The sequence below is a fragment of the Delphinus delphis genome, chromosome 4 (genome assembly GCF_949987515.2).
Source record: "Delphinus delphis chromosome 4, mDelDel1.2, whole genome shotgun sequence".
Classification (NCBI taxonomy): domain Eukaryota; kingdom Metazoa; phylum Chordata; class Mammalia; order Artiodactyla; family Delphinidae; genus Delphinus; species Delphinus delphis.
The window spans coordinates 25,832,498-25,936,333 of record NC_082686.1 but is presented as its reverse complement, the minus strand read 5'-3'; the positions used below and the strand labels follow the sequence as shown (position 1 = coordinate 25,936,333).

General features: G+C 39.4%; 1 protein-coding gene across 2 annotated transcripts; it reads right to left on the bottom strand.

The window, feature by feature from the left end:
* Positions 1-65,179: 65,179 nt before the first annotated feature.
* On the bottom strand, positions 65,180-96,630 carry C4H21orf91 (chromosome 4 C21orf91 homolog). 2 transcript variants are annotated; one of them, XM_060010453.1, is made up of 5 exons: positions 96,536-96,630; positions 95,463-95,596; positions 73,083-73,619; positions 72,016-72,078; positions 65,180-70,227 (listed from the first exon to the last, which is right to left on the bottom strand). In XM_060010453.1, exons 2-5 carry the CDS (start codon positions 95,587-95,589, stop codon positions 70,061-70,063), a joined length of 894 nt encoding a protein of 297 aa, XP_059866436.1. In that variant the 5' UTR covers positions 95,590-95,596; positions 96,536-96,630; the 3' UTR covers positions 65,180-70,060. The 2 variants fall into 2 exon arrangements, with proteins under 2 accessions (XP_059866436.1, XP_059866435.1); XM_060010452.1 differs by lacking the exon at positions 96,536-96,630 and adding an exon at positions 96,136-96,360.
* Between the last annotated feature and the right edge of the window lie 7,206 nt (positions 96,631-103,836).

Here is a 103,836-nt window from a genome sequence, read left to right as displayed (position 1 = left end):
GTGGCATTTATTTTTTTTTTATTTTTACTTTTTATTTGTTTCTTGGCTGCTCCACACGGCATGTGGGATCTTAGTTCCCCCACCAGGGATCGAACCTGTGCCCCCTGTATTGGAATCACGGAGTCTCAACCACTGGACCACCAGGGAAGTCCTCAGTGGCATTTAGTACATTCACAGTATTGTTCAACCACCAGCTATACCTAGTTCTAAAATATTTTCAGCGTCCTCAAAGAAAACCTGGTATCCACTAAACAGTTATTCTCCATTCTTCACTTTGTCCTGTCCCCTAGCAACAACTCATTTGCTTTCTATGAATTCACCTATTCCGTGTATTTCTATTTTCTATAAATAGAATCATGCAACATGTAACTTTTTGTATCCAGCTTCTTTCACTTAGCATAGTGTTTTCAAGGTTCATCCAGGTTGTAGCCTGTACTCCATTCCTTTTTATGGCTGAAACCCTTGTATGTATATATCACAATTTACCCGTTCATCTGTGAATAGACACTTGGGTTATTTCCTGTTTTAAAAAAAATTGTGCTGAAGAGCACAAAATGTAAAATTTACTATCTTAGGCATTTTTAAGTGTACAGTACTATAGTACGAACTATATGCTTATTTTTGTACAACAGATCTCTAGAACTATTTCTTCCTGCAAAACTAAAACTCTACCCATTGAACAACAACTATTCATTTCCCTCTTCCCCCAGCCCCTGGTGACCACATTCTATTTCTGTTTCTACGAGTTTGACTACATTAAGTTCCTCACATAAATGGAATCATGCAGTTTTGTCTTTTTTTGTGACTAGCTTATTTCACTTAGCATAGTGTCGACAGGGCTTATCCATGTTGTATATGACAGGATTTCCTTCTTTTTTAAGACTAATGTGCCATTGTGTGTGTGTGTGTGTGTATATACATATTTTTTCTTTATCCATTCATTTGTTGGTGGACATTTAGGTTGCTTCCACTTCTTGGCCATTGTGTTTAATGCTGCAATGAACATGGGTATGCACATATCTCTTTGAGATCCTATTGGATATATAACAAGAGGTGGGATGGATGGATCCTTTGGTAATTCTATTTTTAATTTTTTGAGGAACCTCCATATTGTTTTCCATAGTAGTTGTACCATTTTACATTTCTACAAACAGTGCACAGAAGTTCCAATTTCTCCACATCCTTGTCCAATACTTGTTCCTTTCTTTCTTTTTTTTTCTATAGTGGGTAGGTATGAGGTGGTATAGCTCATTGTGGTTTTCATTTCTATGATTATTTATATGATAATCAATGATGTTTCATACGCTTTTTGGCAATTTATCTTCTTTGAGAAATATATATTGAAGTTCTTTGCTCATTTTTAAAATCAGGTTATTTTGTTGTTATTGTTGTTGAGTTATAGGAGTTTTTATTGTATATTCTAGGTGTCAAATATATGGTTTGCAAATATTTTCTCCCGTCTGTAGGTTGCCTTTTTACTCTGTTGATTGTTTCCTTTGCTGTGCAGAAGTTTTAAAGTTTGATGTAATTTTTCCTCCTCTCTTCACTTGAACACGTTGTTCAGATCTTAATTCACCTATCACTTTTTAGGGACTTCTCTGATCTCCTCATCTGCGTCAAATCACCTCAGCCTCACTGTGAAGTCTCATGGGACCCGTGTCTCTGCTTCTTAGCAGGTGGCACGGTTGGGTTCTATGTTTTCTATGGACATCTTTTGATCAAATATTTACCTCCTCCACTAGACTACAGGCTCCACAATGGAGAGTCTGTCTGTTTCTGTCTGTTACCATTGCATCCCCAGAGTCCTACTCAGTGTGGGGCTCTCAAAATAGACCTTCATTAAATATTTGTTGAATTAATAAGGAGTGGTTCTCAAGTCCCTCGCAGTCTTTCTCTTCACTAACAGGCAAAAGAGTGACTTAATCATGCTGGTTTGATAGATATTTAGACCCTCAGAAGAAAATGGCTTTGTCTTTCCCTTATTGTCACAGGGATTCTGCTGTCTTTATTTTGGGTTGTTTCTGCTGATGTCAAAAACCTTTGCACACACTCTGAATTTGTTTCTGCCTTGTGGCTGTTCAGCTCAGATGGTGACCTGGGGTTAATAAACTGGTGTCTTTGTAAGCAGCAGCAATTTTCTCTGATTACTTCAAATAACAGGGGCTGATTGTAAGGATGTATATGAAAATAAGGAAGATGGAGACCTCCCCAGCTGGATAGGCAATCCACTTAGACAGCAGAGCTCTGTACTGCCGTCTGGGGTATAATGCAGCTCTGGAGGCACTGTGTGCACTGTGTAGGTTGATCGCTCTCTGCCGTATGGCCCCACCTTTAAGACCGCTCAGCTACTCCTCCTGTCTCTACATCACTTGGAGTGTCTTTCAGTTTCTGTTCTCGGCCTCACTCGGTTATCTCTCACTACCAACTGCTTGCTCATAGTTTCCACCACGTCCTGGTCCCTGTGCACCCCTGCATCTGCCTTCTTAGCTTTTACTCCCTGGTGTCCACTGCTCATATTCTCTATATACCTTGCATTCAAATTCACCCAGAGAGTATTTGACTGCTTTGCTTAACCACTATGATCTTTTTCTGATTCTCATGCCACAAGAAGCCTAGGCCTGTACTGGATTTGCTGTGAGTTTGGTGCCCACGGCTGGTCCAGGCAGGTCTGAGCGGGTCAGTTTGCTCATAGGCATTGATGCACTGGAGGTGGCTCTTACTGGTCCCCAAGAGATTGTGAAATATTTAGGAATTTAATGAGCCCAGTTGTTAAACAGTCCATAGCTTGAAATCAGCCAGGGTAGGAGAATTTACACATGGATATCAGCAAAGCCTATAAATTAGGGCTCTTTTTTCTCCAGAGAGCCAGTTTACCAGCACGTGGCTGAATGGAGTACAGCAGGGGTCCACAACCCCTGGGCCATGGACCAGTACTGGTCCATGACCTGTTAGGAAAAGGGCTGCACAGCAAGAGGTGAGTGGTGCGCAAGCGAGCAAAGGTTCATCTGTATTTACAGCCGCTCCCCATCTCTCGCTTTACCGCCTGAGCTCCGCGTCCTGTCAGATCAGCAGTGGCATTAGATTCTCATAGGCGCGCGAACCCTACTGTGAACTGCACATGCGAGGGTTATGCGCTCCTTATGAGAATCTAATGCCTGATGATCTGCGGTGGAGCTGGGACGGTGATGCTAGCGCTGGGGAGTGGCTGCAAATACAGATTATTATTAGCAGAGAGGTTTGACTGCACGGAGTCCATAATAAGTCAATTGCTTGCAGACTCATATCAAAACCCTGTCAGTGAGTGGCAAGTGAAAACAAGCTAAGGGCTCCCACTGATTCTGCATTATGGTGAGTTGTATAATTATTTCATTTTATATTACAATGTAATAATAATAGAAGTAAAGTGCACATCAAATGTAATGCACTTGAATCATTCTGAAACCTTCCTCCTGCCCTCCCCACCCCGGACCATGGAAAAGTTGCCTTGCATGAAACTGGTCCCTGGTGCCAAAAAGTTTGGGGACCGCTGGAGTAGAGAACAAGGTTCACCCCCAGGAAACATTCAAAGCCTTTTCCCTTGGTTATGTGGTTGCCATTCTGAGGCTCTCCTGTTGGGGGGCAGTGTAATTGGCAAGTGCCCTGGGTGGCTGGTTCCATCTCACCTGGTCACTCCCAGGGCTTCCAGAGTACACAGAGATTCCTTTCATCATGGGACCCCAATTACTGATACATTTATGGTTGGGTTTCCCAGGGAACAAACTCTGAGATGGAGCTTTGTGTGCAGAAACTTACTGGGAGTGTTCTTGAGTTCAACTCTTATGGACAAGAGGAGGTAAGATTGCACAGAGGGAAGGTTGAACTGTAAGGTAGCCATCAAGAAGGCATCAGCTGATCCCATGAGAAGGGTTAGTAATTAGAAGGAGGCTTCCCATTGGACAAGGTGGCTCTTTTCAGAACAGAGTGATTCCTAGGAAGCAACTCAGATGAGAACTTTGGCTCAGCTGCCAACACTCCCAGTGGATAGGGAATGAGTACCTTGTCTTAAAGGGCAATTTGGGGGGCTCACACACATCCACTACATGCAGAAGGGAAAAAAGTGTGTATAAGTTTTTAAAGTTTCCCTAGAGAATGCTAAAGTTCTTCCCAAGTAGGAAAGCTTTCATTATTAAAAAAAAAAAGAACCTCTAAAGATTGTAACTTATTTTATACAGTCTTTCCATTTTTCAGAGCTCTCATTTCCTGAAAAGAATTATGACCCCAGTTTCCTCACCAGCGGGATCAGAGGGACAATATAATTGACACTTCACAGTAGCACAGTTACCTGTCTTAATCATCTACGCTCAGCTCTGCTTGTCCTCCCTCCTCAGAGGGGCTCCTGTCTCCAGCATGTGTGTCATGAACCAGTGATTACTGATTACACTGCAGCCTCTTTGTCTTCACATTCTCCATCCTGGCATTGGTTTCAGTGTTTCCCACAGCTCTTTTTCTGGCAGACCTCTTGTGCTTTTTTATAAGTAGGTCCCAGCAGCCTATACTGACTTGCCCAATTCCAGATGTGGGTGCCCCAGGAAGTGTTACCTTGGGGGGACCTTGTGAGTTACAGCACATTAAACTGAGTTCTTTTACTCTCTTCCTTTCAAGAGGTTTGGGGGGGGGGGTGGTTGTCTATATCCCTTTGCCTTGAAAACGTGTGACTCAGTGATTGCTTTGACTAGGAGAAAATGGCAGAAATGATATTTTACTGGTTGCCTAGCCCAGCCATTGAGAAACTGGCAAAAGTTCCATCTCCTGGTTTTTAGAAAACTTCCTCCAAGAGCACTAAGCCATGTGAGTCCAGCTACTTGAGACCATTGTGCTGGAGAACTCAGCATAGGCACTCTGGCCAGTGGCCCCAGCTGAGCCCAGCCTCCCAGTCATCACTGCCTGGGTGTCAGACATGTGCATGAAACCACATTGGACCCTCCACCAAACCCATCCACCAGGCAAACATCCTGGGCAACCTCAGACAATGTCACAGGCAGCAGAAAAATTACCCATCTGAGTCTAGCCTGAATTCCTGATGTGATACACAAGATCTTAAGATATAATAAAATGAATATTGCTTTGAGCTGCTAAGGTTTGAATTGCTCTAGGACACAGCAGTAAACCATGGGATCGTCAGGAATGTGGTATTCTCTGTCTCTGATCAGGACAGTGATATTTTCCTCATAGTTGCTTCATAAACGACTAAATGTTCCAAAAAGTATCAACGATTTAACGATGTTGGTCAAACTTCATTAAGAAATTAAGTGTCTAAGACCTCTTTCTGTTATCTACCTAGACATGTATAGGGATGTATATATGTGGAGTTCAAGGACTTTTTTCTATTAGATGAGTAGATATGTAGACTGCCAGGTCTTTTTATCTGTGTTTTCTTCCACTTTTTCCCTTTCCTTTAGAGTATATAGTCCTTTTGATCCAACTTATAACCTTGTAGAAAGGATTATGATGAGGTTGGGAAATAGAGGGTTAAAAGTGGTGGGTTTTGGGGTCACCTTCCCTCCTTCAGAATAGAGTGGAGCCCTAGGACATGTGCCATTTATCTCTTGGGGAATGTGTCTCTCCTCAAAGACAGAGAGCTTTAAAAGTCCGACCTGGCTAAGAAGATGCTGTTAGCTGGTCTCCTTCCACTGGGGAGGAGCTGGCTTTTCACAGAAAATTTTCAATTATTTTTAGAAAGAGAGGGAATAGAATCTTCGCTGAACTGAAACAAAAGTGTAGACCTCATGGAAGGGAATATGATTGAGAAATTATTCCTAAATCGAATCAGACAATGCACAAAGAATCTAACTTCTGCATGCTGAGGCTTTGTCCCTCTGAGCCTTGTTATTGTAAAATCTCCTGTGGTCAGGCAAACTCAGATACCCCGAGAAGCCTCCTGAGAATTCTTTGTAATTTGGGTCATAATTTTGTACTCCCTGCCCTTTTCTGCTGTGCTCTTGGGTAAGTACAGAGAGGACTGATGAACAGACGAGGGAAAGAAATGTTAACTGTGCTGTGCACAAGACTAGCCCCATCACACTTACTTCTGTGCTCTGGAACTACAGAGGTGAAGAGGGATGCCATCCCAATCCCCTCTTTTACTCACAAGGAAAAGGGAGGCCCAAAGAATTTAAATGACTGGTCCAATATCACATAGCCAGTTACCAGCAAGTTGGGATTAGAAAACCAGCCATTGTTTGTATTGTGACTACATCAACTCCTGCTTTTATAAACATATTCTTTCCAAAATACGTATCCACCTTTAGCTCATGCCATGTACTGGGCCAGGCACTGGTGATCAAGAGCTGAATAAAACAGAGGTGGCCTTGACCTCATGGAGCTTACTCAAAGCAATCTGGTGAGGCTGAATAAAAAATGGGACCCTGTGAGGAGTACAGAGTTAGGATGACAACCAAACTTTCCTTGGCATAGCCGTACTTACTGAACTGATGTTAGAGCCAGCAAAGTTTCTTCTAGGATATTCTGACACCCAGAACATTCTAAGGGGATAAGAGTTTGTTCTTCTTCTCTGATTTTATTAAACATTTCATTAGAGATTAAGTTCACAGACTTCATTTCTGTTACTTGGATGCAAGATTTGCCCTTGTTCTCACGGAAAGGTGGAAGCTGCCTAGTCAATCTCAGTTTTTCCTGCTAAGGTTGATAGCCCTATAAAAAGTTTATTAGTCTGATTTGTTGCCAGGGAGAGTCAGTTATTTACTCTTCTTCTCTTGGTTTATGCTCTTTATCAAGTGGAACCGATTGCTGATATGAGACAAATAGAAAGACAGACAAGTTGACATGTAAATATAGACAATTCTGGTAGGATAGAATTGGTATTTAGAAGAAGGCTCTGGAGGACTCTCAGGCCAAGATACAGTTAGACTTTCTGTTATAAATATGTGAGCAGCAACAATTGAATAAGAAACAACCTAGAGACAAGATTGGATGGGAATGTATTAGGATAAGCCATGTGAAATTGCCAATATTCAACTATTTATAACCTATACAAATGTCAATGCCCTATAATTCAACCAAATATATTCTATTGCCTGTATCAAAATCAATTTGATTTGGTAATCATTTATTTATTTTTGGGCAATTGCCGTATTGAGAGCGTTGGGCAATTTTACATATGCATGACTGAGTTTCCTTATTTGACAAGTGGAGATAGTAATAGATTTATTGATTTATTTATGAATTCAGTTTCTCTAAGCTGGCACATGTAGCTTACCACTCAGGTCCTCTACAAGGTCCTCAGGCAAGATCTAGGTGTCCCTCTCAGATTGGCTGCCTCACACCTTTAACCCACGCTCTTTGGATCACTTATGCCTTTCTTGCTTGACCACTTAGTCCCAGGTTGAAATCGTTCTTTTTTTTTTTGCGGTACGCGGGCCTTTCACTGCTGTGGCCTCTCCCGCCGTGGAGCACAGGCTCTGGACGCGCAGGCTCAGCGGCCATGGATCACGGGCCCAGCCGCTCTGCGGCATGTGGGATCTTCCCGGACCGGGGCACGAACCGGTGTCCCCTGCATCGGCAGGTGGACTCTCAACCACTGCGCCACCAGGGAAGCCCAAAATCGTTCTATTTAAAGCCATCTGAATCTCAACTCATTGGCTCCAGTACACTTATATTGCATTTGTTTTCCTCAAGCTCTGCCTTATTAGATCAGTGGTTCACAGCCTTTTGGGTGCATACTAGAACCACCTGGTGGCTTTCAAAATGTACTGATGTCTGGACTCCACCTTAGAACTCCTGATTCCATTGGTCATGGGGATGCTAAGGCTTCAATAGTTTTTCAAAATCTCCATAGGTGATTCTAATACACAACCCAGGCTGAGAACCAAAGTGCCCTGAGAAATCACTCCATGCTTCTGCATCTTGATTAGTGTTTCTCTTCTCCATCATGAGGCCCCTGCATCCTGAGGACTTTCCCCAGGTCATATTTATACTTCTTGTCTGATTTTTGCATGCAGCCCTTTCCATCGTATGCCCTATCTTTCTGCATCAATAAATTGTTTCTGAGGAAGAGGTTCTTTCTGCTGGAAAGCCTGGGGGAAGAGAGGTGCTTAGGACAAGCCTGCTGACACTGGAGACTCAAGCGTACTTGGGTATGGAGGGCTTGGGTCATGGCCGGTGGGATTCTCCTGTTCTCAGAAAACTTGAGTGTAGCAGTGAGAACTACCCAAGAGATACTAGAGATAAGGTTTTGAGGTCTCCTGAAATATGCTGAGCGGGGTTCCTGAGTTACATCACCCTTGTGCTTTCTCTGCCTCACTTATCTGGTCCTCTGAGTGCAACCTGAGGTTCTAAAAAAGCCACTTTTTTTTTTAAGTTTATAATTTTAATTTGTTTTAAAGTAATTCATAATTTGTGAACATGCAGAAGAACTACACAATCATTAAGTGTACAGTTTGATGAATTTTCACAAGGCAAACACCCAGATGAAGACAGAATTTTCTCAGAATCCCAGAAGTCTCCTCTTGACCCTTCCCAGTCACTACATCCTGCTCAAAGTAAACATTACTCTGATTTCAACCACCACTGATTACTCTTATCCTTTTTTTTTAACATCTTCATTGGAGTATAATTGCTTTACAATGGTGTGTTAGTTTCTGCTTTATAACAAAGTGAAGCAGTTAAACATATATATCCCCATATCTCCTCCCTCTTTTTTTTTTTTTTTTTTCGGTACGCCGGCCTCTCACTGTTGTGGCCTCTCCCATTGCGGAGCACAGGCTCCAGACGCGCAGGCTCAGCGGCCATGGCTCACGGGCCTAGCTGCTCCGCGACATGTGGGATCTTCCCGGACTGGGGCACAAACCCGTGTCCCCTGCATCGGCAGGCGGACTCTCAACCACTGCACCATCAGGGAAGCCCTATCTCCTGCCTCTTGAGTCTCCCTCCCGCTCTACCTATCCCACCCCTCTAGGTGGTCACAAAGCACCGAGCTGATCTCCCTGTGCTAGGCAGCTGCTTCCCACTAAAATAGATAGCTTCCCACTAGCTATCTATTTTACATTTGGTAGTATATATATGTCATTATCACTCTCTCACTTCATCGCAGCTTACCCTTCCTCCTCCCTGTGTCCTCAAGTCCATTCTCTACATCTGCGTCTTTATTCCTGTCCTGCCCCTAGGTTCATCAGAAGCATTTTTTTTTTTTTTTTAAGATTCCATGTATATGTGTAAGCAAACGGTATTTGTTTTTCTCTTTCTGACTTACTTCACCCTGTATGACAGACTCTAGGTCCATCCACCTCACTACAAATAACTCAATTTCGTTTCTTTTTATGGCTGAATAATCTTCCATTGTATATATGAAGCCACTATCTTTGCTGGCCCAGTTTCCTTCTCTTCATGTTAGTGGCTGGAATTTGGTCCAAATTCTGCCTGCTCCAATGAACCTTTCCTGAGTTCACCCCAGCCAGTCTCGTGTACTGTTTGGAACTTGCATAACATCTGGCTGCAGGCAGATTAGAAATAGTAATTGATTGTGGACCAGACCAGGTTCCAGTTTTGCACAAACCAATAGTGTCTGGTCATCTATACCCACAGTAAGTACCTGTCAAATGACTGAATGATGGAATGAATTGCCTTGGGCAAGAATCTTTTCTGAATCTCTATTTCCTTATCTCTGGAATAGGCCCATTATATAGAGTTTTGTTTTTTTTTTTTTCCTCTAAGAGTGGCCTTGGAATGCCTGTATCAAACCTCCTGGGGTTCTTGTTTAAATGCTGAGTTCTGCCCTCCCATCTGAATCAAAATTGTTGGAGGCCTGAGAATCTATGTGTAACACGCACCCCAGGTGATTATTATGTTCCAAACAGTTGGGAAACCACTGAATTAGTGGTTATCTGTTCAGTTAAAGTGACGTGATGGCAGTTACTAATGTAAAACCTTGGTATTCATAGAGATGGGAAATTCTTTTTGTTGAAGTTAGATAGAAGAACTCTCTTGGTTGGAAATGTGTTAGGTAGTGGAAAGAACCTGAAATACTCCAGGCACATTAATATCATCTGCAGGTGGAAATATGTTGAGCAGAGCGATAGCAGCCCATCTGATTATCATTGGTTATTTACATATCCTCCCCCTTCATAGTCAATAATTATGCATTGAATACCTGCTCATTGGGCTAAACCAAACACTGGGGATACAAAGGGTGATTTTTGCCACATCTATTCCATGCAGAAGTGGTCATTATTATTTATACTTTGCAGTGTTGTTTCCAGGACCAGGAACCAGATGCCCTAGGAGGTAACTGAGTCCAATTTCTCAGATGCTTGATTGTCTTCTTACCAGATCTTGAAATATGCATTGCAACTTCTTTTTCCCCTGGGGTCTATGGATACTGCTTTCCATAGGAATGACTTCTGAATTTTATAAATGAGATAAATGAGGTAGAATAAGATATTCTTTATAAGAATTTTTTTGGGTCATTATCTTCGCTGTGATGTACCAAATCTAAACAGGTTATGTTATGTTACAGGTTTTTGGACAGAAAACTCCTAAAGATATAATATAATCACCAGCTGTGACAACTTTTTCCTGCTCAAATCATCATCTGGCTTCAGATGAAATTTCTAGTCATCAAAGAGCAGACTTGCTGTGTTTCTGATTAATTGTCAGAGCCCTTCTTGTTAGAAAATCTGGCTTTATTTCTGACTATGTTACTGAGTCACTGTGTGATCTTAAGTATGTTAAAGAGCTTTGGGATATCTTGGTTTCATATTCTGTAAAATGGAGATAAAAATACATTCCATACATCTTTCAGAGGCGCCATGAGGATTAATGAGACAGTGTTAGCAGGCATATGAAAGTCACCCAATTTTTTTCATATTCAGATTTCAGATTCATTTCCTAATACTAAAAAAGGGTCATGTATTTAAACAAAAAAACAGCTATGCAGGATTAAGATTATAGTGGGCTGTAATAGTTATTTCCCAGAAAGAACGAACAGATGACAAGGAGGATTATTAAGCTTCAATATATAAATCTTCCCTTCTACTTTAATTCCATGCTTTGTCCATACTTTAGAAGAGTTTTTTTTTTTTTTTTTACAGTGCTTGGCATCTTGATCCACCTGCCAAGCTGTTTAATTTAAAAACCACTGAAATGAACTAAAACCTTACATCGTCAGTAATAATTTGCTTTCCTGAGTAATGAGGGTAGTAGATATCCCTAAGCAAGCAATAAACTCAGAGCCCAGCTCCTGGTTGAGTGTTGTTATCTCTGGGACAATTCAGTCCCTGCTGGAGGAAACTCTTGAACCAAAATTCATGGACTAAGGGTGAGAGAGGAGCTATCCATCATCACCGGTCTATCCATCATGCTGTTGCCCCACATCGCGCAGGGAGTTCTCCTGCCATGAATTTCATCAGAGTTTGTATTTCATAAGTTGAGCCTGGTGGTCAGCCAGGGTCACCCAGAAACTCCATCTGGAGAGTCAGGCATCATGTGGCTGCCTGTCTCTCCTAGATTGATGGCTATCATCGCATCCATAGGTTTTAAAGATATGGAAAGCAGCTTAGAAAAAGCTAAGGGAGCAGCTCTGTGGCTACATAAGTGGACATAAAACACAGGAGTTGCGAGTGGAGGGGGAGGGGAGGGGCTCGAGGGAGATTTTTTAAAAAAAAGGAGCAGAAAACGCAGGAAATAAAACATGGCAAAATGAACAAAATACAAGCCAGGTGGGGGAAGGAGATACCAGAATTATATGTAAAAGTGAGGATAAAAGGAAAGCAAGCACTGTTGGAAATAAAGCAGAAAGAGATTCATTTTTACATTCACTGAGATTATAAGGTTGGGGGCAAATCCTCCACATGTTTCCTGTGTTACGTGTACATGCACCTACTCTCCCAGGAGACTTTCATTTTCAAAGTGTTTATGTGAATCTTCCCCACTCAATCCCTTCAATAAGCTAGGCCAGTATTATCCCTATTTTACATGTGAGAGAAAGGAGGCAGATTATTGTAAAGCTTAAGCTTCAGGGTACTTCACCAGCACAGGCTCCTTCCAAGACTCTGGGAGGGGCCCTAACAATGTGATTACTTACATCGTCACACATTTCTGTAAACTTTACAAGAGAAACCATCATCTTCAGATTACTGCTGTCTCTTTCCTTTCTGACTCCTCTGGACTTCTCCTCCATCCTGCTTCACCTCATCTTAGATGACATTGGGGCATTTGTGGCAACTTGCTGAGGGAAGTTGAAGTGAGGATGCACTTAGGTGGGGTGTGGTGGAGTATATTTAGAAGGTTCTAAGTCACTTCCATGTATGATTAAGTTACTGCTAGCTGTCCCGAGGTAGGAGTAGGTTTCCAGACATGGCGGTCCTCTCCCCCCGACTCAGTCTCCAACTCCAGTGGACAGCAGAGAAGAAAGAAGGCTTGAAATGAAGGGTGTTAGAAACTAGTTTGGGAGAAAGGTTTCCAGTCATCTGATGTGTAAAGCAGACCATGGAACGACATGGAGGAATCTTAAATGCATATTACTAAGTGAAAGAAACCAATCTGAAAAGGCTGCATACTGTATGATTCCAACTATATGATATTTTGGAAAAGGCAAAAATGGAGACAGCTTAAAGATCAGTTGTTTCCAGGAGTTGGGGAGGGGGGGATGGAAGAAGTGATTAGTCAAAGAACACAGAGAATTTTTATGGCAGTGAAAATACTCTGGATGATACTATAATGATGGATATATGTCATTATATATTTGTCCAAAGCCACAGAGGGTACAAAAAGCAGAGAGAACCCAAGGTAAACTATGGCCTTTGGATGATTATGGTGTGTTGATGTAGGTTCACCCTTGGTAAAAATATAGCATTCTGGTGAGTGATAATTAATAATGGGGGACATGGAGTATACAGGAATCTCTGTACGTTCCTCTCAATTTTGTTGTAAACCTAAAACTGCTCTTAAAAATTGTAAAACACGGGCTTGCCTGGTGGCACAGTGGTTGGGAGTCTGCCTGCCGATGCAGGGGACACGGGTTCATGCCCCAGTCCAGGAAGATCCCACATGCCGCAGAGCGGCTGGGCCCGTGAGCCATGGCCGCTGAGCCTGCGCGTCCGGAGCCTGTGCTCTGCAATGGGAGAGGCCACAACAGTGAGAGGCCCGCGTACCGCCAAAAAAAAAAAAAAAGAAAGAAAAAATTGTAAAACACAACATTGCAAAAAAAACAAAAAAAGCAAAAATCCGTAAACAGAGAGGACTCAGTTGTTTCTGAAGCCTAGTCAAAGTAGAGAGTCCCTTCTGTCAGAAATATACTTGATAATGTAGCACATATAACCATATGTACACCATTTTTCCTCTTCTTTTAGATGGGAATCCCACAAAATATAACTCATTATAATTGCTGTGTTTGTAAGGCAAAACCAATAGCAATAATACAAACAACAAGTACAACTGAGTGTGAAGTTGCCTTTTTGAATGGTTCTCAACTATCAATGACAGAACAACAAAATTCAATTAATCATGCTAGATGAAAATTTTATGTTTGTTCCCCTTAGAAAAATATTACAAAATTGTCATCATATGAAAACATTATCAAAGAGTATGCAGCCAAAACTGTAGGGGAAAAGAATTATAGTATGTGAGGCAGCATAAAAATATCTTATTTTTCAGGATTTTGTGATATTTATGGTATTTGTGAGCTTTTAGAATTTTTTGTTATGCTTTCATTTCTCATTATAAATGAGTACTTTTTCATACTTAATTTTGAATTAGTAATTGTGTCTTTTTCTCAGAGGGTCTTTAAATTACATATAATCTTTAGGTTCCTGGATTTGATCCTGGAGATAAATGGTCAGATAAATAGGTTTCTAAGGTCACAGGGCAGTTGACAAAATGGGCCATACAGCATAGAACAGCTGAGTTCTCTTCAGCTGTCTGTCTGGTAATTCAGTCTTTCTCTCGCTTTAAGGGAAAAGTAGAAGACAGTACTACTCTAGACAAACATTTCAGAAAATATAAACACATTTAAATTGATGTCACAAAAATACATGAACATCAGAAGGATGTGACCCAGAAAGATATGGCTAATAAGTCAATAATTTTATTAATTGTAAATAAATAAATTTATAGAAAAGATATTAAAAAGTAAAACCAAAAAGTAACTGAGTTCATTATTTGTTGTCCTTTTATATAGAGATGAATAGAGAGTACAAATGTATATTCAGCAGGCAATAGGAATAGCAAACTTAAGATCAGAAAACCTAGGCTTCTTTCCACTTCTAAGAAGGCTGGTGATTGTGGCAGATTTGGTTAGTTGTCCCTCCCTTTTTCATCCTTCTAGGGCCAGTCTCTCAGTTACTACCTCCCAGATGACCGCATTTAGGTTAGGTGTAGCTGTGTGAATAAGTTTCGGCCAATGGGTTGCAAGTAAAAATGATGTGGGTAATTCCTTATAACGTGTTCAACAAGAAGGAGTTACCTGCGTTTCCCCTCTTTTTTTCCTCTTTCTCCTGGGTTGGAATACAGATGTGGCATTAGTGAGCCTGCGTTCACCTGCTAAAGGCAAAACCCAAAGAAGATGATGGAAGGAGCCTGGGTCCTCAAACTATTTCACACTGTCTCTAGACTGTGATATGAGAGATAAGTAAATAATTAAATGGAGTTTTTTTGGGGGAAAGAAGTGTTAGATAACTCCATGGTGGTAATCATATTGCAATACGTATATAGCGGTATCAAATCAACAAGTTGTATACCTTTAAACTTACACAATGTTAAATGTTAGTTATATCTCACATTTTAAGAAGGGTTTTCTTGGAGCCACTGTATTTTTGAGGTCTTCTTGTAAAAATAGCTTAGCCTGTACCCTAATCAACACAGTGAACGATGGGCAAATTCCCGCCTCTCAAACCTTTCATCCGTTGCCTTGTGTGTAAAATGGGGACCGTAATACCAAGCCTGGCTACAAGTGGAGCTGCTCCGAGTATTAAATTAGATAATGTAGAACAGAGGTGAACACACTGTACAATAGAAAATATTATTTATATTTGGGTATTACTGCTATAAGAGGGCAAAAGATGAGATGAAGTTTTTAATTTAATTTAATTTAATTTATTTATTTGGCTGTGTTGGGTCTTCGTTGCTGTGCGCGGGCTTTCTCTAGTTGCTGCGTGTGGGGGCTACTCTTCGTTGCGGTGCGCAGGCTTCTCATTGCGGTGGCTTCTCTTGTTGCGGAGCACAGGTTCTAGGCACCCGGGCTTCAGTAGTTGTGGCGCACAGGCTTAGTTGCTCCACAGCATGTGGGATCTTCCCGGATCAGGGCTCGAACCCATGTGCCCTGCATTGGCAGGCGGATTCTCAACCACTGAGCCACCAGGGAAGTCTCGAAGGTTTTATTTTTTAAATAAACTTTTTATCTTTGGAATAAAATTAGATTAACAGAAAATTATCAAAGTAAGCACAGAATTCCTGTAGACCCTCAGCCAGTTTGCCTTAATGTTAGCATTCTCCATTCCCATGGCACATTGGTAAAACTGTGAAACCAGTATTCATCCGTTACTATAAATCCAGACTTTATTTGGATTTCATTAGTTTTCTCACTAACATCCTTTTTTGTCTTCCAGGATCCCATCCAGGAGACAATGCTCTATTAATTGCCATATCTCCTGGTCGCTATGGCCTGGGCATTTTCTCAGTCTTTCCTTATTTTTCATGACCTTGACAGTTTTGAAGAGTACTGGCTGCGTATTTTGTAGAAGATTTCTCTATTTGGGTTTCTCTGATGTTGTTTTCATGATTAGACTGTGGTGATGGTTTGGGGGATTTTATTTTTATTGAAAAAGGTAATGCAGGATAGAGAGAGATGAGAACAAAAAGGGAGAGAAAGAGAGAGACTGAATAACCCCTCTTCTTTCAGTTCGATTGCCTCATCAGCTCTAACTGCTATTCTAGTTAGCATGCTTCTGCGGGAGAATTGAATTTTGTACATTAGCTCTATGAGGGGGTACCTGTGGGAATGGTGAGAATGTATTCAGCCTCCTTTCCCTCTCCTTGTGCCTCTGAATGGGCCCAAGTTGCCCTTTTACGATCCATTCCATTCATCCTAGAAAGATATCTGAAAAGCACTGGGCTATAAATCTGGAACTTGATAGCAGACAGGCCAGTGTCCAGTGGAGTGAGCATCTAGCCTAGTTAAATAGAAAATAGTCTGTTTTAGAAAAAACGTTCATTGATTGACAGCTCCATGCCACAATTGACGCCCCTCAGCACATTGAGAAGGCTTTTTTTTTTTTTTTTTCCCTGAGTGAGAGAGATTGTGAGGGAAGGCAGGAAGAAGAAAGGAAGAGAGGAATATTACACAGGCAAATGCCAGTTATAGGTAAGAAAAAAGAAAAGATGGTGAATTTAGGATCTTGAGGAAAAGTCTGAATGAACAGAGAAGATAAAGTCTTTCCTCAGACACGAAAAAGGGAAAACAGTATTCTGGTTGGGACAGGAATTAACCTACATATTTCTTTTCGTATTTACTTTTCAAGTTGAGCAAGTCCTAGGCAAGTGCCTGCTAGGCAATACTGTCTTTAATATTTTAAGTAAAGGTATCCATCTTGAATGGCATTAAAATTACAAAAAAATATTTGCAATATAACTTCTTTTCTGGCTATACAAAGTCTTGATTATACAAAATTCCCATCAGAATAAACACACACACACACACACACACACACACACACACACACACACGCACACCCCTATACTTAAAAAAAAATCCAGATAGAAAAAACTGTGACTGAGAAGGGCCTACTTTTTAATTAAATTCCAGGGTCTATTCTTTTAAGAGCTCTTTCAGCAAAATGATCAAATCTAACCAATGACTAGCTCTCTGCTGTTATCTTTCGTCTAAGGTCCATCCCTGGAGATCTTGCCTGGGCTCTTGAAGGCAACATCTCAGTGGATACTAGGTGTATTAAAAAATGATCTTTGCCAACACCCTCCTTTCTCGCTCTATACCTGGTTTCCCTCTGACCTTTAATCTCCTCGTTGACCACTATTTCCCTGTATCTCCGTTTCTTGTCTCCTGTATCCCCACCTAACTGACTCTTCCTTCAGCCTCACAACCCAGTCCTCACCATGTTCTGCTGAGTCTGCTTCTTAAATGCATCTCAATTCCATCCAGTTGTTTCTATCTCCATTATCTGTGTTCAGCACTACCACTTTTCTAGTCTGACACTCACTACCACCTTTCTCCTGGACTAATGCTTAATCTCCAGTGCAGCTGAAGTGGTATTTCTTAGCCACAATTCTCTTTATATTAGTTCCAGAAGCTTTAAGTTTTTAAGTGGCTTCATTTATTTCCCCCTGAGGAAAACAAAATTCTTGAAAAAAAAAAAAAAAAAAAACTGATGGTAGATCTAAACCTGCCAAATCTGGTCTACCCTTATTTCCCCAGCCAGATCTTTGGCATTTCCACCCGTTGCGGAGCACAGGCTCCGGACGCGCAGGCTCAGCGGCCATGGCTTACGGGCCCAGCCGCTCCGCGGCATGTGGGATCTTCCCGAACCGGGGCACGAACCCGTGTCCCCTGCATCGGCAGGTGGACTCCCAACCACTGCGCCACCAGGGAAGCCCTCCACCTTATTCTTATTCACCATCTCTCCTCCTGCTTTCCCCCCTTGTCCATCTCTCTCTCCACCACTGACACTGCAGTCATTTCTCTCAGTACCTTGAATATGCCCTGCTCTTGCCCGTTTTTCCCAAGGGCTTTCATTCAAAGAATGGTCTAAATCCCTTCTTTCTCGTCCTTTAAAATTCCATGCTCTCATTCACTCCCAGGAAAGTCTACCTGACCCTCCTCATCTATTAGTTTAGGCTGGGTGTCTACTATGTGTCCAAGGAATCCTCAACTTCCCATTTAATAAACCGCCCTCTTTTGTGATTGTTTGTGGATATATTTGTATTTTGTAAATGAATAAATTTCTTAACTATTTCAAAGTAACACATCTTAGAACGCCTCATGGACCACATCACAGAGGACTAGAAGATTCACCTGATTTGCAAAAATATGACAAGTAGGTGGTGGAAGGGTCTAATGCCTGATGTCTCTTTGCAAACGTTTTCTTTTACTATGCAAATATTACTGATAAGTGTTCTGCATGGTGCTTTAAAATAGCTACAACCTATGGGAACATTTCTCCTTGATAATGTGCTCAGAATTTAATTTTCTCTTCCTCCTTTCCTATCATGAGAGCCCACCCCCAGTAGGAGGAACTGGTTGGTGTAGTTGAATATTTTATGGTTCTTATGGTTCTTAATTGTGCTGGGATTGCTCACAGAAAATCACGGGCTGTGCTGAGAACAACCTTGGTTTTGTTTCATGCCTGCACGTGTTCTTAAACTGATACCAAATACAATGAACTGTAACAACTGTGGGAAGGGTTGCATGCTTCCAGAAGATGGACTATACCATGAAGCAAAAAATATAATTGTGGATTGGAGGCAGCAGTTCCAAAAAGATTCAGAATTCACTGATCTATTCTTCTGTTCTAAATACCCCTCTGTTCAAACTTCTAACATGTCCACACTTAACAAACTCACTCACCCTCCATTTTTGTGAGTGTTGATAATGATTCTCTTCCCTCTGAAAACACTATGTGTTTTTCCTTGGTTATTTCTAGGGGAATAGTTTTCAGATTTGTTATATAAAAGAGCTTGAAGTTTAATCCTGAAAAATTTGCTTTTATAGCTAGAAATTTAGATGTTGTTCTTTGGAAGCTGTTGAACACAACTCAAAAATTTCTATCATCTATATCTATTCACATTGAGAGATAAAGTGCATTTACATCTATTTATAGTATTATGTCACTAGACATCCTGTACTTTATCCCAATTGAATATAGTGGATTGTGGAAAAACATACAAGAATGTCTTGGCATTTTCATTATGACTATGATTGACTTGCTGTGACATTCCATCCTCCTAATGAATATGAAATCACTGCTAAAATGTCTTCATTCAGCAGAACTACAAAAACAAAGAAGGGGAGTAATTTAATTTTAGCTTATATTTAACTTTGACTTTGTGGTCACCAGCTTTGGGTGGCAGCCACAAAAAGCTAGGCAAATTCCCATAATGCCACAGCCTATAAGACATTTACCAGCAATAGCAAACAATTGCAGCTTTCTCCTTAGAAAAGTCCCCAAATATTTCATAATCAGTATTTAAGGTCAAATAGAGGTACATTCTCTTGCTTATGAACATGCATTCTATAAACATCATTTACGTACACTTCCCGTTTTGTAGCTGGATTGGAGTTCCCTTCTCTCCCTGACGTCAGGAACTTCCTTATTTTGTTGAGCTGGCTGACCAAGTCTTGTGGTCACTCATACCCAGTCCTCCACATGCCTGCCACCTTCCCCTTTCCTAGCCCCACTGCCAGCACTAACCCATCTTGTCACTTCTTTCTTCTTCATGTCAGAGCAGAGTTGAATTTTATAGCTCTAGGAATGTGGGTGTACTTGGTACAGTCCAAACTGGAACTCTCAATGTGTTTTCCCTTAGGAATTCACATGGTAGCATTCCTCCATGAAGGGTGAATAGAGTTTTCCCTCAGCCTTGGAACCAAATCATCAAGTAATAATGGTTGTGGAAAGTATGTTAAACAAGGAACTTGGGGTGGGGGTGGATGATGATTTGGGAAAAACTGGAATTGCCTGGGCTTCCAGCACTATTCATATTCATACTATTCATATTCACTTAGTGACAAAATGAATTGTGATTTTAACAAATGTTTCACTTTTGAAACAATCAGACTATTATTGTAGGCATAGCATAGCCATCAAATCAAAAGTGAATGACAAGGCTCAGTTGACTGGCCTCTGAGAGTGGCCTTCATCCCATATTTACAAAGTGTTGTAATTCTAGAATTTCAGCAAAGGAAAAGTATGTGAAATATGTGAAATCAAAATGACTGGAAATAATTTTGAGTTTGACTTTTCTTTTTCACCCCTAAAATTTAATGTATATTTAGAAAACAGATTTAGAAATATATGGTGTTTTATTAGGTTATTTGTGTTTTTAAAAAGTTACTCCTAAAGGAAATGTTGTCTAGTGAGGCTTAAACACTGTGCCCTTTGAGAATTTAGTGAGAAATAAATGAGTGAGAAGGGAAAGAAGTGTTTGTATTGGCTAAACCGAATGTACAGGTGGTGAGAAAGGTCCTATGGCTGCAGGAATGAGGATGGATTTCACTAATTACAATGAAAAACTCACAGTGGAAATCGTATAGGAAATAAATCTTTAGAGAAATAGAGAGCAACTTCTTAGGTAAGAATTAAGTAGCCAAAAATGATCTGTTGCGTACCCATATAGTCACATGGATATTTTCTTTGATGAAAAAAAAAAACATAATTTGAGGACTAAAAATAGGGGAACAGAATGGGGCAGATAAGGTAGCTATAGGAAGGACTTTTATTCTGCAGCCAAAATCTTCCTATTAATGCTTTACCATTTTTAATGGATGATGGGGATTAAGTTTTCTCTAAAGATGAGGTCCCTAGTGCATGAGTTCCTTCTCTTTTACTATTCATTTTTACACTCTAAGTTTCTCACCTTTCTAAGAGGAGCTTTACAGAAAGATATTTTCAAAAGTATCAGGGGAATTATAAGTAACAAGAAGTTGGAACAAACTGAAAAGAACTAGGCGAAACTACAAGCTTGAGGAGCTGAGAGTGCAGAAAAGAAATTGCATCTTAGTGTTGAAACATCTGTTCATGGGGGAGAGAAGGGTACAGGGCATTCTGCTTACAGAAAGGAAAAGCAAAGTCAAAATGTCACACCAAACCAGAGAGAAGGCAAGGTTCAGAGACCAGGAAACTAGGTCACTTAACCTTGTGTTTAATGTGCAAAGATTCATGTCCATATCAAGAGACTCACAAAGAGAAAGATCAAGAGCGTCAACCAGAATTCCAGGCCAACAGAACTCAGTTGATATCATTAAGCACACAAAAATCACACGGTGGGCCAGGAACTCTGCTGGGTACATAGTGCAGAAGGCAGAGTCAGAGGTGTAAGCCAGGGTTTGTGCGTATCCAGAGACTCCAGTGGAAGGAGGAACAATGAGGGTGAGATGTGGGTAGGCACGAGCTGATAAAGGCATGAACAGGTTTCTAATGTGATAAAAGAAATGAGTCATAAATATTGCACAAAAACCCATAAGGAAGTGAAAATGGGTTTATCCAGCAATGTTACAGAGAAGTATCCTTGATGAATGAGGGGACAGGATACAGGAAACTCAGCAAATTGTCCTGACAGTATCAAACTGCATCTGGCACCTCATCGAGGACTTGTCTTAGTCATCTCTGGGTCTTTAGGACCTAGAGCTTGAAGCTGAGTTGTGGCTCGATAAGGTGTTGACTATTCTTTATAGGAGCCTTTAAAAGTCTTCCTTAGTGACCCTGGGGGAGCAGAAACACATAGGAGTAAATCAGAACAGGTTCTAGCTATACTGAAGTTGTGGAGTATCAAAGTGACAGTTGAAGTTATGACTTCAATGACATACAGGCTTATGATATATTTTTTCTTGTCTTAGCTCAGATTTTTAAATATCATTGAATTGGATTCCCCTGAGTAAGAGATGTACCCTTTAGTTTTCTGTGGTCACAAGCATTCCTTGTTATATGACAATTGTTTCAGCTGCTTTATTCCTGAAGGCATTTGAGTTTGAACCTTTCTCACTACCTGGGAAACAAAGAACCACAGTCAGCTGAGTGAGTAATGTGAGTGACCTGATATAAAAAACGAAGTTTCATAAGTTCACATAGGATGTTTTCAAATGTGCATCGCTGCCTCAAAACTAGGGGCAGACTTGCTGCATCCTCTTATTTGCTCAATCAATGTCCCTGGTATCCTTTTGCCTTTTTTTCTTTTTAATTGAAGTATAGTTGATTTACAATGTTGTGTTAATTTATGCTGTACAGCAAAGTGACTCATTTATACATCTATATATTCTTTTTCATATCCTTTTCCATTATGGTTTATCACAGGATATTGATTATAGTTCCCTGTGCTAAACAATAGGTCCTCGTTGTTATCCATCCTATATATAATAGTTTGCATCTGCTAATCCCAAACTCCCGATCCTTCCCTGCCACCCGCATTTGCCCATGAATAAGAGGTCTAGAACCTCCTTCTTAAGAACTCAATCGTTAAGGACTCCAGCCAGGTTGGTCATATTTGCAAGCACCAGACTTTCCAAACACCATCAGAGACTGATGACACGGTTGGCTGACAAAGTTCTCTTGGTGCTCACTCACCTGTTTTCCAAACACGACTGTCGAGGCCAGATTCGTCAGCTGCACTGTGCTCAAGCCAGTGCTTACCCCTCCCTCAACAACTCTGTCCATTTCCTTCACAAACCCCAGGTCCTCAGTCAGACCGACCCTCCTCTCCAGGTTACTGTCTCCAGGGCCACCCTGGTTGACCCGGAGTTTTCCTAACTTCAAGGCTCTGGGAGTGGAGTTGGACCATTGAAACCTTGCCTCCCAGAGGTTCTGGATTCTTTATGTAAAAAGACACATTTCCTTCCAAGTGACAGCTTCCTACCTGCTGCTTCCTTGAACAATAAAACCTTGCTTGAAAAACAAAAGCTGCTTTTTCACCCTTTGGAGCCCTTTACGCACCCCATGTGGGCCTATTTCCCCCTTAAGTTATTTAACTAACTAAGGAAGACTACTCAAATGCTTCCTAAAACAGAGAAGATTTGCTTCTGGGTGACTTTCTCTAATTTATTTTTAAAGCACATCAACCATCCTGTTTTCTCCCTGCACAGGGTCCTGACTGCATTCACATTTTGGGTATGAAGCTTTGCGTCGTCTTCTTAAAAAACAAAAACTCGAGTATAAAACAATTTGCATGGAAGAGATGATCAGACCTAGTAATCCAGTAACCTGTGATATACCTGAATTATAAATTATGTGAGTGAGGCTGTGGAAACTCAGTTCTTAGAAGGCTCTCTAATAGCAAATATAATAATTAGGTCAATTGCCAGACCTGTTGCAGGAAGGGGGACCCCTTCCAGGGCCCGAGAGTGGGCTCTTGTCTGACACTTGGAAATGAATTGTCCGAGGAGTCACACGTGCTGACAAAGGAAGAGACTTTATTGGGAAGGGGTGCCCGGGCGGAGAGCAGGAGGGTAAGGGAACCCAGGAGAACTGCTCTGCCACGTGGCTCGTAGTCTCGGGTTTTATGGTGATGGGGTTAGTTTCCGGGTTGTCTCTGGCCAATCATTCTGACTCAGGGTCCTTCCTGGTGGCGTGAACATCACTCAGCCAAGATGGATTCCAGCCAGGAGGATTCTGAGAGGTTGGCAGGACATATGGACTGGTGTCTTCTCTCTCCTTTTGACCTTTCCCGAATTCTTCCGGTTGGTGGTGGCTTGTTAGCTCCGTGCTCCTTACCAGGACCTCCTGTCATAAAATAACTCATGCAAATAGTTACTGTGGTGCCTGGCCAGGGTGAGCGGTTTTGGTCAGTGGTTCTCCTAACAGAACTTTGTAAATGCTGAGCTGCTTTCCAACAGGGCCTCATTTATGCTCCTTCCTATTTTACGTATAATTTAAAATCTCAAAGGAGTTACCCTGGGAAGACTCTAAAACAGAATGGTCAAATAGTGGACAATTAAAAAAAAAATTAAAGCAAAAACTCAGTTCTAACAATGTGAGTCCATCTGATTAAATTGAGGAAATAATTTATCACATTTGGTACAAGGGCAGCCTTTTTACTAAATTATAAATATGTTAACTAAATGGAAATATAGCCTAAATCATAAGACCATGCCCTTCTTGATACACTGCAAGTCTAAGCTCTTCCCAGCTAAGCATTCAGTAAAAGGGATTTAGACCTAAGGGCTTCTACTACTGGCTATTTAAATAATTAGGTATAGAAATGTTTTAGAAAAATATAGGCATTTATGATTTTTAATTGATTTTTTTTGGCTTTGACTCAAAGCTGACTTAATTATGGTCTAATGTGCATATGCTTAATATATATTCTGTTTTTAAAGTTTTTAATTGTTACTTAAAATAGTAATGAATCTGCTTGGTTAAGAATACCTATAAAAATCGGCACTGACAGATGCAAATAGACTCGGGGGAAGATGGTGGAAGAGTAAGACGCAGAGATCACCTTCCTCCCCACAGATACACCAGAAATACATCTACATGTGGAACAACTCCTACAGAACACCTACTGAACGCTGGCAGAAGACCTCAGACCTCCCAAGAGGCAAGAAACTCCCCACATACTTGGGTAGGGCAAAAGAAAAAAAATAAACAGAGACAAAAGGATAGGGACGGGACCTGCACCAGTGGGAGGGAGCTGTGAAGGAGGAAAGGTTTCCACACGCTAGGAAGCCCCTTCGTGGGCGGAGACTGCGGGTGGCGGAGCGGGGAAGCTTTGGAGCTGCGGCGGAGAGCACAGGGTGCGGAGGGCAAAGCCGAGAGATTCCCGCACAGAGGATCGGTGCCAACCGGCACTCACCAGCCCGAGAGGCTTGTCTGTTCACCCGCCGGGGCAGGCGGGGCTGGGAGCGGAGGCTCGGGCTTCGGTTGGAGCGCAGGGAGAGGACTGGGGTTGACGGCGTGAACACAGCCTGAAGGGGGCTAGTGCGCCACTGCTAGCCGGGAGGGAGTCCAGGAAAAAGTCTGGACCTGCCGAAGAGCCAGACTTTTTCTTACCTCTTTGTTTCCTGGTGTGCGAGGAGAGGGGATTAAGAGCGCTGCTTAAAGGAGCTCCAGAGACGGACGCGAGTCGCGGCTAAAAGCACAGACCCCAGAGACGGGCATGAGACGCTAAGGCTGCTGCTGCCGCCACCAAGAAGCCTGTGTGCGAACACAGGTCACTAACCATACCCCCCTTCCGGGGAGCCTATGCAGCCCGCCACTGCCAGGGTCCCAGGATCCAGGGACAACTTCCCCGGGAGAACGCACGGCGTGCCTCAGGCTGGTGCAACGTCTTGCTGGCCTCTGCCGCCGCAGGCTCACCCCGCACTTCGTACCCCTCCGTCCCCCCCGGCCTGAGTGAGCCAGAGTCCCCGAAGCAGCTGCTCCTTTAACCCCATCGTGTCTGAGCTGAGAACAGACGCCCTCCAGCAACCTACACGCAGAGGCGGGGCCAAATCCAAAGCTGAGCCCCAGGAGCTGTGAGAACAAAGAAGAGAAAGGGAAATAACCCCCAGCAGCCTCAGAAGCAGCAGATTAAAGCTCCACAATCAACTTGATGTACCTGCATCTGTGGAATACCTGAATAGACAATGAATCATCCCAAATTGAGGAGGTGGACTTCGAGAGCAAGATCTATGATTTTTTTCCCCTTTTCCTCTTTTTGTGAGTGTGTATGTGTATGCTTCTGTATGAGATTTTGTCTGTATAGCTTTGCTTCCACCATTTGTCCTAGGGGTCTATCCATCCGTTTTTGTTTTTTGTTTTTTTTTTGTATTTTTTTCTTTAAAAATTTTTTTTCTCTTAATACTTAGCTTTTATTTTAATAACTTTATTTTAGTTTATTTTATCTTCTATCTTTCTTTCTTTCTTTCCTTCCTTCCCTCCTTCCTTCCTTCCCTCCTTCCTTCCTTCTTTCCTCCCTCCCTCCCTCCCTCCCTTCTTCCTTCCTTCCTCCCATCCTTCCTTCCTTTCTTCCTTCCTTCCTTCCTTTCTTTCCTTCTTTCTTTCTTTCTTCCCTTTCTTTCTTTCTTTCTTTCTTTCTTTCTTTCTTTCTTTCTTTCTTTCTTTCTTTCTTTCTTCTTTTTCTCCTTTTTATTCTGAGCCGTGTGGATGAAAGGCTGTTGGTGCTGCAGCCAGGAGTCACTGCTGTGCCTCTGAGGTAGGAGAGCCAACTTCAGGACACTGGTCCACAGAGACCTCCCAGCTCCACATAATATCAAATGGCGAAAATCTGCCAGAGATCTCCATCTCAACACCAGCACCCAGCTTCACTCAACAACCAGCAAGCTACAGTGCTGGACACCCTATGCCAAACAACTAGCAAGACAGGAACACAACCCCACCCCTTAGCAGAGAGGCTGCCTAAAATCATACTAAGTTCACAGACACCCCCAAAACACACCACCAGACGTGGACCTGCCCACCAGAAAGACAAGATCCAGCCTCATCCGCTGGAACACAGGCACTAGTCCCCTCCACAGGGAAGTCTACACAACCCACTGAACCAACTATAGACACTGGGGACAGACACCAAAAACAATAGGAACTACGAACCTGCAGCCTGCAAAAAGAAGACCCCAAACACAGTAAGATAAGCAAAATTAGAAGACAGAAAAACACACAGTAGATGAAGGAGCAAGATAAAAACCCACCAGACCTAACAAATGAAGAGGAAATAGGCAGTCTACCTGAAAAAGAATTCAGAATAATGATAGTAAAGATGATCTAAAATCTTGAAAATAGAATAGAGAAAATGCAAGAAACATTTGATAAGGACATAGAAAAACTAAAGATGAAACAAGCAACGATGAACAACACAATAAATGAAATGAAAAATACTCTAGATGGGATCAATAGCAGAATAACTGAGGCAAAAGAACGGATAAGTGACCTGGAAGATAAAATAGTGGAAATAACTACTGCAGAGCAGAATAAAGAAAAAAGAATGAAAAGAACTGAGGACAGTCTCAGAGACCTCTGGGACAACATTAAACACACCAACATTTGAATTATAGGGGTTCCAGAAGAAGAAGAGAAAAAGAAAGGGACAGAAAATATTTGAAGAGATTAAAGTTGAAAACTTCCCTAATATGGGAAAGGAAATAGTTAATCAAGTCCAGGAAGCACAGAGAGTCCCATACAGAATAAATCCAAGGAAAAACACACCAAGACACATACTAATCAAACTATCAAAAATTAAATACAAAGAAAACATATTAAAAGCAGCAAGGGAAAAACAACAAATAACACACAAGGGAATCCACATAAGGTTAACAGCTGAGCTTTCAGCAGAAACTCTGCAAGCCAGAAGGGAGTGGCAGGACATATTTAAGTGATGAAGGAGAAAACCCTGCAACCAAGATTACCCTACCCAGCAAGGATCTCATTCAGATTTGATGGAGAAATTAAAACCTTTACAGACAAGCAAAAGCTGAGAGAGTTCAGCACCACCAAACCAGCTTTACAGCAAATGCTAAAGGAACTTCTCTAGGCAAGAAACACAAGAGAAGGAAAAGACCTACAATAACAAGCCCAAAACAATTAAGAAAATGGGAATAGGAACATGCATATCGATAATTACCTTAAATGTAAATGGACTAAATGCTCCCACCAAAAGACACAGATTGGCTGAATGGATACAAAAACAAGACCCATATATTTGCTGTCTACAAGAGACCCACTTCAGACCTAGAGACACATACAGACTGAAAGTAAGGGGATGGAAAAAGATATTCCATGCAAATGGAAACCAAAAGAAAGCTGGAGTAGAAATTCTCATATCAGACAAAATAGACTTTAAAATAAAGACTATTAGAAGAGACAAAGAAGGACACTACATAATGATCAAGGGATCAATCCAAGAAGAAGATATAACAATTGTAAATATTTATGCATCCAACATAGGAGCACCTGAATACATAAGGCAAATACTTAGAGCCATAAAAGGGGAAATCGAGAGTAACACATTCATAGTAGGGGACTTTAACACCCCACGTTCACCAAAGGACAGATCATCCAAAATGAAAACAAATAAGGAAACACAAGCTTTAAATGATACATTAAACAAGATGTACTTAATTGATATTTATAGGACATTCCATCCAAAAACAACAGAATACATATTTTTCTCAAGTGCTCATAGAACATTCTCCAGGATAGATAATATCTTGGGTCACAAATCAAGCCTTGGAAAATTTAAGAAAATTGAAATTGTATCAAGTATCTTTTCCGACCACAATGCTATGAGACTAGATATCAATTACAGGAAAAGATCTGTAAAAAATACAAACACATGGAGGCTAGACAATACACTACTTAATAACGAAGTGATCACTGAAGAAATCAAAGAGGAAATCAAAAAGTACCTAGAAACAAATAACAATGGAGACACGACAACCCAAAACCTATGGTATGCAGCAAAAGCAGTTGTAAAAGGGAAGTTTATAGCAATACAATCCTACCTTAAGAAACAGGAAACATCTCAAATAAACAACCTAACCTTGCACCTAAAGCAATTAGAGGAAGAAGAACAAAAAAAACCCAAAGTTAGCAGAAGGAAAGAAATCCTAAAAATCAGATCAGAAATAAATGAAAAAAATGAAGGAAACGATAGCAAAGATCAATAAAACGAAAAGCTGGTCTTTGAGAAGATAAACAAAATTGATAAACCATTAGCCAGACTCATCAAGAAAAAAAGGGAGAAGACTCAAATCAATAGAATTAGAAATGAAAAAGGAGAAGTAGCAACTGACACTGCAGGAATACAAAAGATCATGAGAGATTACTACAAGCAACTCTATGCCAATAAAATGGACAACCTGGAAGAAATGGACAAATTCTTAGAAAGGCACAACCTGCCAAGACTGAATCAGGAAGAAATAGAAAATATGAACAGACCAGTCACAAGCACTGAAATTAAGACTGTGATTAAAAATCTTCCAACAAACAAAAGCCCAGGACCAGATGACTTCACAGGCGAATTCTATCAAACAATTAGAGAAGAGCTAACACCTATCCTTCTCAAACTCTTCCAAAATATGGCAGAGGGAGGAACACTCCCAAAGTCATTCTACGAGGCCACCATCACCCTGATACCAAAACCAGACAAGGGTGTCACAAAGAAAGAAAACTACAGGCCAATATCACTGATGAACATAGATGCAAAAATCCTCAACAAACTACTAGCAAACAGAATCCAACAGCGCATTAAAAGGATCATACACCATGATCAAGTGGGGTTTATTCCAGGAATGCAAGGATTCTTCAATATATGCAAATCAATCAACGTGATACACCATATTAACAAACTGAAGGAGAAAAACCATATGAACATCTCAATAGATGCAGAGAAAGCTTTTGACAAAATTCAACAATGATTTATGACAAAAACCCTGCAGAAAGTAGGCATAGAGGGAACTTTCCTCAACAAAATAAAGGCCATATATGACAAACCCACAGCAAACATGGTCCTCAATGGTGAAAAACTGAAAGTATTTCCACTAAGATCAGGAACAAGACAAGGTTGCCCACTCTCACCTCTCTTATTCAACATAGTTTTGGAAGTTTTAGCCACAGCAATCAGAGAAGAAAAGGAAATAAAAGGACTCCAAATTGGAAAAGAAGAAGTAAAGCTGTCACTGTTTGCAGATGACATGATACTATACATAGAGAATCCTAAAGATGCTACCAGAAAACTACTAGAGCTAATCAATGAATTTGGTAAAGTAGCAGAATACAAAATTAGTGCGCAGAAATCTCTGGCATTCCTATACACTAATGATGAAAAATCTGAAAGTGAAATCAAGAAAACACTCCCATTTACCATTGCAACAAAAAGAATAAAATATCTAGGAATAAACCTCCCGAAGGAGACAAAAGACCTGTATGCAGAAAATTATAAGACACTGATGAAAGAAATTAAAGATAATACAAATAGATGGAGAGATATACCATGCTCTTGGATTGGAAAAATCAACATTGTGAAAATGACTCTACTACCCAAAGCAATCTACAGATTCAGTGCAATCCCTATCAAACTACCACTGGCATTTTTCACAGAACTAGAACAAAAAAAATTCACAATTTGTCTGGAAACACAAAAGACCTCGAATAGCCAAAGCAATCTTGAGAACGAAAAAAGGAGCTGGAGAAATCAGGCTTCCTGACTTCAGACTATACTACAAAGCTACAGTAATCAAGACAGTATGGTACTGGCAAAAAACCAAAAAGATAGATCAATGGAAGAGGATAGAAAGCCCAGAGATAAAGCCACACACATATGGTCACCTTATCTTTGATAAAGGAGGCAGGAAATGTACAGTGGAGAAAGGACAGCCTCTTCAATAAGTGGTGCTGGGGAAACTGGACAGGTATATGTAAAGGTATGAGATTAGATCACTCCCTAACACCATACACAAAAATAGGCCCAAAATGGATTAAAGACCTAAATGTAAGGCCAGAAACTATCAAACTCATAGAGGAAAGCATAGGCAGAACACTCTATGACATAAATCACAGCAAGATCCTTTTTGACCCACCTCCTAGAGAAATGGAAATAAAAACAAAAATAAACAAATGGGACCTAATGACACTTCAAAGCTTTAAAGGAAACTATAAACAAGACCAAAAGACAACCCTCAGAATGGGAAAAAATATTTGCAAATGAAGCAACTGACAAAGGATTAATATACAAAATTTATAAGTAGCTCATGCAGAACAATAACAAATAAACAAACAACCCAATCCAAAATGGGCAGAAGACCTAAATAGACATTTCTCCAAAGAAGATATACAGACTGCCAACAAACACATGAAAGAATGCTCAACATCATTAATCATTAGAGAAATGCAAATCAAATCTACAATGAGATATCATCTCACACCAGTCAGAATGGCCATCATCAAAAAATCTAGAAACAATAAATGCTGGAGAGGGTGTAGAGAAAAGGGAACCCTCTTGCACTGCTGGTGGGAATGTGAATTGGTACAGCCACTATGGAGAACAGTATGGAGGTTCCTTAAAAACTACAAATAGAACTACCATATGACCCAGCAATCCCACTACTGGGCATATACCCTGAGAAAACCATAATTCAAAAAGAGCCATGTACCAAAATGTTCATTGCAGCTCTATTTACAATAGCCCGGAGATGGAAACAACCTAAGTTTCCATCATCAGATGAATGGATAAAGAAATGTGGCATATATCTACAATGGAATATTACTCATAAAAAGAAACGAATTTATTACTCATAAAAAGAAACGAATTTGAGCTATTTGTAATGAGGTGGATGGACCTAGAGTCTGTCATACAGAGTGAAGTAAGTCAGAAAGAGAAAGACAAATACCGTATGCTAACACATATATATGGAATTTAAGAAAAAAAAAAAAAAGTCATGAAGAACCTAGGGGTAAAACAGGAAAAAAGACACAGACCTGCTAGAGAATGGACTTGAGAATATGGGGTGGGGGAAGGGTAAGCTCTGACAAAACGAGAGAGTGGCATGGACATATATACATTACCAAATAGATAGCTAGTGGGAAGCAGCCGCATAGCACAGGGAGATCAGCTCGGTGCTTTGTGACCACCTGGATGGGTGGGATAGGGAGGGTGGGAGGGAGGGAGACGCAAGAGGGTGGAGATATGGGAACATATGTTTATGTATAACTGATTCATTTTGTTTTAAAGCAGAGACTAACACACCATTGTAAAGCAATTATACTCCAATAAAGATGTTAAAAAAAAAAAAAAAAACTACACTGAGCAGTCTCCTTTCCGCCCATCCTTACTTGCCCCAGCTGGCACCCTCTTTCCAGCAAGGTAGCCACATTTATTTAATTAATCCTGAAATTTTTATTATGTTTTTGTGGGGGGAAGGGGAGGAATCTGAAGAGGTGGAGAAGGAGAGGGAGAGAAATGGAAATTAGTTTTATTAATACATAAATACAAATGTTATTTTCTGACCTTTTAACATAAATGGCAGGTAGTATATTATACAAATGGTTCTATGTATTTTTTTTTCTTTTTTTTTTTTTTTGCGGTACGCGGGCCTCTCACTGTTGTTACCTCTCCCATTGTGGAGCACAGGCTCTAGACGAGCAGGCTCGGCCACCATGGCTTACGGACCTAGCCGCTCCGTGGCATGTGGGATCATCCTGGACCGGGGCACGAACCCGTGTCCCCTGCATTGACAGGCAGACTCTCAACCACTGCGCCACCAGGGAAGCCCTCTATGTATTTTTTTATATTAATATATTTTGCAGATAATTATATAACAGTACATAAATAACTTCCTCATTCTTTTTGTAGCTATATAATATTTTATTGGATTTTTCCAAATTTTGCTATTACAAAAAAATGCTTCAGTTAGTAACTGTGTATATATACCCTTTTACATATATATGAGTATTTCTGTAGAATAAAATGTTAGAAATGGAATTGCTAATTCCAAGAATATGTTATGAATTTGTTATTCCTGTAGATGTTGTCCAATTATATTCCATTAGGGGTTGTGACAAGCTATAGCTCCATCAGTGATTTATGACAGTGCCCATTTTTCCACAGTTTAACCAACAGAGTATATCATCAAACTTTTGGCTTTTTATTCATCTGATGAGTAAAAATGAAAGGTAGTTCTGATCTGTATTTCTTATGTTACAAGGGAGATTACACATCTTTTCCAGATATTTGAGATGCATTTATATTTTCTTTTTGGTGAATTGTCTATCCATATCCTTTATCCATTTTTATAGTTTTTTATTTTTCTTACCTGTTGAAATACATTTTATATTTTATGGATGTTAGGTCTTGGTCTACAATAAATTTCAAATATCTTTACCAATTTGTCATTGTTTTTTGATTTTGCTTATAAGCTTTTTGGTTTTGATTCTCTGTTTTGTTTTGTCACACATAAGCTTCGATTATGTAATTGAATTTATTAGTCTTCTTTTAAGACTCTGGATGTTGGAGTCATAGAAAGATCTTTTCTTGTTTTCTTCTAGTACATTTATGGCTTTCTTTTTATAAAAATTTTTGATTAAGAATTTCTTCTAGTGTACATTGTGAGATTTGTGTTCTATTTTGATTTTTTTCCGAGCTGGCTACCCAGTTGTCCCACCAGCATAAATTAAATTGCTTATCTTTTCCCTATTGGTTGGAATTGTCATCCTTAATCCTCTTATGTATCTTGGTCTATTTTTGGACATTCTATTCTGTAACTTGGTCTATTTATTCATGAGCCAGACAACACTGCTGTAACTGTTAAGGGTTTGTAATATATTTCAACAATGATCAGTCCTCCTGTATTGCTCTTCACTTGGCCGTTTTCTTGGCCGTTTTTGCCTATTTAATTTTTTAAAATGAATGACATTGTTATCTTGTCTAGTTTTTTTTTGAAAAGTCATTATTTATTGTATAACAAGGATTAAAAAGCACATGGGTAATTGACATTTATGTGATGTCAAGTTTTTTCTCAGACTAAAAAGAAGCATGCCCTTCCTTTTGATCAAGTTTTCTTTTGTGTCCTTCAGAGAGGACACGAAATTTTTTCTTAAAATTTTCTATCTTTAGTTTTTGTTCATTTCTTGTTAAGATAGTTCCTAAGTATTTTATAATTTTTGTTGCTGTTGTAAATGGGACCATCCATTAAAGGCTGTTGACACATGTAAGGACAAATACAAATTAAAAGTAAGATACTTAATTCTCCTTGTTGAAAATTAGGGAAGAGATTTCCCTCTCCCTCTTTTTTCTTAGAGCATTTACGTTACAAATTGTGATTGGAAGTACCTTCTCTTCTCGTTGAAGTGTATATAAATTCTTTTGTGAACTAGATAGGGCTTTTGTCAGCTTTTCGACCCAGGAATCCATTTCTCAAGAACTAGGGAACCATCTTTTTTCCATGTAAACATCCAAGGAAGATAGCGCCCTGTCTCCAAGTTTCAGCAGGAGTGTAGGAGCCTAACTCAAGTTGACCTGGCTCCAAGTTGTAAAATTACCTTCTAACACAAAGATATGAGAAGTTTGTTTTTCCTTTACATAAAGCCGAGTACCTAACAGAAGGGCACCTCCAGGTAAATGTAGGATGAACTATGTGAAATAAAATGGTGCTGTCAAGTCTTCTGACCTAAGGACTAGTTATTGTTAAACTTGAGAACCTGTATGTAATGTGTTCTATCTGATTGGCTATGTGGGTGACAGGTGGGATTTCTCTCTGTATTTTATGGTCTCTTACCAGATTGCCTGTGTTGGGCATCACTTTTTTTTTTTAAATTTTTAAATTGAAGTACAGTTGATTTGCAATATCGTGTAAGTTTCAGGTGTACAGCACAGAGATTCAGTTATACATATATATGTATATATTCTTTTTCAAATTCATTTCCCTTATAGGTTATTATATTGTATCAAGTATAGTTCCCTGTGCTGTACAGTAGATCCTTGCTCGTTATCTATTTTATACATAGTAGTGTGTATATGTTAATCCCAGTCTCCTAAATTATCCCTCCTCACACTCCCCTTTCCCCTTTGGTAACCATAAATTTGTTTTCTGTGTCTGTGAGTGTCTTTCTGTTTTGGAAATAAGTTAATTGTGCCTTTTTTTTTTTTCTTTTAGAATTCCACATATAAGTGATATCATATGATATTTGCCTTTCTCTGTCTGGCTTTCTTCACTTAATATGATAATTTCTAAGTCCATCCATGTTGCTGCAAATGGCATTATTTCATTCTTTTTTATGGCATCACATTCTTATTTAATGTTTATTCAAGAATAGAACTGTTGGGACTTCCCTGGTGGTCCAGTGGGTAAGATTGCACGCTCCCAATGCAGGGCGCCCGGGTTTGATCCCTGGTCAGGGTACTAGATCCCGCATGCGTGCCACAACTAAGAAGTCTGCATGCCGCAACTAAAAAAAAAAAAAAAGATCCCACGTGCCGCAACTAAGACCTGGTGCAGCCATAAATAAATAAACAAATAAATATTTTTTAAAAAGAATAAAAAAGTGCTTTCTTTTTTTAGTCATCTTTTTATTATATAATGGTACTCCACTGAATATGAAGTAAGGATGTTGTTAACTTTGTTCAAAAACTTTTATCCAGGGCTTCCCTGGTGGCGCAGTGGTTGAGAGTCCGCCTGCCGATGCAGGGGACACGGCTTCGTGCCCCGGTCCGGGAGGATCCCACATGCCGCGGAGCGGCTGGGCCCGTGGGCCACGGAGCGCTGGGCCTGCGCGTCCGGAGCCTGTGCTCCACGGCGGGAGAGGCCACAGCAGTGAGACGCCCGCGTATCGAAAAAAAAAAAAATTTAATCCAAAAATTAGATAACAATTTGTTTCATAGAAAAAGATGAATTATATGTGCAAATTCATGCCTCCTGGTTGTGTCAAGGTAAATTCTTTTTCAAAATATTTATTTATTTATTTTTATTTATTTATTTTAGGCCAATTCTGGGTGACTTTTTTTTTTTCCACACACACACACAGTATTTTATTTTTACAAGAGATAAATAGACTGACACCAAGCATTGTAAATGGATGACCACAGCAAAAGCAACGATTGCAATTACCAAACACGAAACACACTCATACTATGTCGTAATATTGACATTCAGTCCAGTAATCCTCCACTGTAACAGCTCCTTTTCTTTGCAGTGAAAGTTGATTTGTATATTTTTTGCCTCTGAGTCCTTGTGGGGATTTTTTTTTTTTATTCAAACAGTCACAAAAATTATAATCATCCTCATCAGTTCACTCAGTCCCATGTAATTAATTTTGTTTTTTCATCTTGATCTTTTGTTAGCACTTTTATGACTTCATCAGTTTTCCATTAGAGTTCTGAAAATGCTTATTCATTCAGTTCAGCAGTATAGTCAGTTATCAGAAACCTGTACTTGTCAGAGTCTTTTCCATGAATTCCTTGAAGATGAAAACCTTTTATAGGAACATTTTTGCAAAAGCATCAGAGTACACCCAGAACTGTCTGTAAATGACAAAAGACTTAAAAACCATGGTTAAAGATTTGATGAGAGTTCATAATAATGCAATTTACAAGGAAATTTAGTTATTTCTGAGATATACATTTTAAAGTAATAACTAGAATTATGACTTATAACATTATACCAGAACATATAAAATTTTTAGAAATTTCATGTAATGTCTGAAACATTTATATTAACATATTTCCATACAAATAACCCAAAGAAAGTTTAGTATTAGTTGTTTTGTTTGTTTGTTTTATACTGCAGGTTCTTATTAGTCATCAATTTTATACACATCAGCGTATACATGTCAATCCCAGTCGCCCAAGTCGGCACACCACCATCCCCAACCCACCGCAGTTTTCCCCCCTTGGCGTCCATACGTCTGTTCTCTACATCTGTGTCTCAACTTCTGCCCTGCAAACCGGTTCTCTACTTCTTTTGTGGAGAGGATTTCTAGATTGGGAGAAGATTTTGTTTTTAATTATATTTCCCCAACACTCAGTTGGGTGTTGTGCCGTCTTTCTTCCTCCTTCTTTGTACTTGGGCATGTTGGCAGAAGCTGCAGCTGCCATCTTGGACCATGCAGGTGACCTTGCAAATGAAAACCATCCTGGGATGGCTAAGGGTGGTTGAGGAAAAAGATCAGAGGAACCTTGGTCCCTGATGACTACTGAACCACTGTACCAGCCCCAAATTTCCTATCTTTAGACTTCTTTTATATACAAAGAATTCTCTTACTTCAGCCACTGTTATTTTGGTTTTTCTGTTAAACAAGGCTGAAACTTATTCTAACTGATACACTGCCAAAAAGAATAACTTCAGATAAAATGTAGCCAAATCAGCTTTCTTATTTAAGCCTCCTCTAACATTCAACTGGCTTTTTGCTTACATGCATGTAAGTCAACTGACTTAGTTAGCAAGACATACATTTTGTAACCTGTTTATTTTTGGTCTTTTACCATGAAGCCATTTACTGAAATTTAAATGTTCTCTCAGTGCATTTCTGGCTTTAAAAAATGACTAAGATGAACTTTTGATTATACATGTCTTTATCTTTTTCGGGCAAAAATATTAAATTTTGGGGAAAAAAATCAGAACAATTGTTTTTCCCCTAGTTGGAGCACGATTTTTGGGGGGTGTCTTTCCATTCATATAATACCTAACACTGTACATTAAAAGATTTTAATATCATAGAAAAACTTGGTTCTTCCATGAAATTCTTTAAATTCTTGATAATTTTTTCAAAGTAGACATCATTACGAATGAAAAACAGCCAACAAATGGGCACCTGTTGTCTTTTAACACTGCACATTTTACAGAAACTTTTTAAAAGTTATAATCCTTTTTGTCTTTTACTGATTTGCCTTTTGTCTTTACTGGTTGCCCTAGCTCCCCCTAATTTGTGTCTTTTATTAACTAGTCCTATTAAATCTTTACTGTATTTAATGCAGTATTTGTGCTCAGTTGCTATGTGTATTTTGATATTTTTATTTAAAGGTTTTGTTTGCTGTTTGATACTAGTTGTTACTTTGTGTTACAGATATCCTTTACTCCCTCTTAATATTTTACAGCAGTACGTTTTTTTTGGTAACGTGAGACTGCAGAATTTCCTCCTTTTGTTATTCTTTATGTGATGGATTACAACACAAAAAAGTTATCCTGCCATTCAAGTGCTCAGAACTCAATGTTTCTGCTGACCTTGTGGCATTTGTCTCTCTAGTGTGATATATAAAGGTGCAATTAAGACAGATTTCTGTTAATCTAATCAAGTTTGCTGTTAGTTGTGCATTAGCAGTATAAAAGCTAATATATACTATATGGTCTTGCAACAGTTTTAAAGCCTCGCATAATTGATAATAAAAATGCATGACATTTTTGTTTTTAATATTTTTAAAATTATTTAAAAAAATTAAATTTTGGCCAGGACATGGAAGCAACCTAAGTGTCCATCAACAGATGAATGGATAAAGAAGATGTGGCACATATATACAATGGAATATTACTCAGCCATAAAAAGGAACGAAACTGAGTTTTTGTAGTGAGGTGGATGGACCTAGAGACTGTCATACAGAATGAAGTAAGTCAGAAAGAGAAAAACAAATACCGTATGCTAACACATACATGTGGAATCTAAAAAAAAAAAAAAGAAAGAAAACGGTCAGAAGAACCTAGGGACCTAGGAGTAAGATGGGAATAAGGTAAGCTGGGACAAAGTGAGAGAGTGGCATGGACATATATACACTACCAAACGTAAAATAGATAGGTAGTGGGAAGCAGCCGCGTAGCACAGGGAGATCAGCTCGGTGCTGTGTGACCACCTAGAGGGGTGGGATAGGGAGGATGGGAGGGAGGGAGATGCAAGAGGGAAGAGATATGGGGATATATGTATATGTATAACTGATTCACTTTGTTATAAAGCAGAAACTGACACATCATTGTAAAGCAATTATACTCTAATAAAGATGTTAAAAATATATATATATTCCTTAGTCACACCAGAATTAAAAAAATAAACAAATAAATAAATAAATAAATACTCTAAAAAAAATTAAATTTTGGTCAAGTTTTAAGCATCAATCTTCCATTCATGCCTATTGTTGGAATGGGCCTAAAATGTTCTTAAGGGAAATCTTGACCCTTTTGTCATCTCACTTCTATGCAGAAGTAGCTAGATCTTCTACCTCCACATGGGATGGAAACACTCTTCAGCTTATGTTAAAAGTTGTTAATTCAGTGCTAACTTTGCTGATGATTAAAAGCCATTATTCTGTCCTAAAGCAGCACCTGAGAATGTCCTCAGGCACTTGTCAGGAAGTGTAACATTAAATTCACAGCCACTCAGTATGATGCAAAAGCCCATGGAGAGGAGTGATATTTATGGAGGACAGCTTGAAAAATATGCAGTCCTTCCTTTCCTCAGATGATCTGAAATCCATCCTTAACTTAAACAGACTGTGGCAGGGCTACCTATCTAGATTTCATTGTTTTTTGGGCCCTTGTACAATTGCTTGTATTCAGTTATGTTTTGTGATTATGACTTCTGCCTGTGTTTAAAGATATTATAAATAGCAGCACTGTGAACTTACAGTGACTACTGCAAGGCTATTATTGGGTCAGTTATTCATTACTTGGCATGGTGATTTCTTTATGAGGTCACATGCAATGACTTTCTCTGGTTTCATTACCAAATTTTGTGTGCTCGTTGAGTGAGTGATTAGTTAATTTTTATTGAGCAACTGGTTTATTTTTATGGACCTTGCATTATTGCGGGCATATAATTTGTTAAGTCCAATGGCATCTTTTTCTGAAGCAAGGGACATCGAAATAAATACCTGGCCTAATGTAGCTTCCCCTTTCACACTTTCACATATTTTTCATGATTGCTCTCCCAGTGACTTTTTCCTCTCTGGCTCATCTCTTTGGCCTTGTCTCTTTGAGGTAAGGGCAAAGAAGGATACTTGGTTCATCCTGTTTTTCTTAGCAGGATAGATAAATAAATAAATAAATAAATAAATAAATAAATAAATAAATATTATTTTTAGAGTGGAGAAGTTTCATTGAGCTTCTAGAAAAAAGAGCTTCAAAACTGACAGTCTTTTAGAATGATTATGTTAAGAAAAACTAGAAATTTTTTTCAGGTTAATAATTTAGCTATTTTTTAGGGCTTCCCTGGTGGCACGGTGGTTGAGAGTCCACCTGCCGATGCAGGGGACACGGGTTCGTGCCCCGGTCCGGGAAGATCCCACATGCCGCGGAACGGCTGGGCCCATGAGCCATGGCCGCTGAGCCTGCGCGTCCGGAGCCTGTGCTCCGCAACGGGAGAGGCCACAACAGTGAGAGGCCTGCGTACCGCAAAAAAAAAAAATAATAATAATAATAATTTAGCTATTTTTTAAACCTGTTTAGAATTCTTATTTTCTTCACTTATTTTCTTAATTGGTAATGCATCTACACAACTAAATCCAAAGGAACCAAAGGATATGCAATGAAAAGTCTCTCCCATCTCACGTCCTCAAATTTCTTTCCTTATAAGTTGCCAATGTTATTTCTTTTGTTCCCATATTTTTTGTATAAACAAATATATATAAATTCTTTTAAAATTTTTTTATGGTAATATACTTATCAGACTGTGCTACCACATTTATCAAAACCACTATATATTAGAGCTTTCTCCCTATCAGTACATAAAGCATTTCCCCATTCTTTGCTCTGGTTGACAAGTATTCTATGGCTATACTTTATTTAGCCAGTTCCCTATTCATGGTCATTTTGGTTTTCTAATCCCTTTTAAAGAAATGTTAACACAAACAATATTTTATTGGACGACTTTGTACAGAGCCAGTTTGCCTGTTTGAGTATATCTGTAAGATAAGTAATAGAAGTATAACTTTGGCTCACATTCTACATGCACTTTAAGTTTTGATGGGCATTGCCAACATGCCGTTCATAGAAGTAATACTACTTTACCTTCCCCTAGTTATTTTGTTATTGCTTCTGAGGCCCTCAGAGTATCAAATGACTTTATATCATTTGAGTGCAATTCAGAATTAACCATAGATGGTCTTTGCCCACAAGAACTAACATTCAAAAGAGAGAATTTTTTTTTCCATGCATATATATATATATTTTTTTTTTAATTGACTTTTTGTAATTTATTTGCCCACATTTCTTTGCCTTGGCTTAGAAAAGCCTGGAAGAGTGAGTGTAATGAAACAGGCAGAAACAGCTAGAAAGGTAGTTAACAAATGATATCCTCCCCCACCTCAGAGCCCATCATGTCGTCACAGATGTCTCTTGACCCTGGATTTAAAGAGGCCTATGGCTACTGAGTAGCACCATGCAGGAGATGGGAGTGGGGACGGATGTGCTGGAAACCTAGTGTCTAAAAGTGGAAGCTTAACCATAGCCTTGCCCAGGACAACTTTCCAAACTACGAATTACTCTTGACTTGGGAAAAAAGTCCCCATTTCCCATGAAGGATTCTGATGTGAAAGAATAAAAAGGTGAATTACAAATAGCATCCTGTGCATTGGCTACTGAAGAAAGAGCCACGAAGAAATATCTAGTCTCACCAGTGATGGGTCCAGAAATGTAGCTCTGTCTCCAAATGGCTTCAACTCATTTCTGCTCATCTTATTTTACCTGTGAAATAGAAGGACATATATGCTTTTCTCTTTGTCAAAACAGTGTTTCAGAGAGCTTAAGTGCTTTGCCTGGCATCCCATGGTGGAGTTCTGGCTGAGACAGAGAAGGGACTTGAGAAACTTGTTCTACTCGCCTCTATTACAGGCCTCAGGACACCCTTCTCACTCATCAGAAGCCAGAGCTCTGCCTCGCTCTCAGGGCCCTCCCTCCAAAAGTTGTTCCCACACTAGTATTCTGGTTTTTCTTTGTTTTGTTCTCAGATTAATCCTTTTCAAAAATCTACACTCTAATGCAATGGAATTAGATGCTCATCTGGAAACACACACTGTTCTTTTCCATCTCTTGTCTTTGTGCTCTTGCGTGCCAGGAAGGTTCTCTTCCCCATTCACTGCACATCAAAATTCTGGCTGCACTGTGCATTCAGTAAATTTTCCCTAATGCTGCCCCAACAAACTATGTGATTTTTGCCTTGGTCAAACTCATGCTGCACTTTCTTGAATCTCTCATCCAGCGTTCTGGACAGAGCTATTCATATTTATGAATTTGCCTCTCATATTCACCTGCATTGGATTATAAGCCCTTTTATGACACAAACCATTATCCTTATATCCAATGCAGTGCCTGGCTCACCTGAGGGGCTTACGCGCGCGCGCACACACACACACACACACACACACACACACACACGAATGTATTTAGCATAAGCATAAAAGCAATTATGATTGAAGTAGATAAATGAATGAAAAAGTGTAACTTTCCTCCTATAAGTTGAATGGTAGAGGACATTTTTAGTAATTGATGCTGTATATTTGCAATGAGAAGATATTGTTTCTTCCATTTCTAATGAGCCAGTGGTTCTCAATGCCATGAGGATCACCTAGATAGATTTCTTAAACTCAAGTTGCTGTCCCCCTCCCCCGAATTTGATTCAGTAGATCTAAGACTGTATATTTCTAACAAATTCCCAGGGGATGCTGACGCCGCAGGTTCAGGCACTGGATTTCGAGACCCACTGTAATAAGCTACAGTAATAGTGTGAGTGTAATAACAGTGTAGTAACATAATTATGCCTCTGTTACTTTTGTCCACTTAGCCCTGATCTCTTTACACAGGGGGATGTTTGAGAGACCCAGAAACAGTTTGGACTGTGCCAGTGTGTCAGTGGTCTGTGACTGATGAGAAGATCAACCTTCCTAACTGGCATTGTTTTGAAATTATTGCTCCCTTGAGCCTGTGAGGGAATCTGTAAATCCATACAGTAAATCCTTGTACTGTATTCCTCAACTCCCAGAGAAAGGACAGTAGCACTTGAAGGTCAAGCACTGTTTAGACTTCAATACTCTGTTGCGATAAGGCCTGGGATGCCATATACCACATACGGGCCATGTGCTGTGCTGACAGGGAACCTGTGTGGTCCTGTTACGGAGTCCAAGCTCGTACTGTTCGCTGCACGACAGGCCAATAAATCGAGAGACGAGGTGTTGGGGCAAGGAATAGAGACTTTATTCAGAAAGCCAGCAGATAGAGAAGATGGCACACTAGTGTCCCAAAGCACCATCTTACCCGAGTTAGAATTCAGGTTTCTTTTATACTAAACGGGGAGGGGGTGTGGCTAGTTGTTGCAAACTTCTTGGTCCCAGAGTCCTTTGTTCTTGCAGCTGTCCAAGTAGGTCTTGTCACAATGTTCCTATAAAACTCCAACAAGGCAATTATTTTCTGTTCTGCAACTTTTTATTATACCTTTAAAAGTCAAGCCTGGGAGGCAGAGCCTTGAGAATGAGCTATCAGGTATATTTTAGGCTATTGGGAGTCAGGTTTATTCTTCTCTGTTACAGTCCTAATGCCTAGATTCCAAAAGAATGAGGGCACAAGAATGGAATTTGTGGGATCCAGTGCAAAATGAAAATGAGGGATCCTTTGATAAAAAATTATGTAGAATTTCAAGATGGCAACAGCAGAGTAGAGAGCAAGTGTGGGACCCTTCTGAGTGCCCAGGTCACATGTCCATGAAGTTGGTCTTAACCTTGGCCATGCAGAGACTTCCAGCCATTTCTGGAAGAGAAAGCAAATGCCAGGGAAAGACTGAGTGGGGGGGGAGGTGGGGGGGTGGAGTTGTATGACGCAGGTGTAGATGGTGGAACAGCAGGCTGGTGTTCGAGCTGACTTTCCTGGCCCTTTTCACTCTCCATGTTGTGATGGTGTGGCTCTTTTTCCCCCTTGGAACAGAACACTGAAGCATTGGCATGGCCCTCAGTGTATATGGACTATGGTGGTCTAAGAAAGAATGTCAAGGACATCACCAACCCATCACCCCAGTGGAGCACTGAATAGCCCGGTTGGCTGGGAGCAGCAGAACCCCAGCCCACTCCCCCCGCCGCCCCAGAGCTCACCAGAGCTTAGCGTTGATGCTGTTTTCCTTATTTACTCCATCTTTTTCCTTTTATTTGTTTAAAAAACTACATATATTATATTTTTCTTGGAAGCAATTGTATTTATTTTAAAAAATTAAAGGAATCCCTGTGATTTCCATGAAGGGCCTGCTAGATCACCATCCTTGGGAGCCAGCATCTGTGCCATCTGTCTTGGTGCCCTTATTCCCAGCACAGCGCCAGATCACCAGACAAAGTGAGGTACAATTATGTTGAAAAATTGAACCAAATTGTTTTTGCCATTTGCTCTGAAGCTTCAGATTCTCTTCTAGCACGGTGTTAGCGTTTAAATATTAAAAAAGGAGCTAGCTAATTTTGGCACACATTTGGGTGATGACCTAAGGTTTTTCCAAGCTTCATTATGGAATTTTTCTTGTTATAATAAAAACACTTTGCTGGACTTTGAGGAGAGGTAATTTGATACAAAGTAGCTGTGTGATCTGGGTAGCCAGTTAACAAGTGTGGCCTTATTTTCCTTATGCAATAATTTGTCATTTAATTGAGCAATCAATTAGTTAATACCCATTTATTGAGTCAAATTTTGCTAAGCACAGAGGATGCTTTTTTTTAAAAAAATATTTAATTAATTTATGTTTTGCTGCGTTGGGTGTTTGTTGCTGTGCCGGGGCTTTCTCTAGTTGCTGTGAGCAGGGGCTACTCTTGTTGCGGTGCTCAGGCTTCTCATTGCGGTGGCTTCTCTTGTTCTGGAGCACGGGCTCTAGGCATGCGGGCTTCAGTAGTTGTGGCACGTGGGCTCAGTATGTGTGGCTCTCGGGCTCCAGAGCGCAGGCTCAGTAGTTGTGGCGCATGGGCTTAGTTTCTCCAAGGTATGTGGGATCTTCCAGGACCAGGGATCGAACCCGTGTTCCCTGCATTGGCAGGCAGATTCTTAACCACTGCGCACCAGGGAAGTCCTGAGGATCCTTTTTCTAAAGTATTTTTTTTATTGAGGTAACATTGGTTTATAACATTATGTAAGTTTCATGAGTAAAACATTATCTTTTGACTTCTGTGTATGCTACATCATGTTCACCACAAAAAGTTTAGTTTCCATCTGTCACCCTACAGTTGACCTCCTTTACCCATTTCACCCTTCCCCCTCTTCCCCTCTGGTAACCACTACTCTGTTCTCTGTATCTATATGTTCATTTATTTAATTTATTATTATTATATTTCATATATGAGTGAAATCATATGGTATTTGTCTTTCTCCATTTGACTTATTTCACTTAACATAATACCCTCAAGGTCCATCCATGTTGTCACAAATGGCAAGTTTCATTCTTTTAATGGCTGAATAACATTCCATTGTATTTATATACCACATCTTGCTTATCCATTCATCCATTAATGGGTACTTACATTGTTTCCATATCTTGGCTATTGTAAATAATGTTTTGCTGAATGTAGGGGTGCATATATCTTTTCAAATTAGTGTTTTTGTTTTCTTTGGATAAATACCCAGAAGTGAAATAGCTGGATCATATTCTATTTTTAATTTTTTGAGGAACCTCCATACTGTTTTCTGTAATGGCTGCACCAGTTTACATTCCTACCAGCAGTGTACAAGGGTTCCCTTTTCTTTACATCTTTGCCAACACTTGTTGTTTCTTGCCTTTTTGATAATAGCTGTTCTAACAGGCGTGAGATGATATTCCATTGTGGTTTTGATTTGTGTTTCCCTAATAATTAGTGACTATCATCTTTTCATGCAAGCACAGAGGATGTTAACACAAATAGACATAAGTACTAGTTCACACCTTCTTAACAACTGGTGCTCATGGACATGTAAAGAAGTAATAATATGGTTGTAACCCATGCCAGAATGGTAGCAATAGGAATAAGGGCTCTGTGAACCTAGAAAAGGAGCCCCCTCTCTCTGCTTGGGGAGTTAAGACAGATTTCACAAAGGGAAGTGTACCTGAGGAGTGTCTTCAGAAGTGGTGGATGAGTGCCTCAGAAGTGGCCTCAAATTTTTCCTTTTAAGTTTGTCAGAATGGAAGTGTCTCTAAAGCTCCTTCTAGGGCTACCATATTAAGATACAATAGTCCCAGGTTATCTGTGGAGGATATATTCCAAGCCCCCAGTGGGTGCCTAAAAGTACAGATAGTACCGAACCCTGTATATACTACGTTTTTTCCTATACACCCATACATACCTATGATAAAGTTTAACTTATAAATTAGGCACAGTAAGAGAGTAACAACAATAACTAATAATAGAATAGAACAATTATAATAATATACTGTAAAAAAGTTTTGTGAATATGGTCTTTCTCTTTCAAAATGTATTATTGTACAAATTTAATGCCTTTTCCACCTTCACTAACCACTTCTCCTGCACTGTGGCTGTAACTTTTGCAGTTTGAAGTACGGCAGGAAAACAACAGCACAAATTTCTTTTTCCTTCTTCATAATTTCACGGATAGAAGATTCTTTCTTACGTAGGTCTTAGCAACCACAGCATACAATTTTTTCCTTTCCTTAAGTTGAGAACTTTCACCTCTTCACTTAAAGCAAGCCCTTTATGGCTTCCCTTTGGCATATTCAAATTGCCAGCATCACTACTCTTTCACTTTGGGACCATTATTAAGTAAAACAAGGGTTACTTGAACACAACAAGCACTATGATATAGTGACAGTCAATCTGATAACTGAGTGATTCAGATCCCTGGCTGCAGGGAGCGAGACCACGCAAGAGTTCCTTCCTCATGCCACTCTGCAGGGGCTTGCTATTTAAAACTTATGCATTTTTTATTTCTGGAAATTTCCATTTAATATTTTTGGACCACAGTTGACCAAGTGTAACTGAGATCATGGAAAGCAAAACCATGTATAAAGGGGGACTACTGTACTAGGATCTAAGAGGTGGCCTAAAAAATGTTCGAGAGTAGTACAATACTTGTTTCTGTATGCTCTTATTTTTTCTCTCAGGCACTGGCTATCTCCTATTCCAAGATATAACTGTTTTGACTACACAGTTCTGTTTGCTGTAGTGAACAGACTGCTCTTTCATATTTTTATTTATTTATTTATAAAATAAATTTATTTATTTATTTATTTTGGCTGTGTTGGGTATTTGTTGCTGTGCGCAGGCTTTCTCTAGTTGCAGCGAGTGGGGGGGCTACTCTTCGTTGCAGTGCGCAGACTTCTTATTGCAGTGGCTTCTCTTGTGGAGCACGGGCTGTAGAGCGCACGGGCTTCAGTAGATGCGGCATGTGGGCACAGTAGTTGTGGCTCTCGGGCTTAGATGCTCTGCAGCATGTGGGATCTTCCCGGACCAGGGCTTGAACCCGTGTCCCCTGCATTGGCAAGCGGATTCTTAACCACTGCGCCACCAGGGAAGCCCCATATTTTTATTAAGGAGCATAATTTCTGTCCTCACCACCCCATATACTGGTTTCATTTTTTTCCCTCTACTTTCTTCGTTTTTCAAAGATCCTTGAAAAAGCCTTGTTTTACAGAACCCTCTTGAGCAAGAGCTAATTCGTTTTCTCAGCAAAATTACAGGTGAATCATCCTCAAAAGTCATAGACCTCTTGAACTTCTAGGAAAAGTCTCCTGTCTTCTGATGAAAATTTTTGATGGTTGTTATTTGTTATGCAAACAGCTTTCCTAACTCTCCAGACAGTGGAAGGGAATCTGTTTCTAAAGAAACTACGTAAGATTTAAGAATTTTACGACTATATTAAGGAAACATTTTCACTTGACTTAAAAAAAAATAAGGTATAAAGTTTAATCCCCCCAATTCTTTAGAATCTGAGGCCTTGTTGAAAAGGGAGGCTGCCAAAGATCCAGAGCCCCTGCTATGGGCAGTTTTGACCTTGAACTTCTCTCTGTTCTCAAAATTGCTACAACAGAATTTTGAAGCTTTGTGGGCTTGAGAACGACAGCAGGTTCTTAGAACTTCAGGTTCTCTATCTACCAAATAAAAACATTAATTTCCGTCCTATGATGCATGATGATGTCACTTCAATTTTCTTCCCTCAATGTTGTTTTGAATAATGGGGGGTTGGTGTGTGTAGGTGGAGAACATTCATGTACGGGTTCTTTTTTTGTTTTTGCTTTTATAGTGTAACACACATAGTGTTTAATAAGGATCCTTTGGTGATTGCTTGTGTCATTATTGAAGGAAGCAGGGAATATTGAAGCAAGCAGAGAAGCTACTAAGTTTTGTGCTTTGCTATTTGGTACAAAGTTGCTGTGGCCTTCATCTCCCAAATTCTGCTCCAGCTCTGGGGGTGGGAGTGGTTTGAAAAATTAGGTAGAAATAGGTTTGATGGGAGGCCAACACTTTCAGCCTACCCGAGAACCACCATTCACCACACCCCTATCCAGGCACACATAGTCTTAACACTATTGGGGCAAAGACTGGTTTTTGTGTATTTTATGACATTGCTCTGTTTCCTTCTTTCCCCATTGACTCCTCCTTAAAAATTTTGATCTCCGGGGCTTCCCTGGTGGTGCAGTGGCAGAGAATCTGCCTGCCAATGTAGGGGACACGGATTCGAGCCCTGGTCTGGGAAGATCCCACATGCCGCGGAGCAACTGGGCCCGTGAGCCACAACTACTGAGCCTGCGCGTCTGGAGCCTGTGCTCCGCAACAAGAGAGGCCGCGATAATGAGAGGCGCTGCGCACCACAATGAAGAGTGGCCTCTGCTCGCTGCAACTAGAGAAAGCCCTCGCACAGAAACGAAGACCCAACACAGCTAAAAATAAATAAATAAATTTATTTAAAAAAAAAATTGATCTCCGTGAGCAAAATATGCTGCTGCCAACCCTCGCTGCTGCCAACCCTCAGCAGTTCAAGGAAAGCTGAGAAGGTTGAAATATTTGAGTTTGATCTCCTCCCCTGTGTGTTTGTCCACAGATTCAAAAGCAAAATCCTAAGAATTACTGAAACAGGGTTACTTAGAAACTGTCAAAACTGCTAGGGCACCAGTATCCTCTCAGCTCACCTTCACCCATGTGGAAACTGTTTCTTTCAAATATTGCTTCTGTTGCTAAAGACAAAATAAGGATGAAGTATGATAACAAATTCCTAAGAAACGTTGTACTATTTGCTCATTCAGACTAAAGTAAAGTCGTCCACTTAAAAAACAAACAAAAAAACCCATCCTGCTCGGCAGAATTTGCTTTTGTTTTCCTCCCTGTAATTTACTGCCTGGTTATGGTTTAATAACACAATATAGTCTATTTCACTGCCCCCATAAAACTGGCGGGCTGAGAAACAGCCACGGTCAGATATGTTCCTGCTCTGGGTAAAGAAGTGAAATCCTGAAGTTTAATCTTGGTGGAAGTGGAGTTGGGAAATTATAAGGCAAGTTGAGTTTATCAGACATTTTTGCTGAGATCCGGTTGCTAACCACTCAAGCACTGCAGACCTCCCAGGTGCCTATCTCATCCAGGACACTCAAATGCTCTCACTTGGTTTAATTTCTGAACACTAATTGGTGTTGTTAGTATCAGGTGATACAATATTGCTAGAGTTAGTATTGAGTTGAATAGTGCTTCTAGAGGTTTTCCAGAGAAAACACTCTTGGGTACCAGAAGGGTTAAATCTACAGTGATTTCGATGTGGTTTTTACTTTGTTTTTTAAAAGAAGCATTTTTCACTTTGTGGGATTGAAGTGGATGCAGGAGGTGATGGGGTATAAAATCATTGAATTATAGGAGGCGTCTGTTTATGTGCCTGTTACAAAATGGGAGTTTTTATGACCTAAGGATAAATTTATGAATAGGCAGGTGAATGATGGTTGAAGAAACAGCATCCTTTATTAGTTGTCTCCTACGTTGTAAACTAAAAGATCACCTATGATATAGTCCATTTAATTAATATTGCATGACTATTTGAATGTATAATTTCTCCTCTTATATAGATACTCTTTAGCATAAGGGCTGTTTGGAGACAAATCTCCCGATGCTTAGAAACCCAGACAAGTGGGAAAACTCATGAGTGATTAGAGCAGTATATTTTGTAAATAGATACTAGAGTGTTGGAGCTAGTGGCTACAAGCCCAGACACAGTTAACCAAAGTGCCTGCTCTCAGATCCCAGCATCACTATGTACAACTGTATGATGTGGTCAGCTAAATCTTGTTGTGCCTCAGTTTCCTACCTGTAAAGTAAAAGTCCCCTCCTCTTAGGTTTATTAAGAGGACTAACTCATTTAATATATGGAAATCATTAGTGATTATTATATCACTTTTTGTGATCATTATTTGTTATTATCATTTATTCCAAGTTCCTCTGGTCAGATATCCTGATTTTTAGTCTAGTGTTCTTTCTTTTATACTACTGCTACCCAGAAAAGAATATAATCTGTAGGTTCAAATGTGCTGGTAAACACAGACACTGGAAGTGTGTGTGCGCATGTGTGTCTCTAGATATGGCAGTCTTTACTTCAAATAATAGTACATCAGAGTACTTCAAAGAAATGTCTTTGTCTCCTTCCATCTAGGCTATTGCAGGTGCCTCCTAAGTGATCTCTCCTTAGCCATCCGTCTCACCACCCTACCCCAGAATGACCTTTCATGTAAATGTTAGGCCTTTCCTTCCAGTGGAAGTTTTAAGGTCACCAGTGATAGTTAGCAGTTAAAAGGTTTTGGCTGAATAGCTTGTGACAGGCTCTGTTTGCACAAGTCATCTGTGTGGGACTTTGGAATTTGGTAGCTCATCAGTGTTGATAATGGTCACAGATACCAGCTCGAGACCAGGAACGTGCCTCCAAAAAACTATATTTTTCTAAGTGGTTTTCATTGCTAACCACAATCAGCACTGAATTTACTGTTTTAGGCTTCAAGACTCTTCCTCTGTTCAGAAAACAGAAAAGTGCTTTTACCTTAAGGCCAAAATGTAAATGTGTGACGTGTACTTTTCCCCAGGCAAGTGACTCACTGCAGATGTAATGACAAGCTATCCTTCAGTTTGATAGTTGATCAGTGAACTGCATGTGGAACTGCAGGAAATTTGCAATGTTAGGAAATTAGATAAGCAAGATTATCTCTAAACTTAACCTCTACTTGTTAAAATTATCTACTATTCTGGCCAAAGTTAATGGCCATCAGAATTTGGAAGGAGTATATTCTTAGATTCAATTCATTCCCTCAACATTAATTTAATGAGAGTCTACTAATGTGCAAGGGATGAGGATACAAAGACAAGGAGATTCTGTCCTTGCCCATAGGGCATTTTCACTCTTTGGTGGAGACCGACCCTAAATAAATGCTTGCCAAAATAGAGCTATAAGCAAAGTATTATGGGAGCACAGAGATTTGGAGAAATCTTTTCAGAAGATTGGACTCTTAGAGTGTATCTTAAAAGGTAAAAAGAAGTTTCTGGAGAGAGAACAGGGGCACGGCATTCCAGAAACGGCCAGAGAGCATATATAAAGGCAGAGAGATATAGGATGTATATCCAAACGTTTGTTTGGATGTGTTTGGGGAACTGGCTGGAGGGAACATTTCATAGAAAAGTGTAGTGAGAAGTAAAGTTAGTAAAAGTATATGTCAATCCCAATCTCCGAATCTCCCAATTGACATATATACACTAATGTGTATAAAATGGATAACTAATAAGAACCTGCTGTATGAAAAACTAAATAAAATTCAAAAATAAATAAATAAATAAAAATTAAAAAAAGAAAAAAGTTAGTAAAACTAACTGAGTCCAATGGTACCAAGCTTCGAATACCCTCCTGATGGATTTGAACCCTCCCTCAGGCACCACACCCTCACATATTTTTAAGTAGGAGTGTGACATGGATAAATCTGCTTTGAAAGCTTACTTGGGAGATAGCCTTGAGTATAGACCAGTATGGAGACAGTCTGTATAGCAGTATGTATAGGGAGAGTATATTAGCTCGGGCTGCTATAACAAATACTATAGGCTGGGTGGCTTAAACAACAGATACTTATTTCTCATAGTGCTGGAGGCTGGAAAGGCCAAAATCAGTTGCTGGCCATTCGGTTCCTGGTGAGGGCTCTCTTCCTGGCTTACAGACGACTGCTTTCTCCCTGTGTCCTCACAAGGCAGAGAGAGAGAGAGAGAGAGAGAGAGAGGGAGAGAGTGAGAGAGAAAGAGAGAGAGAGAGAGAGAGAGAGAGGCCCCACCCTCTTGACCTTATACAAAACCTAAATACATCTCAAAGGCCCCACATCCTAACACCATCACATTGAGGGTTAGAGCCTCAACATGTGACATTTGGGCGGACACAAACATACAGTGCATCACAGAGAGGAATTAGAAGTCTTCTTAGTAATCAAGGAATTAAATAGCAGGGTTAGAATTAAGGTTGAGATAGTCATGGTGGCAGAGATAGCTCTTAGAGATGTTTTGAGGGACAACATTACTAGATCTTAGCTGACTGATTAAACTTGAGGAGGAATAGAACTAAAGAATTAAAACTGTCAGTGTAATGATTAAATACATAGGTGCTAGAGTGACACTCTCTGAGTTCACCCCTCTGTGTGATGTGGGGCTAGGTTTTTAAAGTCTCTGTACCTCAGTTTCCTCATCTGTAGAATGGGAATAGTAACTGTACCTACATCATAGAGAAATTGTGAAAGTTAAACATGATAACGGGTATAAAGCACTAAGAACAGTTTTTGCCCTTCAGTAAGACTACAAATGTTAGCTAGAGAGTATTTATTACCAACCACAACTCACAATAGTATTCACTAAACTTTTTGAATTGCTTCATTCAACTTGGTAACATTTCAAACCCTAAAGATCAGGATTTGTGTTAAAAGACATTAAATGATTTTCTCCTTTGTGAAAACTTTTTCATGTATTTTTTTTATTTCACATACTTTGTTATCATTGAATAGTCTTAATTTATAATATTTGTTGTTTATCTTCTAGGCTTCAGTGAATAAGACCTAAGAATAACAGATACGAATTTTTATTAAATTTTTTCCAATTTAATATTTTTATCATAGTTACACATTTATATTATTAAAAAAGGTCAATTGTATTTTCTTATAAGAAATAGCAATCTCATGCCTCTTCCCATCCCACCCTTACCCTCACTCCCTGATACAACTTTTTTTTTTTTTAACATCTTTATTGGAGTATAATTGCTTTACTGTGTTGTGTTCGTTTCTGCTGTATAACAAAGTGGATCAGCTATATGTATACATATATCCCCATATCCCCTCCCTCTTAAGCCTCCCTCCCACCATCCCTATCCCACCCTCTAGGTGGTCACAGAGCACTGAGTTGATCTCCCTGTGCTATGCGGCTGCTTCCCACTAGCTATCTATTTTACTTTTGGTAGTGTATATATGTCCATGCCACTCTCTCACTTCGTCCCAGCTTCCCCTTCCCCCCCGCCCCCCCGCCCCTGTGTCCTCAAGTCCATTCTCTATGTCTGTGTCTTTATTCCTATCCTGCCACTAGATTCATCAAAACTATTTTTTTTTTTTTTTTTTTGCGGTACGCGGGCCTCTCACTGTTGTGGCCTCTCCCGTTGCGGAGCACAGGCTGCAGACGCGCAGGCTCAGCGGCCATGGCTCACAGGCCCAGCCGCTCCACGGCATGTGGGATCCTCCCGGACCGGGGCACGGACCCGTGTCCCCCGCATCGGCAGGCGGACTCTCAACCACTGCACCACCAGGGAAGCCCCAAAACGATTTTTTTTTAAGATTCCATATATATGTGTTAGCATATGGTATTTGTTTTTCTTTTTCTGACTTACTTCACTCTGTATGACAGACTCTAGGTCCATCCACCTCACTACAAATAACTCAATTTTGTTTCTTTTTATGGCTGAGTAATATTCCATTGTATATATGTGCCACATCTTTATCTATTCATCTGTTGATGGACATTTAGGTTGCTTCCATGTCCTGGCTGTTGTAAATAGTGCTGCAATGAACATTGTGGTGCATGTCTCTTCTTGAATTATGGCTTTCTCAGGGTATATGCCCAGTAGTGGGAGTGCTGGGTCATATGGTAGTTCTATTTTTAGTTTTTTAAGGAACCTTCATACTGTTCTCCATAGTGGCTGTATCAATCTACATTTCTACCAATAGTGCAAGAGGGTTCCTTTTCTCCACACCCTCTCCAGCATTTATTGTTTTGTAGATTTCTTGATGATGACAATTCTGACTGGTGGGAGGTGGTAACTCATTGTGGTTTTGATTTGCATTTCTCTACTGATTAATGATGTTGAGCATTCTTTCATGTGTTTGTTGGCAATCTGTGTATCTTCTTCGGAGAAATGTGTATTTAGGTCTTCCACCTGTTTTTGGATTGTGTTGTTTGTGTTTTTGATATTGAGCTGCATGAGCTGCTTGTATATTTTGGAGATTAATCCTTTGTCAGTTGCTTCATCTGCAAATATTTTCTCCCATTCTGAGGGCTGTCTTTTCATCTTGTTGACGGTTTCCTTTGTTGTGCAAAAGCTTTTAAATTTCATTAGGTCCCATTTGTTTATTTTTGTTTTTATTTCCATTTCTCTAGGAGGTGGGTCAAAAAGGATCTTGCTGTGACTTATGTCATAGAGTATTCTGCCTATGTTTTCCTCTAAGAGTTTAATAGTGTCTGGCCTTACATTTAGGTCTTTAATGCATTTGGAGTTTACTTTTGTGTGTGGTGTTAGGGAGTGTTCTAATTTCATTCTTTTACGTGTAGCTGTCCAGTTTACCCAGCACCACTTATTGAAGAAGCTGTCTTTTCTCCATTGTATGTTCTTGCCTCCTTTCCTGACATTGCTTTATCACTTGATTAAGGTGGAGCCTTAAAGTTTTTCTTCTTTGTAAATAATAATTATTTAGAGGGAGACTATTTATTTATTTTTTCTGTGTTGGGTCTTCGTTTCTGTGCGAGGGCTTTCTCTAGTTGTGGCAAGCGGGGGCCACTCTTCATTGCGGTGCGTGGGCCTCTCACTATCGCATCCTCTCTTGTTGCGGAGCACAAGCTCCAGACGCGCAGGGTCAGTAGTTGTGGCTCACGGGCCCAGTTGCTCTGCGGCATGTGGGATCTTCCCAGACCAGGGCTCGAACCCGTGTACCCTGCACTGGCAGGCAGATTCTCAACCACTGCGCCACCAGGGAAGCCCCCTAGGGGGAGATAATTTGAGATGAGGTAATGAAACTGAGCAGGACCCTGTGGGGCTCCGGGGCACAGAAACCTTTCGGTGTCCTCCATTCTTTGTTTGTAGGAACAGACTCCAGCCTCCATGACCTTCCCTGAGTCCCAAAGGGCAGGTTCGAACAGTTGCTAATCAGGGAAGGGAGGGGATGCAAGACAAGGGAGGAGCAGCAAAGAAACAATAGTGCATTCTTGGGGCAAGTTCCTGGTTCTGCCTCAAGGTATACACATAACAATATCTTTGAGCTCTTTACAGAACTAAAACTACCCAGCAAATGGAGTTAGCAATCTTCATTCCAGAGAAGACCACCTGAGGCCAGATTAAAGGAACCAGAGAAGCTCATCAAGAGATTACCTGAGGGCTTCCCTGGTGGCGCAGTGGTTGAGAGTCCACCTGCCGATGCAGGGGACACAGGTTCGTGCCTGGTCTGGGAAGATCCCACATGCCGCTAAGCCTGCGCATCCGGAGCCTGTGCTCCGCAACGGGAGAGGCCGCAATGGTGAGGCCCGCTTACAGCAAAAAAAAAAAAAAAAAAAAAAAAAAAAAATAGAGATTACCTGAGACCAGATTAAAGGCGTACAGGCCCTGCACACACTCAAATCTTACCAGCCACCCTGCCCTTGAACCATTGCTATAAAACTCCTCACCAAATCCTCCCAGGTTGGGACATGCAGTTTTCCAGTCATGAGCCCTCTGTGCCCCGCTTTGCCTGGCAAAGCAATAAAGCTATTCTTTTCTACTTCACCCAAAACTCTGTCTCCGAGATTCCATTTGGCACTGGTGCACAGGAGCTGAGATTTTGGCATTAATAACTCTCCCACCTCTCATGACAAACTCTCCATTTATTCATTTTTAAAAATCAGTATGGACACATATTTTTAAATTTTATTCAACTAATTCACTATTTTGATACTTAAATTGTCTCCCATTTGGTCAATGGAGCCCCTTCAACATAGCTTCTGTGTTCTTTTGACATGTCCACATCATGTTTTGAGGACTTTTTGGGGACAAAAAGACTCATCTTGTTCTCTCCCTGCCTCAGCACTAAAATCAATCAGTTCCCTAAAGGGTGCTGATTTAGTGGAGAGTGGTTTTAGAAACTAAGATTTGAGTTCTATGTGTACCCACTGCTTTTGTTGGAGGTCACTCTCCCAGACTCTCTCAGTGGACAAGCACACATGGTATGTTTGATTGTGCATGTATGTATATATATATATGTATGCACGTATCTATTTGAAAATGATGAGTTTACCTCATTATCTTCAATTCTAGTCAAACCCACAGGGATCCTTCTAGTTTTTTCCCTTTCCAACTTGTAACTCCTTCAGGAATGAGAAACCAGGCTCCCATTATCCTCTCTCTCTCTCTCTCTATATATATATATATATTTTTTTTTTTTTTTGCGGTACGTGGGCCTCTCACTGTTGTGGCCTCTCCCGTCGCGGAGCACAGGCTCCGGACGCACAGGCTCAGCGGCCATGGCTCACGGGCCCAGCCACTCCGTGGCATGTGGGATCCTCCCGGACTGGGGCACGAACCCGTGTCCCCTGCATCAGCAGGTGGACTCTCAACCACTGCGCCACCAGGGAAGCCCTATCCTTAATATATTTACTTATCTGATCAATCTCTGTGTGTGTTACCAATTTTCCATTGCCACTCTTCCCCCTGCAGGTGCCCTCTTCAGCCCACTGGGGCTCTGACACCCCACATCCAGGCTCTTATCTCTGCTGATGCCCCCATGGGTGCCCTCCTCACCCCTCTGGCGGCCTGAGAGCCTGCATGAGCACCCCCCCACCTGCTCCAACTCTAACACCCCATACCAGTGGCCCTACCCCTCTACACCCCTGTGGACACCACCCTTGTTTGTCCCAGCTAATAGCTCTTAGACTGAATTGTTCCAGAAGGAAAGGAAAAAGGGCAACATAAACTTTGTGCATTTTCTTAGGTCATTTTGCTGGTGCTACTTCTAGTATCTCCAGTCATGAGATTTTACCTAAGTTGACTGGTCAGAAGAACTTGGCGGCACACCCAGACGTGTGGCCAAGCTGCAGGCTGCAGCAGACAGGGATTCTTGCTTTCCAGCAGTCCCGAGCAGTGAGTAATTGGATAGGTCCTCCTTTTACTTCTAATGAGCAGTAAGTTACTGGTAATGAGTAAGAAGAGGGTTATTTAACTAACAGTTTCAGATCTTGTTCTAAAGTTTCTTTGTAGCTAACTAGGTTTCTATTTCAAATTCACTTAGGTATGAGATTGGAATTAGGCTTCATAATGAGCTTCCTTGTTGGTCCCATGTTAGCCTTCTTCTCAATGGTTCTAGGGTATGGTACAGAAATATGTCATTTCTACAAGAGATTAATATAATATAATGTAATGTAATGTAATATATAATGTAATGTAATGTAATATAATGTAATGTAATATACTATAATATAATATAATAAATATAATATAATTAATATAGGACATTTGGGGCTTTGCACACACTGTTGCCATTTCCTTCTGTTGACAGAGGAAATTCCACCCACACTGTGCACAGTCCCTTGAATATATATGACTGTGATCATATTTGACTTTTTCGCCTCTGTTTTGAAGAAACAGTCAGGAGCTGTGGAGTATGTTTTTCCCTTTATTTTCTAGGTAAAGCAGTGGGCATTTATAAGCTTTGACATTTCATAGCAATGAGTTTTGCTAAAACTGCCTTTTTGATATAAGAAAGGCACTTGCTGTCTTCAGGCTCTGATGGGAACTATTCTTGTAGCCTATCCTGGTTGCCTTCCAGAATGAGGACAGATAAGGCACCCTCTGGATTCACTAGCAGTTGTCCCGGTTCAGACTAAATCTTGCATTGCCTAGCAGGAGAAACTTACCCTGGCTTTTCTTTTCCCTCTGTTTTCCTCTCCTGGCTGTTTCTGTGGTCCCTCAGAGTGTGGATAAATGTCCTACAATTCCTTTAGACAGAGAAATAAAAACTAGGAGTCCAGACAGATGTGGTATCATATCATGGGAGCTCTGGAAATGAAATCAGGAGATTTGCGGTTCAGTCTTTGCCTCTGTGGCTAAAAAGTTCTGTAGAGGGCCTCCCTGGTGGCGCAGTGGTTGAGAGCCTGCCGATGCAAGGGACACGGGTTCGTGCCCCGGTCCAGGAAGATCCCACATGCCACGGAGCAGCTGGGCCTGTGAGCCATGGCTGCTGAGCCTGCGCGTCCGGAGCCTGTGCTCTGCAACAGGAGAGGCCACAACAGTGAGAGGCCCGCGTACCGCAAAAAAAAAAAAAAAAAAAAAAAAGTTCTGTAGAATGTTTGGAAGCTTCTTAAGCAATTTAGGCCAGCTAAGGGGATGAGACTAGATCAGCAGTTTCTAATTGGCACTTTGTAGATACCCAGGGACTGTAGGTCACTCAGAGCTGCTTCCAGGGTTCATGGTAGCAGTTTTGGGGAACTGGGGTGATAGTCACTGAGAAGGATGTAAAGTGGGCTGTGCTGTGATAATCTCCATTGTCTTTCACTTAGAGCAGCAGCAGCTCAACTTTCATATATATTACACCTTAGTTGTACTTGAAGGATTTTTATTTTTTGAAGAAAGCATTCTCGTAAAATAAAACAAGAGCAAATCAAATAAAACTTAAGAGACTCTCAAAGTCCCCTTTAGCACCACATATTTAGTGGTCTCCTATGACGTTTATGTATCTTACATGCTGGTTCACTTGTTCTCCGAGATGAGCCCCATCTGTATCGATCTGGGAGAGAAATTCCATCTGTACTCTGACGAAGGGCAGCAGAGCCCTGCAGGACATGAAATCTGCTGGCTTGGACTTTGTTCGAACAGGTATGAGGATGAGAAGAGGTGGAAGAAGCAAAGGAAATGGGGTTTTGCATGTCACTAGTTCAACTCCTCCAGCCTTTTCTGTTAAGTGAGGGAAGCTCCCCGATCTCTGTAGGGCAGCAGCAGTGCCCAGGACCCCACATTTTTTGGGGTGCGTTTGTGAGAAGTAGTGTGGCAGCAACAGTGGGGAGAAACTCAGCAGGGGGCCCAGATGCTGCCCTTCCTAGTCTCTGAGCTATCTGATCAGGACAAAGGGAGCCAACTCCCCGAAACGAGCTAGCCAGCAATTTAGTTATTTACCCGGTTAGTCGTGGGGCACTCCTGAGCTCTTCTCCCACCCAGCACTGTGTACATTTACCTCAAGAATGTGCTCTTTGGGCTGGTGGTGGTTGAGATTGAGTGATATCTTTCTCTGATGCAGAATAACTGTCTGGAGAGTTATTTTGGGGGTGGAGGTAGGAGAGAGCAAGGAGAGTAAGAGCGGTACACCAAATATTCAATGTTATAAAACCTTCAGTGATTTATCTAAAATCACTGCGTATTGAATCTACTAGGGGCCATATACATCTTTTACTTTTTGTATAAAACTCGGTCTTCAAATAATTTAAGACCAACACCATGTTAAGAGAAAAAAGAGAATTAGATAACTGTCTTTCTTACACAAAGGATTATTTAAAAAATGATGAAAAGCTGTTCCTCTAAGCCCTCTTAGAACACATGGAAAAATTCAGAATAGTACAAGAACCTCTTGAGTACACTTCCTTCTCTGGAAATCAGAGACCTGAGCTGAGGGGTTTGGGGTAGTGCTGCTTAGAGGCAGATGCCTGGATGAGGTAACGCCGGATCCATGGTTTCCAGACTTATTAAATTCATGGAATATTAAAATAAACATGTGAATCCATTGTGATGATTAATTTTATGTGCTAACTGGCCTTGGCTTTTGTGCCCAGTTGTTTCAACACCAGTCTAGATGTTGCTGTGAAAATAGTTTTTAGATATGATTAATATTTGAGTCAGTAGACTTTGTACAAAGCAGATTATGCTCCATAACTCCCTAATGTGGGTGGGCCTCACCCAATCAATTGAAGGCCTTAAGAGAAAAGACTAAGTTTCCCTGAAGCGGAAGGGATTCTGCCTCCAGACTGCTTTTAGGTCCAAGACTGCAACATCAACTCTTGCCAGAGTTTCCAGCCTGCAGCACCCACAATTGAGTAAGCCGATTCCCTAAAATCAATCAACCCCTTCCCCACCCCATCTCTCTGTCTGTCCACCTACCTACCTACCAAGCTACCTATCTACCTATCCGTATTGGTTTTGTTTCTCTGCAGAGCTCTGAATAATGCACCAACATAAGATTGTGGTTTTAATTTTTACCAGTAAGGACTCAAAACCAAACAAATAAATAAAAATGAAAACTAATCATCTACTGTTATCACTTCATGAAGGAAAGAACAATTTTCTGCTCCCATAATAGGAAAGAAGTAATCTCAGAATAAAGGAGTTCTATTAATTGAAGAAATCATGTCCTACCAAACAGCTTACTGCACTGACTTTACATTTTTCATTTTCCATTCACAGGTGGAAATGTCTGAGCCAGTCTTTAGGAGTTGTGCTCGGGGTGACCCAGATTCTGATTGTGTGGGAGAACAGCCCTACTGTCACTCCTAAGAGAACAGTCTCCCCAAATACTTCTCCCTGATAAGAGAATGTGGGAAAGTGATGAGGTGTCAAGACTTACTGTCCTTTTTTCCTTTCCACAAACAGTACCTAGAGAATGGTAGAGTTGTTTATGAGCCATGTTCATTCCGCCGTCTCTTCTTTTTTTTCAGATGGTCATAGAAATACCTTGTTGTAAAAGCACCTCACTGTTCCTTCTTCATGAAACCACACTTCCTTGATGTCCTTTCAGCTCAGTTCTGCTGTTCATGCAGAGGCCGAGGAAATTTTCCCTTGCAAGTTTCTTAAAATTCATTATCCTTACAGAGTGTAAGAGCTGGAAGTTCCCCTAAAGATCACAATGTTCAAGTCTACTTTTGACAGGCGAGATAACAGAGGCTAAGAGAGGTGGAGTGGAGACCAGGAGTGGCAGAGGAGGGCTAGACCCCAAGTTCCCGAATTTCAGTAGAGCAATGGCCTTGCTCATTAAAACTTCCTCTTCTGCCGTCATCACTTTCATTTCAGTTAACTCTTTCCCCCAGAACAGCCCTTCTCCTTTTACCTCTCCTTTTCTTTGCTTTGAAGTTACAGATCTGAAACTCAGTGTTTAGCTATGCCCTGGCTTTCTTCCACGTTCTGTGTACGGATGGCCTCTCATAAACCTCCTTTTATCTAGGTTTCGCATTTCCCCACCTTCCTCTGCTGAAGCTTGATACCAACTGACCTATAAGGGCTTGCCCTTCAAAACAGCCTTAGTCAACTCTTGCCTGTAAGACCAATTACTGAGAGGACAAGTGAAAATAATTGCTTGGAAATTATTGCTTAAATTAAAGCTACAGAATTCATTTTGTTTCCTACATACTATTTATAGGATCTTTTCAAATTTCTCATTTTCCACACACTTGAAATTTTATCTATTGGGTAGGGTTTTGTGAATTTTTTTTTTTTTTTTTTTGGTACGCGGGCCTCTCACTGTTGTGGCCTCTCCCGTTGCGCAGCACAGGCTCCGGACGCGCAGGCTCAGCGGCCATGGCCCACGGGCCCAGCCGCTCTGCAGCATGTGGGATCCTCCCAGACCGGGGCAGGAACCCGTGTCCCCTGAATCGGCAGGCGGACTCTCAACCATTGCGCCACCAGGGAAGCCCAGTTTTGTGAATTTTTGAGCCACAACTTTATCTGAGTTTCAGATTCTGATTTATTTTCAGTAGTGCTCTCAGTTTAGTTTACTCCAATTGCAAAAATACTCCATCTCTGTAGGTATTTACAGTAACAAAATCTGAATGCAAATTTAGAGAAATTCAATCAATGGTGAGTCATGGGTGCCAATCTCCACCTCATCTAAACAGTCTGGCAACCCTTCCAGTTGTAGCCAGGACTTTTCTCATTCCTCAAGAAGCAGCTATTCACCCCTTCCCTTGAGCTTCTGACCCCATCATCTTTTCCTTTTCTTTCATAGAGAATAGAAACAGCCAGGTAGGCACTTTCTCAACTTACCCTCCAACGAATCTCCTTCAAATACTTTCATCTGCAGTTTTACCGTCTGTCCAATATCAAAGCCTGAGATGATCCTTGGCCTCTTCAAAGACAATTCATTCTAGGTGTGCCACATTGTTCTGCCTCTTCAGTATTTTACTCCTTTGATTACTGCAGCCTCTCCATCTTTAGCCTTTCCACTAGATCTGTCTTCTCAGTATTTACTCATGTTTAAGTATTGATACTCCCCAACTTGAAACAAAACAAAAACCTTGGACCCACCATCCTGACTTCCTCAACTTTATTTTATGGTTAGACTTTTTAGAGCTCATACCCCAAATCCACTATCCTACTTGCCCACACACACTTCAAATCATTATGATCTACTTTTGCTCCCATAGTTCCAGTAAAACTGTTCTCATTGAATTCCTAGTTGCTAAATCGAGTGGACCTTTTTCAATCCTTATTTAATTGCTGGGCAGAATCCTTTTCAGTTGGCCAATATAGCTCTGTTGGCTTTTATATCTCTTAGACCCAAAGCCTACAGGGTTTGTTAAGAGTTCCTGGAACACAATCTCAATTTGATGAAATAATTAAAATGGAAAATAGCTGGGAACCCAATGGTGAAGTCTTTTAATGCTGAGCTGTGAGGATTGATTTTTATTCTCCAGGCAGTGGTAATCTATAAAAGGCTGAGGAAGGAAGTACAATAGTAATATCACATCTTTTGGGAAGTAAACTCTGGGGCAGCGGATGGTTTGGAGCCGTGGTTTGCAAAGTGCTGTGTAAAAAAGCAGGATCAGCGGCACCTGGGACTTCGTTAGATGAAATTCTTGGGTCCCACCCTGATCTACTGATTCAGAAACTCTGCATGTGCAGCCACGTGACGTATGTTTCATGAAGCTCAAAGTTAGAGAACTACTGGTTTGGAGGAGAAACAGAGACAGAATAAGTACTAGTCATCAAAGGCCTAAAATAGAGTCACAATGTTGTGGAGAATGGGGTATGTGAAGAGAATGTGCAGTATTCAGTCACTGGATGAGGGCCTTAGACATTTTTTTTTTGTAACTACTGACATAGAGAACATGCAATCCTGGTGCTGCCTCTGAAGTCTTATTCACTCCTTCATTCAACATATGCTTACTGTGCCGGGGTCATTTCGTATGACCAGGGAGAACACAGGCCAAGCTCAGAGCTAAAGTTATGATCATCACTGGTTTGTATTAGATCACTTCCTGCAAGATCCTTGTAGATACAAACTGTGAGCACTTACAGTAATTCGTGGAGGACAGAGAGAAGTGCTCCAAAGTCACCCCACCAATGAACAATGAACACTTTTAACAGGAAAACAGAGCTTCCCTGGTGGCGCAGTGGTTGAGAATCTGCCTGCCGATGCAGGGGACATGGGTTCGAGCCCTGGTCTGGGAAGATCCCACATGCCGCGGAGCAACTAGCCCCGTGAGCCACAATTACTGAGCCAGCCTGCGCGTCTGGAGCCTGTGTTCCACAACAAGAGAGGCCACGATAGTGAGAGGCCCGCGCACCGCGATGAAGAGTGGCCCCCGCTTGCCGCAACTAGAGAAAGCCCTCGCACAGAGACGGAGACCCAGCACAGCCAAAAATAAAATAAATAAATTAATTAAAAAAAAAAAAGAATCCGCCTGCCAATGCAGGGGACACGGGTTCGAGCCCTGGTCCGGGAAGATCCCACATGCCGCGGAGCAACTAAGCCCACGAGTCACAACTACTGAGCCTGCGCTCTAGAGGCTGCGAGCCACAACCACTGAAGCCCACGCGCCTAGAGCCTGTGATCCGCAACAAGAGAAGCCACTGCAATGAGAAGCCCGTGCACCACAACGAGTAGCCCCCACTTGCCGCAACTAGAGAAAGCCCTCGCACAGAAACGAAGAGCCAACACAGCCATAAATAAAATTTTTTTAAAAAAGGCAAAATTCCTTTAAACAAAACAAAACAAAACAGGAAAACAGACATCTACATTACCAAAAGATTTAATTTCTCTTTAGAACCTTCGCATCAGTTTCAGCTAACCCAAGGCAGACCATGTGGTCCTGAGGGATAGTTCAGCTATGTGGTGGCTCTCAGCAGTTCACTTTTAGAAACCAATTCTGTAAGATCTCAGAGCGGGAGAGCACTGAAATGAGGTGTAACAAGGTTCTCAGTTGCAAGCCAGAGAAGGCAACTGGTTGATTTAGGCTGAAAAGGAATTTATTCAATGGGTAGAGATTGCCCAGGAAGCTTGGAAACCAGGCAGCAACAAAGGTGATTCATCGGCTAATAGGTTCATGGCCAAATTCTCAGAGCAATGGCTACTCAACACCAGATGCTAGGAGCTTACCTGTTGTCCCCATTGGCTATACCAGATGTTTCCCCTAGTGATAGTTAGACGCTGCTGCTCTCAGCGTGGATCCTCTCCTACCCAGTTTCTTTGCTTCGCCAATTAGGGTGCAGTGTCCAAGTTGCAAGGGAGGTTGGGTGAAGTTTTTGCTTCCACAGGTAAAAGTGGTCTGTGCCATTTGAACACTGGAATGGGATTCAGATGCAGAGCACATGTCGCCCCTACTCCTCCAGAGAAAAATACACTGATGTAAACTTGCAAGTCGTGTGGAACTTTACAAGGGATCTAAGACATCATCTAGATCAGATTCCAAAGATAAAACCTTTTAAAACCTTTTAATTAATAATTTAGAACACCAATATATAAATGATTTAAAAGGCGTTCTGCCTGCAGCTCCCCCTCCTTTCTATTCATCCTACTCACACCTACTTACCAGTCTCTAAGACACCTACAAAGAATTCTGGGTCCTGTAATGACATTTAAAAATGAGGGCGAACAAATCATTTTACAAGTACTTTGAAAATTCTTGAGAAGGCTCAGAACCTGTGCAGGAACAAAGATGATGAAGCAGAAGGCTTACATTTTACCAACTGTTGGCTCTAGCTTGTGAATTCAGGCTTAGAAAAATTTAAGTGATTAATTTCCCTTAACGTCACAAAGCAGTTAAAGCTAAATAGGAGAACAACTTCATTTGTGGTCTGGCACTCTTTCCAGTACTTTCTCCAAACCAGACTCTCTTGGTCTTCATTGCCTCTTCTGGAAAACAAAGTGGTCTTAGACTGTTAGACTTTGAAGAGACCTTCAAGGACGATCAGTATTCTTTGCAACCCATTAAATGTTTCAATGCTCAAACATCCCTTATTTTGTAATCTTCCTCTTATCTCTTGAACAACTGTTTCCTAGTTTCAAATTATTACCACAAGGTATATAAATTACTTTAAAAATCATTTGTGGGAAAAATGATAATTAAAAACAAAATTCAGATTCATAGTGCTAACCATGAGTAATTTTGAATACTTTATTATTTTAATACCCTTTTAAAGGCCAACTTAAAAATATTCACAACAGCTTTATTCATATAACCTTAAACTGGAAACAACTCAAAAGTCCATCAACAGGATGAATGGCTAAACAAATTATAATACACACCAAAGACTAGTCAGCTAAAAAAGAGGGAATGAACTACTGAACCCTGCATTAATACAGATGAATTTCAGAGCAGCTGGCTGAGTGAAAAAAGCCAGAAGCAAATGAGCACATCCTGTAAAATAATATTTATGTCAAGTTCTAAGTCAGGCAAATGCAAATTACGGTGATAGAGATCAGAACAGTGGAAAGGAAATGGAGAGTGAAGAGATTAGAAAGGGGCCCAAAGAGGGGATGGTTACACAGTTGTATACACTTATTAAAACTCAAACAACACACTTAAAATCTGTGTATTTATTGTATGTAAAAAGTACACTCCAAATTAAAAAGTTGTATAGACATCTAGAAAGCCACAGGAATCTTATTTTCTGCTTCTGAACTCCTGGGACAGAGGGAATATTAAGTATCAAAGAAAGATTCTCACAAAAAATTAAGAAATTGTTAGATAACAATTCTAAGTATAGACTCCCTAATCGTGAAAAACAAAACTTTTCATTTGGGTCAATAATTTAAAGAAAATATACGGACACAAAAATATCCACTGAAGCTAGCAGATAATAAAATATTTATTTTATTGTTGTAAAATTAAAAATAGTAGACAAGCATATGTAGTTACAGTTCCAAAGCAGAGCAATACAAATATATAAATTATTGCAGTTTTAAAAGGAAAATATAACAGCCAAGTAATGTCTAAATAAACTTTTTTGAAACCAACTTGGTTTTCATCACTGCAGCTTCATTTTCTTTTCTCAAAGGTCTTAGACAATTTTGTACGAATTTCTACTCAAGTTTAAAGCAACATTAACACACACACAAATTGTAAAAGTATGAATGGCATTTAACAGAAGTCACTACTGAACACTTCCTAAAATGCCTCTTTTGGAGGCAGTAGAATGGAAATAAACATTCTACACGTTTGAAAGAAGAAACACACATTTACTAAAATTCCCTTTGCTTTCTGTGCAGTTGAGGGAAGTTCAACTAACACTTTTTCTGAAGGGAGGGTGGAGGGCAATACTCATCCTCATGATTTTTAAACTTTTTAATTTGGTAGGATTAAAATTGCGGACTAATTCAACATCACTGAAATGCATTAGTAATCTGGATTATTTTAAACTAAAAAGAATAGGAAAAGCATATGTTACAAACTAGGTGCTCAAGAAATCTCAACGCTAGAGACTTGCTATGATATGGTTCATAGCAAGGTGACCAAGCTGCTTAATAGGTTAGACTACATTATCATAAGGGCAGTTATGAAAGGATGAAGTGAATGAAAATACTTAAGACGCTGGACAGAACCTTGTTATTCCAAACACAGTATTACAGCCCCCCTCCAAGATACCTTTACTTGTGCCAGAGCCTTATTACCTTATTATTTTGGTAATAAACTCTCTCCCACCCCACCACCACAAATTTCCTCAAATAATTATTTCCACCAACTTAAAGTTAAAAATGCAATTGAACACTGAAATGAAATCAATTATCTTTGCTTTTCAGCCACATCTGAACAAAAGATATTTAAAAAAAATCTATTTGTAGAGTACTAAACTTTTTATTAAGTACTTAAAATTACTCACATATCTTACTTTAGCATAAAAATAACACTACAAGAACTTTACACTGTACCATTTGAAAATTTTTTATGTCACGTAACTTAATTTTATGGTCACTAACCTGAACCTCCTACTAAGCTACACAAATAATTTCTTTAAAAGTTCCTACTGAGGTTTTGAGCATATACATTTTGTATTACATTTTACAACATTAATAACACTAGCAGATTTCTTCCAAAACAAAACAAAATAAAGCCAAAACTGGTAAACATTAACACATTCATCCCAAAATATTAAAAAAAACCCCAAAATGTGGCAAAAACTGACCGAAAGCCTCAACATTGTAAACACCTAGGTAAAAAAAAAATATAAACAAAAAAGAATGAACTTTAAACCATTTTCAGTGGTAAAGAATACAGTAAAATAAAAAACCCAAGAAATCTCAAGATGCTTGTCAAGATGCCAACAACAAAAGAATATATTTTGACTATATTTCTGAAATCACTTTCCAACATGAATTTCTTTTAAAAACAATCCTCAAATGCATATAAAAATGGGCACTTTGTGGTGAAATGAACATATAATTTGAAAAACTAACAACATTTCTCTGCTCCAACACTGTGTGTAAGCAACTACATAATGGAAAGAAACACTATCCTGCTGCCTGCATGCATCATCTATTATTGGTCTCTTAAGTGCATGCCTTTAAGAAAAAAAAGACTAATTTGGATACTAAATACTAGGATCAAAGGATAATAATCGCAAAGTAAATACGTTTTTAGCTTAAATAAAAGGCTGCAAGCATTTTAAATCTTTAAAGAGAACAATCTTGTGTGGTCAAAATAACTTTAAACAACAGATGTTTTAAACTTAATTCAACTTGTCTAATTATGAAATCTAAAGTGAAAAAAATATTAGTCTTATTTCACTCCCTTTAGTCACATAAGCTGTGAAGATGTCAATAATGGCTGATTAGCAGTCTCCTTTTTTACCATTTTTGAAACTAAAGGTATATGTGAGGTTTTCTTCTAAACTTCCTCAAAAAGTACTAACAACTCTGCAGAAAAACAGCCAAGCATGGTAACCAATATTTGCGGTATTTCATGTTCTCTGAAAACTCAACTCTATCCCTTACCCTTATTTTAGCATATACAATAATTGAATATTCAAGAAAACTAACATAGGAATATAAAATAAGTTTACCAAATATTTGGATAAACTGCTGTGCAAAATACTTTTTTCAAAAATTTTTTTTAACTAGGATATCCTTCCAAATTAAGTACTAGTGCGAGTACCAGCACCACAGGTATTTTTTAAGAGCACCTTGCCTTTGAAGGGCTTAAGTAAGAAATATCTAAATGGAATAAATTAGACTCCTCAATTAAGACCTTGGTATATACGCCCCCATGCAATTGTGCCAAACTCATTAGTAATGCTATAAATTCGCCAGAAACTCTAAGAAATAAGCAAACACTTTCTTTGGATAACACTGTTATATTTGGGACTGCACCATATGGCTCATGTTCTGGCAACAAGCTACTACTTACATCAAAGGCAACACATCCCAAACTTTTACGACTGTCCCTAAGTGACCTAAATAGAACCACAAATGTGTAGAAGCACCCTGGCTGGGAAGATTCTTAATGAATTATGTCAAAAAAGAGTAAAGTCAAATTTGAAAATCTGACCATAACAACGAAGCACTGAGATACTTATCGGCTTCATCAGGAAATGTCTTTATTCAACTTATAGTTTATAGATTTTGATATTGCACACATTCAATTAAAGCTTATCACAACTAAGGCAATGCATTCCCACTCCCTGGATTTTTTTTTTTTTTTTTTTTGTGGTACGCAGGCCTGTCACCGCTGTGGCCTCTCCCACTGCGGAGCACAGGCTCTGGACGCGCAGGCTCAGCGGCCATGGCTCACGGGCCCAGCCGCTCCGCGGCATGTGGGATCTTCCCGGACCGGGGCACGAACCCGTGTCCCCTGCATTGGTAGGCGGACTCTCAACCACTGTGCCACCAGGGAAGCCCCCACTCCCTGGATTTTAAATTCATTCTGGGTGACTCAAAGGATTGAGAGAAGTTGAAAACATCTTTCAAAAGCTCCCTCCGAAAAGCAGTTATGTCATATTTCAAAGAAAACAAAATCAGTGAGATATCAATTGATATCCTCAGGCAAATTTAACACATTTTAGCGTTACAAAAAGTTGTTTTCTACTAGATTGAGGTGTTTCTTTGCTTAGTCAAATACTCTTTGTGTTCAAGACTAAAATCTGACCCAAACCAGGGCAGGCTGCCAAATTTAAGGCAGAAGTTATTCATATCTTTATGTGTGAAACTGCCAAGTTAATGGGCTTTTCTGTGGATTCTTTCAAGCAAAGGATCTTACCTCATAAATACATTCTAAGTACTAGTTGAAAACAGAATTTAGAGCCCATTTTAATTCTGCATTGGTTATAGCTTTTACTATATTATTTGAAAACTTATTTAGCTGTTTGAGACAAACTATTTGTTCAAAATTCTTTGGAAACATGATAGGCAATACGAGTATCCTCTTAAAAATGGACTTTTTTTTTGAATTAAGAGTACTGTTTTTCTGTGACTAGCAATCTTCTCTTTTCCTTTGGATTCTAAAGTTTAGAAAATGCTTTCTTTGGGCACTACTTTCAGTGATGTTGATAACAGAATTTGGACAGTTGAAGGATTCTTGAACTTTTATCTTAAGTGGTACACAAAATGATTTTAATTTTTTTCAAAGATAGGACAACAATTTCATGGCATATTATATTTGAAGATAGACATTACATTTGACTTGGAAGTGAGACTTTACTTAAATTCTGTCCAAATCTAACACATCAAAGTCATTAGGATGAAAGTAATAATGACGTAGAATAGGCTTTTACTTCTATGGAGACAAGCTGACATACAGAAACTAGATTAGCATTTTCTTCTTGGACTCATAACTGTTTTTGTTAGAAAAAAATAATGTCTTTTATTTTCCTGTATACTTGCTTTAAAAAGTTATTAATTCCTCTTTCATAAGAGTTATTAGAAGTCAAAACAATTCAACTAGATAGATTTCTATGCCAAAATACATTTATCTTTGGAAAATAAGATAACAGCTGTAAAAACATTATTAAGAGAATAAAATGCAGTGATCTGAAATATGGGTAACATTCACACATGAAAGTGTAAATATAATATACAGAGCCATTCAAATACACATTTATAAACAGAATGAAAAGGTACCTAAAATACTATTTTTATATATAAAATTTTCATATTAAAATATTGCTCAATAAATAAGAGGTGATATTATGAATTCCATTTACCTCTTAAATGTTATCTTTAGTAGTTTAGACTAACCTAAGAACTTTGTTAACCTTCTGTTGTTCTGACAGGTGAATTACATTAAACCATGTTTAACAAAGTCACACTCTAACAGTATATTTAAGTAGTCACATACGGTAAAAGTTAGGGAGGGCTGTTTAGTAATTATGGGAAAAAAGATTTCCCAAATGAACCAAAATGATTAACCCTAGAAGACTAGGATGTAATGATCTGCTTTATTTGACAAAGATGTTAAACACTGCCTTAAGTTTTGCAAATTTAATGACCATAAAATAATTGACCATAACTTTCTTCAACTTCTTCAAAGTGTGCATGCCCGGCAGGCCAAAAAAATGGCAGGCCATAGGAAGGACGTGTAAGTTTAGAGTTCAGTTGTTTATGGGTAGGTGTGACTTCATTCCCGTTCGTCCCATTTGCAGACACGGTAACTTGGAATAGTTCTTGAGAAGCTGTTCGATGGCAATGTGGCGGACATGGAGCTCTGAGGCCAAAGAATCTTTTTCTTGCACTTGGTGGGCTAACTCTTCAAAAACTTCTGTAAAGATTTAAAAAGTAGTTCCATTTTTAGTACACAGAAAGCTAATCTATGATTTATATTTCAAGTACTTTAATTAAAATGAATGCACTGGGCAAATGTTTGCAATGAAAGTAGTTTGAAACCAAGGAAACGGTTGTGTTTTGATCATCCTAGGAAGTTGTATGCTTTGCATAGCCAACTGGAATACTGTTTTTCTTTTTTCCATCAAATGAAACTTGAGAGTCAAGCAATGACTTAGAGATGCATAGCAGAAATGGCAGTTACAGCTACCTCTGAGATACTTTTCTCAATCTGAACAGATAAACAGGTTCAATCAATTTCTAATATGACTTATGGACAGTAAAGTGCCCATTAATACCCAGGTCTGGAACCCCCCCCAAGAGGCTTTGGAATCAGACTACCGGAGTTTTGAATCCTTGTTCTGACTCTCACGAGTCTCAGGCAAGTAACTTAAACTATGTTTTTTTTTTTTTTAGTAATTTATTTGTTTTTGGGTCTTCGTTGCTGTGCGCGGGCTTTCTCTAGTTGCGGTGAGCGCTTCGTTGCAGTGCTCGGGCTTCTCATTGCAGTGGCTTCTCGTTGCGGAGTGCGGCTCTAGGCGCACGGGCTTCAGTAGTTGTGGCTCGTGGGCTCAGTAGTTGTGGCTTGCGGGCTCTAGAGTGCAGGCTCAGTAGTTGTGGCGCACGGGCTTAGCTGCTCTGTGGCATGTGGGATCTTTCCGGACCAGGGCTCGAACCCATGTCCCCTGCAATGGCAGGTGGATTCTTAACCACTGCGCCACCAGGGAAGTCCTAAACTATGTTTTAATTTCTTCTTATATATAACCTCGATAATGAAAGTAAGCACCTCACAGGTTTATTGTGAGTATTAAATAAGATCATACTTGTACTTACTGCAGAATAAGTACGTGATAAATATAAGGTGCTATTATTATTATCTTATTATTCTGAGAGGGTGTGTGGTCAAGAAAGACTACTAGCTTTGGAGTAAAAGACAGGGGTTATAATCCTTAATCTGTTACTGACTGAAAGCATGATCTAAGCAACTAAAGCAACTGCAAGCAACTTAATGTCTCTGAAGCACAGTTAGTTTCCTCACCTAAATGGAAATCAATTGCAGGAAAAAAAAAAAAAGAAACAGTTGGGGAATTTGAACACTGTTTCAGCATCCTATTTGATGATGTTAACAAATTACTAGCCATTTTTTTTTAAAGATGTGATAGAGGTTGTGATTGCCTAAAAAATGATGTTATTTTTTTGAGAAAATCCTACACTATTTACGGACAAAACAAAATGTTGTCTGGGATTTGTTTTAAAATAATCCATGCTGGAGGTAGGGGTGGGTCGAGGGGAATGGGTGCACGCAGAGATGAAGGAAAATTAGCTATGCTTTTGATTATAGTTGAAACTGGGAAAGATGGGTCAACGGTTCCACTATACTATTCTGATTACTTTTGTGTTTAGAAAATTTAATAATAATTAAGAAAAAACGGGGCCAATACCACCTGCCCTAAAAGAACTGCTAAGGAGCACACGTGCACAGTGCCTGGTACAATAGTAGGTAGTCAAAAACATGTTAGTAAGAGGTGGAGATTAAGTTGTCTCCGTTTTCACCTAAAAAAGAACCTATTTCACCTGCAGTTCATAAAGAATAATAATAAGAATTCTTTTTGCTCTGGAAACTCCAGCAGGTTCTAATCCCATAATTTAAATGCAGATGAAGCTAACAGGGGATTTTCTGTATCAAAATTTGCACATGTAAAAAGCACTGACACTGAGTCTTTACCCTGTATTTGTTGTCGGAGCTCTGCATTCAGTTGCTTTACCTCACCAAGAGTCATCGAATTCACTGAAACATGAAAACATATTCATTATTACCATGACAACCTGGGAAAAGAAGTTATCTACACCACCAACACAATATCCTATTTAAAAGAAATATTTGCACTTATCTTCCCACATAACATTCTGCAGGGCCCCAAGATTCATTCATTAACTCCTAAAGTGTTGAGTTTTCAAGTTCTGACCACAACCCACAGTAAGAAACATTTCACTCCCAGTCTACCTCCACCTGTAATAAAACGTTCACTGAAAAACTCTTAGCATTAGGTCCAATGGATTCTGCTATTTCTCATTCTGTTTCAGTTTTTAAAAAGTGCTAGTCACTACCCATCAAGTTGATTTTGCTTAAGCACTACATGCTTCATGATGTGTAGCTTGAAAAACACTAAAGTGCTATGGAAATAGTTTGAAAAATCAATTTGTCTACCTAGCTATATAACCTTAGATAATTCATATGCAGAATCCCAAGCGCCCTTCTAGCTCTAAGATCACTTGATTTTAAGTCAATTAAAATTATCTTAGCTTCTATGAGTTTTTGAAGAAATAATATGCAGACTGAATGAGTCACTTTTTCCAAGTACACACATTACCTTTGGCCTTTAGTGAAATGTCAGATTTCTGCTTTTGAAATGCCACCCCCAATTAGTCTTGTAGGGATTAGCAACGTGCCAGTGTGTGTTTGTCAATGGTTGAGGCTGTACTTCTAAACTATATGAACCCTGAACTTTCCAATTCACAGTTGTCGATTCCATTCCGTTAATAATTTAAAATGGCAAAACAAATGATGGGCCTGCAGAATTCCAATGGTTTAGGACCTACTAAGGAATATTCCAAAGAAATGACGAAGAGTTTTAAGACATCTCATTTTTTGCTAGGGTGAACCTGTCATTTAAATACTGTATTTACCAAATCTATAATATCACAGCAAAATTCTTGACACATCACATATATAAAACATATAAAACCCCAACAAAACTCCAACCTTTACCTTTTCTCCCTATTTTTACTTACATTCTTCTCTGCTGTAATGTGGATGCTGGGTTTGGACATTAGCCTCTGGACTAGAGACTGTCTCTTCTTTTTTCTGTTCCTGGTTGTGACTATGAGGCCACAATTGACTATTGTGGCATAAAGTGGCACCTGAATCTTGTAACACAGCAAGCCCAAAGTCCGTATTTTCCCTCTGTTCCAATATTCTTTGTGTACAGTTTGAGAGGCCACCTGCATTTCCATCTATCCACTTTGCAGAATACTTTGGTACTTGGGAGTCAAACTGTGGGAGTAACTTTTTATCTGGCTTATGCCTGAAATTAAACAGGTGATGCTGGGGATTTTTAGAACATTCGGAGTCTGAATCCAGATCCTTATTTTGTGCATATTGTACAATCCAGTTTATCTTCTTACTCAAAATGGTTTTAACTTCTTCATAAGTACTTTTTGAAAGCTTAGATCGAGGACACTCCTGGTTTGCAATCAAATGGTATTTTTCAAAGCAGTCTTTATGGCCCCTTAATGATTTGGTGTGCAAGAGATTAGATTTTGGTATTCCTAAAGAAAAAAAAGAAACAGAAGACTTGAGACAGTTTTGTTTTTTATAAGGTGCATTGAGAAATACAAATCTTAGTAAAACACAGTCACTGATAATTTGTAAATCAGAGGAAAAATGCTGAAGGATATTGGTATTAATATAAAATACAGACTAATAATTTATGCTTCAATTTAACTATTCAGTAAATTCTGAATAGCAGAAATATTAAATTCTTATGAATAGTAAAGCCTTTCTAAGGGCTTAATGATTCAATTTCAACCTCAGCCCAGAGGCATGTTGTTGCATAATATTAAAAAATACTACTGAACCAGCAGTTTACATTTACAGAATCTTGGCCTTGATATTATAGTGCTTTCTTCACTAATCCTCCTGAAGTACACACTTGAAAAAAATTTCTATTATAGGCTCAATAAGAGAAATGCTTGACAATTTTTTTCCCAACAAAAAACACAGTAAATCATGAACTTAAGTTATTAGTTACGTTTTTACTGGGGAAAGATAAACCAGAACCAGAAAAATACACATTAATAAAAGCCTCAAAAAGTCGATGAACTGTTTATTTTTTTAAGTAAGAAAAGCATCTAAAATGTTTTCACATGTTTGATACTTATTAAAACTTTATCAAGATAATTTTATCTCTAAAAGAAATGCATTACACACAATTATTACTCATATAGCAACACATTCAGTCTACCAAGATACAATAGCCAGTATAATTCTTGAACTCACAAGTGTTCATTATGCACCATAAATAATGGAAATATTCATATTACATGTTTATGTTTCCCAACTTTTTAGTACGGCTTAAGCATACTATCTCAATTGTTTTTTAAAATACAGAATACCTTTTCAAATACACAACACACTTCCAAATATAGAATACATTCATACATTTTCGTAAGTTCAAACCATTTAAGGTCAAACAGCAGTGCTTTTGTACTGAAGGTGAATAAGGGATGTGGAACTGAAAATTAATGCCTGCCAGAATTAAGCAGTCTAAATCTGCTTAGCTTTGAAAACAGAGTAAGTGGAGAGCCACTCAGGTGCTAGGTTAAAAAAAAAGTTTTAGCTGACTTCGTCAGAAAAAATTACATTCTGTATTCACCCCTTGTTTTAAAAACTGAAGTTGTAACAATTTTATTAACTGAACTGCAAATGCTGGCTAATACTAAGATAATGAAGTATTTGTGCTTTAATGGCATCAAATCAGGTATAAAAGTGCTTGCGAATACTAATTTGTTCCAAAATGACATAACATCAGCCAATGGTAGGTCCTGCTAAGACTGCCAAAACCAGTGCTAACTGGGCTGTCAGTTCCCTCACAAGTAAGCTATGGGGCATGCCTCCTAAACACTAACAGTCTAAGCAGACGAGAGTCAACGACTCTCACCAGGAAAACTCAACTATCCCAGCCTTGTTTCTTCCACTGAGTGTAAAAACTGAACTTAAACAGAATTTCATACACGTTTTATTTACCCCTTTGGTACCTGTACTGCAACTGTGTGTATACATATTTTTTACCAGTTATTGTCTGGTTGGGTCAAATTTCCAGCAGAATTAAAATATTTAAGTGCAAAACCTCACAGCTGTATTTCAAAACCTGGTAAATTAACATAAAAAAGGAAGTTCACAAACCTTGATTAGAATAAAAATATTAAAAGTATTGTTATTATGCATGTTTCATATCATAAGTAAGACAAAAAGGTAGTTAGTATCAATTATAGACAAAATAAGAAATACCTCCATTCTGCTGTTTGATTCTAATACTTACTGCTAGGCAGAGAGAACCTGATAGCTTGCTTACTTTACTAACTTTGGAGGATTCATTAAAGAGCTTCCTTACTCTTTATAAACTCTCTTAGGGCTCACTGGCCTAAGATGAGGCTGACGGCTAGCTAATCCCTGAAACAGTAAACTGTCTCATTCTCACTCGGTCCACTGCCACAGCACTAATCATGTAGCTAAACACGCGGGCCTCTCACTGTTGTGGCCTCTCCCGTTGCAGAGCACAGCCTCCGGACACGCAGGCTCAGCGGCCATGGCTCACGGGCCCAGCTGCTCCACAGCATGTGGGATCTTCCCGAACCGGGGCACGAACCCGTGTCCCCTGCATTGGCAGGCGGACTCTCAACCAATGTGCCACTAGGGAAGCCCTTGTTTTTTCGGGTTTTTAAAATTTTATTTGGAATGTTCAGAAATTGTATTAAAAAAAGATAAAAAATTATATGAAACAAATTTCCTGATGTACCCCACAGCTTCAACAACAAATCAGTATGATGGATGTTTATTTGAAGACTAATGTGGGCTTTTAAAGATATTTTTACCCAACGCTGCTTCTTAGTAATTCATGTAATATAACTTTTTGTCCTCCAGAAATAATTTTTTAACTTTTACTTAAATCCCCAAATGAATGCTTGGAACCCGGTAAGCACATGATTATATGCATATTGGTAATCTGCTGAGATAAACAGCAAGTCAGAGAACTACAATATTCAATTTAATGTGAAAATACATAAATGTAAAATAAATTTCCGATTCAGACACTCAGGTGAAAAATCCCCTATAAAAGACATAAAAAAATTCATGTCAGGAAGAGTTCTGAATGTGGGAAATATTTCTACTTAGATGTCCCACAGGCTTCTGAAACTCACCCTGCCTAAATGACACTCCTCTTCCTCCATTTTTACCACCCAAACCCAATCTTCTTCCTGAGTCTGGTACCACCACCTGCTCAAGGAAGAAACCTGGGTGTCCTCCTTGACAGTTCTTCCCTGCACCCCCATCCCAGATGTTTTACTGTCCATCTTAACAGATTTTTTTTCCCCCTAAAGTCTAGCAGTACAGCATATTAAATCCTCCTTCACTCCATTATTACTCCCACTACATTATCTGGGTCTTCCTCACCATCCCATCTAGTTCTCACTTCCTCTAAAGAAGCCTTTTCTAACCAGTAATATCTGAGTTAATCACACCAGACTGTACAGTTGCTTCTTCGCTGGCCTTTATCCCCTGCTAGAAGGTAAGTTCTGTGAGAAAGGGGACCATCTGTTTTATATGCATCCTTATTGTCATAGTGCCTGGCACACAGCAAATACTCAAGGAAAATTAAATGAATAAAGGAAAATTAAAATTATATTAAAAAACAAACCTAAAACTTATTACCAGTTATTATTTGAGGTCTACTGCCATGAAGTTTTGCCCATCCTAGCAAGGTAAGTAGGACGTGCAATTAGGCCAGGCTCTCAGAAGTTAATTAAAGGCATCTTCCAGTAAAGTTACTCCTATGTTTATAGTTTAACGTGCCATTAGTCCCAAGAACTAATGAGTGGCACTGATACAGAAATGGCATTCCTGTGGCATCATTCAATCGGCCATACAAAATCAGGAACTTCTATTCAATTACATATTTTCATTAGAAATGTACATACAGTGAATATACAAGAAGGCTATTTTATGTATACTGTAGCTCATTCATCCGGATCTGTACCTGTAACTTCTTTAGCTCACTAAAAATTTAAAACTTGAATCAGTTTTAAAGTTCAATTTGAAAATGTTTGTCTTATAAACATAGCTTAAAATATGCAGTAGCAGAAGAAACAAAAAATTTAATACACGGACTACTTCGTATACTTGAACAAATTACTTTTTAATCTAGAAAAGAATGTGAGTAGCCCACTTAATTTGTATCAGCAATATAGGTGTCATTGTATAAACTCCTGAAGTGATTTTGTTTTTTCCACTTTATCAGTTCGAATATAAGAGTAACAACCACTGCTATTATCAGAGATCCCAGTGAGTTTCCCAACTGACTTTACAATTTTAATTGCATTTACAAGTGTAAACCGCTCTGAGTACCATTTATTTCTTCAGCAGCTTTTGAAAGGGAATGAATCTAAATGCAATTAAATAAGTTGATACTTTTGAGAACCTGAGTTATAAGTAATTTTCAAACCAGTTCAACAAAAATTGCACTGAAACTTCCTTACTAATAAAAATTCTGAGGGCCAATATAATTGACACCTTAACTATCATAAAATCTTTAAAACATAACACAGAGATGTCCATGTAACTGTGTCTTGAGTTCATGATTATTAGAGAACCAAGACCTTACTTGGCAACTGTAATTGCTAATATTTTTTAGAAGTATGTACTAGTTTCTTCTGGATAGAGGCTGTTTAGAAATTTATATAGGCGGTACATTTCTTTTTTATTTATTTATTTATTTTTGGCTGCGTTGGGTCTTTGTTGCTGCGCGCGGGCTTTCTCTAGTTGCGGCGAGCGGGGCTACTCTTCGTTGCGGTGCGAAGTCTTCTCATTGCGATGGCTTCCCTTGTTGCTGAGCACGGGCTCTAGGCACGTGGGCTTCAGTAGTTGTGGCTCATGGGCTCTAGAATGCAGGCTCAGTAGTTGTGGCGCACTGGCTTAGTTGCTCCGCAGAATGTGGGATTTTCCTGTACCAGGGCTCGAACCCATGTCCCCTGCATTGGCAGGCGGATTCTTAACCACTGTGCTACCAGGGAAGCCCCTAGGCAGTACATTTCTGTATGAACAGTGGTATTTTAAAAAGTTAAGCTGTTTCTATTCAACAGTTTTCTTTTTAAAGTCTTCCCACTTTCATTTCTGATTTTGTTACACCATTCTCACATACTTTGAAAACCCTCCCACTAACCCATCTGGCATGCTATCCCCATTTTTATTCTTTAAATTCCTCTTTAGGATCAATTTGCTTTAAGAAAACTCGGTTATACTCATAAAAGAGCAAGAGCCACTCAAATGTAGATCTTCCTGTCTACCTATCAGTGTCACCCTTTTAAAACAAAGATATTTCCATGCATATATTTAATATGCCTATTGTAGTAACATAATTTTTCCTCTCACAGGATGATACTCTCAATGGCACTAAAAAATAGCCACAAAACCCAAAACACTTAAGAGTTCTATGACGTGTCCCATTACCTTCTGCTTTTACCCCCAGCCTCTTGAAGAAGATCTTATTTATGATTTGGTGGTAATTATGCAATCTTTCCCTGATGGTTCCCTAGCTGGTCCTGTCAAACAGTACCATCTCTCAGCCGACTACACTGATGTTACATGCCTTTTATTTCACACGTTCTCAAATATCATATCATCTGACTGCCTTACGCATATATACTCTCTGTCAAAGAGTATTACTCTCTGTCAAATTCCTTCTGAATTTGACTACTATATTTCATTTCTCAAAGGACTGGCTTCATATAATTTGGTATTCCATAGGTAGAGCAAATATAATACAACCAATAGTTGGACGTAAAGCTGTAATACATGTTACCATATCAGTAGGAGACTGGAAAGCTCTAAGGGAGTAAGCACTTCGACTTTTACTACAAACGTAAAAGAACCAGAATTAGAGAACTGGCAGTATTAGTTTTCCAAATGGTGGGTTTGTGTGTTCTTTCTTAATTTTTAAATAAGACAAGATAATTTAGTTATAATTTAAGTTCCAGGTTGTTAACAGGCTGTGAAGAAATTTTAAGCACACTGCCTTTAGACATGACCAACATCTGTGCAACAATTCACGCAGTACTGCTTCAAAATCTTTTTTATGGAGGCTCACATTTTGCCCAGAGTAAAGACTTTTCCAAGAATTAAGGTGTTTTCTTTTTATGATGATCTTATCTTGGTTGCTAGGAAAGGGAGGACAAGCACCTGCATGTTTACATGTTGCCCATATTAAGCCATGTTTATGTACTTCTTTAAGTAACTGTTAACTGTAAAGATGGAGGGAGAGCTAAACTTTGTTGTACTAAGAATGAAAGGACTGAGCTGTTATGCCTTTGATTTTGAGGATCAGGTTCCCATTTCTGATAAAATGACTAGAGGAAAAGTTCTGTAAGTAGAGGTGGCACACCCACAGCCTGAAGTCTGGATCCATACTGCAGCAAGTTAAGTTTAGCCTACAAGTGTTCTTTTTCTTAAAGATTCACTTACAATTTTCAATTTCTTGGTTTCTCTTAAAAACAAAATCAGAAGATCTGACAGCAACTGGCTAGTAATGAGAAGCAGCTACTGCCTGAACATTAGGTAAGTGCTCTCCAATTCAAACAGTCCTTATCCTTCCTTTCATGAGTGTGCAGGAACTTGTGACCTAGCAAGCTCCGCAGCCATGTTGGTTAGTGACTCTCACACTATACTCAGACTCTGTGATGACATAGGTCTGGATTGCTTCTGTGTAAATAATGGTTGTCCCAATGATGCTTTGACACCCAAAGCGACCAGGCTACTCTGCATTTGACGATCAAGCAGCAGCCAAGCCATGATTCAAGAAGAGTTATTACCATTATACCTACTGCTGGTCACACATGCAGTGGGAGGATGCTCAGATTGTCTATCCTGTCACTGACAAAAGGCAGATCAGCCCGAAGGTGGGAAGGCAAGGATGGATAGTTGGAGCACCTACTTCCTTCCTTAAACCCAAAACAGGACAGGCTTCTACCTCTTGGAAAATTTTACCAGTTGTCCTATGTGCCTTAGTGAGTACTATGATAAACAGTGCTCCTTTCCCCACCCCCTCATGCCACCTACAGTCTGCCGTATTCAAATACGCAACAGTGTATTACTGGCAACTGTACTAAGCCGATATACAGATGGGTTCAGCAACTTGCTTTTTCCACATTTTGAGAATCACTGCCTTAAAGAAAGACATACCAACAGGTGGTCTTTAGACAGCATATTTCTGCTTAGGAGATGTTTATGCCATTTTAAAATTTTTGTGTGAGCTAAGAGGATTAAGCAGTTGGTCAAAGCAGCTTAATCCAATAAAGGAATTATAAGGGCAAATTTCAATCAGCAAAGTGTTCAGAGAGATGATGTTAAAAGATAAATCTCAACCTCAAATAACCAAGGTAGCCACAGCAGAACTGAGTTCTTTTATTGATGGATATATAAACTGCAAATGATGTGTCAAAAAGAAAACCTTTCTCAGTGAATTTTACTTTTTCATTATAATGGTTGGGAAATTGGGGAAACACACCTACATAACAACTGTTTATTACTAACAGGGTACAAAAAAATAACAATCCACACTCAGTTCTGCTCTCAAACTTAGCTACCTGTTTTAACAAGAAAGGTCCAATAGAACTCTCTGTGAAGATGGACACGTTCTCAATCTGTGCTATATAATAGGATAGCCACTAGCTACATGTGGCTATTGAGCCTTTGAAATGTAGCTAGTATGACCGAGGAATTAAAGTTTTAACTTTAATTTTAATTAACTTAAATTTAAATAACCAAATTGTGGTTAGGTTACCATATGGGACAGGGCAGCTTGTCCATAGGTAATTGATGAAGTGAAAGAGTACTTGGAAAAAAATATGAATGGAAGCTATCCATGTTCAGGATACTAAGCTCACAGCAGCACAGAATATAAAAAGCTAAAATTGTTTTTCTAGCACATTAAAATATATTATATTTAGGCTATAATTTTTAAGTGGCACAAAGAATTAAAAGTTATATTATAAAAAATTTTAAGTCAATAATCCAGTTGACCCAAGTAACCCTCTACTTGTTCCATTTTTCTCCTAAATAAAACTTCCCTAAAAATAGGCAAGGTTAAAAAATATACACATTACCTAAACAAAAGACAGTCTGGAAAAAAGGCTTTCATAGTAACACTGGATGAAAGAGGATAAACCACTAAAACAAAGGAAATTTATGGGTTCAAAAGCCAGAAATGTGATAGCCATATGCACTCTGCCCTTTATCTCCTGAACTGCCTGCCATCTGCCCAGTTAAGGTTTTGACTGATTTATTTTCTTACAAATAAGAAAAACAAAATGAAAAGCTGTCCTGCAGCTATTTATAAAACATCTGTTTTGCATCTCAACTTCTCTGCTTATATTTGAATCACTGTTCCTGAAATTCTAGTTGACTATTCCTTATATAAATGCTTTATAGCAATATCTATTAATTAGAGATTTACTAGCAAGTGAATTTGAGGGCATTTATAATTTAATTACTACTATAGGTAGTAAATGGTAAAAATTAAGACATGGGAAACAATCACTACAATTCACCAACCATTTGATTAGAAAAACTAAAGATTAAAAAAAGGTGATAACTGATGAATCATACTGTAAAATATTAAAAAAATATTGTGACTGTGTATTATAATTGAATCATAGCAATTCTAGAGTAAAAAGAACTTTGATTAGAACAAAGGGTTTGGAGAACTAGTGTACAATAAAATCATTCCATGATGAAACAAAGTTTTAAAAATTATGGTCCAATGCAATGAAACCTTTTACAAAAATATCAGCATAGTAGAATTTTACCTATTGACACGAAAAAGATGTTTCTGATATATTAAATTAAAAGACTGGTTATAAATAGTATATATAGCCTGATTTCATTTTTTAAACACAATTTACCACGCACACATGCATACTCTATGCAGAAAATAATTTAGAAAAACAACATACCAAAAATATTACGAGATTATTGGTAGATAGGTGGGATTATAATCTTAAAATTCTTCTTGCTTCCTGTATTTTGATTTTTCTGTAATAGGCATAGTTTGCTTTTTTAATGGAAAAAAAGACTATTATGGGAGAAAAAAAATCTTTTCTCATTTTTAATAGTGAAAATTTAAAACATTAAAAAAAAATGCCCATAAGGAAACATTTCGGTCTGGGAAAGGAAATGGTGTTCCTTAGTCCGAGACAAATTAGGTTTTGTACTGTATGTTCCAGTGAACTAAGTAAAACAAAAAATTTACAGCTGAAATGGTAAAGATACACATACCTAAAATATCCCAATATTCTGAATATGTTTTTAAATTGAGAATTTCCTTAGGCTAACAATGTATCTATCAAAGGATAACCTTCAAATGCAAGAAGTCCCTCTCCCCCAAAGTAAGATTATAATGACAGTATAGTTTTATCTGGCAATCCTTGTTGGAGACCCGGAAGACTTCAAAGGGAATGAGGGAAAAAGACACTGATACAAGAACAGAATTCATACTGTTGAAAGAAACTGTGGGGAAAGGATTGGCTGGGCAGCTCCTACATGAAGGAAATTACGGCAGCTAGAGCAGAAAAATCTACTGAAAGCCAAATCATAAGAAGGTAAACTCAGGATAAAGTCAAACCTCCTCAATGTACATAAAACAATGAATTATTTTGCCAACGGAGGAGTTGTTCAATATACAAACAAATCATAGTAATCTTTTCAGTAGAATTTCATCTTTTCAGATGAGATGAAAACAAAACCCTTCTATATTTCAATTTAAATCAACACGAACATTTGCATCACATACTATATTTACCAAAGAGCTCCTATATTCATCATCTTTCTGTGATCCTCGCAGCAGCACTGTGAACACAGGCAACATCACCTCTATTTAATACATGTACTCCAAAAGTTAAGCAGTTGCATACTTGGAGGAAGAAGTCAATGGTTCAAAACAGAGGGAACTAGATAAACAAAAGTGTGGAAGTGAGAAAGAAATGGAGGAAAAGAGAGGAAGGGAGAGACAGCGTGCACAAATGATTGGCTTGTAGAGTGCCTTTGGAAGGGTAATGAAAGGTCAAGGTAGCCAGTTAAGCAGATACCTGGTCATGAAATGTCCTACATGTCATGTTAGGGAGTTAACAGCCTAACCAGATGAAAATAGTAAGGAATCGAAGAGTTCTAAGAAAATGAACAGCATGCTCAGATTTGCATTTTAAAGACCTTTCTGGTGATACTGAGAGAGAACTAGGGGTGTGCGGTAGCGATGGGGAAAGGGGGATAAAGTCTATGAAACTGATTAAGTGGGTCTTGAAGTAGTATTGGTAAGAAGGAATAAAGGCCTGGTCAAAGGTATAGCAGTGGGAATGAAAAGTCAGGAACAGATTGGGGAGAATCAACAGGACTCAGGGACAGACTGCATGGAGAGGGTGGGTGGGAGGGAAGCAGTGAGGGAACAGCGTTGCTGCAAGGCCACAGGCCAATTTGCCTTTGAGAACTGAAAAGCCATCCCTGCCAGGGTGCACGGCTTGAAAAGCAGAGCTTAGGTAAGATTTCAGCCGTAATTCCTCACTGCATCTACACAACTTTATGTGGACAGTCCTGAAGAAACTGGAACCATTCATTCGCTAAGGGCAGTTTTTCAAAGTTTGGTCCTGAAACCACCTGCATAAGAGTCAGCTGGGATTCTTATTAAAATGCAAATTCCTAGACTCAACTGTAGACCTACTGAAACAAAATATCTCAACTGTAGACCTACTGAAACAAAATTTCTGGGGTATAGGGCCTGGAATTCCATGTGAACCAAAGATGAAGGAAATAAAAATGCATGTGTATATGGAAATAAGGAGAGAAATTTAGTTTGAGAAACGTAAATTCAAGACGGCTGTAGAATATCTAAATGGAGAGGTCCAGCAGGTGGTTGGATGTATATTGATAAGTCTGGTGCTTAAAAGACAGATTTGGCCTGTGATATGTTTGTGGAGTTCCATTAGCTTACAGAGGTACAGCTGAAGCCAATGCAGTGAAAGAAATAGATGAGTGCGATATGAGAAAAAAAGAAAGACAAGGACAGAATTCAATGAAACACTAGTATTTCAGGGACCTGTAATAAGCAGTGACCCTAGGAAGAAAAGAGGGCAGAAATAAGAGGCCCGAGATATTTTATCACAGAACCCAGGGAGCTGAGTGTTTCAAAAAAGAGGGAAATGTTAAATGTCAGATTTTGAAAACGGCAGGAACATGAACCTATTTATTGTGTTGATAACTAGGAAGTCAATGATGAAAGCATAGGAGGTATGCCAGTTACAGGGGCACGGAAGATTAAGTTGGGAGGAGAGACAGAGGGAGACAATGAATGAACACTGCTCTTTCAAGAACTATGGCTTAAGGGAAAGAGAGGAAAGCTTTTTCCCTTGATTTTTTCTCTTTTTTAAACATGGGCGACATGAGCATTTCTGCCATTCTAATCATCTTTTTGGTCAATCTGCCAGGTTACGACGGAGAAGATAACTGTAGGTAGGCAAGATGATGTGTCAATATACGACAAAACAAATGAAGGAGAGGATAAATAAATGAAGGAAGAGTGGGTGGTAGAAAAGAGAGACAGAATGTAAGAAGCATGAAATTAAATTGTTCTGTAATTAGTCTCTACCGAGAATTGTGATATTTTCTTTCTGCAGATACTTACGACTGCTATTTCATTTGGTTAGTAAATACACTAGTAATCTAAGGCTGAGTTTTATGGAGAACTGTCTGATTTACTATATAGGAATTATATTTTATTATATTGTATTTATTCTACTTTGTAGTAGAAATATAGCCAAAATGTTGATTGACATTGAATTGAAACTTGATGGTTGATATATTGAAATTATTCTGGTGAGATTTGGTCAAGATTATAAAAGATACTTTAATACTAAATAACAGAAATGTGCTCAGGGCAAATACTGCGAACAGTGTTAATGAGGAAGTAGTAAGAATACAAAACCTTTAAAATCTTTCCCAACACTTAAAGATACTAAAGATCCTCTTTAATATTTGAAGATAAAAATATAGAAGTATGAATAAAAGAGGACTTCATGTTAATTTTGAAACACTTCCCCTCCAATAACACCAAACTTCAACATGTGAACTCTGTTTTCAAAACAGACTGGGGGCTTCCCTGGTGGTGCAGTGGTTAAGAATCTGCCTGCCAACTCAGGGGACGTGGGTTCGGGCCCTGGTCCGGGAGGATCCCACATGTCGTGGAGCGACTGAGCCCATGAGCCACGGCTACTGAGCCTGCGCTCTAGAGCCTGCAAGTCACAACTAGAGAAAACTTGCACGCAGCAACGAAGACCCAACGCAGCCAAAAAAAAAAAAAAAAAAAAAAAAAAAAAAAGCCAGACTAGTAATTATCATTCACTAAATTCATTGTAGATATTATTACACCAGTTATCATGAGTTTTAGATATTAAAGATGTCATTTAAGTATATCTGTATAACACTTTAGAGGATGGAAGGCGTTTTTACTGTCTATTAATTTTAATCTCCACATTATATAGGAAATAAACACTAACTGTGAATTTTAAGTAAGGTAATACGTGGAAAAATGTATCAGCGATTGAATTTATTCTTCATAAAAGGCAAATAATCCTATATCGCCTTCCAATGTACCATATAACTTATTCTGATGTCTTTTCCATTCTCTCATGTAAGCTTCACAAGTTTATGTTTGTTTTGTTAACTGCCTTATCCTTAGCTACCAGAACAATTTCTGGCACACAGCAGTTGCTCAATTAATATTTACTTAATCAATGTGTATAAAAATTGCTATGAACATAGCTTTAACTCTGAGATTCAGATTTTGATGGGTACACACAAACCATTATTTTGCCTTACTGTTTTACAGTTGAGACAGTAATGCCAAAAAGCTAACAGAAATAGATACACTAGTTTAAATTTTTTTGTAAATAAACAGACACTGTCCCCCTTTATTACAAACTATAAATCCAAGGCTCAGTGTTTAATGGGTTTATTCCCCTTATCTAAATCCTAATGTGTGCCAAGCTGGATTAGAATAATTTAAATCCACTCTATCTAGAACTATAGTTGATAACATTTTGATAATTCTGCAGCGTTACTCAGCCACTTTGATTTCAATCATTTATACATTTTGCACGTAACACCTTATCTGAAATTCAGAATGTTAATATCCTTTATAATGTGGAGATTAAATTAAGATGCTGTAAAAGCACCTCTGAACATCTACAGTGCCTTATAAAGTTATGTTGTCTTATCACCTGTTTCTTCTCTCTCTTTCCAGAAAAGTGTTCCAGGCGACTACCGGGGCAGATGAGCAAAAGGGAGATAGCGTGCAATTCCAGGATTGGTGCTAATCTTTTCACTGTTGTTTGCACTGTCTGCCTCCACTTACTTAGAACCCTATTCTGTCTTCAGAGGAAGACTAATCAGGATAAGTGTGTTAGCCTCTATTACTTGAATGGTTGGAAGGACGGAGAGCAGTGTTAGAAGAACTGCCTCATCACCAGCTGCCACCTGTATGATTCTGTAGCAAATGTCAGTGTGCAGCCCAACTTCCTTGTTCCTTCTAGGCAGGGACTAGCAAGACTGTCATGTGTGCGTCTCTTCTTCCTAGTTCTTTCCTCCTCTCTGATAATCATCAATCTAATCCAAGAGTTCTAGAAGACCACATTTTCTTGACAGACTATTTAGATTGTAATCTATATGGAGATTGCATCATCCCACTCTCTTAGGTCATGAGAAATGTCTATTTTTGGATATTCCACCAAATGTGTATTAATCAAATAATATCATAAGTAGAAGTAACTTTTAAAAAGCAAGCATTTCTTGAGACCCAAATTTTGTTCCTTGCTTGAACATTCACATTTGTGTAATTCATCTGTAACTTTGCCTGAAAGTTACTTAATATCTCCTAGATTCTTAAGAGTTCATGTAATTTTTTTTGGAAGGAGAAATGATTTAGGCACTTGGACTTTTTGGAATCAGATACCTTAGGTTTGGACTTGCAAGCTGTGTGATTTTGGACTAGTTTCCCAGACTCTCTACTCATTTCCCTCATTCATCAAATTGGGATAAGCTAGCACCTAGCTCATATAGTTGTATTAAGAACGAAATGATGCATGTAACACAGAATACCTGACAAACAATACTGACTTAAATTATTTAGGTAAGTCACTTACCTAAAAGTGTAAATCCCTTAAGTATCTGACAGTTGGACTAGCTTCTCCCAACTAGAGAGTGATTATTTCACTTCTTCCAGAGTAGAGACAGAAACTTATCTTTGTCTTCTTTCTTCACAGGCATTATTTTGCATGCAACAGAAAAATTACTCTTTATTTCTGGGAAGCTAATTTCTCTTTATAAACTCTCTAGTAACAGTTATTCAAATTATTTCAACCATGAAAAGTGCATCTCTTTTCTGAGAATAGATATTAATATTTTTGACCTAAGTATTAAAAGATTTTCAATCTAGGTTTAATTTGTTTCCGTATAACTCATAAAACACTTTTTTTTCATCTTTGTCATATACACTGGAAGGAATGAATTATGAATTTGAATCAGAATGTCATTTTTATCTATTTTAACAAATCCTTTATTTATAATTATGATGTTTCTATTAATAAGATATTCTGGGTTGTATATTGTTTCTTTGTTTTCAACTTAAAATCATTGATTTAAAGAACATACTTTTATTATTACTGATTTAAAAGGAACTCTGGATCATCAAATACCTTGGGGGTCATCATTATGAGCAAACATCACTATGCTGAGGTGTTCTGAATAACAAGAGTTGCAGTGTGTAAATGAATGTAGAAACTCCCACTCTAAACACAGCTCTGTTTAAGACTTCTTGCTCTGTGTTTGGAGAAAAATACTATGTCTGTTTTCTACCTTCCTGATTGAAAAAGATAACCATATATCACTCTTAGTATTATTCGCTACATTTTTCTTTTGAATATGATACAAAGTTCTTCTATTAGTAAAATTTGTAAAACTTTTCGGAGACTCCAGAAAGGTCTCAGGCAATTCTGTGAAAGGGCAGAAAAATAGCAGAAGAGTTTCACTGTGGGCCAGTTTAAGGGAAAAATATAAAAAAAGACAGTTCTCTCAAGTCTCCTTTAGACTGATTCACTGATCAATCACATACTCATTCATAACTTCTTGCCAGTCCTTGTACTACTGTTGATTATATACTAGTAAATAAAAGACTCTAATCCATGTCTTTACGCAATTAAAAATGGGGGAGGGGTGGCGCATTAAACGAACACATAAGCAAATAGTTACAGCAACAAATTATAGCAAGTGCCATGAAGGAAAGGGCGCTATGAGGACAAGCAGGTTGGGGCTGACAGCGGTGTCAGGGGCGGGAAGTGCTAGGGCAGGGAAGACCGCTTTGAGAAGTACCTTTCCAAGCGCCAGGGCAGGCAGGTTCTTTCCTGCGGCGCTGCCTTGCACGCATTTTCGCCAGGCATGTAAGTCCGTACCTTCTCCACAGTGCGCTTCCAACCCCAACACTTCTGATCGCGGGGGTGGAGGGGAATTCACTTATTTAATTTATTTACTCATTCATTTTGAAAGGAGATACACGTGGTACAGGGATAATAGTTTAACTTTAGACATGTAGTTGGAAGTACTTATGGGCTATACAAGTGAAGATGTCTACAAACTAGTTGCATATACAGATGTGTAGCTTGGGGGTGGGGAGAAAGAGGTAGGAGGAGATCTGCTACATATCAGCGCATAAAAGGCCATGAAAGCCCAGACAGAGTGACGATGGAAGGTCTAGGACAGAGCATGCCAACGTAAAAAACAACAACAACAAAAAAGACACTACAAAGATTATCAGGACTAATCAGAGGCATTAGCAAAACCAATAAGTGAATGCCATCAACATAGCAGGGCTGGTCTGCAATTTAAAACTTAAAATATGGCAAAGGTCAATGTCCATTTCTCACAATGGTTACAACTGCTCTGACACCAGAGACCTGATCTGAATCCCTTCCGTGTCAATCCCTTCTGAGTTCAGCCTTTTGAATTAGATTCTGGCACAATAATTTCAAGATTAAGAAATAAAAATATAAAACTGCTCTTACTGGTAACATTTGAGAACCAGTATGACACAATAAACTTAGGTATCTCGCCAAGAAAACCCAATTAGTAAGTGGCAGGGTCAAGATTCAAGGCCAGGTCTGAGCCCAAGGCCCACATGCTCAATCACTAGAGCAGAAGTGGAGCAATAGCAGATGTATCCAGCTGTAGAAAAGCAATCTTTCCTGTAAAGGTATGAGGAAGGTGGCATTACCATGTTAGTCTGTCATGAACAGAGGCTGGGAGAAAGCAGGAAGTGGTTTTCCTAAGTTTGTAACATCTAACTTACCGATAATGAGCAGTAGCGTTAAACATCACATTTTATGTACCGAGATGGGTCAGAAACTTGAAAATTCTTATAAGCTTTTTGGCAACAAGTTCACATGAGATCTGGCTGCATGCCCATCCTCAGAATACAATGCCTCATTCTCTAAAAATCCCTTCCAGTTCAAACTCCTGGGTTAGAAGAATCACCAGAGCATTACTTGTTGGTCTTCGTTATAGCTCAAATAGTTTGTCTTCAATGTGGTAACCTTTAATTACCAGAAAGGCCTCTCTATGGCCGATTTTGCTAGGTGCATACTCAATGTCCTTTGTCCCTTTCTTTGGAAAACACTGATTTTATTTGGAGCAGCTTCTCTTGAAAGGGGAGTGGAATGTATAAGAAATTGTTAGGTGGGACTTTAGGAAAAGCTCCTTTTTAGATGCAGGAGAGAATGCTAACATGTATCTTTTGTCAGATGTCCTTTCTTTTCTGTCTGAGACTAAGGAAGCAATGGCTGGAGTTCTAGCATCCACCCTGGCTCATGAGATGACTGACGATGGCAAATATGTGTTAAGGGGCTTCCCTGGTGGCGCAGTGGCTGAGAGTCCCCCTGCCGATGCAGGGGACATGGGTTCGTGCCCCGGTCCGGGAAGGTCCCACATGCCGCGGAGCGGCTGGGCCCATGAGCCATGGCCGCTGAGCCTGCGCGTCTGGAGCCTGTGCTCCGTGACAGGAGAGGCCCCAATAGTGAGAGGCCCGTGTACCGCAAAAAAAAAAAAAAAAAAAAAAAAAAAAATATGTGTTAAGGAAAGTGGATTAGAAAAACAGAAGCAGCTTGAGTCTTTCTGATCATGGAGCTACCATACCAACTCCAGACTCAACTTCTTTTAACATGAGACATATAAATATCCATTCCATTTTATTTCATCATTATTATTTGGATTTTCTATTACATACAGCCAGACCTAACTGCTAATAGAATACACCATTCCAACTGAAATTCATGTATGATCTCAATTTTAAATTCATCCTAGACTTTAAAATTAGACAGCTTAAAGTTAAAAGGAGAAAAAGTTGGGAGTAACTAAAAAGAGGCCACCATTACTAGGACTGGGATAAGAATCTGGAACCTGGCTCCTCAGATATGGGTTGTTAGTTAAGTCACAAGTCTTTACCAGATGTTGTTAGCCTAGTTTTATTTTTAAAAAATATTCTATAATTTAAAGTTATCACCAATTAAACCTACATTTCACTTCTACCCTCCCTACTCCTGTCCAAATAATGAGATTTTACTATCAGAGCCATTTAAAAAGTGTTCAAATTTATTTAAAGTAGAATTAAAAGGCAGTTAAAGAAAAAATAAACCTTTCATCTGTATTTCTAAGTATATCAAAGATAGCCAAGCTGAAGTTCAAAAGGCATATTAGGCTTTATATTTAAAAGTGCTCTTTTAGTTAATAGCAAGGCATGATGTTTGTCATTACGGGAAACAAGAGAAAGAGGTTAATGCCAGATTGAATTAGCAATATACAGTCTCCTTATCACAAGTAAAGTGGTGGGCTTTTACTTAAGTGGAAAGATGCTGATGTGCCAGAAGCAAGGCAAAGGAAGAGCTGTTGACAGGCTTTGAGTAGTTAATAATCAATCTTGACTTCCAAGCTAAGTCAAGATTTAATATTGAGATTCAAACTGCTTCCTGACTACTGACCATGTGAACCATGTTTTGGTCAAAGACACAGAGAATCAAGGAAGAATGAAATTAAAAGTGAGCATTGGGTTCACTGGTGCCTTAATCAAGAGAAAACACCTATAGACTTCTCTTGCTGGAAAGATTACTAAGGATCTGCATTAGGGTCTGTTTCTAGAAAAGTTCCTGGGCAGTTCAACAAATTAGAGGAAAATGAAGTCTGAGATGGATTTTACAGTCCAAGATGGACTAGTAGGCATTAAAAATGCTTACTAATCAACTAGCAAGATCAACTCACACTGAAAACTTTGGCATAAGAGGAACTGATCTTGTCTTATAAAAAAGTTTCTCTCGGGCTTCCCTGGTGGTGCAGTGGTTGAGAGTCCGCCTGCCGATGCAGGGGACACGGGTTCGTGCCCCGGTCTGGGAGGATCCCACATGCCACGGAGCGGTTGGGCCCGTGAGCCATGGCCGCTGAGCCTCCGCGTCCGGAGCCTGTGCTCCGCAACAGGAGAGGTCACAACAGTGAGAGGCCCGTGTACAGGAAAAAAAAAAAAAAAAAAGTTTCTCTCTATAGAATAGAAAGGAAGTCAATTATTAGAGGAAGGTACAAATACTAACTATTTGCACAGTATTTTGGTACAAAATGAAAACTGACAGTATGAAGTAATAGATTGGAGCCCTGGATCTCTCTCCCATCCCCCAGCTGTAGTTTCATTTCTGACTTTCTTATATTACAGTTGAGTTTCATTACTGGCTCCTGACCACTCTGGGCTACCTTCCTCCCAGACTTAATAGCCTAGGTAATAGTAGTTGGTAAATAACTTTAGAGATTTTAGCACCATGAACCATGAGGCATATTAATGTATTTGATCATTCATGCATATAGCGTCTTAGTGTCAAGGACAGGCCATCAGTATTAAGAAGTTTAAGCAGCTATCTCCTAATCCTAGAAGTGGACAAGTAATTCTAATGGTGAATTATAAGTGCCCCCCCATCAATCTCCTTAAAGTGCATTTATTAGGTCCTTGAAGTATATCACCTATGGGTTGAAAGTATATGAAATGTAGGTACTCGTTTACTTTTAAGTACTGTAAAGTCATAGAAAAAAAGGCAACTTAGAGCCAAGCTCAGAATATGAAATCTCTCCTACAAGATTAGACTGTCTTTTGTTATTTCTTTCTTTCATCTTAATTTTATAAATATATGCATGAGCACATTTTAAAAAATTTGATTAGACTAGTTTTGATTTGACATAAGCAACACTTGATTAGCGCAGTTTTGATCTGACATAAGTAACAATCCAAAAGGTGTAAAATATTTTTGTTTACTACAAACCTGTGGACTCAAAACTACCCTAAAAATTCCAAGAAAATTTTTATCTAGCCTCTTAGCTGAAAAAAGAATAGAAGGCTTTAGAGCAAACTCAGCAATTAGAAAGCTAAGAAACCAAGTAACAGCAACATTACCATACTACAAAAAAGTTATACCAAAAATAGTAAAGTTAAATGTCATATTTTTTTAAAGTCCCTCTTATCTATTTATTGATTGACACTGTGCTGAGAATTTGGTAGGGGAAAGAAAACTTCAAAAACGTTTAAAAAGGTTTACTGACAGAGACAAAGAACAGACTTTGTTATTTTTCAGGTATGTGATTACTTTATTATCACTTTTTACCATTGATTTTTAAAAAACCTGTATACTGGGCTTCCCTGGTGGCACAGTGGTTAAGAGTCCGCCTGCCGATGCAGGGTACACGGGTTCGTGCCCCAGTCCGGGAAGATCCCACATACTGCAGAGCGGCTAGGCCCATGAGCCATGGCCGCTAAGCCTGCGCGTCCGGAGCCTGTGCTCCGCGACAGGAGAGGCCACAAGAGTGAGAGGCCCGCGTACCGCAAAAAAATAAATAAATAAAAATAAAAACCTGTATACTGATATAAAAATAGAAATTTTGAGGAATTCAGCGTTCTCATTTCCCTCCTTTTCCCCTAAAATTCCTAATACTTAGAAAAAAAATCTCATGATATTAAAATGGTTATATGCACAAGCTCATCACTGTAGTAAATATAAAATGTATTGTATCTGTGAGATCTAGGAATTGACTTCAGATAAATTGAGAAGAAAATTCTAAAATAATTTTTCTTATGAAGATTTAATTGGCATTTAAAAATATACAACCTTGAGTGTACATAGAATATAGAGTTCTAATACAAATTGAGAATAATTTTCGTCTTTTAAGTTAAAGACAACTCTTATTTCAACACATAGGGCTTATGACAAGCTTATATATTGAGATAAATGTTATCAGAGATGAAATATTTATAAGATGGTACCTGAGGAATACTTGTATATTCTCTATACAATGATGAAGAACCAGTTAAAAGGCATTAAAAACAGGCTAGAAAAGCAAATATGAAAGTTTACATTTCTGTAGATAAATCCTATCACAGCATGAACAACACTAATGATTTAGCAGGAAGCACTGATAAGGAAAAGTTGGCTGACCGAATATCAAGGAGAGCAATTAGGACTCAGGAAAACAGGTTTCTAATATTAGCCCTATCAACTAAAATAACTACTGACAGTAGATCAATGGAATTAAAATCACATATACTAGAACTAGATTGGCAGGCTTCAAAGCCCAGCACTGTCATTCACTGCTGGGCAACTTCAAAGTGCATTTTTTAGGTCTTGAAGGTTAGACTCCATCAATTTTAAAATGGATAATAGTAGCCATCCCAGAGCTATTTTGAGCTGAAATAGATAATCCATGTAAGGTGCTTAGTACAATGCCTGGCACATAACAACAGCTTGCCATCACTGCTAGAGCAACCTTGAACAGTCCAACTACCTGGTTGCCAGTTTTCCTCAATGTAAATACAGGTTTGGCTGAGTCATTTCTAATGCCTTTGCCCATCTAAAACTAAAATCTACAATGTAAAAGAATGTATAGGGCCAACTCTATTTCTAAAGAACATACATTAATATCTTTCACTCTAGCATGATTAAGGACATGGTAATTTAAATGCTACAGAAGAATCATGTTTTTAAGTCACCCCTTTGAAATTAGTTATAATGCTACATTTACTAAAGCCAAAGTTTTATGCGTTCTATGCAACCCACAGGAAATCCATCATCTTCCATCGATTATCATGTTTAGCAACTACAGTTCTGAGTACAATGGCAAAACTGTCAAAACCAATATGATCTTAAATGGAAAATGAATGTCATATAATTAACTCTACATGTTTTTAGTAGTCTACTTATGGTTATAATTTTGACTTTTACTACAGAGTATCTATATATATTAATTTGGCGCTTACAACAATTTCTGAAAAACAAGTCTTAATAGGAATCTCAAGGTACATAATCTTATTTTTTTTTAATGGCAAGAACATTTGATATTTCCTATTTAATAAATAGAACAAGTAGAGATAATACAAATTAATCTAAACATCTAACAAAATCTCTCTACTGAAATGTTACAATTCAAAATTCAAATGGCAGGCCAACTTTTTTTATTGCCAGAATATTAAGATTCTTTTTTAGTGTGACTCAAATATTAAAAAAAAAAATCAGAATTTATCACGGTAACATCAAGATTAAGAAAACATATCCCACATGTTTCTCAGGGACAAACTACTGATACCCACAGACACATTAATTGTGCACCAACCCAAATACTTTAATAGAGATTTTTTTTTAAGTATTTGGAGAACTCTTTTTCGTATACTCTTAGAGATACTACTGAGAAATTTTAAAAGCCTTTTTAGTTTAAAGGTGTGTGTGATCACCGAAAAGAGGTTATCTAAAAATTTTAAAATGTGTTGCAGATAATAAGATAGCACTGGGGAAAAAAGTTATAGCTCACCTCAATTAGGTACTAGCACGGTAGGCCAAAAGAATAAAATTACATTCGCCTATCAATGTAAATGTTTGGTTATGTTATTTCTTAATATTAAAACAAAACAAAACACACACACACGTATGTTAAAATCTGACAACTTAAGCTCTCAAACCAGCAAAGTTTACTAGTCAATACTCATTCCTCATTTTTATATTAGTAAAATTGGGATTAATGCTGTGGGAGTTAAAAAAAAAAGTTTCTCTTAAATTCATAGCTGTGCTACCTTCAGTTTCATTTCCAGAAACCCTTATCTTTAACAGATCTCCACTTCCTACTTGACACAATTTACAATCATTCAAGAAATTTTAGTTTTACCTTGTAACTAGTTCAGCATAAAATAGTTCTGTAAAGTTCATGCCATAAAATTAATTACACTGTGTCCTTACCATCAATATTTAGCTCAAAACAAACGTGGCAGAAGGAGAGTGTTTCTTTGTCTGTTCCCAGTTTACAAACACTGCAGATGTTGTCATCATTCAAATCAATGCTTACAAACTGCTCCTCTTCGTTCATAGTGCCCCTGTTAAGAAACAGAAAAAGAAAGTTACACAATTTCAAGAACTTGCTATTAACGGCAATATTAGGAACTTCTAGGAAGACAAAGGATGCTGTTCAGGTTATCTAAAGCAACAGCCCCATCAAACGAGCATTGCCATACTTGTACTTCAATATTATACTTTTATTGTGCAAAGACACAAAGCTAGTAAAACTTAAAGCCTAGCCGTAAGTGACACTACGCCTAAGCGCCTTTTTCGGTCTTGTGTTTTATTTAGTTGACGGGGTCTGACGGAAAGCAGTTTTCGGGTATTCTAGCCCACCCCCATCCCTGAGTAGGTGAATGATCTTAGCAGCGACACCTATTCAGCTACCGGGGTCAACCTACTTAACGCTGTTAAAGGTAGGACGAACGATCTGCTCGGGACACTGCTTTGCTAACTTCATTGTGGGAACCTCAGATGCGTTTCGCTAGCTCGGCGTAGCGAGGTTTCCTATTCGAGATCCGGGGCAGGAAAATGCACATGGAAAAGTGAACACTAGGGAAGGAGCCCGGCCGCTTACAAAGCATCCTCACGGAAGGTCGGGCAGCGGCTCCGCTGTGCGGCCCGGGCACGGCCGGAGGCGGGGTGGCCAAGCAAGGCTGGGGGTCCCGGAGCCCGGCCGGCGGGAGCGCCGCGTCCCCTCGCCCCGGGCTTCCTCCCACCCAGGAAGAGGGCGTTCGAGGGCCACGGCAGCTGGTCCATCTGGACTCAGCGCCTCTGGGAGCCGGGTCCCCGGCGTTGGGGGCGCGCGCTTGCCCCTCAGGGTGCCGCGAACCCGTGTCATTCTCTCCGACCGTCCGTCGGGGGAGCCCGCGCGGAGCAGCGCCAGGGGCCGGGGGGCTCAGAGTGCGAAGGCGGCTGGACCGAGGGTGCGGGGACCGGGGCGCAGGCAGTCGGGGGCAGGGGAGCTGGGGCTTTACCGTCCGGCTTCGCGCGCCGCCGCCGATCCGCGCGGCCCAGGCTCCTCCACTATTGTTTCCGGCCGCAGCGCAGGCGGCCGCAGCGGAGAAGGCTGCCGTGCGCCGGCCCCGCCCCCTCCCGCCGGTGCCATCCCTCGGAGGCTCTGGGGGGGATGGGGGACGGCGCGGCTGATAGCGAAGCCACGCGCTCGCTCGGCGGCCGCCGGCACCGCCGCTTCCCTGCTGCACCGACGCCGCGGCCTCAACTCGAATTTTCTCTTGATTCCGCCCCTCTTGGCCGGGGTCTCTTACCGTTCTGTGGAAGGTAGCTCCTCGCACGCCCCCTCTTCTAGGCAAGTAGATAGAGGAGTCCGTTACCACCTCCCCCTTCAGGGTAGTGGAAACTACTGCCCCCGGGCGGGGGCCGCAGGGGCGGGGGCAGAAAAGTGACGAGTGGATGGGTGAGAGGGCCAGAGATGCGTGGGTGGAACTTCGTGTGAAATCGGTAGACTGAAGCAAAATAGTATCATTTGATCTTTGAGTTAGGTGCCAGTTGAAGTATTTAATGAGGGAAAAGTTCGTTTTCAAGTTTCATAATTTAGGGATAATCTTAAATACAGAAGCTTATTTTTTACAGATTGTCTTGGAAATGGGGCGCCCCTCCCCTGTAATATGGCGCATTCCTTACACGCCCACGAGGATAATCCCGGAGCCCCACCTCTTACTTTAGGGCCTGCCTCTTTAAAAAGTTGATCTCTTTTTGCCCACTTTGCTTGACATTTTAAACCATTTTTTTAAGGTTATAATTCATGTAACACTTTCACTTACATTTTCTATTGTAATCCTCAAAACAGCCAGAGAAGAGAAACGAAAAGAGTTTTCTTCTTTTGCATCCTAAAAATGACTAACCCAGATTATCTATTGGTTAGAAACAGAGCTGGGACTTGAACCCAAGGCTGCTGACGTAAAATCGCTGCTATTTTCCAGAGCATCATAAACAGCTATCCTGGTTACACCAACAAAGAGAAAGGGGACTAGCTTGTCAGTCTACATGTAACCGGTGGTAGGAATGGATTCCATAGATCTTGGGAACTTCTAGACCAAACTGACACTTGATATAAACCATCAGTGCCCCAGAAAAGTGGTCTGTGTTTTTGCTACTTGAAGTGTAGGAGATGAAGCAGCAACATTGGCCTCACCTGCCTCGTATCTTGTTAGAAACGTAGACTATCGAGTCTCACCCAAGACTTCTTGAATCAGAACCTGTATTTTAACAAGACCCCCCAGGTGATTCCTATGCAGATGAAAGTTTGAGAAGCACTAATTGAAATAGAAAAATCTATGCGTTTTCTACTTGAATTTCACATTCTAAGTAAATATGACTAAAATGTCTTACATCTTGGATTCTACCCATCTTTTCAATGAAAGTGCTTTCTAAAATCACTAACAAGGGACTTCCCTGGTGGTCCAGTGGGTAAGACTCTGCTCCTAAAGCAGGGGCCTGGGTTCGATCTCTGGTCAGGGAACTAGATCCCACATGCATGCCACAACGAAGATCCTGTCTGTGTGCTGCGGCTTAACGATTTTCTTGTATCGAACAAGTTCTTTTCATTTCTCAGGGTTATCTCTCTTTCTGTGGCATTTTGCCTTTTTAACTCTCCTTAAACCTTTCACCTTGTTTTTTATTTTTAAATTATTTTTAAAAGCCTACACATTGGGATTTAACTTACAGAAAAAAATTTTTCCCGTTTTAAAAGTACAGTTGCTGAGTCCACCACCCCAATTAAGATACAGAACATTTCCACGACCCCAGAATTCCCTATGCCCCTTCTCAGTCAAGCCTCCCACCAACATCTGATCTAATTTATATCACTAAAGACAAGTTTTACCTGCTCTAGGACTTTATGTACATGGGAATAAATGGTATGTATTATTTTGTGATTGCTCTCATTCAGCATGTTTTTGAGATTCACAATGATGTTTTGTAATAGTAGTTCCTTTTATTGCTGAATAATATTCCACAATTTGTTTATCCATTCACATATTGATGAATACTTGAATTGTTTCTAGTTTGGAGACTATTATAAAGCTGCTATGAGTATTAATGTAAAAGTCTCTGTGTGTTTATGTTTTCTTTCTCTTAGGGAAATAACTAGGAGTGGAATTGCCGAGTCGTACGTATGGTAAGTGTACACTTACTTTTAATTTTAAAATAAATTGCCAAACTGCTTTCCCATGTGGTTATGCCATTTTACATAGTTAGGACTCTTTTATTTTCTTGATGATTTGACCCTTTTATCATTGGTGATATTTTTATCTCTGGTGGCATTTCTTCTCCTGAAATCTACTTTATCCGATATCAATATAGCCACTCCTGCTCTCTTATGACTAGTGTTTCCATGTGTTTCTTTTCTCCTCTTTTTATTTTTAACCCCTCTATATCTTTATACTAATGTGCTGCCTGTTTCTATTAACGGACTATTTTTTCCGCTGCTGGGTACGTCATATTTTCTTGCTTTTTATATGATATGCATTGATTAGTTGCTGAACAATGTAAAAGTGATATTGTTGAGTGTAGTAGGCAGAATAGCTCCCCAAAGATGTTCACACCCTAATCCCTGCATCCTGTGAATATGTATGTAACATAGCAAAAGAGATTTTGCAGATATAATTAAGGTTGTGGACTTTAAGAGGGAGATTATCCTGGATTACTGGGGAGTGATCCCAGTTTAATCACATGAACCCTTAAAAGCAAAGAACTTTCTCCAACTAAAGTCAAGCGATGCAGCAGAAGAGGAAGTCAAAGTGATTAGAAACTTTGAGTTAGCATTGCTCTAGGAGCAAAGACTGGATCCCAGCTGACAGCCAGCAAGGAAATGGGGACTTAAGTCCTAAAACTTGGAGAACTAAATTCAACCAAAAAACTGAATGGATTTGGAAGTTCACTCCAGAACCTGGTCTACATCTTGATTTTAGCTTTGTGAAATTCTAAATGGAGGATTAGAAATCCATTGTACCTGGACTTCTTACCTACAGAACTGTAAGATAGTAACTGGTATTGTCTTAAGCCATTAAATTTGTGTTAATTTGTTATGGCAGCATTAAAAAACTAATACATTGAGTGTCTAGATTTTTAAAGAGTGTTGGGCTTTATTTGGGAGGCTGTTACTCTAGTAGCCTATTAAACTTTTGTGAGACTCTAGACTATCCTTTTGCTGTAAGAATTTCTAGTTCTCTCTTAAGGAGTGGCTTAGGCTGTCTATTGTATGTCACAGGTCTTTAGTAAAGTTTCTATACTCTACTTGGAGAAAACTCAAATAATTACTTTCCCTATGAGTTCCAGTAGTTGTTCGTATTGTAGTTCCCAAGTAATTCTTTTTTCCCTGGTAATTAATTTTTTGCCCAGCCTGTTGGAGCTTCACCCTGTACATGCACAGCTTAGTATTCAGGTGAAGACTTAAAACGTGTTCTGAAACTCTTTCTGTGTATAGCTCTTCCTTTCTAGCATTCCTGATTACAAATTCCAGACATCTTGTACTCCCTAGACTCAATCTTTGTCTCCTCCTCCCCGCTTTGCTTGGATCTCCTCATGTGGACCATGGTTTGAAAGTACCTCCAGGCATAAAACTAGGGCAATTGTAGGGCTCACCTCATTTGTTTCCTTTCTTTCTGGGATGACATGTTTGCTCTGCGTGTGTTTCAGTGTCTGAAAATAGATATTTCATAAATTTTGCCCTGTTTTCTAACTTTGAAGAGCTATTCTGGTACTCCTTACTCCATCCTGGCTAGAATCCCTTGTTATTTTGTCAGTGGATCCTTCATTCATCAAATAAGAGCTTCTTCCCAGATCTCTTTGCTTCCGATCTAGTTTTTTTTCAGTCTGTCTTTCACAGTCCATTATGAAATAAACACAGGTGAACTCCCCTTCTCAAAAACTTGTCATGGCATGTTGCCTTTCTCCTAACAGTAATACATGAATCTATTCAGCATTTAGACAGTTACAATGGGCTTTCCAGTTTACTGTCTCATTTGATAAAACCTAACATTTACTTGGATAGTCAAGGATTTTATTTTTAATTAACTGCAATCCTTTCTAATTTAGTAACTGAGTAAAGTGTGCAAAAATGTGTTACAAACTGTAAGGGGATAGATACAAAGATTAGTTATATAATTTGTTCTTGACCTAAAACCGACATTACCTTGACTTCAGGCTTAAATCAGTTAGGAATCCTTTCAGATGAAAGTAACAGGAAACCTGATTAACAGTGTCTGAATCAGGTAAGGTTTTATTTGTTTCACCGAACAAGATCTGAGGAGCCATCTCCCGGCAGTGGTTCACTGGCTCATTATATCGGGACTACCTTCTCTGCATCTATTCTGGCTTTCCCTTTCAAGAGCAGAATGGCTGCCCTACAGTTAAGCAACATATTGTCTTCCAGGCAAGAGGATGGAAATGGAAGATGTAGGGAGAAGTGGGAGGGAAAGCTGCCTCTTTCATTTTTGTGAGGAAGGAAAAGCTTTCCTGAGAGACCCCAGCAGATTTCTGCTTATATCTAATCACTAGAAATTATATGACAACAATGGATTCTAGGGAAGTGAGTATTTAGTTTTTTCAACCTCTATAACAGAGACAAGGAAAAGAAGTTAGGTATATAAACCAACAATGACTGCTAGAGAGTTTACATAATTTTCTTTTCTGAATATCATTTTTATGTCTGCTCTGGTGCAAATGACCCTCGCTCATCATTCCAATGAACGTCTGCTATAAAAATTTCTCTAATCTTCTCGCTTTTCTGAATCCCCACAACTCTTGTTCATACCACTGCTATTCTTGGTATTTTTTCTGGCATGTTCCTATTTTAAAGTAAAGGATTCAGTATACTTAGTGTATCTATTCATCCATCTCTTACCTTTGCTGCCTTTGCTTCTCTTTATGTGTTAATTCATTCTCTGCTGTTGGAGATGTGCTTCATCCATTTAGCCTGGAAGATTGATGCATGCAGCCCCAGGCTTAGAGCCTTCTAGTACCATGACCCTAAAGGACCCAGAAACTCAAGATGTGTGCATAATCAATTGCATTATTATTTCCACTTCTTCATACCCTCCCTCTGCCATGTGACCTCATAGCTCACTATAGTGGGCAGAATATATTTCCCCACCCTGATGGAATATTAATGAACGTGACGTGAGCAGAGACCTTAAATGTGCTTGTGTGATTTAACTTGGCTTCTTGTGCCTCTGTCATATATCACTAAGAGAATTTCGCCCAGATAGTTGCCAGTGCAAGGAGGATGAAAGATGTGGAGCAGACCTGCGTCCAATCAGCAGCCTAAAGCTAGGGAGGCCTACCTGACCTACAAACCTGTGATAGATACTTGTTGTTATAAGCACTGAGTTGTGGGTTGTTTTGTTATGCAACATATTGTAGCGATGGTTGTTAATACAGCAGGATTCTAAATGGCCAAGTTTAATTCATATGCTCATTTCTGAATCAATTATAGTGGCTAGTATTGGGTTGGCCAAAAAGTTCATTTGGCTTTTGCATTAAGATGTTACGGAAAAGCCGAATGAACTTTTTGGCCAAACCAGTACTTCAATTGGCCAGGCTTGGATTACATTCCCGCATCTCCCACCTCACCCCTCCCCAGAAAACAGGTTGGCTCAGGAATGGGGCTGCAGGGATTAAAATTTGATCTCATAATATGGGAGAAGAACTCCTCCAAAGAAAAGTGGTTGTTGTTACCAGAAGAAGGGAGTTGGTTTGAAAATATAACAAACAGGCAAAAACTATTGTTAATTCACTCTGGTGTTCTTTATACTTCAATATTCATTGCTAGAATTTAAGCCGGTTGTTTGCAAGGAACCCTGCTTTAGTCATCTTGTATTTCAACACTTACCTTACAGATTGTGCTTGTATCAGTTAGGATTAGGTTTCACTGCAATAATATAAAAACCCTGAATACAAGTAACTTTAAAAGATAGGGCTTTATTTTTTCTCTTACATTAAAGTCTGGGGATGTGCAGTCTAGGGTAGGTGTGGTGGCTCTGACCCACAAAGTCCTCAGGAACGCATGCTGCTCCTAGTTTTCTACTCTGTCATCCCTAGGACATGGGCTCATCTTTTTGTGCAAGAGATAGCCCCTTTCATTAGAGACAAATGTTAAACAGCAGGGTGGAGGAAGATGAGAAGACAGGGCAAAGAATATATACCAGCTGCTTTTTAAGGATATTTCTGAGAAGCTGCTACAAAACATTTCTGGTTACCTCCCACCCTTCCAGTGGTAAGAGCCTGGATGAAAGGGAGACTTGGGATCAGACCTTTATTCCAGCATCCATGTGCCCAGCTAAAAATCAGGGCTTCTAAATAGGAACAGTGTATATTAGAATAGGCAACAAGCAATCTCTGGCACAGTACTCAATAGATATTTCTTGAATGAATGTGTTAAGTGAATGAATCATGTATTAAAAATTAAAATTGGTTAATAAACTCTGAAGACTAAATTTTCAATCTTAGATTCAATGCTGGCTTAAATAACCTATTTGAGGTAAAATACCTATCCTATTTCTCATTTTTAGCAAGCAAGAAAGCAAAAATTGACTGTTTTAGAATTCTTTTTGCTTTACACTCACATTGAGCAGTGTGATAGGCTTATTTCAGTGTTGTTGATCCATTTTCTAAAAGTCTAATTTTTATAGGATTATAGACAAAGTTTAGTACCGCTCTATTGGAATTCTTAACTCTGAAGAAAATGTCTCTCTTAAAATTATGGGTCCTCTTAAGCTTATACCAGCATCCCTTCGAAAGTTTGGGCTACAAATATTTGCATTAAAGGGATTTACCACTTATAGTTTCCGTAATGCTGACTTTATGGGTAAGCTGTCTGTTGATCCATTGTCCTGTTGTGCAAGCAGAACAAACCAAACCTATTTCCAGTCTGTTGGCATTGCTGGGAGGAGATTGGGAGTTAACTACTGTTGGCATTGCTGGGAGGAGATTGGGAGTTAACTACTAAGCTATTGATTTTTTTTTTTTTTTCCACTGTGGTTCAAATCCAGTCTTTAGTAATGTGCACCATTCCCGCTGTTAAATTCAAGGTGATAAAAGGGAAGTTTGGGATTGATGTCTGAAGTTAGAAAACAGTCTGTTTCACAATATTTTACCAGAGGTTTATTTTTATATTTCATTGTATAAATATAAGATGTCTGGGTATGGAATACTCAAGCTAGACATTGAAATCCTGACATATTTCTGAGTTAACTATTAGTGTACCAATTGAGTTAGATAGAGAATTTTAAATTTCAGAATTTTAAAATTTTCAGGA

Coding starts and splice junctions, on each gene's coding strand:
- C4H21orf91 (XM_060010452.1), bottom strand. CDS start 96,317: ATGGACCAGCTGCCGTGGCCCTCGAACGCCCTCTTCCTGGGTGGGAGG. Junction 72,079..73,082: donor ACATTACAGCAGAGAAGAAT/GTAAGTAAAAAT, acceptor TTCATGTTTCAG/TGAATTCGATGACTCTTGGT. Junction 70,228..72,015: donor GCTCCGACAACAAATACAGG/GTAAAGACTCAG, acceptor AAATCTTTACAG/AAGTTTTTGAAGAGTTAGCC.